At 38.2% G+C, this 125,648-nt stretch overlaps 1 protein-coding gene across 1 annotated transcript; it reads right to left on the reverse strand.

Annotated features, from left to right (window-relative positions):
• Window positions 1-17,868: 17,868 nt before the first annotated feature.
• Window positions 17,869-113,749, reverse strand: LOC309805663 (zinc finger protein 474-like). Its single transcript, XM_082623768.1, has 7 exons — window positions 113,656-113,749; window positions 110,628-110,714; window positions 110,389-110,506; window positions 81,381-81,585; window positions 52,813-54,048; window positions 22,439-22,619; window positions 17,869-19,247 (listed from the first exon to the last, which is right to left on the reverse strand). Exons 5-7 carry the CDS (start codon window positions 53,833-53,835, stop codon window positions 19,096-19,098), a joined length of 1,356 nt encoding a protein of 451 aa, XP_082479894.1. The 5' UTR covers window positions 53,836-54,048; window positions 81,381-81,585; window positions 110,389-110,506; window positions 110,628-110,714; window positions 113,656-113,749; the 3' UTR covers window positions 17,869-19,095.
• Between the last annotated feature and the right edge of the window lie 11,899 nt (window positions 113,750-125,648).

Raw genomic sequence — 125,648 nt, forward strand, 5'->3', positions numbered from 1 at the left:
GAAAAGAACAAAAACTCCCAGTAGCTAGAAAATTTGAGTGTGACGTTTTACTATCCTCAAACTCTCCATTCCCTGTGTATTCACTGCCCCTTAGAGTTATCTGAAAACACATGGCTGTGAAAAGGGAGATGCCAAGGGGTCCACAAAAAAGTAGAAAAGATGCAAAAAGATTGTTACTGGCAAAACAAATTAGCATGGGTGGGTGAATGGAATTCAGGATTGAAGATTTATTATTTTGAACACAAATTGTATAGTGTTCCTGAATGGAAAGACTACATATTATAAAAATGCTAATTCTTCCTTAAAAAAATTTAACAGTTTGATTCAATACAGATCAATATCCTAGCAGAATTATTTATGTTATTTGACATGTTTGATTCTAGAATTCATCTAGAAGAAGAGATAAGTAAGAAGAGCCAATTTTTTTTTTGAAAAAGAAGCAGGCCTTTGCCATACAATATCAAAATGCCCTCTAAAGATACAGCATGTAAACCATGTGATAATGTTGCAGAGATAGGAAAACAGATCGACATCCATTCATATATAGGATAAACTAACTAATAAATGATATGGAAAAACTGCAATGAAGAAAAAAAGTTAGATCCCTACTCTGCAACATATAGCATAAAATTTCAGAGGAATTAAAGGCTAAATATAAAAACTGAAAATTGTTAGAAGAAATGTAAGAATCTATAGAGTCTTGGGGAGGGAGAAGGCTCTTTAAGCTAGACATCATACTCAGAAAGTGTAAACACCAAGCAGGACCCTATGGGGCCTTCCCAGAACAAAACTCCACCACCCGCCATGTCCTCTGCCTGTCTTTTGTCTATAGAACAATTTCAGTCAAAGAATAAATTTAATCATAGAAGTGAGAAAATGCAGCCACACAGCACAGCCAAAAAAATAAAATAAAATTTTAAAAAATATTTAAAAAAAGAAGGGAGAAAATGCAGAAAGAAAGGAAAACAGTCAAAGAAAGCCAAATAATAATAGTTTAGGCATTAAAAAAGTCAAGGACCTTTAGTTCCCCCTTAAGGGCTATAGATAATATTCTGAGCCATGTCCTTTGAGCTGTTTTGCAGATACTGAAACCCCCACCAGGTGAAAGAAGTTAACTGCATGCTGCCCACAAACACGTAGACCCTCACTCAGACCAGCTGGAACCAGAATGTTCATGATGCTGAATGCCAATTACCTCACCACTAACCAATCAGAAGAAAGTCCACGAGCTGATCACACATCCCATAACCCCCCCTTCCTCACCCTGTCTTTAAAAACCTTTCCCTGAAAGCCTTTGGGGAGTTCAGGTCTTTTAAGCACTAGTTGCCCTGGAACCCTGCTTGGTGCCCTGCAATAAATGCTGCACTTTCCTTTACCACAACCCAGTGTCAGTAGATTGGCTTTACTGTGCTTGGGCAAGCAGACCCAAGTTTGGTTCAGTAACATAAGCACACAGGAAAAGTCTAACATACTTTACCACATGGAGATGTTTTACTGGCTCTCTGGCTCTTGATAAGATGCCTTTCTTCCAGATACAGCGTTGTCTACTATGGGATTTAAGGGAGGCCTACAAACCTCCCTTAACTACCCCATCACACATGACACTACAGCCTAGAAAAGAGACAACTCTGCACCAAATACCCCTAAATCTGAATGAGGCCCCACGTGCTCTAAGGTAGACCCACTTTCCAGATCCAAAGAACAAGAAGTGCTCCCAGGACCCCGACTCTCTCCAGACATCCCTACTTCATTAGAACTGGGAACCATTGCTCCCTAAAAGACCATCACAGGAGACGTTCAAGATGGCAGAGGAATAAGACTTGGAGATCACCTTCCTCCCCACAAATACATCAGAAATACATCTACATGTGGAACAACTCCTACAGAACTCCTGAACGCTGGCAGAAGATCTCAGACCTCCCAAAAGGCAAGAAACTCCCCACGTACCTGGGTAGGGCAAAAGAAAAAAAGAAAAAAACAGAGACAAAAGAATAGGGACAGGAACTGCACCTCTGGGAGGGAACTGTGAAGGAGGAAAGGTTTCCACACACTAGGAAGCCCCTTCACTGGTGGAGATGGGGGTTGGCGGGGTGGGGGGGAAGCTCCAGAGCCACAGAGGAGAGCACAGCAACAAGGGTGCAGAGGGCAAAGTGGAGAGATTCCTGCAGAGAGGCTCTCACCAGCCGAGAGGCTTGTCTGCTCACCCGCCAGGGCAGGTGGGGGCTGGGAGCTGAGGCTTGGGCTTCGGAGGTCAGATCCCAGGGAGAGGACTGCAGTTGGCTGCGTGAGCATAGCCTGAAGGGGGCTACTGCGCCACAGCTAGACGGGAGGGAGTCCGGGAAAAAGTCTGGAGCTGCCTAAGAGGCAAGAGACCATTGTTTCAGGGTGCGCGAGGAGACTGGATTCAGAGCACCACCTAAACGAGCTCCAGAGAGCCACCTAAACGAGCTCCAGAGACGGGCGCGAGCTGCGGCTATCAGCGCGGACACCAGAGACGGGAATGAAACGCTAGGCTGCTGCTGCAGCCACCAAGGAGCCTGTGTGCAAGCACAAGTCACTATCCACACCTCCCTGTCCGGGAGCCTGTGCAGCCCGCCACTGCCAGGGTCCCGTGATCCAGGGACAACTTCCCCTGGAGAACACACGGCATGCCTCAGGCTGCTGCAACGTCACGCCGGCCTCTGCCGTCACAGGCTCGCCCTGCAACCATACCCCTCTCTCCCCCTGGCCTAAGTGAGCCAGAGCCCCCGAATCAGCAGCTACTTTAACCCTGTCCTGTCTGAGCAAAGAACAGACATCCTCAGGCGACCTACATGCAAAGGCAGGGCCAAATCCAAAGCTGAACCCCAGGAGCTGTGTGAACAAGAAGAGAAAGGGAAATTTCTCCCAGCAGCCTCAGGAGCAGCGGATTAAATCTCCACAATCAACTTGATGTACCCTGCATCTGTGGAATACCTGAATAGACAACGAATCATCCCAAAATTGAGGTGGTAGATATTGGGAGCAAATGTAGACTTAGGGCTTGCTTCCTGAATCTAATTTGTTTCTGGTTTTATGCTTATCTTAGTTTAGTATTTAGAGTTTATTATCATTGGCAGATTTGTTTATTGAGTATGTTGCTCTTTTTTTAAAATATAAATATATATATATATATTTCCTTTTTCTCTTTCTGTGAGTGTGTATGTGTATGCTTCTTTGTGAGAGTTTGTCTGTATAGCTTTGCTTTTACCATTTGTCCTAGGGTTCCGTCTGTTTTTTTTGGGTTTTTTTTAGTATAGTTTTTAGCACTTGGTATCATTGGTGGATTTGTTTTTTGGTTTGGTTGCTCTCTTCTTTCTTTTTTTAAATTGCTTTTTAATTTTTTTTAATTTTTAATAATTTTTTGATTTTTGATTTTAATAACTTTTTTCTTTCTTCTTTCTTTCCTTTTCTTTCTTTTTTTCTTTCTCTCTTTTCTTTCTTTCTTTCTTTCTTTCTTTCTTTCCTTCTTTCCTTCTTTCTTTCCTTTCTTTCTTTTTTCTCTCTTTTCTTCTGAGCCGTTTGGCTGACAGGGTCTCGGTGCTCCGGCTGGGTGTCAGGCCTGTGCCACTGAGGTGGGAGAGCTGAGTTCAGGACATTGGTCCATCAGAGACCTCCTGGCTCCATGTAATATCAAACAGCAAAAGTTCTCCCAGAGATCTCCATCTCAACGCTAAAACCCAGTTCCACTCAACGACCAGCAAGCTACAGTGCTGGACACCCTATGAGAAACAACTAGCAAGACAGGAACAAACCCCACCCATTATCAGAGAGGCTGCATAAAATCATAATAAGGTCACAGACACCCCAAAACACACCACCAGACAATGTCCTGCCCACCAGAAAGACAAGATCCATCCTCATCCAGCAGAACACAGGCACCAGTCCCCTACACCAGGAATTCTACACAACCCACTGAACGAAACTTAGCCACTGGAGGCAGACACCAAAAACAATGGGAACTACAAACCTGCAGCCTGTGAAACGGAGACCCCAAACACAGTAATTTAGACAAAATGAGAAGACAGAGAAACACAGAGCAGATGAAGGAGCAAGGTAAAAACCCACCAGACCAAACAAATGAAGAGGAAATAGGCAGTCTACCTGAAAAAGAATTGAGAGTAATGATAGTAAAGATGATCCAAAATCTTGAAAGTAGAATGGAGAAAATACAAAAAACGTTTAACAAGGACCTAGAAGAACTAAAGAGCAAACAAACAATGATGAACAACAAATAAATGAAATTAAAAAATCTCTAGAAGGAATCAATAGCAGAATAACTGAGGGAGAAGAACGGATAAGTGACCTAGAAGATAAAATAGTGGAAATAACTACCACAGAGCAGGATAAAGAAAAAAGAATGAAAAGAATTGAGGACAGTCTCGGAGACCTCTGGGACAACATTAAACACACCAACATTCAAATAATAGGGGTCCCAGAAGAAGAAAAGGAAAAGAAAGGGACTGAGAAAATATATGAAGAGACTATAGTTGAAAACTTCCCTAATGTGGGAAAGGAAATAGTCAACCAAGTCCAGGAAACACAGAGAGTCCCATCCAGGATAAATCCAAGGAGAAACACGACAAGACACATATTAATCAAGCTATCAAAAATTAAATACAAAGAAAAAATACTAAAAACAGCAAGGGAAAAACAACAAAAAACATACAAAGGTATTCCCCAAATGGTTAACACCTGATATTTCAGCAGAAACTCTGGAAGCCAGAAGGGAGTGGCAGGACATATTTAAAGTGATGAAAGAGAAAAAGGTACAACCAAGGTGACCCTACCCAGCAAGGATCTCATACAGATTTGATGAAGAAATTAAAATCTTTACAGACAAGCAGAAGCTAAGAGAATTCAGCACCATGAAACCAGCTTTACAACAAATCCTAAAGGATCTTCTCTAGGCAGGAAACACAAGAGAAGGAAAAGACCTACAAAAACAAACCCCAAACAATTAAGAATATGGTACTAAAAACATACATATCAATAATTACCTTAAATGCAAATGGATTAAATGCTCCAGCCAAAAGACATAGACTGGCTGAATGTATACAGAAACAAGACCAGTATATATGCTGTCTACAAGAGACCCACTTCAGACCTAGGGACACATACAGACTGAAAGTGAAGGGATGACAAAAGATATTCCGTGCAAATGGAAATCAAAAGAAAGCTGGAGTAGCAATGCTCATATCAGACAAAATAGACTTTAAAATAAAGACTATTACAAGAGACAAAGAAGGACACTACATAATGATCAAAGGATCAATCCAAGAAAGAGATATAACAATTGTAAATATTTATGCACCCAAAAAAGGAGCACCTCAATACATAAGGCAAATGCTAACAGCCATAAAAGGGGAAATCGACAGTAACACAATCATAGTAGGGGACATTAACACCCCGCTTTCACCAATGGACAGATCATCCAAAATGAAAGTAAATAAGGAAACACAAGCTTTAAATAATACATTAAACAAGATGGACTTCATAGATATTTATAGGACATTCCATGTAAAAACAACAGAATACACTTTCTTCTCAAGTGCTCATGGAATATTCTGCAGGATAATTGGTCTTGGGTCACAAATCAAGCCTTGGTAAATTAAAGAAAATTGAAATTGTATCAAGTACCTTTTCTGACCACAATGCTATGAGGTTAGATATCAATTACAGGAAAGAAATCTGTAAAAATACAAACACATGGAGGCTAAACTATACACTACTTAATACCCAAGAGATCGCTGCAGACATCAAATAGGAAATCAAAAAATACCTAGAAACAAATGACAATAAAAGCATGAAGAACCAATACTTATGGGATGCAGCAAAAGCAGCTGTAAGAGGGAAGTTTATAACAATACAATCCTACCTCAAGAATCAAGAATCATCTCAAATAAACAACCTAAACTTACACCTAAAGCAATTAGAGAAAGAAGAACAAAAAACCCAAAAGTTAGCAGAAGGAAAGAAATCATAAAGATCAGGTCAGAAATAAATGAAAAAGAAATGAAGGAAACAATAGCAAAGATCAATAAAACTAAAAGCTGGTTCGTTGAGAAGATAAACAAAATTGATAAACCATTAGCCAGACTCATCAAGAAAAAAAGGGAGAAGCCTCAAACCAATAGAATTAGAAATGAAAAAGGGGAAGTAACAACTGACAGTGCAGAAATACAAAGGATCACGAGAGATTACTACAAGCAACTCTATGCCAATAAAATGGACAACCTGGAAGAAATGGACATATTCTTAGAAAAGCACAACATTCCGAGACTGAACCAGGAAGAAAGAGAAAATATAAACAGACCAATCACAAGCACTGAAATTGAGACTGTGATTAAAACTCTTCCAAAAAACAAAAGCCCAGAACCAGATGGCTTCACAGGTGAATTCTATCAAACATTTAGTGAAGAGCTAACACCTATCCTTCTCAAACTGTTCCAAAACATAGCAGAGGGAGGAACACTCCCAAACTCATTCTACAAGGCCACCATCACCCTGATACCAAAACCAGACAAAGGTGTCACAAAGAAAGAAAACTACAGGCCAATATCACTGATGAACATAGATGCAAAAATCCTCTACAAAATACTAGCAAACAGAATCCAACCACACATTAAAAGGACCATACACCATGATCAGGTGGGGTTTATCCCAAGAATGCAAGGATTCTTCAATATACACAAATCAATCAATGTGATAAACCATGTTAACAAACTGAAGGAGAAAACCCATATGATCATCTCAATAGATGTAGAAAAAGACTTCAACAAAATGCAGCAAGCATTTATGATGAAAACCCTCCAGAAAGTAGCCATAGAGGGAACTTACCTCAACATAATAAAGGAAATATATGACAAACCCACAGCCAACATCATTGTCAATGGTTTAAAACTGAAACCATTTCCTCTAAGATCAGGAACAAGACAAGGTTGTCCACTCTTACCACTATTATTTAACATAGTTTTAGAACTTTTAGCCAAAGCAATCAGAGAAGAAAAAGAAATAAAAGGAATCCAAATCAGAAAAGAAGAAGTAAAGCTGTCACTGTTTGCAGATGACATGATACTATACATAGAGAATCCTAAAAATGCTACCAGAAAACTACTAGAGCTAATCAATGAATTTGGTAAAGTAGCAGGATACAAAATTAATGCCCAGAAATCTCTTGCATTCCTATACACTAAAGGTGAAAAATCTGAAAGAGAAATCAAAGAACCACTCCAATTTACCATTTTACTATTGCATCAAAAAGAATAAAATACCTAGGAATAAACCTACCTAAGGAGACAAAAGACCTGTATGCAGAAAACTATAAGACACTGATGAAAGAAATTAAAGATAATACAAACAGATGGAGAGATATATCATGCGCTTTGATTGAAAGAATCAACATTGTGAGAATGACTCTACTACCCAAAGCAATCTACAGATTCAGTGCAATCCCTATCAAACTACCAATGGCATTTTTCACAGAAGTAGAACAAAAAAATTCACAATTTGTATGGAAACACAAAAGACCCCGAATAACCCAAGCAATCTTGAGAAAGAAAAATGGAGCTGGAGGAATCAGGCTCCCAGTCTTCAGACTATACTACAAAGCTTCAGTAATCAAGACAGTATGGTACTGGCACAAAAACAGAAATATAGATCAATGGAACAGCATAGAAAGCCCAGATAAGCCCACGCACATGTGGTCACCTTATATTTGATAAAGGAGGCAAGAATATACAATGGAGAAAAGACAGCCTCTTCAATAAGTGGTACCTGGAAAACTGGACAGCTACATGTAAAAGAATGAAATTAGAACACTCCCTAACACCATATACAAAAATAAACTCAAAATGGATTAAAGACCTAAATGTAAGGCCAGACACTATAAAACTCTTAGAGGAAAACATAGGCAGAACACTCTATGACATAAATCACAGCAAGATCCTTTTTGTCCCACCTCCTAGAGAAATGGAAATAAGAACAAAAATAACGAAATGAGACCTAATGAAACTTAAAAGCTTTTGCACAGTGAAGGAAACCATAAACAAGGTGAAAAGATAACCTTTGGAAAGGGAAGAAATATTTGCAAATGAAGCAAGTGACAAAGGATTAATCTCCATAACTTACAAGCAGCTCATGCAGCTCAATATAAAAAAAAAAAAACCCAATCCAAAAATGTGCAGAAGACCTAAATAGATATTTCTCCAGAGAAGATACACAGATTGCCAACAGACACGTGAAAGGATGCTCAACATCACTAATTAGAGAAATGTAAATCAAAACTATAATGAGGTATCACCTCACACTGGTCAGAATGGCCATCATCAAAAAATAATAAATGCTGGAGAGGGTGTAGAGAAAAGGGAGCCCTCATTACAGATGGTGGGAATGAAAATTGATACAGCCACTATGGAGAACAGTATGGAGGTTCCTTATAAAACTAAAACTAGAACTACCATATGACCCAGCAATCCCACCACTGTGCACATACACTGAGAAAACCGTAATTCAAAAAGCGTCATGTACCACAATGTTCTTTGCAGCTCTATTTACAATAGCCAAGACACGGAAGCAACCTACGTGTCCAGTGACAGACGAATGGATAAAGAAGATGTGGCATATATATACAATGGAATATTACTCAGCCATAAAAGGAAACTAAATTGAGTTATTTGTAGTGAGGTGGATGGACCTAAAGTCTGTCATACAGAGTGAAGTAAGTCAGAAAGAGAAAAACAAATACTGTATCCTAACACGTATGTATGGAATCTGAAAAAAAAAAATGGTTCTGAAGAACCTAGGGGCAGGACTGGAACAAAGATGCAGATGTAGAGAATGGACGTGAGGACACGGGGAGGGGGAAGTGTAAGCTGGGATGAAGTTAGAGAGTGGCATGAACATATATACACTACCTAACGTAAAATCGATAGCTAGTGGGAAGCAGCCAAATAGTAGAGGGAGATCAGCTAAGTGCTTTGTGACCACCTAGAGGGATGGGTTAGGGAGGTGGGAGGGAGACCCAAGAAGGAGAGATATGGGGACATATGTATACGTATGGCTGATTCACTTTGTTATAAAGCAGAAACTAACACACCATTGTAGAGCAGTTATACTCCAATAAATATGTTAAAAATTAATAAATAAAAGACCATCAGTATTTATACCATTGGGAATTATACCCTTGTGTGCTTTCAACACCAACAGAAATTCCAGCTTCCCAGAGCATCAGGGAAACTCTTATCCACAGACAGATCTGGAAATTCCCTAGTCTTGTTTTACCCAGACTTCCACATATCCCCCACCTTCATGTACACAAATTACAGAGCCTAATGTAAAATGAAAATGGGGATCTCCTGTTCAAAAATTAGTAAGAATTTCCTGCTTGTAAAATCGAGACATTAAATCAAGCATGGGGGCCTTCTAAGTGTGGTGCTCCATGTGATACACCGATTATACACTTATGAGGCCGCCTATGTTTCCTACCTCAAACCCTTTCTTTATTCCTTAATACTCTGTTATCAGCAGTTTATCTGTAATTTACCTGTATCCCCAATTTCTTCTCTAAATATTCAAAAAAATTCTTCTTACTCTAACTAAATCTGTTCTGTCCCCCAAGGACACTGTCAGATCCCCGTATCCCATATAACATAATGCCTGGGGATGGGGCAGGTGTCATCTGTACTCACCATTGCTTTCCCTTTTTAGAACTTTCTCTTCCTTCTTCAAAAATCCAGTTCAATCCCACATCATCCATCTATACCACCTGGCTGTTTACTTACCTCCCCCTTGTCCAGGCAACCCATGACACCTCACAGGTGCTCAAGAAATATGTGTTGAGGAAGTTAATAAGTGACTTGTGCAATCATTAAAAAACAAAAAACAAAAAACGGTAGAATACAAATTCAACCTGCCAACTGCATAGTAAGAGCCAGCATACTTTAAGCAAAGTGACTCTTTGGCCTGAATTATTCACAATATCTAGATATTTGCATTCAATATTCTATGTAAGTTTTGTCAGAAAACTGGCTGAAACATCGCCTGTTATGAAGCCAAGTTGGTATCTATACCCTGAATATTTATGATTATTCCTTTAAGAAGCTGGGAGCGGGGGAGATGAAGGAGTCATTTGATATGACTTCAGGGATAAATTCATGTTTATTTCAGAGTTTGCTGCTAGAATAAACAGAAAACCAGACCCTGTCTCTGCCTGGCGGGACTTGTGCCTGCACAGTGAGGATGCCTCTGCTCATTGCTTCCCAATGCTGTCCTCTTCTGGCAGAGCGTGCTCATTGCTGGAGCTGTGCGAAATGAGCCTGCTTGGAAAGAGAAAGGGAACTGGGGGCCAGAGACAGTGATACTATGAGAGGACGAAAAGGAGGAAAAAGCAAATGTGGGAACAAAATGGGAAAAGCAGATTTATACCCCTCCTACCCTTTGTGTTCACTCACCCTCATTTTTCCTTTAGATGTCATCTTGTCCAGTGCCCTCCTGAATAAAAACAGAAAATTGTACACCTCTTCTGATTTGCTTTGCACTTACCTCAAGTTGCAGGGTTGGAAGAATAAATCCACGACCACCCTGACCTCTGCCTTGTCATTGCCCCTCACCTTCCTTGCACACAAATCCTGCACATGCCCTTCGTCCTTGCTCAGCTGTTCCTCTCACTTGCTGTCCACTGTTGCTCTCCTAGATAATCTCCACGCACAACAGGGCGCTCTTGAGCCCCTCCTAAGCCTGCCCTGTTTGCCCAGTTACATATGGGGACTGCTTCTAACCCTCTGTGCTAATGCTTCATCACCTTCTGGATCTGGGTTCTTCATCTCTGGAAAATACCACATTGGTGAGAGAAGTTGGGCAGGAAGCATGTTTAAAAAGAGGAAGAGAAATACCTTTATCCAGAACAAGTAACTCAGCCGTTAACTTTGATAACTTCTTGTATGAACTGATCGCATAGTCTAAAGGCTCTGTACTTGTCTTTCCTGTGGTCAAGTCACACATCGACATAAAGAATATAACAACATTGTAAATCAGCTATACTCTAATATAAAATAAAAATTAAATTTAGAAAACCCCATAAAGGATATAGAGCTTCCCGCTGTGTTTCACCCGGAAAATGCTGATACTGGTATTATATAGAGTGTTCATCCCTGAGGCTGCTTACAGGGATATGGAGTAGACCACAGTTTCTGTGAGCTTCTTCCCTCGTGTGTCCTTTAGCACCCCTGCTGCCTCTACCTGTTCATCGTTTCAGCGCCAGCTCCGAACTCCCTCTGCCTTGAGGTCTTCATAAAGATGTCATTTCCCCCATCTGCTTTGGCTGCAGGAGTCAGAACCTGTGTACCACCACTTGTCAGTTACATGCAGTGCTGTGTTGTTCAATGATGCTTTACTGAAGCACGTTTAACCATATACCTACGGTCTCTGGCATTCCAGGGTTGCTTACCCCTTTGTTAGCTGAAAAACCAGGATCTAAGTTGCTCATAGATGATGTCAGGAATCCCAGTCCTCTCCTCAGGTGATTCTGAGGATTCCTGGAGACTATGCACCTGCCTTGGCTGTTGCTTGCCATCTGTTGCTCCTGACTGCTGCTTGGGGGCTCCTTGTAGCTTCAAGGTGTTCCTTGGTCTGGTTGTCCATGTGTAGACATTGGCTTCTCTCTTATTTCACAGCTCCACCCCACACCCCAGCACAGCTAACAATAAGGCAAAGTGAAGGCTCGAAGATAACATACAGAATTAGAGTGCAGGAAAGGGACATTTAAAATTCGGCAGCAGTGACTGCTGCTCCTAAGTCCACCAGCCTTGTCCCAATGTAGGGCGCCCCCTACCTGCTGTCTTGCTGAGGTGTTGCTGTGGTTTCAGTCCCTCGTCACATAGTTGGGAGTTCCCCTTGATCTAGTTCTGAGCCCAAAACTCCAATTTCTTTTTTGTCAGTCTCTAACAAGAGGATGAAAAACCAGTGTACTCAATAATACTTCCTCAAAGTTGGAGCTTTGTCCACTGTAAAGGTGGCCATTCACATTCTTTTGCAGAATTGTTCTTCTTTGCCCCAGCTACCCTTATGAGACTAAACTCAGGACTAAACTTTGCATATCAAAAATGCCTTTTAAAGTGTTTCCTCAAATAATTAAAAAAAAGGACAATCTTTCCTTCCAATATTGAATGCTGCTATTTCTGATATGTGAAAATGGCTATAATTTTTTAAAGTTTTATCTTTTGGGGGGTCTTATTTACCAACCTTGCCTGCCTTGATGGCAAGAATAATTTCTTGTCCTCTGAGGTTTATGCCCAAATATTGTCAATTTCCCACAAAAGGGAAAGTGGTCCCCTAACAAGAAGCCAGAAAGAGATTTGAGCTCATGCCAGAAAATCCTAATTATTCCCCCAAATCCCTGGTCACCTCTTCCTCCTGCTGTGGCAGTGAGAACACAAGGTCCAGACCTCCTTGCACTCAGGTACAGTCATGTGGCTGAGATTTGGCCCATGAATATGAGTGGAATGATGAGCATTTCTTCTAGGTCGAAGAGGTAACTCCATGCTCTTTTCTCCTCGTGGATGAGCGGAAAGGAGAGGACCTACCAGGGCAACTTGTGTGTCACATGTTGAAAGTGGCAGAGATTTCATCAGCCTAGGGCCCTGAATGATGTCACGAAGGAGGGATGCCTCACTATACTGCTCACTTGCTCAGGGCTCTTTTTAAAGCAAGAAATAAAATTCTGTCTTATCCAAGCCCTTAGAATATTTTGGTCTATTTGTTACAGCACTTAGCCTACCTTAATACAAGCTGTCAGTAGAAACCCTATCAGAGGTGTCTGTACTCAGGTGTGGAGTTAACAGAGGTCTATGTGGTGTGATGAGGGTCACTAAAGGTCAAGGAGAGGCCTGCTTCCCATGCCCTATTGACTTCTATCTCAACAACTTGTCTAAGATTCCACCACATGGACTTCATTATTTTGGATAAAGACATAATACTTCTAAGAAACTTTTTTTTTAATAACCATACCATCTGAGAGAGATAGAGCATCAAACCATCAACTTCCATAAACCCCTTAGCGTGGATGACTTTCTCAAGTTTCTTTCTAATGAAATAGCTAGTGAAAAGTCCAGAAAGGGACACAGGAAAAGAAATGTGGATGGGCAGACTAGGAGAGATGGAGGGATATCTGGAAGGTGGAGCACCTGAGTTTCTTCTCCAACAGAAACAGAAGTCTGGGCAGTCGTAGATAGAAGACAGGACAGCAGGATCCTGGAGGAACCTTCATGGGGTTGGGAGGAAAGAGTTCAGAAGGTTCAAAGATGGGAGATGAAGGCATTGAAGGGAAACTTCTTGCTTGATAATTCAGCTGAATGACGGTCCTCAAATCAGGTGCTTTTTCTACCCTTCCCCTACACTTTGAGCACGTTTCTTTGATGGTCCAGCCTACTTTTTAGATCCGCATATGGCCCCTCAGAAGAGCCCTGGTAAAGATCATAAGAGAACGATGAGATTTGTTTAAGCCATATCTGCATTTTCAGTGCTCGGATATTTTGACTGTTTTTCAGCTAGTACCTTATTTAGAGATTCCCATAACAATAACCTTCTACCATTTCAGATTATGCAGTTATTTTCTTTCTGCAGCTCATGGAAAAGACAGACAGGTGGGTAGGACAAGGTCATGGGGTCATTGGCCTGAAAAGTCAACTGCCAAGTAATTCAACTGCATTTGTCCATTTATAATTTTTTAAAGAAGTGTGTACACGTAACAGAATCCATTTTATGATTAAAAATATTAACAGAACATTAAAAATTTGCATCCATATTTTGCGCATATTGTAAAATAGCTGGGTATTTTGCGGGTAGCAAATCTTGGAGCCAGTTTTTCTTGGGCTATCTGGCCCTACTGAATTTGATTATGGTACCTTCTCACTAATGCAAGCAGTGGAGGTGGCCAGTGTCCCACGTGGAGTTGAGGACTCTATTTCTCTGATCAATAGAAGGTTTGGGGGTCCTACCCTATGTCACATAGAGGTACACCTTGTTTTATTGTGCTTTTCTTTACTGTACTTTGCAGATGAGTTTTTGTTTTGTTTGACAAATTAAAAGTTTGTGGCAACACTGCATCAAGTAAATCTATCAGCACCATTTTTCCAACAACACTTGCTCATTTCATGTCTCTGTGTCACATTTTGATAATTCTTTCAATATTTCAAACTTTTTTGTTATTATTATTATATTTGTTATAGTGATCTGCATTCAATGATCTTTGATGTTACTATTGTAATTGGGCATTTTTTAGCAATAAAGCATTTTTTAAATTAAGGTATGTGTATTGCTTTTTTGGATATAATGCTACTGTCCACTTATAGACTACAGTGTAAACATAACTTTTCTATGCATGAGGAAACCAAAATATTTCTGTGATTTGCTTTATTGTGATATTCACTTTATTGAGGTCATCTGGAAATGAACTCACAATATCTCTGAGGTCTGCCTGTGGATGCTTCTTCTATTCGTTGTCTGTTGCTGCCATAATAAATTATTATAAACAATGGGTTAAACAACACACATTTATTTTCTTACAGTTTTGTAGGTCAGAAGTTCAACCCTGGACTCACCAGATAAAAACAAGTTGTTGGCAGGCTGTGTTCCTTTCTGGAGTTTCCAGGGGAGAATCTGTTTCCTTGCTCATTCAGGTTGTTGGCAGAATCCAGTTCCTGTGGTTATAGGACTGAGGTTCCAGTTTCTTTGCTGGCTGTCTGCTGGGGATGCCCTTAACTCGGAGAGGTTTTTCTCTGGTCATTGCACATAGTTCCCTACATCTCAGAGCAAGCAATAGACTGTTGAATCCTTCTTATGCTGCTATCTCTCTCAAGCACCATTTTTTCTTCTTATTCCACTATTAAGGACTCATGATTATACTTGGCCCCCTCAGATAATCCGAGATACTCTCCCCATTACAAGGCCCAAAACCTCAACCACATCTGCAAAGGTAGCATAACATGCAAGGTAACATATTCATAAGTTTGGAGAACTAGGGTATCAACATATTTGGGGACATTATTTTGCCAAACACACTCTCAATTAAGTATTATCTGAAAACATTGGTCTATAGGTGATCAGTATGAATCAATGATAGGACTTAGCCCCCATGATGCCTAGGCCAGGTTTCACTTTCTTACTTGCAGTTGGTTTATATCTATGCTGGCTTAATCTCATGTTTCCAGAAGTAGAAATAAGAGGCATTATCAGAGATACTCTGCAGTCTTGTGCTCCCAGCACCTCTCCCCACCTCCTTCATCCTCTTATACCCAAAAGAATAGTAGTTGAAATTTAGACCATTCAGATTCAACCTTAGTGGGGTTTCAACTAAGTTTGTCTGGGTGTGGAGGATATAAGACTTCATTATCCTTTACCCTACAGGTGTTATCTATTGAATATTTTTATAACAAAAATTTAAAAGAACTAAGCATAAAAGTGTACCATCCTATGCTAAATTAACAGTGTTTTTCCTGGTGTAATTCTCTCTACACCATTCAATTTGGCCCCCGCCGGAAACTCAACTGCCTCTCATGTGTGCTGTTTCTTCCAAGTGCAGGAAAACCTCATTTCCATCTCTGGCCACAGTGCTCACAGAGAGTGGGCAGGGCCAGCTGAAACAGGCACGGCCATTCATGTGGGCCAGACAGAGAGTCAGGAGGGAAGTAATAAATGATAAAGGAAGGTTGTCCATTGCCAGAGCAGGGAAAGGTCCCCACAGCGTTGGGGAAGGAAGGGGCTGAACTTCCTGACCTGACCTGGTATGGGATTAAAGCCATATGAGTTGGTTTAGATGGGGGTGTAAATAAGAGATGCTGCTAATGTCAGAAGTACAGAGAGACCAAGGGCTGTTTTCAGGTTTTCAGGAGATGGAAGACTTCGGATATCTGCCCTCTTTCTCTTCCCTGCTCACCAATGGGTCTGCTTCTCAGTAGAATTTCTTTTTTTGGGAAGAGACTCAGGCCAATATTCCCCAAGCTGAAGCAGTGTCATCTGGGAGCCATCCTTGGAAATACTGGGACCCTACTTGGAAATACATCCAAGGCTGCCTGATGAGGAGGAGCTCCCACAACCTGAGGAGCTCCCACAACGGAGCTCGAACAGATCTCCATGCTTACTCACCGGAGAAGAGTCTCCCTGTCCACATCCCTTAGTAGGATAGGCTTGTTCTGTCTCCAGTGTTCCCTTCTGATAAGACATGCCCTGCACCTTTGATGTGAACTTAATGTGCAAATGAGCATCAAGAAATCCTGGAATTCTTCCCATAACCTCAACTAAAGGGGAATTCAATAAAAGATTGTGCAGCGCCAGTTGCCAGAGCAGAGAGGGAATTGTATTGTTGCTGATGCCTCTAATAACATTGCATCCCAAGCCGATACCTACCTGAGCCAGTGTAAGAGCTCCAAGTACCTTCATCTAGTACCTGCTCTTCATCACCTAGGAGACTATCGATGGGAACCATTACAAGATTCAGATTCAGAGCTCATGGATGTGCCAACCATTGTTAAAGAAATCATTTTCCTTTTTAGAGTACAAAAATCTGCACAGATGTGAACAAATTGGGGGGAGGGCAGTTGGCAGAGAGCAGATGAGTTCTGTCCTATTAATGGTGAGACTTCAGTGACTTGCCTTGATGAAAGATGGGAGCCCTTGGATTGATGTCATTGTGACTGAACTTGCTTGAGATTTGATCCCCTGTAACATTTTCAGGCCAGCTCAGATGGAGCTGGAGCTGGAGCCAGAAGTGGAAGTCCCACGGTCGGCACCTTGACATTCCTCAAGCTGTTCCCTGTGGAAGCACAGTTCTTACAAGAGCTCATCCGCTTCTTTTCAACTGCTTCAAGAACTCAGATTTAATAATTCCTACAGATTTTTAGTTTTGTTTTGTTTTTCTCATGCTTTGAAAGCGAAGGCCCATGAATCTCTCTTTATGACCCCAAATGGTCACTCATTTCAAAGTTGAGGCCAGAACTCTTGCTTTATTTCCCTTGCTGTCTGACTTCCAAACATCAGCAGAATACAGAAGTGGCTTTTAGAACACAATGCAGTTCAAACTTTTGTTTTCACCTCGGTTTAAGATAAACCCAGACCAGCAGCCAAACTGCAAGCATGCTAAAATTCCCATTTGCCTTAGTTACTAAACATTGTACAAAATTGACATTTGTCAGATCATTTGTGTTGGAGTTAATCTTATTAATGGTGGTATCTAGCACACAAATGGCAATGGATAAGATTATGGGCTTGGAAGTCCAACAGTCCTGAGTTTGCTTCCTGACTCCAACCCTTAACTCAAGTCCAGTGTGACCTTGAATTTGCTACTTTAGTCTAAGTATTAGTTTTCTCACGTGTAAAATAAGGATACTATCTACTTGTAGGGTTGATGTGAGATTTATATAAACTGATATATAGGAAGCACTAGGCACAGTGCCTGACCCACAGTACACTCACTACACATTAGATGTTGTCATTTTTTTTTAACAAAATAAAAGAACAAACCATCAGGTATGAGTCATTAAAGGCTATCCTTTACAAGATGCTAATCTTTTGGGGGGATATCTAAAAGACTTTTTAAAAAGTTCATCTCTTGGGCTTCCCTGGTGGTGCAGTGGTTGAGAGTCTGCCTGCCGATGCAGGGGACACGGGTTCGTGCCCTGGTCCGGGAAGATTCCACATGCTGCGGAGCGGCTGGGCCCGTGAGCCATGGCTGCTGAGCCTGCGTGTCCGGAGCCTGTGCTCCGCAACGAGAGAGGCCACAACAGTGAGAGGCCCACGTACCGCAAAAAAAAAAAAAAAAAGTTCATCTCTTGCTTCCTTTGGAACATGCAGGAAAACCCAAATAATTAACACAGTTATCCTAACCTAAACTTTTATAATCTGCAGATTATGACCAAATTATTAGGTCAAATAAATTTGCTTGTATAATTTGGAGTTAACTGTGCTGTGTAAGGTCATGAATGCAAGGTTTGCAGGAACCTACCTGGTGGATCCAAAATGGCGCTGAAAGTCAGCCATAAAATGAACAAAGATCTCAAGCAAAACTGCTGGGAGTCCAGGCAAAGCAGCGCTGCCCCGAGGGAGCAGAATTTCCTGGGCAGAGCACCTCCCTGGCCCTGGCCTCCTCCCAGGAGGCCCACCTCTCTGAATACACATTCAAGGACTCAAATCCAGAGCAGCTGCACAACCCATGTACTGTGCATGGCCCTTGGGTGGGGAGGCACAGGACTTCCAGGCAGGCTTTTAGATCTCCACAATAAAACACCTATAAGCCCCTAGGAGGGCAGAGAGAACTCTTGCTGGACCTCTTCTGTAGGAGGAGGGAGCTAGCTTCCACCCATGTGATGAATCACATCACAGCAATCTCCCAACATATGAGGCTGGCACTGATGCTGAATTTTCCTTGTAGCATTTTTCACTATTAGTAAGGGAGTATGAGTTCTAGTATGAGTTCTAGTACTTTAAGTCCTTAGATCTTTTTTGGTTTGTGTCTCCTGTTGAACAATTTTATAGAGAAAAGAAGATCCCTGGTCACTAACTCAATTAAAAACATTTCCCTGGATCAGAAATAGCAGGGAGTGGCACATTATTTCAGAAAGCACAGGGATGGGAGGGAATCCAGTTTTTCTCGGGAACTAAAGAGTTGCCTGAAGTCACCACCCAAAGTCTCTGTTCACTGAATAATAGTCCTAAGTGTTAGGTTCAGAATCTTGTTCAGGAAATCAGACCAGAAGAAAAACAGCAACAACTGGCTCTGAAGTTTCCTGGAGATAAAAATGCCAGCTCTGATGAGGCGCGGCCACGTGTAATTCTGCCTGACAACTGTGTGACATGCGAGGCCCTGACATGCCAAGGCACACACACGCAGCTGCATGCTAAAAGCAGTGACACAGTGGTCACACCAGGCCCCCAAAGCACTGAGCTGGGCGTCTCGTGCTCGATGGCCTTTGGTCAATTCCACTTTTCCTTGTTTCCTCTCCTCCCCTCCTTTTCCTCCTCCCCATCATATCCCAGCTCTTTCCAAAGGATTTAATTCCTGTAACTATTTCGTAGGGAGAAAGGGCTTTACTTGGCGACTTTTGGTTTACAGGATCGTTGGTGAACAATCAGTCTGTCTGGCAGGAAGGTATGCCCACAAATATTACAGGGAACCAACTGGCTCTGGGCACTTGTCCAAGCAGCTTCGTTTAAGGCATCAAGATCATAGAAACCCTTGGCTGAAAAGTTAAAGAAAAACAGAGGAGAAAAAAAGAAGAACAAAAAATAAAAGAAAAAGAAAATGGGAAAATGGATCAGTTTTCATTCTGGAGAACCATGCTCTACTTTTTATGGAAAGTATTTTCAGGAAATACCTGTTGACTGAGGCTTTTAAACAAATCATATTACTTTTGCCAAAAAAAAAAAAGTGCTGCTCAGTCTTTTAAGGGTTGAGAACCGTTAGCTCTGAACTAGAGGTTTTTCAGTCCTCAGATTTTAAAAAGGGGAAGACATTGTTTTATGTGTTGTGATATGCATTCTTCACTAATTATTAACATCTTTGCTTACACATTATTATCTTGCAAATATAACTTTTGGCTTTCTTTCAGTTGACTCTAAATATAAGCTTACAAAAGGAAAAGAACATTTATTTGTATTTTCTTCTTCTGTAATCCTTCAGTGGAATGTTTTTAGAGGACATAACTGACAGTTGAGAGTGAATTTAAGATGAATTATATCCTAAAACTTTATCATCTCTTTATGGCTGTAAACTCAGAGATTCTTTAAGTAATTAAAGTGAAGAATGCAAACAGAATAGTTCATCTGACGAAAAAAAGCGTCCTTAAGAAAACAACAGGGCCTCCCTGGTGGCGCACTGGTTGAGAGTCCGCCTGCCGATGCAGGGGATGCGGGTTCGTGCCCCGGTCTGGGAGGATCCCATATGCCGCGGAGCGGCTGGGCCCGTGAGCCATGGCCGCTGGGCCTGCGCGTCCGGAGCCTGTGCTCCGCAACGGGAGAGGCCACAACAGTGAGAGGCCCGCATACCGCAAAAAGAAAAAAAAAAAAAAGAAAACAACAAAGGCAGCTGAGAGATATATAATCTCCATTGGCAGAGCACAGGAAAAAAGGCATATGGGTTTATTTTAGAGAAACAGTGTGGGATTTAACTTTAATAAAACTTATTTAAATAGAATGGCTTTAGTACATTAAATTGACTATGTCTTAGAATTTCCCAATATAGGCCCCCCAAAATGTAGCCAGGCATGCAAAAATATATCACATAGTTTTAAAAAAATTATTTTCACAGCATATATTTCCTCATTAAAGCCCAGGCAATTCTCATATGACTTCTGTCTAGTGGTTCACACAAACATAGCAAACCTTAGATTCTTTAACAAGCTTACTCATGTTCTTTTTCTTTTATTTTTTTCTCCGTGGGAAGTTAAACTCCAGCACAACAGGACAACCTAGTATTTCTCCCTTGGATAAAGCAAGTGTCACTTTCCATGCAGGATATGAATGTATATTTTGAGTGCTTTAAAAACAGTTAAAAAAGGAATGGCACTGACTTTCTCCTTACTCATATGAGTTTTAATATGGACTCAAAAATTCCAGAGTATTCACTGAGTCTCAGTTGAAGGTGATTCATCACATTTCTGAAAGTTTTAGGGCTTGTACTTTGGATCTGGAGGAAGGGCTATTTGAGTCCTATGACTACAATAAGTCCATGGGATGGAAACATTCATGGGAATTCTCTTTGCCTAGAGAGGAAGGGCAACTTCTGAAATAACAAAAGCATGGAGCCAAGAGAAAAACTGTAGAAAGTGCAATTATAGGACCTGACTTTTCCATCTGTAGCCAATAACAGAATGGCGAACACTCCAGGGCTTCCAAACCAGTCATTTCTCTCAACTCTTCTAGAATTGTGATAAGCATGCTCAAGCAGAGAAAGTGATAAAGATCAGAAGTGAAGGAAATAGATTTTTGACACCAAATGAGAAATGATGGGAAGACAGTCTCAAAGAGGTGAACAATTTCTTTGTGAGCAAATGCACTAATTTCAGCAGATGGATATCTTCATCTTGAGCTCTTTTCCCACCTTCATGCAGAGTCTTCCTTTAGGCAAGGACTGTGAATAGTTAGGTTCTAGCAGCCTTTAGAACTTTATCATGACAATCTAGATTCCACTCTGTGGGTTGTTAAAAAAAAAGTCTCTTTGGGTCACATCTCTAACAAGAGTGCTTAGGGCTAACTGATACTAAATCACCTCCAAGGTACCTTCCGGACATGTACATCTATGGTTACATAAAGAAAATCAATTAATTGAATGATTCTCTTAAAACCAGGAATAGTTTTCCTTTGAGGGGAATCAGGAGATCAACTGAGAAAATGACAATGGCAGATGATGAGCAAGTCTGAGCTTGTATGGCAAACACACTCTCTGAACTACTTCTTTCTCACCCTAAATGAGTAAGCATAAGGCTCTGTAATGCAACCACACATGGCAGTTTATGAAGTTCCAGTGTCATATAGCCTGTGCAGTGTTTTACAAAGTATTCATTGCAAAATTTTTAAAATCTGGACATTTCATATAGAAGTCTAGATTTCCAGTTTCTTTTGTATTATTGAAAGATACATCACAGTAAATTTAAGTAAATTTAAATTTCTTAAGTGTAACACCAGCTGGAACTGGGTAGCAGCTGTCTCCTTTAGAAAGGCAGTGTTGGGCTTCCCTGGTGGCGCAATGGTTGAGTCCGCCTGCCGATGCAGGGGACACGGGTTCTTGCCCCGGTCCAGGAAGATCCCACATGCCGTGGAGCGGCTGGGCCCGTGAGCCATGGCCGCTGAGCCTGCGCGTCCGGAGCCTGTGTTCCGCAACGGGAGAGGCCACAACAGTGAGAGGCCCGCGTACCGTAAAAAAAAAAAAAAAAAAGAAAGAAAGACAGTGCTCTCCCGCTCATAGTCCCCACCTTCCCTTTTTCCACACATGGACAAATTTATTCAATTGTGTATCCTGACTAGCAGACCCTATAAGCATTTCACTTTGGTACCCCCGCTCTTTGAACACTAAAACACATTCATATTTGAAAACATGTTTCCAGATGTCCCCAAAGGTTTTTTAGGCTACAAAGTTTTAAAGATTTGTGTTTGATAATATATGAAAGTAACTTTTGGGAAATATAGCAAATACGAGTGAGTCCCTCTCCTTGTACGGTTTGCCAGGACATAGTATCTTTATGTCTCAGCATCTGAAGACAACAATTTGGTCAGGTATTCTGGAACTGTTTTTTTCTATTTGGCTATAGCCAAGACAGTAAATGTTGCTGACTTCAGTTACTTGAACAAGTAATAAAAGAATACCTCTACTCTTTTAAATTTAGAGAGAAAAGTCTTCCCTTATACACTCAAGTCTTTTCTTCCAAAAACTTACCAGTAATGGTCCTGACTTCTGGCTTTTTCGGTTCTGGTCTCCTTAGCTCTTTAGGCAATAAGTTGTTTTCAATATGCCATTTTTTCAGACATTGTGGCTCATGGATGAAAATTGATTTTGTTCCATATTCACGACCACAGATGTAGCAAACAACTCTTGGTGGATGCCTTATCATTGTTGGCTGCAAGTAATACAAAATATCTGTTAGATAAAGTTCAGGTTTGGAAATTATACTTTTAAATTATAATACATTTAAATTAGCTAGAAAAATCAGTAAAACTTTAAAAAGTCTAACCATTCTGGTGAGTTTAACCTTTTTTGGCAGTTAAGAGAATAAACTATACTACCTGAGTGATTGAGGTGGGGGGTAAGGATGTTGGTTTGGGAGGAGGACAGGAAATGAAGAAGAGCTAACCAGAATTTTACATATTGGTACTTTATAAAAGGTATTTTCTCATTGAATAAATAGTGATTGATTGTCTTCTGACTATTCTCCATGCTGGGAGAATACAAAGATAAATCAGGTATGAATCATCCTCTCAGTACATCAATATGTCTGAGGAATAAAGTAATTAATGTCCTAACTGGCACAGAGAGAGTTTTTAACAGACACTGTTGTGCCCTCTCGCATTCCTTCATGTATAAAATTTCTGCTGCACCTGCGAGTCTCTGCCTTTTTTGATCTGCTGTAGACTCCGCTTATAGGCAGGACAACTAATCAATTACACATGGGAGTTGGTGGATAAAGACCCAGCTTGCTCACTTAGGCTGTTTCCATACAGTCCTCCAGAAGTCCCCAGTGGGACTGTATCGCAGTTACTCATTAACACACTATGTAGACTTCCTTCTTTTCCCTGTCTCTCCTCCCACTACTTTTATTGGGGTTCCTGGGATCACCTCCCCTCAGACTACTTGAACTCAAATCCTTTTCTTAACATTTGTTTCTGGGAGAACCATATCTAAGGAAGAGTTAAGGATATAACCCTTCTGTCTAGGATATAGAACATTACAAGAAACATTTCTCCCACCTAAACAATGAGAACAAATCAGATAGCCTGCAGAAACATAATTTTTGAGCCTATTAGATACTCAAAGTTGCAAGGTAAACTAATGAACTAAAAGGACTGCCTCAGTTTGAGGGTGGATCAGCAGAAACAAGAGAACAACTCCCACCCTCCAACTTTACATGAATTAGAAACAACATTTGTCTGCCACGGAGATAAGGGCAGGACAGCTGAGTGTGAACCATTCAGAGGTGCAGCATACCATTCAGAGGTGCAGTAGGTCCTGTCTATAGAAACTTTCCCACCCACTGGGTCTTGCACCTAGTAACAGAGGGTGAAAGTCCAACACTGGAGAGAGTCAGGAGCATTGAGATCAACGCTCACCAATTCAGGAACACAGGGCCTGCCTAAATGTGACAGTAAAGCTGGAGAATTAGGCCATGTGCTAGTCCCAGATAAGAGCAGTATACTGCTGGGGGGACTTGGGAGCACTAAGAGGGAACCCCCCTCTGTTGCAGGCATGTAGAGTCCACAGGAGTCTAAAGGTGTAGTAGAAGAACCAGGAGGAGACCTTTGGCTCCAGGCCTTACACTAAGTACAAAGCACGGGCAGTTTACCATGGAGGAACTTAAAGCCTATAATGCATTGAACATAACTAAAAATGACATATCTGAGAAGCTCAGAGAAATCTGAGCAAGATAAATAAAAAAACAGAACTAGATATATACTAGTAAAACTGCTAAGAACCAAAGATAAGCTTGAAAGCTCTCAAACAGAAAGAATACATACAAGGGAATAAGGAAACGATAAGAATTTCAGGTGACTTCTCATCAGGAAAAAAATAATGAAGAACAGGAAACAAGAGGATGACATTTTTAAAATGCTTAAAGGGAAAAATTATCAAGTCATTTCAAAATTCCATAGTCAGTAAAAATACCTTTCAAAAATGAAGGTGAAATAAAGACTTTTTTTTTATTTTTTATTTTTTTTGGCTGTACCTTGTGGCATGTGGAACTTCCCTGACCAGGGATCCAACCCATGTCCCCTGCAGTGGAAGCACAGAGTCTTAACCACTGGACCACCAGGGAAGTCCTAAAGACATCAATATCTACACAAAAGGCAAAAGAATTTCCTCAGCAGAGTTGATTTACAAGAAATGTTAAAAGACATTATAAATGCTGAAGGAAAATATCAGCTAGAAAGCTGGTTCTGCAAGAAGGAATGGAAAAACACTATAAAATGCAAATAGGTCAATAAATTAAAACACTCTTTTAAAAAATGTTTCTAATTTTTGTACATATATATGACAAAATCACTTTAGACCATGGGCTCTTTAAAGAAAAATAATAACAAAAGAAAATGGAGTTTATATTCTCTAATGTGTAAAGTTATAGTAAACAAGAGCATAAGTTGTAGGGACTAAAAACTGGAAATAGATTGTCATAGAATTCTTAGAGTTTTTTGAAGTAATTTTTAAACATAGAATGTGATGTGCTAAAGATGCATGTTTTAGCCTCTATAATAACCACTAAAGTACAAAGTCATGCCAAGAGGAATAAATAAAAAGTCAATGAGAGGAGAAAATATTTCTAAAAAATTGATGAGTTAACTGTCCCCCAAAGAAAGATAGGAAAAGAGGAACAGAGGATTAAAAGAAAAGGCAGGGAGAGGACCTTCAAGATGGTGGAGGAGTATGACATGGAGACCACCTTCCTCCCCACAAATACATCAAAGACACATCTACATGTGGAACAACTCCTACAGAACACCTACTGAACACTGGCAGAAGAAATCAGACTTCCCCAAAGGCAAGAAGCTCCCCACATACATGGTTGTGTGGCTGACAGGGTCTTGGTGCTCTGGCCAGGTGTCAGGCCGAGCTTCTGAGGTGGGGAAGCCAAGTTCAGGACATTGGTCCACCAGAGACCTCCCAGCCCCTTGTAATGTCAATCAGCGAGAGCTCTCCCAGAGATCTCTATCTCAATGCTAAGACCCAGATTTACTCAATGACCAGAAAGCTCCAGTGCTGGACACCCCGTGCCAAACAACTAGCAAGACAGGAACACAACCCAACTCATAAGCAGAGAGGCTGCCTAAAATCATAATAAGTTCACAGACAGCCTAAAACACACCACCGGATGTGGTCTTGCCTACCAGAAAGACAAGATCCAGCCTCATCCAGCAGAACACATGCACCAGTCCCCTTCACCAGGAAGCCTACAAAACTCACTGAACCAACCTTATCCCCTGGGAGCAGACACCAAAAACAAGGGGAACTATGAACCTATAGCATGTGAAAAGGAGGCCCCAAACACAGTAAGCAAAGCAAAAAGAGAAGACAGAGAAACACAGAGCAGATGAAGGAGCAAGGTAAAAACCCACCAGACCAAACAAATGAAGAGGAAATAGGCAGTCTACCTGAAAAAGAATTCAGAGTAATGATAGTAAGGATGAGCCCAAATGTTGGAAATAGAATAGAGAAAATGTAAGAAATGTTTAACAAGGACCTAGAAGAACTAAAGAGCAAACAAACAATGATGAACAACACAATAAATGAAATTAAAAATTCTCTAGAAGGAATCAGTAGCAGAATAACTGAGGAAGAAGAACGAATAAGTGACCTGGAAGATAAAATAGTGGAAATAACTACAACAGAGCAGAATAAAGAAAAAAGAATGAAAAGAATTGAGGACAGTCTCAATGATCTCTGGGACAACATTAAACATACCAACATTCAAATTATAGGGGTCCCAGAAGAAGGAGAGAAAAAGAAAGGGACTGAGAAAATATTTGAAGAGACTATAGTTGAAAACTTCCTTAATATGGGAAAGAAAATAGTCAGTCAAGCCCAGGAAGCACAGAGAGTCCCATCCAGGATAAATCCAAGGAGAAACACACAAAGACACATATTAATCAAGGTATAAAAAATTAAATACAAAGAAAAAATATTAAAAACAGCAAGGGAAAAACAACAAATAACACACAAGGGAACCCTCATAAGGTTAACAGCTGACCTTTCAGCAGAAACTCTGCAAGCCAGAAGCAAGTGGCAGGACATATTTAAAGTGATGAAAGGGAAAAATCTACAACCAAGGTGACTCTACCAAGCAAGGATCTCATTCAGATTCGATGGAGAAATGAAAATCTTTACAGAGGAGCAAAAGCTAAGAGAATTCAGCACCACCAAACCAGCTTTACAACAAATGCTAAAGGATCTTCTCTAGGCATGAAACACAAGAGAAGGAAAAGACCTACAAAACCAAACCCCAAACAATTAAGAAAATGGTAATAGGAACATACATTTGGATAATTACCTTAAGTGCAAATGGATTAAATGCTCCAACCAAAAGACATAGACTGGATGAATGGATACAAAAGCAAGACCAGTATATATGCTGTCTACAGGAGACCCACTTCAGACCTAGGGACACATACAGACTGAAAGTGAGGGGATGGAAAAAGATATTCCATGCAAATGGAAATCAAAAGAAAGCAGAAATAACAATTCTCATATCAAACAAAATAGACTTTAAAATAAAGACTATTACAAGAGACAAAGAAGGACACTACATGATGATCCAGGAATCAATTCAAGAAGAAGATATAACAATTGTAGATATTTATGCACCCAACATAGGAGCACCTCCATACATAAGGCAAATGCTAACAGCCATAAAAGGGGAAATGAACAGTAACACAATCATAGTAGGGGACTCTAACACCCCACTTTCACCAATGGCAAGATCATCCAAAATGAAAATAAATAAGGAAACACAAGCTTCAGATGATATATTAACAAGATGGGTTTAATTAATATTTATAGGACATTCCATCCAAAAACAACAGAATACACTTTCTTCTCAAGTGCTCATGGAACATTCTCCAGGATAGATCATATCTTGGGTCACAAATCAAGCCTTGGTAAATTTAAGAACACTGAAATTGTATCAAGTATCTTTTCCGACCACAGTGCTATGAGACTAGATATAAATTACAGGAAAAAAAACTGTAAAAAATACAAACACATGGAGGCTAACCAATACACTACTAAAAACAAGAGATCACTGAAGAAATCAAAGAGGAAATTAAAAAATATCTACAAACAAATGACAATGAAAACACAACGGCTCAAAACCTGTGATGGGATGCAGCAAAAGCAGTTATAAGAGGGAAGTTTATAGCAATACAATCCCACCTCAAGAAACAAGAAGCATCTCAAATAAACAACCTAATCTTACACCTAAAGCAATTAGAGAAAGAAGAACAAAAACCCCCCAAAGTTAGCAGAAGGAAAGAAATCATTAAGATCAGATCAGAAATGAATGAAAAAGAAATGAAGGAAATGATAGCAAAGATCAATAAAACTAAAATCTGGTTTTTGAGGACATAAAAAAAATTGATAAACCATTAGTCAGGCTCACCGAGAAAAAAAGGGAAAAGACTTAAATCAATAGAATTAGAAATGAAAAAGGAGAAACAACAACTGACAGTGCAGAAATACAAAGGTTCATGAGAGATAACTACAAGCAACTGTATGCCAATAAAGTGGAAAACCTGGAAGAAATGGACAAATTCTTAGAAAAGCACAACCTTCTGAGACTGAACCAGGAAGAAATAGAAAATATAAACAGACAAATCAAAAGCAGTGAAATTGAAACTGTGGTTAAAAATCTTCCAACAAACAAAAGCCCAGGACCAGATGGCTTCACAGGCAACTTCTATCAAACATTTAGAGAAGAGCTAACACCTATCTTTCTCAAATTCTTCCAAAAGTTTGGAGGAACACTCCCAAACTCATTCTACGAGGCCACCATTACCCTGATACCAAACCAGACAAAGATGTCACAAAAAATGAAAACTACAAGCCAATATCTCTGATGAGCATAGATGCAAAAATCCTCAAAAAATACTAGCAAACAGAATCCAACAGACATTAAAAGGATCATACACCATGATCAAGTAGGGTTTATCCCAGGAATGCAAGGATTCTTCAATATATGCAAATCAATCAGTGAGATACACCATATAGACAAACAGAAGAATAAAAACTACAATATCATCTCAATAGATGCAGAAAAAGCATTCAACAAAATTCAACACCCATTTATGATAAAAACTCTACAGAAAGTAGGCATAGAGGGAACTTACCTCAACATAATAAAAGCCATATATGACAAACCCACAGCCAACATTGTTCTCAAAGGTGAAACCTGAAACCATTTTCCCTAAGATCAAGAGCAAGACAAGGTTACCTACCCTCACCAGTATTATTCAACATAGTTTTGAAACTTTTAGCCAGAGCAATCAGAGAAGAAAAAGAAATAAAAGGAATCCAAATCGGTAAAGAAGAAGTAAAGCAGTCACTGTTTGCAGATGACATGATACCATACACAGAGAATCCTGAAGATGCTACCAGAAAACTACTAGAGCTAATCAGTGAATTTGGTAAAGTAACAGGACACAGAATTAATGCACAGAAATTTCTTGCCTTCCTATACACTATTTGAAAGAGAAATTAAGGAAACACTCCCATTTACCATTGCAACAAAAAGAATAAAATACCTAGGAAAAAACCTACCTAAGGAGACAAAAGACCTGTATGCAGAAAACTATAAGACACTGATGAAAGAAATTAGAGATGATACAAACAGATAGAGAGATATACCATGTTCTTGGATTGGAAGATTCAACATTGTGAAAATGACTATACTACCCAAAGCAATCTACAGATTCAACACAATCCCTATCAAATTACCAATGGCATTTTTCACAGAAGTAGAACAAAAAATTGCACAATTTGTATGGAAACACAAAAGACCCCGAATAGCCATGCAATCTTGAGAAAGAAAAACTGAGCTGGAGGAACCAGGCTCCCTGACTTCAGACTATACTTCAAAGCTACAATAATCACGACAGTATAGTACTGGCACAAAAACAGAAATATCGACCAATGGAACAGGATATAAAGCCCAAAGATCAACCATGCACATATGGTCACCTTATCTTACTACAAAATTATTGTAGTAAGCAAAGTAAGTCAGAAAGAGAAAGACAAATACCATTCAAAATGGCCATCATTAAAAAGTCTACAAATACAACAATGGAGAAAAGACAGTCTCTTCGATAAGTGGTGCTGGGAAAACTGGACAGCTACATGTAAGAGAATGAAATTAGAACACTCCCTAACACCATACACAAAAATAAACTTAAAATGGATTAAAGACCTAAGTGTAAGGCCAGGTACTATAAAACTCTGAGAGGAAAGCATAGGCAGAACACTCTATGGCATAAATCACAGCAAGATCTGTTTTGACCCACCTCCTAGAGAAATGGAAATACAAAACAAAAATAAACAAATGGGACCTACTGAAACTTAAAAGCTTTGGAACAGCAAAGGAGACCATACAAGACAAAAAGACAACCCTTAGAATGGGAGAAAATATTTGCTAATGAAGCAACTGACAAAGGATTAATCTACAAAATATACAAGCAGCACATGCAGCTCAATACCAAAAAAACAAACAACCCAATCCAAAAATGGGCAGACGACCTAAATAGACATTTCTCCAAAGAAGATATACAGATTGCCAACAAACACATGAAAGGATGCTCAACATCACTAATCATTAGAGAAATGCAAATCAAAACTACAACATGGTATCACCTCACATCAGTCAGAATGGCCATCATCAAAAAATCTACAAACAATAAATTCTGGAGAGGGTGTGGAGAAAAGGGAACCCTCTTGCACTGTTGGTGGGAATGTAAACTGATAGAGTCGCTATGGAGAACAGTATGGATGTTCCTTAAAAAGCTAAAAATACAACTACCATATGACCCAGCAATCCCACTAGTGGGCATATTCCCTGAAAAAAACATAATTCAAAAAGCGTCATGTACTACAATGTTCATTACAGCTCTATTTACAATAGCCAGGACATGGAAGCAACCTAAGTATCCACTGACAGATGCATGGATAAAGAAGATGTGGCACATATATACAATGGAATATTACTTAGCCATAAAAAGAAACGAAATTGAGTTATTTGTAGTGAAGTGGATAGACCTAGAGTCTGTCATACAGAGTGAAGTAAGTCAGAAAGAGAAAAACAAATACCATATGCTAACACATATATATGGAATCTAAAAAAAAAAAAAAAGATAAAAAAATTTTCGGAAGAACCTAGGGGGCAGGACAGGAATAAAGACCCTGATGTAGAGAACGGACTTGAGGACACGAGGAGGGGGAAGGGTGATCTGGAATGAAGTGAGAGAGTGGAATGGACATATATACACTACCAAATGTAAAATAGATAGCTAGCGGGAAGTAGCCACATAGCGTAGGGAGGTCAGCTCAGTGCTTTGTGTCCATCTAGAGGGGTGGGATAGGGAGGGTGGGAGGTAGACGAAAGAGGGAGTGTGTATGGGGATATATGTATATGTATATGTATAGCTGACTCACTTTGTTATACAGCAGAAACTAACACACCATTGTAAAGCAATTATACTCCAATAAAGATGTTAAAAAAATAAAACCCCACATGAGGTACCACACCTTACACCATTCAAAATGGCCATCATTAAAAAGTCTACAAATAACAAATGCTGAGGAGGGTGTGGAGAATAGGAACCCTCCTACCCTGTTGGTGGGAAGGTAAATTGGTGCAGCCACGATGGAGAACAGTATGGAGGTTCCTCAAAAAACTAAAAATATAGTTGCCATATGATCCAGGAATCCCACTCCTGGTCATATATCCAGAAAAAAAAACTCCATAATTTGAAAAGATACATGCACCGTTATGTTCATAACAGCACTATTTTCAATAGCCAAGACACAGAAACTACCTTAATGTCCATCAACAGAAGAATGGATAAAGAAGACGTGGTATATATATGTATATATATATATATACACACACACACACACACACACACACACACATGCATGCGTGAGCGTGCACACACACACACAATGGAATATTACTCAGCCATAAAGAAGAATGAAATAATGCCATTTGCAGCAACATGGATGGACCTAGAGATTATTGTAGTAAGCGAAGTAAGTCAGAAAGAGAAAGACAAATACCATATGATATCACTTATATGTGGAATCTAAAATACAACACAAATGACCATATCTACGAAACAGAAACAGACTCACAGACATAGAGAACAGACTTGTGTTTGCCAAGGGGGAGAGGGGGTAGAGGAGGGAAGGGTTGGGAGTTTGGGATTAGCAGATGCAAATTATTATATATAGGATGGATAAACAGCAAGGTCCTGCTGTATAACACACTATATTCAGTATCCTTTGATAAACCATAGTGGAAAAGGATATGAAAAATAATATATATATGTATAACTAAATCACTTAGCCATACAGCAGACATTAATACACTATAAATCAACTATACTTCAATACAATTTTTAAAAATAAAATAAAAATAAAACTGAAAAAAATTAAAAAATTTAAAAAAAGAAAAATTAAGGCAAGAGGAACAAGTATGATTAAAACACCAAGGTGTTAGACTTTATTCTATGTATATTTATAATTGGGGTAAATATAAATGGACCAAAGAACACAATTAAAAGGCATGGATTGACAGACTAGATTAAAAAAAAAGCAAGACCCAATTATATGTTGCTTATAAGAAACACATTTTATGAACATAAAGACACAAACTGATTACAAGTAAAAGGAAGGGAAAAATTCATATAAACATGAAGCCAAAGAAAATAGTATGGCTATATTATTAAAATGTAATTAAATTCAGAGGTTGGAAATGTTTCTTCCAGTTGTGAAGATCAAGGAAAGCTTTAAGGAGGTAGCATTTGAAGAATGGGTAAAATTTAGATCACAAGGGCTGGGAAGGATGGAGAAAGATTTTGGAGGCTGAGCAAAGACAGCATGAGCAAAGCCCCATAGACAGGAATCTGAAGGTTAGTACAGAGAATAGCAAATAATTCAGCTTGCCTGATGCTCAGTGTAGTGCTGAGAACTAGAATCAAATAAGTAGGCGGTGGCCATGCTGTGAGCAACCATGAATGGCAGTCTAAGATCTGGATTTTGTTTTGTAAGTGATAGGAAGCTGTTAGGCAGGGAAATAACCTATAACTTCACTGCAGGAAATTCTGTTTGGCTGTATATAAAAGGAGTAGCAGGGCAGCATATCTTTGAGAGCTTGAGCATTCATGGCTCTGGGGTTAAGTAAATCATGGGTCCAAGAGAACACCAATGTTTTATTCTAAATAACAGGGAAGATGGTGATGTCACGTACAGAAAGGGAGAAATCTGGAAAGACAGGTTGGGGAAGGAGAAAAAAGAGATTCTGTTCTGGACCTGTTGAGTTTGATGTGTTAGTAGAATTTAAACACAAATTAGTCCAGGCAAAATAAGAAACAGAGGCCTGTAATTCAGGATTAGTGGGATTCAGAACTGTTCGCACAGAAAAGAGGTTTAAAACCATAAAAATTCTAGAAAAGGCATATATAGAGAGTGTATGGAGAAAAATTCCCAGGAGAATATCTACAATAAGGAGATCGAGCAAGAGAAATTGCAGCCTAAAAAGATAAAGGTTCAAGTTTGAAGTTAAAGAAACTTGGGCATGGAGAAAAAAAGACTCCCTTCAGAATTCTGGAAACACTTCTGGTTCCAGAAAGTTGGTGCCATCAACTCTGTCAAATGCTACAGAGAGTAATGGGTGGCTGAGGAAGGCAGGTAGATCTGGTTACCAGTAGGTTATAAGCCAGTGACTTTGGATAGTTTAGTTCCAAAGGAGTAATAAGAATAAAAACTAAATTGCTAGGAGTTAAAGATTAGGTCAAGAAGAAGAGGAATACACTTTCCAAAAGTTTGCATAAAGAAAATTTGAGAGATAAGTAGAGTTAAGAAAGATTTGGGTTTTTTTGCTGTTTTGGGGATAGGAGTGTTTGGGATGGAGAATAAGAAACCGTAGGCCTGGGAATTCCCAGGCAGTCCAGTGGTTAGGACTCCGAGCCTCCACTGCTGAGGGCCTGGGTTCAATCCCTGGCTGGGGAACTAAGATAAGAGAAAAGGGATAATCAATAGAAAAAGGTCTCTGAGGAGGCAAGAGAAGATGGGGTCAAGGGTGTAACTGGAAATGGGAAGGGGAAAAGGAAGAAAAATAAAATAGGTGGAGTTAGAGAAAGATTATTGTAGAGAAGCGAGGTGCTAGTGAAGCTAATATAAAATGAATTTAGTCTTCTAAGTATGAGGCAAAGTGATCTTTAGAGAATGAAGAGATTCTGATTCTGGGAAATAGAATAGTGAAAAATACTGGGATTAAGCACTGTGGGAAATAGTGATTCAATTAGGGAAGAATACACACAGAATAATGGAAAAGGCCCAGTTAAGTTGAGCTGCAAGAAATTGCAGTGGAATTAAATGAACTTTTGCAATATTTCTGAAGTAGCACTGGGGTGGCATGAAAGCAGAACCAAATTAAGTTGGTCGTGTGGTCTCCACTGGGGAAATAAAACATGGTGAAATGTGTGCATGCTTTAGAATCAGCTTGCTTTTAACCAAGACTCTTAGGGGTTACATCTGCAGTGGAAAAAGCACAGGGCAAGATCAAAATCAGAAGGAAACAGTTTTATGACTTCTGCATGCCCAAACAGAAATAACAGATTCTAGATGAGTAAATCCACATTTAATGCAGACCAAGCAAAATGGAAAGAGGAGTTCCTTCTGGGATGAGCCAAGTCTTTCAAAAAGCACATTGTTTGAGGAAAAATACTTTTATTCTATTTTTCTATACTGACCTATGTCAATATACCACCTTAATCAAAAAAATGAAATAGTTCTTTATCTTTCCTTCTTATTAGCCATGTAGCAATGTCTAACACTTGAAAAGTGACTTTATAAATATTTAGGGAATTCAAGACCTAAGAGAAAGAGTAAAGCAGAAGTAATAATCTTCAAAGTATCCAAAAGTTCCTTCTTATTTTTCTATGTTTATTTACTTGAAAGATTAATTAGATGCAGGTTTTTGAAGTTTGAAAATAAGAAGTTATTCTTTTTACTTTGAGAATAATGAATTTCTTAAAACTCCATATGGAAAGTATGAGCCAAATGTAGGATTTAACCAAGCATGTAAGCAAAATAATTTGTATGGGTCATAAATGAAGACATTCATGTCACATTGTCATAAGGCTTCTTCTGGAAGGAAAAATTAGAAGAAAATAGGCAGACACAGAGGCTAGAAGACAGGCACAAAATAACTTACAGGGATGTGGGAGAAAATTAATACCATAAAAAGGCTAAGATATTCTATATTATATTTTCCAAAGCCTGCCCCATGCTCTATATTTGTGGGTGAACTGCAGTTGAACTTGCAACATATTCCATATTCTTAGGTTTTGAGCATCTTGCTCCTAAGCCACGCTCTAGGGAAATGCAAGCAACCCAGACACACAGCTGAAGAGAAAAATGCATCCCCATGGGTCTGAACAGAGATAAGAGAACCTCTTTTATTGTTCATTAATTTCACAACTGTCAGTCTGAAACTTCCAGAGAAAGCTGAACAATCTCCAACTTGTGGTTACGGCCACTGCCAAGGTTTTACTCTTTAGCCTTTTCAGTGTTTTCAGATGGAAGTGGATGAGTGGGGGATGGAGAGGAGGAACAGGAAGAAGAGACCATATTCCAGGTGGAAAGCGTAGACGGCTGCTTCTTGGCTAGTGTGCTACTGGGACTCGCATAACTGAGCAAGGCAGGGTGGCGGAAGGTGTGCCCAGGGGGCTTGTCTACACGGGGCCTGCCAGGGCAAGCCAACTCCAGGAAGTGTAATCAAAGGAGGGCAAAGAGGAAGCCAGTCAGTCTAAAGTTTCTGCAAAGCAAAGGATTAGATCAACAGTTCTGATCTACATAAGCACTACATAAGCACTATTTCTGATGTGAACTGTTTTAGGGGGGCAGCTAAATGCCCCTACACAGCAAGTTTATTAGGGCTCATCACATTTTGCCCTTGTTCTTTCAGTTTCCTGGGAAAGTCTGTTTAGGTTGGATGTAGCCAGAGGCACTTGAACACTTCAGGGGAAGTTTTCATATGTGTATATTTCTTTCAAGTTGAATTCACTAACTTTCATATGTTTTCAATCATTTTTCTGGCCACCATTGGAAGTATTATTCTATTTTCCACACAGCATTTTTTTTTCTTTCTGTTAATGTCTCTTCTTTGTCAGGAATGCCTCATGTTCAATCTTTTAGGCCAGGACTGTGCAATGCAAAGGGAAGTGGACATTTAACAACTTTTCTCCTAATCAGTGTAGATGACCTGTCATCCATCCATTCTTTTTTACAATTTGTAATATCACCATTGAATCAAAGGGGAAAGAATAAGGACCAAGGAAAGAAGGTGGTTTAGTGGAGAACCTTAAGAGAGGTGTTGATTGAAGAGGAATGGACATAGTTCCAGAAAACCTAGACTAGGATACCTATTTCAAATAGCTTCACATAGCTTTTGATGACCTCCCTGAGTGCTCAGGTGGAAAGAAAACCACAGTGAACCACACAACTCAATAGGTGACAGAGCTTATAGAAGGAAGTATAGTAATTGGTCAGAAGGAAAAGATATTCCTATCATTAAATACTATTGCATGAACCTTAATGAAAGAGACATTAAAAACTAAAGTAGAAGTTATGACTAGTAGATTTGGTCATTTCTTATATTAATCCCACAATAAATACTAAGTAATAATAGTGTGAAATTATAGTTGTGTGATATTATTTATAGGAGACTTAGGAGAACATGCTCCAGTGATGTAGCTTTTGGGAGCTATGTTGTGAAATATTAATTAGTAATATATACGGAGCCATAAGCCCCTTTGAAAATATAATGGTTGCAATGGCCATCTCCTCAGAAAAATGCACATGTACAGAGAACTGTGGATATGATTTGGAATGATTGGGGGACTCCCTAAAACCCATCCATTAACCCCAGGAAGTGAGATATTGGGCCTTTAGTCAGAGCCAAACCTTTTCTTTCAAATAGATGCTCCTTTGTGTAAGGAGCCATTTGGCACCATTTAAATGCCTCTAAAAGTACTGAACTGAAGCTTGCAAGAACTTATGAAATATACCACCTCTGGCTTTAGGAAGATCTTAAGTTCTGCTTTGTGTAAAACAGCCCCTAATGTACCTGTTGTCTTGACTAAGTATTAATAGTTCCTTCTTTTACTCTCTAAAATGTCCCCGTTTCATCAATAAATTACACACTTTTGAAAAACATCAATCCATAACATATAAGCAATCAAGAGATGAAACAAAAACAGCAAACAAAGAAAAAAGCTCAGAAATATTGAAGCTGTAATCCATATGGAGAAATATAGATTTATAAGAATGGCAATGAATCAATTTAAACACAGAACTAAGGTAAAATGACTATAGAAATTATGGTTAGGGAAGAGAATAGAAAAGCAACACACCTTGACAAATAAAAATACCTTACTTACAAAAATTGGCCACAGAAGGAGAGGTAGGTACAAGGATGTTAATGGTCCTAAATTCTCCACCTTTCATGGCAAACAGTCAATTAAAGCAGTATACAATTGAAATATAGTTAAAAAAAATTTTCATATTCTTTAATAATGTATCTTTGTTTTTTAGCATTAGTGGGTCCTTTAAAAGCTAACATTCTTTTAGTGAAGAAATATATTTCTGCAGTTCAGCAATATCATAAGTTTCACTTTGGTTTATTTTTGTTGAATTCAAGTAAAATTAAATATATTACCTCTATCAATAATAACTTGAATGTGATGATCTCATTTCTATGAAAACCTGCAGGTCTATTTATTTGTATGTTATTTACATAGATGTCTGGAATGATACTCACTAAGGTCAAACTAAGCTGGGGTAACTTATGCTAATTTTATACTTTTATAACAGCTTGAACTTTTGTAATGAACTTGTGTCATTTTTATAAGAATAATAAAGTAATAAAAAAGAATGTCAACTCCCGAGTCAAAACTTAAGCAGAGATTAGGTAATAAAATCAGTCCTAAAAGGAAAAATCAAGTGGAGACCCAATTGCTTTCTGAAAATTCCTTAAATAACTGATAAAAGATGATATTCAAGGTATTGAATATAATACAGTTTAGTAATGCAACCAATTAGTAACTGGGATTAAAATAACATTAAGAATGAATACACCTTTGCATAGCATAAAAGTACAATGCAAAATGAAAATATTGACAATATCTTAAATTACATTATTCCAATACTATTTTATTTTGTCAATGGTTTATAGTTGAAAATACATTAGTTAAATGTTTGCATGATGTAACTCAACTGAAGTCCTAGAATTCAGCTCTATTACTTCAAAAAGCAGTAAAAAGGCCTGGAAAAATAATCTGAGGACAGGATTTAGCACGAGTCTGTTTCCACCATAAGATGATCAAAGTATAGCTCTTCCTAATATTTTCATTTTATTCAGGCTTGTTTCCCTAGCTTGGCTGCATTCACCAAAAAGTGAATTCACAAATAACTAGATGGGATTGTAGGGTATGAGCCATCTTATGTTGAAAAGTGACAGCCAAAAAGATGATTTGAGAGATGGATGGACTGAACCATCCCCTTGGGTCCTGTGTCACTCACTGTGGCTGGACCGAAAAATCATCGTATAATATTCAGCATCCCAACTGCTTCCTCACCCTGTGCACTTGACTAAGTTTTGTACAAACTTGGCTGGTCTGATTTGATATCAGGAATTTCTGTGGTTCTCTATGACTACAGAATAAAGTCCAAACACTTCAGACTGACTTCATTCAGGCCCAGCCTAAGCTCCATGAAACAGGTCTGCTAGCCACACCAAACTCAACATTATTCCCCAAGGTAGAGGCCACAGTCCTCTATTTTATTGCCTCCAAGGATTTATTCATCTGCTCCTTCCAACAACAAGCATTTAAATTGAGTATATACCTTCACCCTACTGGAGGTTATGGGGAACCCCAATCCTTAGTTTTCCTTAGTAATGGAGACAAGCATGTAAACTAAATTAGAAGGCAAAATTTATGTGTCATGATACAGAGACAGAGTGCTATAGGAGCCTGAAGTAGGAAGAAAGGAAAGAGTCTTAACCAGAAACCAGTGAGGAGGGTGATAATTGAAATGGGTTTGTTGAATGGGTAGAATTGTACTGATGTGGGCAGAACTCCCTCAAACAAATTGCCCAACAACATGACCTATTCAAAAACTGCTTAACAGTACTGTAGTATGTTAACATGAAAGCTTTAAAGTCCATAGTGGAATAACTGACCAGAGGAAGTGTGAAAGCAGGAATTGGGCTATTCAGTACAGGACTAAAACATGAGTATCAGACCTCAAGAATGCAGTCAAAGATCAGCACCTTTTCTAAGGGTCTCCCTGGCTTCCCACCTTGGTCCTGACCCCAGACTCCATCCTCCTGTCATTAGAAGGTAGCCATGCTTCAGTAGCTGGGGAGGGATTTGACAGACAGTACTAGAAGCAAATACTTCCTACACCAAGAGAGCTGCCTTGGCCATGTGAAGGCACTGTATTATGTGGGAGTCAGGCAGAGACTGGGCAATGAAAAACAGTAATGGAAACTGTCTTGACTGTGTTGAGACCTCAGTTCAAAGATGAGGACCTTTGAGATAGAATCAGATCAAGGAATGGGCCAGATGAGGCAATTTATACTTTTCACATATTAAAACACCTTGATTCTTCCGTATTGAAAAAATGTAAACTGGTTGTCTGCACTGAAGTAGGCAGCACTCTTAAGTGATAATAAAAACTCTAACGCAACTGGAAACGTCCATGAATAGATAAACAAAGTGTAATTCCACCATTCAATGGACTATTACTTGGCAATAAAAAATAACTACTGCTACCCACACCAACATGGATGAAACTCAGAATCATTATGCTGAAAAAAGTCAGACATAAAAGATTACATTTCTGCCTGATTTCATTTATATAACATCCAAACTAAGCTGTAATGGCTAAAAATCAAATCAGGGGTTATGGTGGTGACAGGTACATAAAACTTTCAAAACTCATTGTATTGCATGTGTTTAATGGATGGAGTTTATTGTTTGTATATCATTCCTCAGTGAAGCTGATTAAACACCACTCATGCAGACCTAGTTTAGTGGAGTATTTTTGCATCCCCCTGCTCACGCAATGCAGTCAGTTCAAAGTCAGCAATACACATTGTCAGATGAAATTCCAAAATCAAATAATGTGTTTTAGGGTTACTTCTGCCAGAAACTGGAGAATATTTTTAAGTGATCTAAATTCTAAACCCTTTAATTTGTCGCCCAAGAAATTCTCCAGTTGAAAAAAAAAAATACCATGGGAGGAAAATTAAAAAAAAAAAAAAGAACTAGAGAAAATTATAAAGTGTTTTATTGAGTTTCTTTTCCAGGACATTAACATTTTTGCCAGAGTAAGTGCAGTGGGTAACAATTCCATTCACATACAATTTCATCCAGAAAATCCAATTTTAGAATGTCAGGGCCTGAGCCCCTGCACCAGGGATGGATAGATTAAAAGCAGGGCTAGCCCTCTGTGCCCATGTGTATGGCATCTGGCATTTGAAACATAACTAACGCCAGTTTCTCATCTTCTAGTAAGAGAAAGTTCAAGGTCCTTTAGTATATGAGTGTGTGTGTGCGTGTGTGCGTGTGCACACACACACATGCACGAGCATGAGTACCTGTGCACAAAAGACAAGTAAGTTAAGTTAGTCGTTTTCCTCAGTTAATCTCAGGGGTATTGTAAGGCTCTCTTTGTATCACACTAGCCATTCCACTACATTTTCCCTGGCTTTGCCTTTGCCCTCCTTTCAGCCTTCAATGATCATTTCCAGACTCAATCCCCTCAGGAAGAAAGAGAGCTGAGAGCTTTGCCTTTAAAAGGTCACACGTACAATTACCTCCCTGCTACCAGGGAACAAAGGAAGCCTCGCACATTTGCACATTGTAAGGCCATAGTTACCTGGATTTATTTGCTGTCATTGAAGCAGTTGGCCTGTTCTTTTCAAAGAGGCTATTTTAGTGGGGCTGGGCCAAAGCAGCTATATCAAAATGTAAAAGATGTCTTTTTTATTACCAAATTATGTATGTAAATAAAATGCCTCGCTCTTTCCCCCAGGTAACATGCTTCACACATTACTTAGAAACAAACACTGCTGAAAGTTTAATGGTCCTTTTTCTTCCTTTTAGGTTGCATCATAACATCCCTGTAGCAAAACAGCCACATACCCTGTGTTCATTTGGGGACATTCATTAACCTAAGAGTCAAAGAGAAATCAAAGAACCCAGAGGTGTGAGAATGTCCTGAAAGGGAAACTATCCCTGTGGCCTGCACCACCACTTTGAGTAAATTAGAAAAAGATGCCCCACCTTAAGACATTTTCAAACCATCTGGTTGTCATCAATCATCTGTAATGACACAAGTCACAAGATAACACAATTTAAATATGGTGGCCATGGAAAAGAATACACAGGACAATCCTTGCCCTGTCTCAGGACATGGCCTAGAATTCGCCCTATAGGTTGATGTGTACTTTGTTTCTCAGATGGAGCATGACTGGTAACGAGCCAGTCTGTAAATATCTGGGTTGAATCAGAGATTTTTCAACTTCGTGAAAGCCAATAAAGCACTTGGATTCTAAATATTGACACTGAAGTTGCACTGTGAGTGGAAAGAAACCAGAGACATCTGCTGAAAACACAGCTGAGACTGATTCAGCAGATGAGAATGGCACTAAATGGAAATGCGTTTGGAGGAAAGGGCTGTCTCTCAGGAGGTGGTTCAAGTGTAGCCCAGATGCTGTTGCTCAGAAGAATGTTCTGATTACAGGCAATGTGCAAGGCACTATGCTAGGGACAGAACCGGGAACTGGCCCTAACTGTGGGAATGATCGTATTTAAATTCACCACCTTTATTTGGGAATATTTTTTATTTTTTTCCTAAGCTCTTTGTCTGAGGCAATAAGTCTAGTTGACAGATCCCTATTTGGTGTGTACAGAGCCCATTCCCCCTGAAATTAGTCAAGAAACAGGGGCAGGGGGAGAAAGGGGCTTGCTGAGTGGAGTAAGCATTCTTGACTTCTTTGCCCATTGATATGTTTGAACTCAGTCAGACTGATTAGTTCTGAAGACTACTCTCCAGATGGGAAACCTCTCTAGGGTCCTGGACTTTTTGTGGCCTTGTAAAATTTTTAGAAGCTTTGGCTCCCAGATATCTGACCCACAAGAATCGCTTCATTGTTCTGGAGTCTCCCACACGTGATCCAAATGGTGTTTGGCAGCTAGGGTGAGCTACCCTTTGCCCCGGCATGAAGCATGTGTGCCAGCGGACCCTGTACTCAATCACTACACAACTATGTTGGTCCCCTCATGGGTCCTTCATGACCCAGGCTGTCCTCTTTACAGCATCTCACCCAGGCTACCCCATGGAACTATGTCCCCTCTGTTTTACACTCTGGATCTCAGATTGTAAACTGATGGACTGGCCACCATTTCAGCCAATGGACTTCCAAGTTTTATTTGACTGGCACAAAGTTCTTAAAAGTTTCCAGTGTGAATATCCTTAGGTGGGACTTACTCTACAGCATAACACAGGCTCCACCATTCCCTATGGCCCTACATGCAGCTGCCCAAACCCTGAAAGCATATGAGCTTGTGACTTAGAGCAGCTGTTCTTTCACTCCCTCTCCCCACTTATCTCCCCAATAAAAGGTATTTGCCTTACATCTCATTTCTAAGAAATGAGCTAAACTTATGGTTAATCTGTATTAATATGCTAATAGCTAGACATGGTTTGCTACCTAGCTAGGGGATCTATGCATTTTAGCTGGAATTTCCTATGGAGTCAGTGCTTTGAGTCAAAGGACTGAATCTCTGGCTCTGGGATTTAAAAAGTAGGGAGGTATTTTAGAAAACAAATGCACAGTGGTACATTAGCAATTGTCACACTGAAAATTACCTGCTCCCTTTGAGTATAAGCACTTAGGCACTTTGAACTTGACAGGAGGCTGGAAACCTGTCCTTAGGCAAAAGAAAACTCTCCATGAAGGGAGGAGGGTCCAACAGCACTTCCACACAGTAACTGTGCATAATCCTTAAGTCATTTACTTGCTAGAGGATATTTTGCTTCCCTCACTCCTAGCTGGATTCCAGTTTGTCAAAAACAGGGCCAATCCTGCCAGGGTCTGAGGGAATTGTTATGTGACTGTGCAGCTTTTGAATGGGTATCATTCCATCAATAGTGTTCCTCTTTCTGCATGACAAAATTAAACATAAAGAATTTGAGCCATAGCTGCTGTTTTAGATTTTCCACACTCTTGATCTCTTCTATTAGGCCAAATAATTGAAATGTCTGTGGTAAGTGCACAAGGCATGTCGTAGAATGCAGTAAGGTTAGATGGGGAAATATGAGGGAAAGTTTTTCTTCCCTGTACTTGTGGAAAAAAGAGTAAAACCTCTTTTAGAAATCCATGTGCGTATTACAATATTGAAAATGTCTGACCAAGTAGCAGCTAACAGTTACGAGGCACTTTCTATGTGCCAGGCCCTGTACTAAGCACTTAACATGCTTTATCTCAATACTTCTCATAATAATCCTCTGGATAAAATGTAATACCCCTATTTTACAAACTAGGAAACTGAGGTACAGAGCTGTTAGTAAATGGTGAAGTTGCTTTTCACCCAGACAGTGGATCTTCAGACTGCCTGTCACTGCACTGCTACTGTGAAGGGAGCACAGAGGAGATGACATGTGGTGGTTTGTCACACATGATCCCAGGTCTTTTGTGGGTATTCTCACATTTAAGCTCTTGCCTGCCGAACTGAGGCTGAGGGAAGTAATTTGTTCAGAGATATGTGATTTTGTTGTGCATCTGTCAACTGATTCCAGGTCTGTTTGATTTCAGTGGCTTCTAGAAACATGAGGAGTAATGTCATCCATCATTGGCAGAGTATCACGCTCTGCCTTATGTGTCCACAGTCAGCCATTGCATGGGATTTGAGAGAAACCTATAAAATTCCTACTTCTGCTCTCTCGACTACCTCAAAAGTTCATTCCTTTGGATTAAAATACTTTCTCCCCAGATCCTCTTTCAAAATGCAAATAGTCTTATGCGAGAGATTTTTCCATGAAGAATTTTATCAGATTTTCCCGACCCCCTTCCAACAGTATCAAAATATGGGGGTTGGTAGGAGCGGGGAAGATGCAGAAGGTGCTGAAAGGGAAAGGAGATCCAGGTCACCCAAAGCCATTCCCAAAGTCAGAGTTTTGCCTGTGGCCATTTAAAACACAATTTCAACAAACTTGACTGAGACTGAAAGTGTATAATTAAGTTTCCATTCCCCCAGGCATGTCCTACACACGCAGACAAAGTACTAATAGCATTTTAATATATAGGAGTAACTCTGTAGTTCAGTCTCAAACCTCAACAATCGCAGAGTTTGATTGTCTCAATACCACTGGTACTTCACATTTCACATTTTCAAACAATCCTACCCAAATGTCACATCTGGAAGGATCATTGTTTGAAATTAAATTGTTTTTTGGAAATCACTGGATGCCACGTAAAGGAATTTTCCAATCTAACCTGTCTATTGGCCAACTATTAGAGAGTCTGCTATTTGTGATTTGGAGTTTTGTTTTGCTCCTTTTAACAATAAGACTTAGTCATTCATTTGGAAATGCTGTTAACATTAAAGTATTTTCATGTTCCTGATTTTTTTAAAACAAACTGTTGGTATTTTGAATACATGTTTGGCATTTTAGCTATTTACTTCCTTGTCCTAACATACAAAGGCTGAAAAATCTAAGTCAAAGTACGAATTCCAAATTAGTTTCTGTTTATGAAAGGAATACAATTTCTTAGCTGAAGGTTTTTCTTTTTCTTTTTTCTTTTCACATTTGAGATGGAAGCGTTCTTTTCTGATCCCTTGGAAGGATATTGGTTAGAAAGTGAGGTGTTTGAGATATTGATTCAACCTCTTGGCAAATTCTTGTAAGAATGACTTTCCTTGAAGAAAATGGATGTGTCCCTGGTGTCTGGTTCCTGTGATCCTCAGTTTGGCACCAGGCCTGACCTTCATGGTCAGATGGCTCCAGGTCACAGGGTAAAATGAAGCAATGGGGACAAGAAAGGAGAAACCTAAAAATTGTGGCAGACACAGTTTTTCTAGCTGCTATAGTTAGAGAGAAAAAGAGTAAAGCATAGGCACTATCTGACCTGGAACTTGGAAGACAGGTTATTTCCCATGACTGGTTTGTCTACAAGTTGTATGCTAAAGGGCCCCCAGCTCTGGGGGAAGGCCCAGGAAAGAAGTTTTCCAATGAAAAGAAGAAAAATATCATCTTGGATATAGGACAGAAAGGATTCTAACCTTAGGAGATAGTTTTGTTCTTTGGTCGTTGTCTTTTCCTTTTCTTTTCTTATCAGAGTTTTTGGTCCCAATCTCTCCCTTTCCTCTCTGTCTCTCTACCCTCTGCCTCTGATTTCCTGAAGCTTTAGGTTGGGACCAGTGATATCTTTATGTTTTTACCTTTTCTGCTTAAACAAAGGTAGCCAGGATGTGAGAGCTGCTTGGGGACTTTTAATGACAGCATTATGGCATCAGAGTTGGTGCTTGGAGCAGGATTATTGGAAATTTATTGATTTCCTCCATTTATTAGACCCTTCTTCAATTTGTAGGACATCTCTCTCCCTATAAGACAGCCTCACAGAGGTAAATATGTGAAAGAGACAATGGATGTAAGAAGGAGATGAATTACATAATATAAAGGGAAAGCAAGAGGTGAGTCCTAAGTCAAATTCTCTCAATTTCCACCTATTCATAAAGCTGAACTTGTCCTCACATCTAGCAGTGAGAGTCTGTTCATAGGACAATCACCTCCGTTTCAAGAGGAACTTTTTCAAGGTTGTGTTGCACTGCCTTTGGTGGAGGTCTAAGAATTTTGGGAGAGATTTTAATTGTTGACCTTGGAATTTAGGTTTCTAAGAACTATGTATATCCATTCGGTCATTACATAAAGATTTCCTAAGCATCTATCACTAGAAAATGTGGATGTCTGTGTGTTTGGGGCTGGAAGGAGAGAGATGGGGGTGACATGAAGAGCAGGCTTAGGAAGACACATGAAATCATTTAAGCTAGAAAAATTATCTGAGGGTACAGCATGTTGTAGATCTGTTCATTTTAGGCTTGAAAAATACCTGAATTTATAATATGTGATCCTCTCTTATCACAGAGGTTACCATCAGTATTTTTCTTTTCAGAGAAGCAGAAATCCACATATTGGAGCACCAATGCAAGGACCACCTATTTTTGCTTTCATCTTTGGGCTCTGAGAGAGGTAGCTATATCTATTATGGTCTCTCTCATTATGGATATGTACGACATACGTATAATTATAATTTGAGGCTGATTTTTAAAAATGAATACGTTAGAGTGTAATTTGTACAGATGAGTATTATTCTTCAAATTTTTATATTAGGAAGTAATATATATCAATTTCATTGGTGATGTTGTTGCTCTCACATCAGATGTGTAACTCTCACCCTCAACACATGCTATATACACACAGATTCCTTTGGGTTGGTTTCTGGAGCCAACAGGGCAGAAGGGAATGCTCTTGTTACCTTAGAGTTGCGCTTGGTACACCTGAGAGCCATGGGATCCTAGAATGCTGCCCTGATATTCAGGCATGGTTGGCACCAAAGAAAGATGAAAATGAAAAGATGAAAAGAAAGATGAAGAAATGGCACATGGAGCTGGATATTAGTGGCCCAGCTGGCAGCATCATCAGGGGCTGGTTTGTGAGGTCGAGCCTGGTTTTCATGATCAGCACTGATGAGCATGACGAGGTGAACTAGGGCCACTGAAGATGGCTATAAGGATAAGAACCCACAGAAGGATCACACTGAACTTTTTATCTACCACCTCCAAAGAGTTCCAAGTCATGCTTGTGTTTTGGAATTAAAGAGGCAAACAGTTCTAGGAGCCTGTCTTTATTTCAGAAACTCAGTTTAACTGAGGGCATGAAGAGACAAAGGACTAAGTAGACCCTTAAGATTCACTTTTCCCTCTCTCTTTATATGTCTCTCTTTCTCATCTGATAGGCCTGATAAGCTTACCTGGTATTTCACTGAGAAAATATAAAATCTAAGCTAACAGACTGTAGCTCCTTCGTCTTCCCACTAACAACCTACAATCTTACCTCCACCTGCATTCAACCTCCTCCTGAAATGGAGAAATGTCCCCTCTTGTTAATCCTCTCCCTTTGCACAGGCTGGGATCCCACCTTGGTGCCCATTTCTCCTCCAGGTTTTACATTTGCTCCTATCACCTCTCCTGCTCTCTACTGGATCAATATCCAGCATATTCAAATGTAGTCTACAAGCTCCCATCTTCTAAGGGAACCTCTCTTAACCTAAAATCTCTATTTCTAGCCTACCCATTATTTCTCTTCTAGTCTCTAAGCCCAAGTTCTCAAAACACATCCTATGTTTATCATCCATACAGTCTGCAACCCCCGTCACGACTCTGAATGTGTTCTCTCCAAGTGTGTCAAACTAAATCCACATTGCCAAATCAAATAGATTTTTTGGCCTTCATCCTACTCCAACCTTCATCCTACCTCTGTGCATTGCGTACTGTTTTCCCCACCCTTATTCTTCACATTTTCTCCTGTCACAACTTTCAGGGCACCATGCTCTCAAGTCGTTCCTCCAGTGTTTCCAGTCACTTATTCTCCAGCTCCTTCTCCTCTAACCCCTAAATACTGCAATGCTTCAGGGCTCAGCCCTGGGTTGATTTTTCTAGCCCTATACTCATTCTGATGACTTTAAATATATATTAACAATGCACAAATGTATATCCCAGCCCAATTCCTCTTTGGAGATCCAGACTTATATATTCAGCCTGACTTACCTACTTAGATATCTCACAAGCATTTTGAATTTGCTATGTCCAGAATGAAACAATTGGGCTTTATCCCCAAGAGCCTACCCATTTCTCAAGTTTTTCCCATTATAGAAAGTGACACAAGCAGTGCAGTTGCTCACGCTAGAAATCTTAGTCATCCTTGACCCCCTTCCTTACTCCTCCACATCCTACCTATTACCAGGTTCTGCCCATTATACCTCATCTCCATCTCTGCTACCAACACCCTAGGCCAAGCTCTCATGTGCTTTTACCTGGATTCCTGCAACAGCCAAATAACTGATGTCCCTATGTCCACTGGGCAGCTGGCAGAAACTGTGCTGTTTCCACAGCTTTATCTTGTGTGCCTACCCCCTCCCTTCATCACACTCTGGCCACATGTGGACTTTTTAGTTCCATTTTAAGAGCTCTCTTACCTCAAGGCCTTCATACATGCTACCTTTAGCCAGCATGTCTCCTCCTGTCGTTCCCATCCCCTCACATCCTGACTATTGGCTAATGCTTTCGTACCTTTCATGTCTCAGCTGAAATGTCATGAGGTTGTCTCTAACCAAGAACCTAAATGTCCACCTCCCACCATTAGACACTGTCACATTACAATTTGAATGTTTATATTTATTTTTATTTATTTCCTATCATTTCCTCCATAAGACTAAAAACTCCAGGAGATCAAGGACTGTGTCTACCTTCTTTATGACTCTATATTTAGTACTTAGTCCAATGCCTAACAATAAATATTTATTGAATGAACAAACTTCTGTCCTCTTTGTCCTGCTTAATTAACACTTATAAGCCTGGCAGCATAGCCATACCCTTTTGTACCACACATATGCCTCTCTCTTTAGTGACATAAAAAGGTATTGTTCTTTGGAATTAGACAGATCTGGCTCTGACACCATTTCTGAGCCCACTGTGTGACTTTGGGCTACTTGCTTAATGTCAGTTTCCCCACCTGGAAAGTAGGGAAGTAATATCTGTCATATAGTAATATTATGAGGATTAAAATGAGAACATGTATATGAAGTACTGATCATAAAGATATTTAATAAAAGTTACTTCCCTTTATTCTATTCCTCCTAATAAACTCCAAATACTTTTTACCTGACACACACACACACACACACACATACACACACACACACAACACTTGACAATGTGAGAACATCCATCCTACCCTGCTGAGTCTTTCTGATTGTGACTTTCCCACTGACAGGTTTGCCTTTAGAGAATGAGATATTTAGCTATGGAACAGCACTGATGATATTAAACCAAATATATAACTGTAGCCCTAAATAATTTGAATTTGTATTATAAGGGCACGTTCTCAAATATGAAGGTAACACAAAGAGAAAGGCAACAATATTTTTAAGTGTAGAAGACATTACATTAAAAGAAAACACCAGATGGCAGCACCCGATGCTAGAGATGTCTGATGGGATTTTAGTTCAAACCTGAGCATCAAGGATGCCAAAGGTAGCTTAAAACTACATCCAGAGAGACAATTTTTTATTAAAAAAAAAAAAAAGACATTCCCTAAAGAAAAATAGTGCCTATTTTGTAATATAGTATAGGGTTTTTAGAAACAGTGTTTCACATGTTACCAGAAAAATACTAAGAAAATAACCCTAAGCATTATGTAACTAATAAAAGGTAATTAAACAAATGCTTCATTTTAGGTTGTAGTTATATTTAATTAACTCTGTCAATCTGTGTTCCAATTAGCCAGAAAGGCCTTAAGTCAAAGAATGAAATACTATCAGCTTATAGAAAAGGGAAATTTTTCCCAAATATTAATGTAAATATTAAAATGTATTCACTCATATTAAAATAAGAGGTAATAGTGACCTCTATTCTTGTATACTTCTAGCATTACTTAGACCATTGCTTGCTAAAACAGACATCAAAGGGTTGCATTAAATAAATGCAATATTAAAATTTAAAATGATAATCTATAGTTTTCCATATTATGCATCAAATTTCACCTGGAATTAACACTACTTTTAAAATCTTGCTAAATTGGATATTGCTTGTTCAGGCTTTCCTTCTTTTAGAGGAAAAAAGGGGAGTTTGATGTTGCTCTGACACCATATAATGGGAGAGCAACACCCCAGGCAGTCACACCTTTTATTTGTTTTTTATTTTTAAACATCTTATTTGAGTATAATTGCTTTACAATGGTGTGTTAGTTTCTGCTGTATAACAAAGTGAATCAGCTATATGTATACATATATCTCCATATCTCCTCCCTCTTGTGTCTCCCTCCCACCCTCCCTATCACACCCCTCCAGGCGGTCACAAAGCACCGAGCTGATCTCCCTGTGCTATGCGGCTGCTTCCCACTAGCTATCTACCTTACGTTTGGTAGTGTATATATGTCCATGCCACTGTCTCACTTCATCCCAGCTTCCCCTTCCCCTTCCCCATGTCCTCAAGTCCATTCTCTCTACATCTGCATCTTCATTCCTGTCCTGCCCCTAGGTTCTTCAGAACCATTTATTATTTATTTATTTATTTAAAATTCCGTATATATGTGTTAGCATACGGTATTTGTTTTTCTCTTTCTGACTTACTTCACTCTGTATGACAGACTCTAGGTCCTTTTAAATAAAAATCCGCATCAAGGGTTTTATTCCTCTTACATGCTGCTTGGGATCCTTCACAACTTCACTGTGAGATCAGAGAGAGTGAATTCAGCCCTACATTTTGGATGAGAAGCAATGGAACAATTCAAGCCCATTCAGTGGTGAGAGGGCAAAGCAGAGCTGGCACAGAATGCCCATCGAGACTTGGAGGAGGATCGTCTTAGCAGCGTTTGTTTGTTTAGATTTGATTGACGGGTAACAGGAGCATCTGTGTCATCAGAGAACTGAGCCAATCTATGTAGGAGGAACATTCCGAGCGGAGGGTAATCCACTCTGCCAGCGAAACAGTCACTGTTACCCAACTGCAATGAGTTGTTTCCAAGTTATGTGATCATGATTCTGAAAATATTTTTCTCACCTGAGTTCACCACAAGATTGAGCCCCCTGAGAACACTGGGCAAGATTGCTGATTCTAATCTGAAGTCAGATCAAGGATTCTAGAGGGAAATTGTTCTGATTGACATGAGAAGAGAGGAAGCAAACATCTGAACTGAAAAAACAATGCATGTGTCTCACAGTCAGCCAAAAGCTGGCTGCCACAGGCAGATGAAATTCTGAAATCTAATAATGCACAAGGCGGTGATCTTTATGGAAATGAATGATTCACTGCACTATCTAAATCTTAAATGATACAAAGATAGAAAAACAGCAATAGACAGGGTCAAAATGCAACCAAAAGAGAAAACTACACCACCCAGGAGAGGCTTTCTGCTGAAAGCACAATGCAGTGGCAAATGTCTTTTCAAGGGAAGGGATAAAGTCTGTTGGTTCAAGAGATCTTATGCCTCTCAGAAGACTAGGAGTTTTCTCCATTTTAATGAATCCAAGCTTGCTCCAAATCTGGCAGCTAAAGGGACCCTATGTTGGATGACATTTCTATGCCCTCCACTAAAGCCTGTGTGGTCCCCAAAAGGGCCAGCACACATCTGATGGCAGTGGGTGCCAGTTTCTCACTGACACGCACCTTTTCAGAGTTGGTCATACTCTGACAGAGCTGTGTCCTCTAGATGCCCCTGTTCCAAAGGATTCCTTCTACTCTGATCTAAAAGCGCAAGTCACCAACAGCCCTCACTGGCCTCTCCTCCTGACATTCTTCCCTCCAGATGACTGAGTGAGTCAGGGGTGTCCTCTTGTGAAGCCGGGGGCCCAGGCCAGCCTCTCTCAGCAGTCGTGACTGAGTGAGAACATGCTATGCTCAGCCTGCTGGCTCCACTCTTGGGAGCACAAAGTATGTGTTACAGCAACAAGCACGAGAATTCTGACCACACTCTTTCCTATCTTGAGATCTGTAATGAGAACACTTAAAGCAAATGCATACAATCAGGAAACAGGGCTGAAAGTCAGAACACTAGTTTCAGATTTGTGGCTCTAAGACATGGATTCTTTTGCTCACTTAATCCAGACCCCACACGTTTTGGAAGAAAAGCAACAGCCAGAAGATGAGAAAAACAGTTCATGTTTATGAGACCAGCCTGAAGCCCATGCCACACTTACGAGTTCGGGTTTTCATTCGGCAAAGAAACTAGCTGTTCTTTTTCAAGTTCATCGGAAAATATGCCCATTAGTCTGACTCTTCAGCTTTAGGATCACTGCCTTGGAACCTTCTAAACCAGTAAGTGAAAGATCTCATTTAAAGATTTCATTTTAAACATAGAAGTTAGGAAAAAGTACCCCACATTTGCCAAAGTAATTCAATAAAAGAAGTAACGAAGAAAAAAATGAAGTATGGCTACCCATCCCCCAATCCCTCTGGTTTAATTTTTGCAATAGCTTGGGTAACCTTAGTTTCCTGAGAACAGTTCATTTAAAGAACCCCTGCAGGTGGGACATTTCAAGTAGCAAGTCACAGAGAAAAGACTTTGACCACCTCCTATTTCTCACGACTTGATGCTCTGTAAGGTGTGACACCTGGCAGCACAACAACTTCCCTGGCTTCATGGAAGGACAAAACACATGGACCACACTCTATCTTGCATCCTTCCCCAGTCCTGGTTGATGATGAAATTTCAGGTGAAGGCCCAACAACATTTCACCATACAGGTTGGGGATCCCTAGGGTCATGGTTATTTACAACTGCCCAAGTCATGGCCTGGTGTCTGACCCAAACACAGGGTACAGAGCAGTAGCGGAAACTGAGCACTTCCTAGATCCATGAACACACATAGTTGGCTTTGGGTCTGCACTGGGGTTAATTCCCCAGGTACTACAACCATATAATTGTTAAAAGAAAACATGCTGCATTTTAGAGCATGTTTATTTCTGCAAGTGCTCCAGTGTTTAATTATGCTAAAGTCATCTGGGGTTTTTGACACAGATTTTATTTTAGTACGATAAACTCAGTATAACCAGCATTGCCAAAAATGAATTCCTAAGGTAGATGACTAAAATAAACCAGTAATAAATATTGGCTGTTGGAATGGGAATTATATCTCTGTAATGTAGACACAGCATTACTGACTCATTTTCAAATAACAGTCTCTCCCAAGGATTATTGGTATGAGGGATCAAGGAAGAAAGAAGTCCATCTCTCTTTTAGGCAGCAGAATGGAAGAGGACTATGAATCCACCAGGCAAGGGTGTTTTTATGTCTACTTTGCCAACAGAGATATAGCCCTGGAGTCTGACAGGGGGTCAAGTTAGGCTGTACTGAGGCAGAAATAAGGCATTGAAAAAAACCATCCTAGGAGTTGAGGGAGCTGATTCTGGGGACATTTTTCTCTCATTCCCCTGGAGGCAGAATGTACCCCCCAGACCCACCCAGTGCATATCATGTGGCACGAATTACCTTATCAGTCACAGTGGGTACTGCCATGTTCCTTTGCTGCTTGGAATTAGTGGACTCTTTGAGGCCACCTTTACTCCATAATGTCAAATCCTGAACTTTTGGCCCACTAAGTTGAGCTGTACAACTTCTCTGGTGTACCAGAAAGCTGTCAGGGGCAAAGGTCCGGCTACAATTTGGGCAGGGTACGAGCTGAGCTCGACTCGGCCCCTCTTGGTTGGACTGTCCAGTTGGAAGGGGCTGAGGCTTCCGCGGTAGTGGCTGGCAGAACTCCCTGGGGAGCTGGTCATTTTCTATTTTCCACTTTTCCAGGCATTTGGGCTGATGTATAGGAAGGGACAGAGTGCCAAATTCCCTACCACAAACGTAGCAGATGAGAGCCCTTGGTCGGGTTGGGATGCCACCAGAAGCTTTCTTGAGAGCAGCAAGATTATCAGAACTGTTGGGGTTTGGTGCCCTGGGCCCCTCACCCTTCGGCTTGCAGCTTCTTTGATGAACAAGAAGCCGATCTGGCAAGAACTTGCGACCACAGGATTCACAGGGCAGCAGCTGAGCCTGGGAACTCTGGAATGCTGCCTGAAGATTGTAGGATCCACTTCCACTGAGAGGCAGTGGTTTGGAAGGTTCTGGCCTCCTCAGGTGCTTGGGCAACTTGCTGTTTTCAGTATGCCACTTCTCCAAGCACTGGGGCTTGTGAATGCCAAGTGATTGGGACCCAAATTCTCGGCCACAGATATGGCACACCTGGAACCCGGGCCTGCGGGATGGGATCACAGGGGGGCTGGGCTGACTTTCCGACATAATCCTCCTACTGGACCGTTTTAGGAGTATTACAGTTCCAGGTCTATTTTTCTGAGGGTCCGTCTTTATTTTTTCACCAGGATTGACATGCTCTATTTCTGCCAAAAAGCTAGAATGGCATGCACTAGATAGAACAGCTTGGTTTATAAGGAAGGTAGGCTCTTTAGAATGGTGGAAAGACTGTTGCAACGTGTTGGAAACCCTTTTCTCCTTTCCTCTTTCCATTAACAAAGAAGTCTTTCTCTAGTGCTTGCTCTGATTTCAGGCCAGACATATTTTGGGCTTCTGCTTAGAGAGAAGGTTAGTCAGGTTGGCTGTTCTGGGGTTCCACATTGTAGCCAGTACCTTAGACCCAAAGACAGTGACTCAGAGCTTCATTGCAGGGCAGCAGTCTGGAATGCTGGAAAGTCCCCATGAAACCTCAGATGCCTCCAAGATCTGCAGGGGAAACATAAATCAAGAAGTTACCACATACAAACACACACACACACACACTTAGATTTTAAGTTGATAAAGAACAGTGATTTTTTTTTTTGACCTAGTATCCTTTTTGGCTAGCATAGTAACTAGCACTTAGGATTTGTTCAGTAAACATTGAAATAAATACAAAAAAAATTTCCATTATGAATTGCACTGTTACTGTGTTGAAAGTAGTGTTCTGCCCAAAGGAAGATGGACATTAATAGCACATCACAGACATATATGGCACAAACCAAGAGGCATGGTGGTGAGATCATGCAGGAGAGAACCAAGGTCTCTGAAAATTAGATTAATGAAACTGCAGATCATGTAAAAAGACCTCCTTCCACTACCTTAGGGATTCTTTTTAGTGCCATGGATTCCTTTGTCAGTTCTTTGAAGCCTAGGGACTTCTTCCCAGAATAATAATTTTAAAAGCAAAAAATAAAATTCTTACTAGTACAAGTGAAACTAATTTTATTGAAATAATTTATCAAATATTTTTAGTTGTGATTTATCTTTTACTTGAGCTATAGTAATATGCTAGAATTTTTGAGTGTCCATGGGCCTAGGGTTAAGAACCGGCAGAAGAAGTAATTCAATAGTGAATAGGAGGATTATCAGGGAAACCATCAGAGAGATGTAATCTTCTTGTAACCTACCAGGTATCCACTCTTCTTCATCATGGGACTGGAGTATTATTAAATTGTGGCCATAACTGTCAAGCCAAGGATGCAACCCAGGGCTATACTCTTCCTGGTAGTATATCTGTACATCTTTCCTGGGATGAAGATGCTCAGACTTCACTTGATGCTCTTTTTATAGCTATTGTGTTCACGTTCTTGTTTTCTATAGATATATCTCTATATAGATATTATCTATCTATCTATCTTCAAATTACCTTTTGTAAAAAATATGGCCAACAATTTTATTAAACCAGAAGAAAGGGCTGATAAGATCTCATTATGGTCAGAAGCCAAAGGAGTTTTTACCTTGGGTAAAGGCATGAGTCAGTTTTATCCCAGGTCTACAATCTACCTCAAGAAAGATAATTTTCAAAAGTCCTAGGACCTTCTTCATTTCCTGAGGGATGACCTCACTCTGGATTAGAGGCTCCTATTCACAGAGGGAGCAGCACCTGATCTGAGGTTGGACCCTGCAGACCACAGCAGACACGGCTTCAGGCACAGCAAGGACAGCCGTGCTGGTAATATCAAAACACTGTTTGGGCATTGCGGTTGATAAGGGACAAAAAGAATTGTGAGATATGCACCCAGTTCCCGTATTTTGGTGCCAAGAAAGGTCTAAATCTTTGCAATTAAGGCTATCAAATCAGGTCTGGCACAGAAAAGGAAGTTATTCTTCATTTTGACAGATCCTAAGACAGTGATATTAACACATGTGACAAAAGAATGTGTTGGCCCCAAACAGAATGACCAACACAGAAAATGAAGCTTGAAGAAACAAAATTTATCACTTGATCATCACCATCCAAAGAGAAAATGGCTCTAGAGAACACAAAGAATCCAGTAAAATTATTTCATCAGGTTTTAAACAGCACATGACTGAAATAATCCTCCAAACCACTCTGCTTTTTTGGTTCTGATTTCTTGTTCACCAAGGATCTCCTGGTTCAGTTTCCCATTTTCCTTGATACCAGGAAGTTGCAGACAGCAAAAGTACTTAAGGAGACAGATTGGAAAAATCAATGTTATCAAGTGAGCTTATTTCCCTAGACTTGCTTGCAGTCTGACCCCCTCCTCACACTGCTCCCTGGAGATGAGAATTCTGAGAAAGCCCAATGACTTGCTCCAACACCTCCTGCATCTCCCTAATCATAAAGTAAGAGAACTAATATTTACTGAGTGCCAGCTATGCATCAGATATTGTAATTTTTATTTACATAATTTCATTTAATTCTCAAATGATTATGATGCAGGTATTATTATTTTCTTTTTACAAATGAAGAAACTGTGACTCAGAAAAGACAAGTAACTTGCCCAAGACAGTCAGTTTCTAAATGACAGAACTGGGAATCAATTCCTGCTCTCTTTGGCTCCAATGCTCGACTCTTTCCATTATTCATTCTGCCTAAAATTCCACCGGCAGAGCTTCTTCTCTTAAGTTTATTATCCCTGTTTTAATGTATGATTCATATACCCCATGGGAAGGTAACTAAGTTCTCACCTGCTTTTATGTTCCCTTTTAGAAGAAGGAAGAGGTGAAAGGGAGGAGGGGAATAGGGCACAGAAGAAGAGAAATCTCCAAGATGGAAAAAGCAGGTGAGAAACTGAGGTTACTAAAGACAGTGTTTTTCCTTAAGCAATAGGGATCATTTTATTTTGCTGTGAATGGTTTTCTAGATGAAGTTTTTCCCTGTGTGGTATGCAATACATAATCCTTTCCTGATCTCACCAATATCCTTAACAAAAATCTATACTACTAGCTGCAGGTGGCGGGTGAGGGGAATTGGCTGCAGGGTGAAAGTGAAGGCTTCCCAAAGAGGTCAGATGGCATTCAGTTTGCAGCCCTGTCACTATTTTGATTAGGGATGGATCTTTATGCATGCAGGTGCTTGTGCACTACAAATATTTTCTCTGCAGCAAAAATGACAAAGCATCATAAAATTCCCATTGAATCTTCATCTTTTCTTTTTTAATCATCCTCTTTCTTCCTCCAGTGTCCTCCTGAAAATTGTCTTATTGTGATTAAATGTATCAATGTATGGAAGATGAGGTAGCTGGAAGCAAGTGAAATTTTGGGGAACTGGAGAAATTTATGATGTTTCTGCCAGTGATTCTGCTAAGGCAATGTGACAAGGCACAGCATAGTCAGCTGCTCTATCCTATAAGTTAGTTCTAAAAGTGAGAGTGCTGGAAAATACTAAACACTTATACTTAAATCACTTAAGAATTTGGCCTGTCACCCAGATACATCGTAAAGCAATGCTGCTAGTTTATAAAGAGAACCACTTTGCAAAGCCAGCCAGTTTCACCCCAAGCATCCATGGAGAAATGTTCACTCCAACTGGCCTGAATGATTCATTTTGACCATATTTGCAAATAGACTGTTTAAAGAATGTCTTGGAAGGTATCACGTTTTATCAATATGATGCCATTTTTCCATGCCCTTTGGTGTTCATGGGAAGGGAGGGACAAACTCACAAAGATGAATATAATAACCATGAAAATCCAAAACCCATCTTAGCATTAGGAGGTGTTTCTCTAAAAGAGAGGGGAAAGAACACAAGCAGAAGTGTGATGAAGTCTTTTGAAAAATAATTTAGCTCTTTGAAACAAAATAAACATGGATACATGACCTTTTCTCTGTTAGTATAGAATCCAAATTCTTTAAATGGACAAATGAATAAATAAGAAAGGTGGAGTTGGGACTTATGCTGGCTCTGAGTAAAACTATAAAATAGAGGAGGTTTGTCTTCAATATCCTCCATCCACCCCATTCAGTAGCCTCCCCTGCCTGGTACCCTCATATACACTCCAGTCTTCCTTACCAATGAAATCTTGCTTTCAGAAAAGAGCCGATAGACTCTTTTACACTAAGAATTATGATTGATTAGGTAATATCCCTCCCAGAGTCTGGCAGAGACAGCTAGTTCCCTACCAATAGTTACTCTGTGCAAATTCTCTCAAGTTAACAGACCCCCACTTTCTAGCTGGGCACATGATTTCCCAGACAAAAACCTACAGGTTTCTTTGTAGCTAATGGAAATATTATGTGGCACTTGTAAAAGCTCCTATTGAAAAGTAGGGGACACAACCTGCTCCTCTGCCCTTCCTTCATACTGATAACTAATGGCTGGAGCTCTAGCAGCCATCTTGGGTCAGATTATATTTGTGTAACCCTTGACATGACAGAGTAGAGATGTTGATGAACTTTGGTCCCTGATAATATTAGAGCCATCATAGAAGCTCTGGAGTGCCTTCCTTGGGCCTTATTTACATAAGAGAAATAAATGTTTATTTGTATTTTAGCCAATTTTTATAAGAGTCTTTTACTCACATGAAAACCTAACACTGAGTTATAGTTGAATAGTTGTCATTATCTAGGCATAAAATGAATTCTATTAGTGACATTTCAAATTTCAGGACCGTTTTTTGATGAGGAAAAAAATTGAGAGGTTTTATTAGGCAAAATTGACTTATTAAATATATACTTTTCCCTAAAAATCAGAAATAAAAAAGCTTGAAACTTTAAGTACTAAGCCAATGGTTCTTAAGAAACTGATTCACAATACCTCCTTTCCTGGAATTTTTTTTTTAAGAAAAAAATTAATTGACATTTTGCTTCAGAAGGATACAATCTTATTTTTTTCCATGAGATTTTGAAAGAGCTAGGAGGCATCATTGTTGTGCCAGTTATTAATGCATTGTCTCTGTATTCCATACTCTTTCCTATATCCATCTTTGTGATGCTGGCACTGAGACTCTGCACACCTCATTTCTGCTTTGCCAGCCAGCCTTGCATTATGATTTACCAATACTGGTAATGGGGGGAAAATGTGAGGTTAGAGGAGAGAGAAGACTTGTGTCTTTTTAAAGCGTTTCCTGTCTGCTTTCGGTTCTTGTGAGTATCACCCCAGCAATACTTCTTTATCTCAGCAAAAGCAGTTCTTTTCTGTAGCAGTAGCTGAAACCAGTTTACAGTTTTTGCAACATTTGCAAATCAGATTGATTTCCCCTCCCCCAACAGACAGCACCATCAGCCAGTCTGTTCTTCCTCTTTGGAAATCAGATTTTTAGCTCCATAGGGTGCTTCTTCTAAGTTGCTAAGTCGTAATAATTCAAACCTCTTCCCTCTGATACTTCAGCCCTAGGAATGGTAGCTGCCACCTCCCTTATACAATAGTTCTCTCTTTTTACTTTGCTAGTTACCTAGGTAACAACTTCATTCCTGGTTAACAACTCTTTATATTCTCTCTGTTTAAACAACTGGTATGGTTTCTGTCTCTTGACTGATACAGCCACTCTCAGAATATAAGCAATACAAATCTGTGATATTCAAGCTGCATATTACCTTACTATTGCAATAAACTTAAATGAATTATTTCATAGCATCTTAGAAAATAATATGATGCTTAATATTCAACCCTCAACTCATTCAGACCACTGAAAACATATCTTTATAATGTTTACACCATCATGAGCCTTCAAGAGCTAGAAAATGTTGCTCTTCCATTGTGATCAACTGAATTACATCATAAGGGGAAACCTGCCATTTTAGGCATATTCATATTCTTCTTAATTTTATATGATACTCTTCCTGTACTGACTTCCCAGCCATAAGGCCACTGCAGCCACAGGGGGAGTCAGAGTAAGGCAATCCCATTCATAGATCAGAGATGACCAGGAAGTGTTGAGGGGAGCTGGTCCAGTCACCCTGGTTGGTTCTCTCACTCCCTTCTGGGTACCTCCTGGGACAGTGGCATTTGCAGTCCTCAGTAATTCTGATATGTGTAGACAAAAGAGCAACTGGGAACTGGAGGTGGTAGGACTTGGGAAAGACAGGAGCAGTGTTTGAAAGGTAAAAAATGGAAACACTTTCAGAAAAGCCATTTAGCCTGAGGCATGACTTCTAGGGAATCTGGGTGTCCATACTGACATTCCCAGGCTGATTTTGAATAGCTAATGAAAAATTTCCCCTTCCTTGTCTCTCCTTCACTGTGAAGAATTTTAAACCAAGATATAAGTTCTTTCACTTTTATTCCATCTAATTGTCAGGTGTAGACATAAGAGTCTATGGTGTTAGGAAAGCTATGAAAACCAAAAATGGGAGAAATGCACTCTTTATGCTTCTAAGTAGAGCCTTCTGCAAGGGCATTTTATGTTAAGGCTCATAATATCACCCTATGAAAGCTATTATTAGACCGAGCCTGTAATTTTCACTCTATATTGAGTATCCAAATCACAGAGTACGCAAGAGTCATAAATGCCACACAGGTATGACTGTGTAATTGTAATATTGACATTTGGAGTGATGGAGAACTGGTTATGGAAACCACCAGGACAGTCGCATTAGAGGCCTATAATGTATAGAAATTCAAAGGATAGACAAAAAACTGGGAGAGTCAGCCATTGAATAACAAACAAATCTACATGCCATATTTTCTGACATCTGGGATAGTTCGATTCCAATAAAATAACTCTATTCCAATAGCTCTTTTTCAAGACTTTAAAGAAATGTTTCATAAGCCAGACCTGGCTCAGAGATATGCCCCTTTTGGCCTGCATAGAGTTAAAAATGTGTGAATTAGTTGCCATTATTTTAAAATTGAGAGATGTCACACAAAATTGGGATTTTTGGTTTCTTCTGAAAAATTGGAAGATCAGGCCTAGAGCCCATCTTCCAATGTGGCAATATCAAACATAAGCTGGGATACTGAGTAAAGGCTGAACCTATAGATCAGACAGCCAATCTGCACTCTTACAAAGTTTCTCATCAGCCCCTTGTTCAATTCAAAATTCATGTTTGGGGCTTCCCTGCTGGCGTAGCGGTTGAGAGTCCACCTGCCGATTCAGGGGACACGGGTTCGTGTCCCGGTCCGGGAAGATCCCACATGCCGCGGAGCGGCTGGGCCCGTGAGCCATGGCCGCTGAGCCGGTGCGTCCGGAGCCTGTGCTCCGCAACGGGAGAGGCCGCAACAGTGAGAGGCCCGCATACCGCAGAAAATAAAATAAAATAAAATAAAATAAAAAGCCATGCTTGATTCTCACTCAATTGAGTTTGTGACCGTTTTGTGATTCTAGCTTTAAAATGCCCTTTTCCTCCATTTTTCTCCTCAGTTAAATATTTGAAAATCACTATAAGGAGCACTTGCCCTCGGAAAACTGAGAACACAGTTGAAGTCTTTTCTCTGGGAGACAACTACTAAAAACATGACATACTCACTGGTAAAAACTCAGAAGGGAAACTTCCTAATGAAAGTTGAGTCAGGATGAAATACTTGGTTCAAGGAAGGAGAGAATTATCCAAGGCAAAAAGAAAAGAACCAGTGACCTGAGAAAGAATTTTCATACATTATTAAAGGGTCATAGGAAATGTTGAACCTAATTTCAGAAGGAAAAAAAAAAAAAATCAAGCAGCCTGTGTTTAGATCAGCCACAGGAGAGATGATAGAAGGAAAAAAAAAAAAAAAAAAGGAAGAACGAAAGGAAAAAGAAAAACATAAACAGGCAAGAAATGTGTTTTGGAAACCATCTGAACTTTTTGGAAGCATTCCCATAATTATTTAGTTATCCATTGATATAATAAGAGCTACTCTTCTGCTTTAGTCAGTGGCCCTTGATTTACCATTAAATGATTTCCCAAGTGAAGAATGTTGGATATCTTAAGTTATTAGATTAAGAAAGAACCAGTCAATAAAAAGAACCATAAATAAGCTATTAATAATATAGACTATTGTTACATTTCCAAGATTTGGGCTGGAAATACTTCCTAAGAGACTTATGCTTCCTTGCAGGGATTATAGAATTTGGTGAACTTTTTCTTTCTGCCAAGCTGACCATTTTCTCAAGTATCATCTATGTTCGTTTAAACTGAAAATGTATAAGAACAGCACAGTACAGTAATTCCTTCTCATAAAGAATGAGATATCCAATATCCATTAAGTGTCTAAATTTGATGTATTATGATAAAAAATAATGGGGGAAAAAACTAGATACCCTTGTTTCAGTATTAAATTTTAAAAAGAACTACAAATAGATTCATTGTTTACCAGTTCCCATTATGTGATATGCTTGCACAGAGTTCCCACCGTCTTCACACTCTTGATTTACTGTCTCAGAGAGCTAACTCAGTGCAATATCTTTGGCAAAGACTTCCAAGACACAGAGCATTAGTGTCAGAAGTGCAGTTACTAGACTAGTGCCTCCAGGTTGAAACAAACACAATGAAGAATATAGCTGCCCTTGATGGGATCTTCTTGGCCAAGATAGATTGGCATAAGACGGATGGGCCTCACTGTATTCTGAAGGAACCTTTTTTAACCACATCACCCACTTGTCCTACAAGAGCCTCAAAGTTGTGCCTTAGCTCTACCCAGCTCCAGGAGGTCGGTGCCTCCCAAAGCCTGGTTAACACTTAAACTGATCATCATTACCATTCATTACAGACATCAACACCTTTTGTTAATAATGCTCTTTCCACACAAAGCTGTTTCTGAGGAAAGTCCCTGGGAAGAAAGTCAAAACCAGGATGGAGCCCAAAAGGCAAGGCTGGGTTTCTGTTATGTGTAAATGAATGTGGCTCTTACTTCCTGATACGTTTAGCATGTCTTCTCTGGTGGTGACCCTGGAGTCTCAGTCTTTTGGGTACGCCCACCAGCTGAAGGGTGTTTCTGAACAGGGGCTTTCTGTTGCTTTTCTCCCCACATCCCTCATCCTCCTATGTAAATAAGTCATTAAAAAGCTATTGTCATTCATTCAACATCTCTGAATTTTGTGAACAAGGAACTCTTTCACAGGCCAGATGGTTTGAACTTGTCGATGGTTAGAATCCTCCACTACAACCTGTCATTGCTCAGGAAATCTTACAAAGGCTATCCCCTGCTGGAGAAAACCACTAAAAGGAGTCTCTTGGTGTCTAGGAGAAACTTGTTCATTCTCCAGGTTCCCAGAGCCCAGGCCAAACATAAAATGTGGTGACAGCTCTTTATTTGCAAACGTTCTTAGTTTGTAGTTTAAATTTTTTATGGTTTAAAGTTTACTGAAAACCTCCTTCCACCCCATGCCCAATAAGTGTCAAATAGCAAGGAAGTCAGTGAGAGTATCAACTGCTTTGTTCTCTTTTCTTTAGTAAACAAAAGGAAGATCTGTGTGTATTTTTTAAGTCACACCTAGGATTGGAAAGATTGGAGTATTTGATTGGAAGAATTCAATTTAAAATCAATTCTGTGAATGCTGTTTTTTTTACTGTTTCTTGTGTTTCCCGCAGGCTTTTTTTTTTCTCCCACTGCCTGTGTTCTCTTTCTCTTTGTTTCATTGTTCCCATTGTCTGTCTGTATCCACTTTAAGTCTAGAAGGACAACCCAACACATTAAGAACAAGGTGCCATCTGCAAGGGAGTGAAGAATGCGGCAACCTGTGGTTGACCTCACTGCTAATTTGCTCTGAAGACACAGACCAGCTCACCACTAGAAAAGTGTGTCTTATATTTCAACTCCATTATATTCTGGAGAAAGCAGGATGAGAAGTGACGGGCTCAGACTAATCACATGAGTTCTCAAAAGTAGAGAAACTTTCCCCCATCTAGTGAAAGAGATGGGACAACTGAAGGAAAAAGGGATTCAAGTAGCCATTGCTGACTTTAAAAGAAGTGGAGGGAAGAGGCTGTGTGCAAGCAATGTGGGTGGCTCTAGAAGCTGGGAAGGACAAGGAAACAAACACAGGGTCTGCAAAAAGGGACACAGTCTGCTGACACCTTGATTTTACCCCAGGATACCCATGTTGGACTTCTGACTTATAGAATGATAAAATAATGGAGTTATGGACTTATAGAATGATAAAATAATGGGGTTCTTTTAAGCTTCTTGTTTTATGGTATTTTGCTAAGGCAGTAATAGAAGACTAAAACACACCAAAAGAAAGATGTCAGCATTGTGAATGGAGCCTTCTGCAAAAATGTTGCTCAACTAGTTTTGGCACCACTGTGACCCAGAATCTTAATAGTCAGCTCAGGGTCACCCAGTTCTAGTCTCCATTGGAAACCCCACGAGGGTGACTCCATCCCAGGGGCCTTGCTGAGAAGCCCCAGTCAGCCCTCTACAATGAGAATTATAATTCAATTTACTCTATAGTAACAAAAACATAAATATTCACATAACATTATAGAATGGGTTCCAGTATCTCTCTCTAGCTCTTGTGAGAATCCTCAACCAGTGTGACTGAAGAAATAATCCTTCAGATTTTGCATTCTCTGTGTGGTCTATGTGTCTTTCCTGTACACACTTCAAGCTTGCTCTCCCCTGTCCTCTTTGACTGTATTCTTTGTTTCTGTATCTGCATATTTACAACTGGTAGAGTCTTTATTAACTATTATCTTCAGAAACTTGACTTTAATACATTCTGCTCTTGGTTAACTGACTATATTTCTTGTCAAAGTGCTGCATGCATAATATTTTCCTTCTCTCCTTTTGACTCTGTCCTCAGGACCTCAGTCAGCCTTCTCTAACAATTGGAGGTGGATGTTTAAACCCTTCCTGGGTGGAAAAGGTTACTTCCAGTTCCGAGTCTGAGCTGAAAACACTTTTCCATTTTGTAGAGTCATTTCCTATTTAGAATTGTAGGAATCAGAATATGGCACTTTGACATAAGGATTACTTTGAGCAAATGAGAAGGCAGATGGGTGAGATTATAGGTATATATATCAATGTATGTGTATGAGTGTGAGTGTATGTATATGTGAGTGTGTAGATGGTGAGTGGATAGGTGTGGGTATGTACATGACTGTGAGTGGATGGGTGTGATATGAGTGTATGGATAGAGGTGTGAATTGTTAGATGTGGTATGTGTATGGATGTAAGTGAATGTGTATGGATGTAAGTGAATGTGTATATGTACATGGGTGTCAGTGATTGGGGGGTGTGAATAGGTGTGAGTGGAAGAGTGTGAGTGTGTATGTATATGGGTGTGTGGGTATGAGTATGTAGATGGATATGAGTATGTAAATGGACGTGTATATATGAGTTTGTAGATGGATGTGAGTGGTTTTGTGTGTGTGTGCGTGTGTGTAGATGGGCAGTAAGGTGGGTAGTGGGTAAAGTGAGAAAGGGAAAAGAATGGTGAATAACTTATATAAGTAGTTGGGAAGGTATACTGGGAACAAATTATGAAAAGCCTTATAACTAATCTCAAGAATTTTGATTTCCCTATAGGAAATGGGGAACTTTTATAGAGTTTCTTATGTATAACATACAACTGAAAAAAGATCATGAGTGAGGAAATCTGGAGAACATCAACATTTAACATTTAAAGACTAGGCAAAGGAAGTTCTTTGATTTCCTAAAAGGATCCATTGCAGAGTCTACTCTGCAAGTAAACTTTTAGTAGGAAAATAGATTCCTCTGATTTATTAAATACAATTTGTACCTAACTTCTTGAGACTAGGTATACTACACAGAGCCAGACTTGTATGCTCCTTCCAATTCTGAAATTCTGTTTAATGTTGCTTCAGGCAGTTAGCTCCATGCCCCATCTTATGTTACTAGTAGCTGACATATGTCTAAACATTTTTGCTAAAAATCTTGACAAATACTTCTGGACTAGAAAGTGAACTTCTGCTGTAGAATTTTGCTGCATTTAGACAGAGCTTCAAGAATGAAAGAGTTTATTTACAACAGCATCTTCCCTTTGGATGCTAACTCAATTCCCATGCCTCTTTCTGTGTGTCATGGGCTCAGGTCATTAAAATCATAATCAAGATTTCACTAACACATCTAGGAAATAGAGTCCAAGTTAAAGCAAGCTCTCAAATACATTGGTACAGTCTAATTTGCTAAGTAAAAGCAGAAAAAGTAGCTTTCACCAAGAACCCAGTAATACTCTGTTAATCTCCACTTTAAAGTACTTTTGCAATAAACTCAGGTCTATTTTAAACACTTGCTCCAAAATGTCTATCAGCTACAGAATCTTGGGATATGTAACCTCTCTGTGCCTCAATTTCACCTTATGTTTGGTAGGATGATAATACCTTGCAGAGTTATTATGAGGATTAAAAGTAAGATAAAATGCTTAGCACACTGTCTGGTAGGTAGTAAGTATGATATCATAATTGTTATTATATGGTTCTAATAGGTCTTCTGCCCCATATTTTCATAAATAATCCTGCAGGCTGAAAAATGTAATTAGAAGACTAACTATAGATTTTTAAAATTATTCTTCCTTTTTAAAAGTATTCTGATGAATTCCAAAATTTTCATTCTGCAGCTAATTCAAATAACATTTTATTCATATTTCATTAAAAGACAATCCAACCTGTAGTCCTGAAAAGGAAAAAAAATACTGAAAAGTTATGGGAAATATGAGTACATTTTTTAAAATTATCAGATCAAAGCAGTATGAAATATTATAATTATGGTGTTGTCATACTCAGCCCCTGCTAAGGAAATCTGCCCCACCCCCTCACCGGATATGTGGCCCTGGGTGGTCATGTTCTGTAGCATATTATTCAACTCCTGATCCCCAACCCAAGCTGATTGTGTCAGAACTTGGGCATTGGACAAGGGCTATCCATCATAGGCTCACCAGTAGTCTATGACATGGCTGGATATGAAGAGATGAACTGGTTCAATCACAATTCCTCTCTTGGAAAAGATAACAGCAACGGTTGCTAAAGAAGAAAGGACACTGAGAAAGAGCTGTGAAGCTGAAGAACAGCAGCATGAAACATCACAACAAATAAATTATGCCTAAGAAGAAGACAGACTATGTAGAAGAGCTAAATATGTCTCCAAAGAAGACATACACAGATGGCCAAAAGGCACATGAAAAGATGCTCAACATCACAAATTATTAGAGGAATGCAAATCAAAACTACAATGAGGTATCACCTCACACAAATAAGAATGGCCATCATCAAAAAGAGCACAAATAATAAATGTTAAAGCGGGTGTGGAGAAAAGGGAACCCTCCTACACCATTGGTGGGAATGTATATTGGTGCAGCCACTGTGGAGAACAGTATGGAGGTTCTCTAAAAAAATAAAAATGAGTTATCATAGGATCCTGCAATACCACTCCTGAGCATATACCCAGAGAAAACTCTAATTTGAAAAGATATGTGCACCCCAGTGATCATAGCAGCATTATTTACAACAGCCAGACATGGAAGAAACCTAAATGTCCACAGACAGATGAATGGATAAAGAAGATGTGGTATATATATACAATGGAATATTACTCAGCCATAAAAAGAAACAAAATTGGGTCATTTGTAGAGAAGTGGATGGACCTACAGACTGTCGTACAGAGTGAAGTACGTCAGAAAGAGAAAAGCTAATAGTGTATAATAATGCATATATGTAGAATCTAGAAAAATGGTACAGATGATTTTATTTGCAAAGCAGAAACAGAGACAAAGACATAGAGAACAATTGTATGGATACCAAGGGGGAAAGAGGTGGGGTGGGAGGAATTGGGAGACTGGGATTGACACATATACATTATTGATACTATGTATAAAACAGACAACTGATGGGAACATACTGTATAGCACAGGGAACTCTACCTAATGCACTGTGGTAACCTAAATGGGAAGGAAGTCCAAAAGGGAGGGGACATCTGTATGTGTATGGTTGATTCATTTTGCTGTGCAGTGGAGGCTAACACAACATTGTAAAGCAACCATACTCCAATAAAAATTAATAAAAATAAAATAAAATAAAATAAAAAAGGAGATGTGGAATATATATACAATGGAATATTACTCAGCCATAAAAAGAATGAAATAATGCCATTTGCAGCAACATGGATGGACCTAGAGATTATCATACTAAGTGAAGTAAGTCAGACAAAGACAAATATCATATGATATCACTTGCATGTGGATTCTACAAAAAAATGATACAAATGAACTTATTTACAAAACAGAAATAGACCCACAGATATAGAAAACAAACTTATGGTTACCAAAGGGGAAAGCTGGGGAGGGAGATGGTGGATAAATTAGGAGTTTGGGATTAACAGATATAAATTACTCTATATAAAATAGATAAACAATAAGGACCTACTGCATAGCACAAAGAACTATATTCAGTATCTTGTAATAACCTAATGGAAAAGTATCTGAAAAAGAATATATATACTTTTGTACATATATATGTGTGTATATATATATGTGTGTGTATATATATATATACACACACACACACACACACGCAAATCACCTTGCTGTACACCTGAAACTAACACAACATTGTAAATCAACTACACTTCAATTTTTAAAAATTAAAAAAAAAAAAAAGAAGATAGAAAAGGAGATGGAGTGACTGTGGGTGAAACAGGGTAGAGCATGGGAACAGGCCAATGTTGGAACACTCAGGTGAGCAACCATGAGGGGCTGTCACTGCTGCCTGGGTGCAGAAGACATACAATGTTCTTTAGTCTTTATATCTTGCACTATTTCTAGAGAATATCTGCACTCCTGGAGATTTGTGATAATTCTATTAGAGAATGGAAGAAGCTTGTCACAATGTTCCAAATAAGAAATGAGAAATTATATTCAGATGTTACTAATGTTTGTAATGTCAAATATAAAAGAGGAAGCAGGCCACCTCACAGGTGGAAAAGCAGTGACCGGGTCAGGCTTGCAGAGCTTGATTGTGGATAGGGCTCTTTCTTCACCTCTCCTAAACGGGAAAGCAGGGTCGGGTCTCTAGTTCTACTCAGGCTTTTGAAACAATTCAATAAAGAGACCTAATGAGTATAGAGCTGAAAAGCCAATGGGGACAATACCTGATTATTAACACTGAATAATCAGCAGAAATAAAAAGAACTTGGTTGAAAATTCCTTTGATTTCCCTCAAGAATTCTGAAGGTTTTATAAAAATTACCTATTCATTATTTTGGTGTTTGGCCTGGAGAACAGAGTCCACTCAACTCTTTGGCCAGGAATTCCCCTGGAACAGGTAGTTCTTGAGCTTCCTGAGGCCTGGCTGTTGATTCTCCTGTGTTTCCATGCACATGTATCCTTATAATAAATGCCCTAAGTACACTTGAGTCCACTAAGAAGGCCCGGCTGCAGCTGGATTTACTTAATAATTCATTCAGCCCAGAATGCTGCCTCTGGCAGTGGAGCCTGGAACAGATATTTTGGACATAATTTTTGAGTTCCCATTACCACGACCACCATTAGAGATATTTCCAAATAATCCAACCCTTCCATCTATGAGTTAATAGGCTATTACAGCACGTTTACTTCACTTATGTATCTGTTAGGATTGTGTGTCACTACAAATAAAAAGAATCCTATTCTAGTCACTTAAAGAAACAGAGGCATATCTTTTTATCAAAGTAAGAAGTCTTTTTTGAAAAAAAGCAATCAGGTTCTCAATAATACCAGTGCTTCAGTGATGGTCTTGGCCTTTCCTTCATGGATGCAACTACTGTACTATTACTATGGCATTATTTGAATTATGTGATTCTACTATCTTCATATAGGACAGATGGACCAAGCCTAGGGTCTAGCAGAGCTCTTTTCCTTTGTAGTTTTTCTGTAAAGGTTTGTGGTTATCCTAGCCTCCAGGTGAACTTTTCAGAGAATGCCATCAGCCAAGGTCCATGGGACACCAACAAGAGTCATTGTGAGCATCCTCTTCCTTTCATTCTCCTCCTTTACCTTTCCTGTCCTTTTAGGCCCAGAAGTCCCATCTGCAAAGGCTACTCCACTAAAAGACATATATGACAATTAACTCCTAAGTTGACTAAAAAAGCTTTTCCTTCCTCTCTATCTTGAGAATTATTTCATTATTCTGGATCCCAGAGTGGGAGGGTGCAGATGGGATGCATTTACTAAGTCCACCTTTACTTTCAGTGGGCTTTATAAATTTCTTGTTTTCACTTTTTCTGTTCACTGTTCTTTTCTCACAGTTGTCTTCTGAAGCTTCCATTTAAGTGTTGTAACTATTTGTTCATAGTTTTTCTAATTTTCTGATTTTTTGAATACCAGAATCTTATAATATCACAATTATATGGGAGAAATAGAATAAGCTGAACTATCGTAAGACATTATGAAATCACGATTTGAAAATGTATAGATTTTAAATCTGTCTTGTAAATATCATATGGAAGGATGACACAATTTTAGGCTACAAATTTTTATCTCTCTAGATTAATTATAAAATTCCAGTTACAAAATTAAGATTGAAATAGATTCAGTTACACTATATGTTATTAAATTGTTGGTGAATCAAAACCTAACCTATTTTATTTAGTCACACAATCGATAGTGTCCATTTCAGTAATTACAGCTAGAACAGTGTTCCTGTGCTACTTATCAGTAAGCATTTCCTAAGAGTCTCTGTTGAAAAGTTTATTTGGAAACTTCTTGTTACCCATAACCACCCCAATAGTTAAAATAATTAAACTCCACTTGACATGGTATTTGACATAGGAAATAGGCTAACTGAAGAGGAAAATGTGATTTTAATTTTTGTTGATTGAAATGTTATGTGTTTCATATATAATATGGTTCACTTGGAACTGAACAGATAAAGCAATCCAAGATTTATCTTATTTTAATATTGCACAATCATTTGGTATTTTTGAGAGAAAATGCCTTGAAGTGATTCAAATAATATGAAAACTAATTACTACACATTTCTGATTTTAAAAAGAGCTACAATATAAATAATTTTTCACAAACTATATGTATTTCCATCCTTTCAATTAATATATACACTTGGCAAGAGGCTGGAATCTTATTAGATATATTTATTATCACTTTGGTGAGCACTCTGCTTCTAATTGCACACACACACACACACACACACACCCCTCTATACATTTCTCTCCATATTCCTTCTAGGTCAAGAGAACAGACTGATAATCATTGTCAAAATCTTCATTTGGCAGTGAATCCATGCTAAGATTCCAGTCCATCTAGCATGTATTTGGTAATGATATGCTAGATTGTAACTAGGTCAGATGGTACTAATAAGAACAATTGTTGGCTAAACATTGAATTCTGAGTCTTTCTCCAACCGTGTATTTCTTCTATCTCCAATCCTCAATACTTTTCACTTTGTTCTTTGTTTATTTCACAGTAATTACTAAAGTAAACTTTGACCACATCTTTTGACTTGGGAGAAGTCATACTGATAGTGAAGGCAGGTGAGATGATCATGAGGATGCCTTCCTTTGCCCAGCTCTCTAACTAAGTTCTTGATCTCCTTGTGGGCTTGCATGGGAGATGTGGGGTTTGGAGAGGAGATCAAGAGAAAAGGTAAAAGGGACTAGTAGACACTCTAAAAAAAAGATTTAGTATTTTTTATCCCTGTATAAGTGCATTTTAATGATTTCACAGAAAAGTAAACATTTTATTTTACACTAGTCATTTTCTTATATTTTCTTTCTGCTCACTTTCTCCTCTCCTGTCTTTTTTGCTTTTTGCATCTTAATGCCTCTCCTTTCTCATATTCTTTCACACCTGTCTCCATTCTTCCAGTGATGTTGGAAAACTTCTTGTGATGTTTTGCCTGCCCTCTTAAGTTTACTGCCACGCAGGTGAATGGATGGTCTCGCCATCCACATGCTGTTTCAGGCATAGTGGGTGAATAACCACTCCCACTGCCTAATCTTTCTTTTTCCAGAGCAGTCATATTCACCTACTTAAGTTATAAAACAAATCCTATACCTCCCCTGACTAAATGTTCCGTGGTTGTTGCACTATTCTCAAAATAAAATCCAAACCCTTGAACTTCTGCAACCTGGTGTGTCCCTGAGCCTCTGCTTTGGTCTCCCTTTACTCTCTCCCACCTGTACTGTGCTTCGTCCATGTTCACATTTTGGTTCCTCAAATAAACCAAACTCGTTCTTACTCTGGGGTAGGTTAGGGGAGAGACTGAAAAGGAGCTTTGCACATGCTCTTGCCACTGCCTAGAATCTTCCCCGTCTTTGCATAGCTTTCTCATTTCATTTTCCAGATCTCTGTTAAAATATCATTGACTCAAACAGACAGACCCTTCCTGACTACTCTTTCTCTAATAATTTCTTCCTAAAACACACACACACAGAAACACACACACACATGCAACATACAGAAACAGGTGTGCACACATGCACACACATGAACATACACATGTACCACTGCCACCACCACTATCACAGTTATGACAAGGCTGTTTATTTTCTTCACAGCTCTTACAGCATGTTTTTACCTTGTTTGTTTGTTTACTTGTGTAGTATTCTTTTCCTTCACTTGGGTGTAACCTCCATGAACATTAGGGGCTCATTGCTTTCTACATAGTTAGATGCCCAGCACCTAGTCCAGTGCCAGGCACATTGTAGGCACTGACAAAATATGTTGAATATTGAATGAGCTGAGTAAGATTAGCTTAATTTTAACCTAAATTTTTAAACAAGAATCAAGCTCATTAATTAAATAGATGAATAAAACCAGAAAAGGACTTTTGGAAAGAAAGAATTAAAAGCTAGTTTTGTGGTATTTTCTCAAGTCTTAGGAATATCTGACCATCTAACCCTTGTTTAATATTCCTAACAATATTAACTCAAGGGATTAGTAATCTGCAGCAATATCTTTTTGGATCCACCTTCTAGAGTAATGAAAATTAAAACAAAAATAAACAAATGGGACCTAATGAAATTAAAACCTTTGAACAGCAAAGGAAATAACAAACAAAATGAAAAGACAACCAACAGAATGGGAGAAAATATTTGCAAATGAAGTGACTGAAAGGGTTTAATCTCCAAAATACACAAACAGTTCATGCAGCTCAATATCAAAAAAACAAACAATCCAATCAAAAAATGGGCAGAAGATCTAAATAGACATTTCTCCAAAGAAGACATATGATGGCCAAAAAACACATGAAAAGATGCTCGACATCACTAATTATCAGAGAAATGCAAAACAAAACTACAATGAGGTACCACATCACCCTGGTCAGAATGGCCATCATCAAATAGTCTACAAACAATAAATGCTGGAGAGGGTGTGGAGAAAAGGGACCCCACCTACACCGTTGGTGGGAATGTAAACTGGTACAACCACTATAGAGAACAGTATGCAGGTTCCTTATAAAACTAAAAATAGAGTTACCATATGATACAGCAATCCCAACCCTGGGCACACATCTGGAGAAAACCATGCTTTGAAAAGATACGTGCACCCCAATGTTCATAGCAGCACGATTTACAATAGTCAAGACATGCAAGCAACCTAAATGACTATTGACAGATGAATGGATAAAGCGAATGTGGTACATATATACAATGGAATATTACTCAGACATAAAAAAGAATGAAACAATGCCATTTGCAGCAACATGGATGGACGTAGTGATTATCATACTAAGTGAAGTATGTCAGACAGAGAAAGACAAATATATCACTCATATGTGGAATCTAATTTTTAAAAATGATATAAATGCACTTATTTATAAAACAGAAACAAATTAACAGATTTCGAAAACAAAGTCACGGTTACCAAAGAGGAAACACTGGGGTGGGGTGAGGAATAAACTAGGAGCTTGGGATTAACATATACACCTACTATATATAGATAGATAACCAGCAAGGACCTACTGTATAGCACAGGGAACTCTACTCAATATTCTGTAATAACCTATATGGGTAAAGAATTTGAAAAAGAATAAATATTTGTATATGTATAACTGAATCACTTTGCTGTACACTTGAAACAAACACAACATTGTAAATAAACTATATTCCAATAATTTTTAAAAAAGGGATTACCATTCTATATTTAGAAGCATAACTATAGTACGTCACTCATATCTGTGGGTTTTGCATCTGCAGAATCAACCAACATCAGATCGAAAATATTTTTTAAATGTCCAGAAAGTTAAAAAAAAACTTGAATTTGCCATACACTGGGAACTATTTACATATTACTTATATTGTATTTACAACTATTTACATAGCATTTACTTTGTATTAGGTATTACAAGTAATCTAGAGAGGATTTAAAAGTGTACTGGAGGATGTGCATAGGTCATATGCAAATATTACACCATTTTGTATAAGGGACTTGAGCATCCATTAATTTTGGTTCCCACAGGAGGTCCTGGATCCAAACGCCCAAGAATACTGAAGGAAGACTGTCTATTTACCAAATCTAAGAGAAAAGAGAATCCAGTCATTGGCTTGGACCAAGCCCTGTACCTTATGGTAAAGACTGCTCATCAAGTAATGAGCAATGAGCATCTACGGCATAGAGCTCCCCGCCAAGAACAGATCTAGACAAGTACACCAGAGGTAGCCTTATGATTAGGTAGACACATGTATCGGGTGCTGTATGACTAGGTAGAAAACTGAAGGAAAAACACACAGTTAGGTTTTCCTGAGCTGAGCTATTCATATATTGTCTTTCTTGACCACATGCATTTTGAATGCATAGTACTTTCAAAGTTTAATTCTCCTTTGAAGTCATATTTCTTCTGAAGAGAGCCCCCCAAAGTACCGGGCACTCTGAGGAAGAACAGTTTTGAGGCCACAGTTCTTTAAATGTCAATGTATAATTTTGGAAGATATTTTATCAGAATTCCTTGAAGATTAGAACAAGTGTTGGCAAACTAGGGCTCACTGGTCAAACCTGGCCAGCCGTCCACCTCTTTTTGTAAATCAGGTTTTACTGGAACAGAGCCATGCTTGTTCATTTATGTATTTGTCTTGACTGCTTTTGCCTACGAGGGCTAAATTATTTACTATGTGGCCATTTATAGGAAAAGTTTCCTAACCCCTGAATTAGAGCATACAAATGACACTCCATTATATTTTAACAGTGAAACATCCAACTATTAATCAATGTGAATCTACTAAATAGCACTCAGCGCAACCAGAATCCTACAAAATTTTGTTTGCAGAGAACTCCATTAGCCTCCTCTTAGAGGCTTCTCTGAAATAAATGTTTGGTTGCACTGCACTGTGGAAATTCTATTTGCAGTTTGTCATCACTTTTGAACTGTTAGCAACTTGCCTCCTTTACATTTTCCTTTCTTGTTACCCCCAACACTGTGTGTGCCTCCTGCTGTACTTGTATACTGTAATATTTAGAAAAGCTTTCTCTATGTTTTTAAGACTCCATGGGAATCTCCACTGCTGCCTCAGGAAGGGTGCTCTGGAATCATTCACATTCTTCACCACTCACAACTTATTTCCTGAATTGCATATACTCCTGAAAATGTTTCATTCACCAGAGAGTTTGGGGAAATTACTTAAAATAATAATATTTATCAGAAAATCTACACAAGCCTCTTAGATAGCCTCATCCACCAGAGGGCAGACAGCAGAAGCAAGAAGAACTACAATCCTGCAGCCTGTGGATGAAAAACCACATCCACAGAAAGATAGGCAAGATGAAAAGGCAGAGGGCTACGTACCAGATGAAGGAACAAGATAAAATCCCAGAAAAACAACTAAATGAAGTGGAGATAGGCAACCTTCCAGAAAAAGAATTCAGAATAATGATAGTGAAGATGATCCAGGACCTTGGAAAAAGAATGGAGGCAAAGATCGAGAAGATGCAAGAAATGTTTAACAAAGACCTAGAAGAATTAAGGAACAAACAAACAGAGATGAACAATACAATAACTGAAATGAAAACTACACTAGAAGGAATGAATAGCAGAATAACTGAGGCAGAAGAACGGATAAGTGACCTGGAAGAACGAATGGTGGAATTCACTGCTGTGGAACAGAATAAAGAAAAAAGAATGAAAATAAATGAAGACAGCCTAAGAGACCTCTGGGACAACACTAAACGCAACAACATTCGCATTATAGGGGTCCCAGAAGGAGAAGAGAGAGAGAAAGGACCCGAGAAAATATTTGCAGAAATTATAGTTGAAAACTTCCTTAACATGGGAAAGGAAATAACCACCCAAGTCCAGGAAGCACAGAGAGTCCCATACAGGATAAACCCAAGGAGAAACATGTCAAGACACATAGTAATCAAATTGGCAAAAATTAAAGACAAAGAAAAATTATTGAAAGCAGCAAGGGAAAAATGACAAATAACATACAAGGGAACTCCCATAAGGTTAACAGCTGATTTCTCAGCAGAAACTCTACAAGCCAGAAGGGAGTGTCATGATATACTTAAAGTGATGAAAGGGAAGAACCTACAACCAAGATTACTCTACCCATCAAGGATCTCATTCAGAGTTGATAGAGAAATCAAAAGCTTTACAAACAAGCAAAAGCTAAGAGAATTCAGCACCACCAAACCAGCTCTAAAACAAATGCTAAAGGAGCTTCCTTAACTGGGAAACACAAGAGAAGAAAAGGACCTACAAAAACAAAACCCAAACAATTAAGAAAATGGTCATAGGAACATACCTTAAATGAGAATGGATTAAATGTTCCAACCAAAAGACACAGGCTTGCTGAATGGATACAAAAACAAGATCCATATATATGCTGTCTACAAAAGACCCACTTCAGACCTAGGGACACATACAGACTGAAAGTGAGGGGATGGAAAAAGATATTCCATGCAAATGGAAATCAAAAGAAAGCTGGAGTAGCAATACTCATATCCAATAAAATAGACTTTAAAATAAAAAAATGTTACAAGAGACAAGGAAGGACACTACATAATGATCAACATTGATTGCTTGATCAATCCAAGAAGAAGATATAACAATTATAAATATATATGCACCCAACATAGGAGCACCTCAATACATAAGGCAACTACTAACAGCTATAAAAGAGCAAATTGACAGTAACACAATAATAGTGGGGGACTTTAACACCTCACTTACACCAATGGACAGATCATCCAAAATGAAAATAAATAAGGAAACAGAAGCTTTAAATGACACAATAGACCAGATAGATTTAATTGATATTTATAGGACATTCCACCCCAAAACAGCAGATTACACTTTCTTCTCAAGTGTGCACGGAACATTCTCCAGGATAGATCACATCTTGGGTCACAAATCAAGCCTCAGTAAATTTAAGAAAATTGAAATCATATCAAGCATCTTTTCTGACCAGAATACTATGAGATTAGAAATCAATCTATGACAAATGAGGCAAGGATATACAATGGAGAAAAGATAGTCTCTTCAATAAGTGGTACTGGGAAAACTGGACAGCTACATGTAAAAGAATGAAATTAGAACACTCCCTACAACAATAAACTCAAAATGGATTCAAGACCTAAATGTAAGACTGGACACTATAAAACTCTTAGAGGAAAACATAGGAAGAACACTCTATGACATAAATCACAGCAAGATCCTTTTTGACCCAGCTCCTAGAGTAATGGAAATAAAAACAAAAATAAACAAATGGGACCTAATGAAACTTCAAAGCTTTTGCACAGCAAAGGAAAACATAAACAAGATGAATAGACAACCCTCAGAATGGGAGAAAATATTTACAAACAAATCAACGGATAAAGGATTAATCTCCAAAATATATAAACACCTCATGCAGCTCAATATTAAAGAAACAAACAACCCAATCCAAAAATGGGCAGAAGACCTAAATAGACATTTCTCCAAAGAACACATACAGGTGGGAAAGAAGCACATGAAAAGCTGCTCAACATCACTAATTATTAGAGAAATGCAAATTAAAACCACAATGAGGTATCCCTTCTCACCAGTTAGAATGGGCATCATCAGAAAATCTACAAACAACAAATGCTGGAGAGGGTGTGGAGAAAAGGGAACACTCTTGCACTGTTGGTGGGAATGTAAATTGATACAGCCACTATGGAGAACAGTATGGAGGTTCCTTAAAAAGGTAAAAATAGAATTACCATATGATCCAGCAATCCCACTACTGGGCATATACCCAGAGAAAACCATAATTCAAAAAGACACATGCACCCCAATGTTCATTGCAGCACTATTTACAATAGCCAGGTCATGGAAGCAACCAAAATGCCCATCGACAGACGAACGGATAAAGAAGTTGTGGTACATATACACAATGGAATATTACTCAGCCACAAAAAGGAACGAAATTGGGTCATTTGTTGAGACGTGGATGTATCTAGAGACTGTCATACAGAGTGAAGTAAGTCAGAAAGAGAAAAACAAATATCGTATATTAACACATGTGTGTGGAACCTAGAGAAAAGGTACAGATTAACCGGTTTGCAGGGCAGAAGTTTGAGATACAGATGTAGAGAACAAATGTATGGACACAAATGGGGGAAAACCACGGGGTGTGGGGATGGTGGTGTGATGAATTGAGTGATTGGAATTGACATGTATACACTGATGTGTATAAAATTGATGACTAAAAAGAACCTGCTGTATAAAAAAATAAATAAAATTAAATTAAAAAAATAAAAAAATATATATTAGAATAAAATAATTTTCATTTAAATTATATAGATCTGGAGAAGAAACAGCTGTATTAAGGTCCAGTTTGTGAACAAAGTTCTCTTAGAAATAATATATAAGATTCAATTTCTAAAACAAATTGGAAAATGCAACTGACAGAAATGATAGCTTACATTCTCAGGCTCAGAAGAAATGGATATTTATGATGGTGATAGCAAACTTGGAAAGACTGAGGAAATATTTTTCCTTATTAAACATTTGAGTGCTGGTAATTTTCTGTCAATTCATAGGAATGCATAAAAACTTTTAATCTGATGCTTATTTTATCAGGCATAGGGTTTCTTTTCTCTGTAATTGTGAGACATACACTGTTAAACAGGCAATAGAGTAGAGATTATAAGTATTGTTTCCTTATAGAAATTATGAACAAAGAAATATTTTACTCCCACTTTCCTTGTCTAGAACAGTGTCTGGAATACAGTAGACACTCAATAAATTATTGAACGAATGAAAATTAAGTTCAAGGTACATTCTGTGTAAATGGGCTTGAAAAATGCATCCCTTTTACTGGGATTATCATTCTTGATTAAATTTATAAATGTATATTTTTGGCTTTTGCTTATTACAGAATTGCTTAAAATCAGATTACTGCCTAGGTAAAGATTTGGACAACATACAAGACAGAATGCCCAACCTGATTCAAACACTTGTGCATGGTTCCACTGGCAAGAAGTCATGGAAGGACTCAACTTGTATATCTGTTTTGAATATTTGTTTCATTACATGCAAGCCAAGATGAGCTGGCTTATTAAAAATTAATGATGCCAATAAAGACAAATAAATAGATTAATGTAGTGGAATAGAGTCCAGAAATATGGCTGATTCACATATGTGATCAATTCTTTTTTGACAAAGATGCCAAGACAATTCAATAGCACGAGGAAAATCTTTTAAACAAATGATGGTGGAACCACTGGATTCATGTAGTGGAAAAATGAATATCAACCATCTACTGTCACCAAACACAAAAATTACCTCGAGGTGGATCATAGAACTACATATAAAAATTAAAACTATAAAGCTTCTAGAAGAAAGTATAGGAAAATACTTTATGACCTCAATATTTTCAAAGATTTCTTAGACAAATCACAAGAAGCACTAAACATAAAAGAAAAAGAATTTAAAATTTTATTTCATATAAATTAGAAACTTCTACTCTTTAAAAATACCATTAAGAAAATTAAAAGATAAGCCACAGATTGGGAAGAAATGTTTTCAATACATATATTTGACACATATATGGCAAGCAACCCAATATGGGTTGCCTAATTCAGGCAAAAGCTTTGAATAGATTATTCACAACAGAAAATGTATAAAATATCAATAAGCTCATGAAACAATAGTATATATCATTAGTTGTTGTTCGTCAGGAAAATGCAAATTAAAACCACAGAGATACCACTGTACACACACTAGGATGTCTAAAATTTTAAAAATTGCCAATATGAAGTGTTAGGATGTGAAAAAACCAAAACTCCCATATATGCCTGGTAGGCATGTGAAACATTACAACCACTCTGGAGAACCATCGGACAATTTCTCATAAAGTTAAAAATATACCTACCTAATGACATGGACATTCTGTCCCTAAATAATTATCCTAGAGAAATGAAAATATATGTCCACAAATAGAATATAAAACAAATGTTCATAACAGCTCTTAACAGTGAAAAACTGGAAACAACATAAATACACATTAACAGGTAAATGGATAAACCAATTATGGCACATTCATACAACAGAATATTACTTCACAATAAAAATGAACAAATTACACACAATGACATAGATCTCTTTCAAACATATTATACTGAATAAAAGAAATCATATGCAGAAGAGAATATACTGAATTATTTCATTTATATGAAATTCTAAACAGGCAAAACTAATCTGTGACAGAAAGTAGATCAGTGATTACTTGGTGGATAGGTGGGTGGAGAATGAAATACAAAGTTAATGGACATATTCTTATATTTTATCGTTGGTGGTAAAATGGATGTAATCACTTGTTGAAACTCATCAGACTGTGTACTTAAAATGTGTGCATTTTATTGTATGTGAATTATGTATCAATAAAGATGATATAAAAAGAAAAACACATTTAAAACGAGCAAGAAATATGAATAGATACTTAACAAAAAAGAGATGCAAATCTCCAACAAGCTTGTGTAAAAATGCTTAACTTCATTAGTCATGAAGGAAATGCAAATTATAACCACAGTGACATATCATTTCATGCTCCTTATAAAGATAAACATATGTCTACCCTATCAGCCATCAGTTTTAGTCCTAGGTCTGAACCCAAGATAAATGAAAACATATGTCCACCAAAAGACTTGTGCAAGAATGTTTAGATCAGCTTTAGTTATAGGAGACCCAAACTGAAAACAAACCAAATATCAATCAATAGGAAAATAGATAAATAGATGTGGAATAATTCTGTACTGCATTAATACTCACCTATAAAAGGAATTGAACTACTTATATACACAGCAACAGGAACAATCTCAAAAACATTCTGCTGAGCCAATGAAGTCAGATACAAGAATGCATACTGTGTGATTCTACTCATATAGAATTCATGAACAGCCAAATTATTCTCTAGTAATAGAAATCAGAACAGTGGTTGCCTATGGAGGGGAGACTGACTGGAAGGGATGTGAGGAAACTTTCTGAGTGATAGAAATGTCCTATGTCTTGATTAAGCTGATGGTTTACATGGTTGTATATATATATCAAATTCATTGTTTTTTTAGGAACTTGAATTTAAACTTAAGATCAGTTACATTTCACTCCATGTGAATTTTATCTCAATTAAAAAAAACTACCAAGTCAACTGAGTAACTATAGCCTTTATCACCCCTTTTCTTTCATGGATAATTCTGAATTTATGTTAAAAATATATTTTATCAACTTTTCTTAAGAAAATTTTAAAAATCATCCCTTTAAATGGAATTGGATTCTTTTAGCCATTAAAACATTTAATCCATAGTTCAATTATTGTCAGAATCATCCAATGAAGTAAAACGATATTTGTTCATGTGTTTAGTAGTATTTGAGGGGTTTTTTTAACTTAAGAATTGGTTAATTTTCTTTGGATTCCTTTTCTATAGCAAGGAAATATTACTACATAGTGGTGAGAAGGAAGTGGAAGAGATCAAGATTATTATTGTTAGTTGAAAGGTAAGATTTGAGACAGACAACCAAGAAAGAACACCTTCTGGGAGACTCACCTTGTAACATTTGTTCTTCATCTTTCTATTTTGGCTTCTGTCATGACCTGCTGAACCCCTCAATGAGGGAGCTGGTGGAAACAGGAGCAGAATAGCTGGGAGCTCCACGATTCACATCCCCTCTTGCAAGAGTTCATGTAGTATGTGAGGCTGGCTGCCTGGAACAGGAACCCCAGCCTTTGTTGCCAGGATGTATCCTGGCAACCTGTCAACAAAAGGGACAGGACTGAGTTCTATAGTAACAGATTGGAAAACTCCAAAACAAGGGGTGAAGAAACTCAGAAACAAACAGCAAAATAGGTATGGATCTCAACTTTCTTTGAAGTTGACTCTGAGAGTTTTACCAGTGGACTAAACATCACAGAAAGGGAGGCAGATTAATTTAAGTCACAAGGCTCTTCTTGGCAATGGAATGGGGTGGAAACATTTTTTTTTTCCTAAGGAAGAAAAAAATTACTGATTGTCCTATTGATATTTTCTAGGGTCTTTAAAAAGTATCATCTATATAGGAGAGCTTGGCCTCTTCTAAAAAAGGGAGATGGATATTCTCCATGGTTCTCAAAGTGTGCGTTGGTCCAAGATATAATGAAATGCAAGATGCAGAAGATAATTAGTTTATTTTCTAATGTGTCTTAAAATATAGAAAACATTTTTAAAAACTAAGGTCAACATTTAAAAATGTATCTAAAATAAAGATTTTTTAAAACCCTACATATTAAAAGACTCTGAAATATTAAGCTAATCATAGTACAATCCTAAAAACATTATTTTTAAAATTCTGTAAGTATTAAACCTGATGAGGTAAAAAAGTTTATTAACATAGGAAAAAGTCCATAATATATTTCTAAACGAAAAAGAGAAGCTACAAAGCAGAATAAATATGATCTCATTAAAATGTGTGTGTGTGTCTGTGTATGCATGCACATGCCCACATGCATGAGCTGAAAGAACATATACTAAAATGTTAACAGCAGTTAGCACTGGATGATGAAATTAAGAAACATTTTATTAAGTGTTCTATAGGGCTAGGAATTAGGGGAAACAACTCTAAATTTCAAGATTCCAAAATCCTGGACTTCCCTGGTGGCACAGTGGTTAAGAATCGGCCTGCCAGAATAAAGAAAAAAGAATGAAAAGAATTGAGAACAGTCTCAGAGACCTCTGTGACAACATTATATGCACCAACATTTGAATTATAGGGGTCCCAGAAGAAGAAGAGAAAAAGAAAGGGTCTGAGAAAATATTTGGAGAGATTATAGTCAAAAACGTCGTTAAAGGAAATAGTCAATCAAGTCCAGGAAGGGCTGAGAGTACCATGCAGGATAAACCCAAAGAGAAACATGCTGAGACACATATTAATCAAACTATCAAAAATTAAATACAAGGAAAAATATTAAAAGCAGCGAGGGAAAAGCAACAAATAACATACAAGGGAATCCCCATAAGTTTAACAGTTGATCTTTCAGCAGAAACTCTGCAAGCCAGAAGGGAGTGGCAGGACATATTTAAAGTGATGAGAGGGAAAAACCTATAACCAAGATTACTCTACCCAGCAAGGACCTCATTCAGATTTGATGGAGAAATTAAAACCTTTACAGACAAGCAAAAGTTAAGAGAATTCAGCACTACAAAACCAGTTCTACAACAAATGCTAAAGGAACTTCACTAGGCGGGGAACACAAAAGAAGGGAAAGACCTAAAAAACAAACCCAAAACAATTAAGAAAATGGTAATAAGAACATACATTCGATAATTACCTTAAATGCAAATGGATTAAATGCTACCACCAAAAGACATAGAATGGCTGAATGGTTACAAAAACAAGACCTGTATATAGGCTGTCTACAAGAGACCCACTTCAGACCTAGGGACACATACAGACTGAAAGTGAGGGGATGGAAAAAGATATTCCATGCAAATGGAAATCAAAAGAAAGTTGGAGTAGCAATTCTCATATCAGACAAAATAGACTGTAAAATAAAGACTACTACAAGAGACAAAGAAGGACACTACATAATGATCAAGGGATCAATCCAAGAAGAAGATATAACAATTGTAAATATTTATGCACCCAACATAGGAGCACCTCAATACATAAGGCAAATGTTAACAGCCATAAAAGAGGAAATCGACAATAACACAATCATAGTAGGGGACTTCAACACCCCACTGTCACCAGTGGACAGATCATCCAAAATGAAAATAAATAAGGAAACACAAGCTTTAAATGACACATTAAACAATATGGACTTAATTGATATTTATAGGACATTCTATCTAAAAACAACAGAATACACTTTCTTCGCAAGTGCTCATGAAATATTCTCCAGGATAGACCATATCTTGGGTCACAAAACAAACCTTGGTAAATTTAAGAAAATTGAACTCATATCAAATATCTTTTCTGACCACAACGCTATGAGATTAGAAATCAATTACAGGAAAAAAAAACTGTAAAAAATACAAACACATGGAGGCTAAACAATACACTACTCAATAACTAAGAGATCACTGAAGAAATCAGAGAGGAAATCAAAAAATACCTAGAAACAAATGACAATGAAAACATGATGACCCAAAACCTATGGGATGCAGCAAAAGCTGTTCTAAGAGGGAAGTTTATAGCAATATGATCCTACCACAAGAAACAAGAAAAATCTCAAATAAACAACCTAACTTTACATCTAAAGCAATTAGAGAAAGAAGAAAAAAAAACCTTAAAGTTAGCAGAAGGAAAGAAATCATAAAGATCAGATCACCCAGCAATCCCACTACTAGGCATATACCCTGAGAAAACCATAATTCAAAAAGAGACATGTACCAAAATGTTCATTGCAGCTCTATTCACAATAGCCTGGAGATGGAAACAACCTAAGTATCCATCAGCAGATGAATGGATAAAGAAGATGTGGCACATATATACAATGGAATATTACTCAGCCATAAAAAGAAACAAAATTGAGCTATTTCTAATGAGGTGGATAGACCTAGAGTCTGTCATACAGAGTGAAGTAAGTCAGAAAGAGAAAGACAAATACCATATGCTAACACATATATATGGAATCTAAAAACAAAAAATGCTTCTGATGAACCTAGGGGTAGGATAGGAATAAAGACACAGACCTACTAGAGAATGGACTTGAGGATATGGGGAGGGGGAAGGGTAAGCTGTGACAAAGTGAGAGAGTGGCATGGACATATATACACTACCAAATGTAAAACAGCTAGTGGGAAGCAGCCGCAGAGCACAGGGAGATCAGCTCGGTGCTTTGTGACCGCCTGGAGGGGTGGGATAGGGAGGGTGGGCGGAGATGCAAGAGGGTGGGTATATGGAGATATATGTATGCATATAGCTGATTCACTTTGTTATACAGCAGAAACTAACACAACATTGTAAAGCAATTATACTCCAATAAAAATGGTATAAAAAAAAAAAAAAAAGAATCCGCCTGCCAATGCAGGGGACATGGGTTCAATCCCTGGTCTGGGAAGATTCCAAATGTGGAGTGGAGCAACTAACGCCATGCACCACAACTACGGAGCCTGCAGTCTAGAGCCCATGCACAGCAACTACTGAAGCCTGCATACCACTACTACTGAAGCCCACGCACCTAGAGCCGGTGCTCTGCAACAAGAGAAGCCACCAGAATGAGAAATCTGTGCACTGCAGCAAAGAGTAGCCCCCGATTGCTGCAAGTTGAGAAAGCCCACATGCAGCAACAAAGAGCCAACGCAGTCAATAAATAAATAAATAAAAATAAACTGCACATAAAAAAAAAAAAAAAGACTCCAAAATCCTGCCCCTTACGCCCAGATAACTGACTTGGTATATATAAGTAATTCACAGGACTATTAATTCTGTTGAAATGACTTCAGTCCACACAATCTAAAAGACCTCACTGGATAATGAAGTTTCACATCGAACACTATATATTGTTCTAGAGATGAGCAGATAAGTCCTCTACAGAGATTTATAGTTATCTCAATTATACTATCACATTAAATAGTTCTAATTTGGGTGCTTTTCTCCTGAAAACTTTCATAAGATGCCATATATAGATGATAAAGCATGTCTAAAATGATTAAAGAGCTGCTATGAGAGTGACTAAATATTGAGATGGCGAAAGAAAACTTAGTTTTACATTTGGCTTCTTACAAACTTGTGGGTCCTTCGTTAACATATTTCTTCCTTTATACATACTGCATGCTTTCTTGGCCCTGTTGTGAGCTAAACGAGATATTGCTCTAAAGAAATTGTCCAATAAATAAACACCATCCCAAATGCACACACAGTATTCAGTCTAGTGGCCAGCTATTTGGGCCAGATGGCAGAAGAACAAATAGGAAATGCTGGCCTAGGACAGGACAACCCCGGGAAAACACCAGGAGCGCAGATATTTCCATGGTAAAATAGGGCAAAAAGCTCTTTATCTGGACTAGAGTGACTGCTCTCAGGATGCCTGAGAATAACAGCTCTTCCAGCAGTGGGCACATGTGTTAGCTGGGTCACTAATGGTGCATTCACAGCCCTCTCTTCCCTTAGTGGGGTTGCTGAGTTGCCAGCTGCTTTTCTGCATTCATCGGAGATGCTTCGGAAAGTGACTGGAGAGGAACCTTTGTTTTCTTCCAAATTCTGGACCCATTTGAAATTCTTTGGTTTGTAGTTTCAGCTTAAATTGAACTTCCTGGTGTTCAAATCTATTTCATCTTGGCAAAACAGGCCTTCCTAGGTATCTTTCTCTTCTCTCTCTAACTTTTAAAGGAACAAAAACTTTTAAGCAGCTTATTTAAAAAAAACACCAAGCTCAAAAAGCCGTCTTGGACATCATATAGCTTTACAACACAGTCTTTTGATGAGTTAAGTGTAAATGAAGCAGAAACATATGGATTCCATTTCCTATAAATCACACGTGATCCTCAAAAAGCAAGGGAGAATGTACTCAGCACAGTGTATTCTGTTTTGTTGAACTCAAAACATCTGAAGAATACTTGGAGGCTGATGGATCCAAAATATTTATGCATCTCTGTTTATAACCTTGGGGGGGAAAAAGCCCTTATTCATGGTGACAGTTAAACTGCTCACATGTGCTAAGTGGGCAACCAGCAACCAGGGCAGCTTAAAGATAATGGTATTCCTTCTTCTGTTCCCACTCCAGACACTCAACTCAACCTCAGATCAAAAACACTGAAGCCCTTACTTAAACAGAGCTAGTCAGGTTTGTTATTGCTTGAGCTATTCTCCCCTAAAACAAGCAAGTTATTTCAAGCTATTTGACTTCCAATCGTGTTTGTGTCACTGTAGGATATGCCAGCCTCCACCAATAATCCAGATCTGACCCCTTGTGGCAACAGCCCCACCACAAGGAATTCTGGCTTATTTTCCCCTCATAAAACCACAGCTGTTTTGCCTGCACAACCCCTTTTTTCATTAAAGGACTAAATCACGGTGATTTTATGGCGCAGGCGAAATGCTGCTCCTTGATGGTATCTCTGCTTGTCCTGATGTCTCTTCATTGATGCAAAGCCCAAATCTTACTCTGAAAGTTACTGATAGTCCTTTTGAATTTATTTAAACTGTGCAGGGCCTCATTCTGGGTGGAAGTTTTTTGGTTTTTTTGTTTTTTTAACAGCAGCAGGAACTCAAATAGGATGTTTGTGGAATTTGCCAAAATAGGTCCACTGGGCATCTTGTCCTCTTCTACCCAGTTATTGGCCTCTTCTACCCCTTGCCTTACCACCTAACAGCCAGCTCCAGCCACCTGACATCGGTTGTCTCAAATCCTTTAGAACACTGCAACAGGAAGCATTAGCAGCCTTGTTCTACAAATGAGGAAACAGGGGCTCCGTGGCTTTACTCGGCTTGCCCCTTATTGCAAGGCTCATCCAAAGCAAATCTGGGATTTAAACGTATGTCTTTTGCGTGCTCAATGACTCTCCTTCTACTGCCTCCTGCAAGACCTCTCTTCCAGACTGTCACACAGAACAGTCTGACCTCAAAAGAGACAGTCGTTTTTCAAGATATGCCTTTTGTCACAAGAAAGGTCTTTACAGAAAGTAAATTTGAAAATGTCTAAATTTAAAACATTGCAAAATGTGTCCTGTAGTAGATTAGAAAGAAAGGCAGAAGATATACTTTAAATATAGGCTTCTAAAACTTAAAAAAAAAAAACTGTTGTATTTGATGGGTTAAAGTCTTACCCAAAATATCCTATACCCCTACACTCCCTCAGGACTCTTTGCCCGGGGCAGTGTTTCTCCATTTATTTTATTATTGCTCCCCCTCCGAGTATTTTTACATTTTTTTTCCTAATTCTCCCCCACACCATCACCATGAAATTTAATTACCACAGATATACCTTATATCTGTTTATGTATCATGGCCCTTTGGTGGCCTACAAACCAATGTATTATCTAAGATAACATCACCCCCAAAACCAATTTTTACTGCCCCCAGGGAGAATGCATGCCCAGCAGACATACATCCAAAGAGGTGACAATGTTGGCCTCAGATAATCTTATGGTCAAGCTGATGCACAGAAAAACTGAGCAAGAGGCCACAGAGACCATGGAAACCCTTCCTAAATTGCCAAAACAAAAAAGCACGGTAAATTGTCCCTAACTGTGTTCAAGAGAAAAATGGATTTGTTTGAAAAGGAACAATACATGCATTATATTTTCTATGCATCAGACTGGTTTTATCATAGAAATAGAAATCTTGGAGCTCAAGTGGACTTTAAAAATAGCATCCAGCCCAGCCAACTATCTTCAGGCAAGAAGATATTATTGGTCTATTTTAAACTGATGAGGCGTCTAAGCTGAGGAGATTGTTATTTGTTTATGTGCCACATATTTAAACTCAGACTCCAATAAAAAGTTCGTCAAAGGACTCCCTTGCTTTATCTTTGGCACAATGAAAACATTGCCAAGGCAAAGAGAAGGATTTCTTTCTTTTGATCTCCCTTCCTACGGACAGAGGATGTTTCTTCAGTATTATATCCACTACTCCACTGATAATAAAATATTTTGTATATACTGTGCTATAAAACCTCCTGTTTCAAGGGCCGGAGATTCTAGGCTTTAAATATTTGCTGTGCGTCTGGACAGCTCATCACAGTTCTGGCTTTCCAGGCCATCCTGGCACAGCTCTCCACCCTGTTCCTCCACCTTTTTTCTGACAGCCACTAAACCAGGACTGAGCACAGTACTTGTAAATCATAGGTGCTTAGCCAATATTCAACCACTTAATTGGGCACACACCTTTTTCATTATAAGAGATATTAGTGACCAGCTTGGTTGAAGATGACTAAAAGTTACAAGATGTTAAGTCCAGATTAATACTCAAAGTTTTCTATTTAATATAATGTAAACATTTTGAAATAATTTTGTCTTTCTTTTCAGAGAATTGGCAGAAGTCCAAACGCTTAGGGCATGTGAACAATAAAAGTTTAATAAACACTTAATCACTAGTTTATTACCCACAGATTTCTAAAGCTGGTTTAAATTAGAGTGTTCCTGGCTGATAACAGTCTCATATTTTACTTTTTCATGTGCATTTTATGAAGGGCATTTCAACTTTTTAATTGAAAACAGTAAATTATAAGGGAATTTCCTCTTATTCTACTTCTTTTCACAAGTCTCAAGGGGAGGGATGTTTCTTCTCTGGTATTTTGCTTCCTTGGTTGGTCCCTCCTCTCTAGCACCTCTTCTATTCTACTGGCTTCTTCCCCTCAACGATCAGAGAGTCTCAGGTGTCCTCTGTCTTAAAAACAATCTGTATATGCTGTGTGCACCCACCCTCTTCTTCATAAAGAAGAGTCTAAGCCACTGCCCCCATTCTCCTCATATCTCTCTTCATTTTAAACATCCTCTTTGCCTATCTTCTGATTCCTATCCTCTTCTCTCACTGAAGCATCATCTTAGAACATCATGAGTGCCATCCTGATCAACTCATCCTGGAGTATTTCTCAGTTCCCATCACCCAAAATGACTCTGAAGCATCTAACACTGTCACCCTCCCACCTATTACAAATGTTCTTCTCTCTTAACCATCCTATTGAGAGTACAAATTCCTTGGCTTGACTTCAAGACCTGATAAATATAAATATCCATCCAAGAAGATTTCAAAACCTAAGTCACAGCCTGCAGTTCCTGACGTGGATGCTGTTGATCACCAGACTGACTGAGTGGGGAGAGATGGCAGCTGGTTGGCAGGGAGTGCTGTATTCTGAGACCTAGAAAGAAAGAAAGGAGAGGGATTACTCTTGTAGTTTGCCAGTTCTTGAGGCAGGCAGTTTGCTACTGAGTTCTCCCTTTTTATGGAATTTTCTGCGTCTCCTCACTCCCTGATTTCCTACAGAGCTTTGCTGAGATAGAAACTTGATTACAGTAATAACATGTGAAAGCTTTACCTAAAAGTTGGTCAATATCAGCAAGGCCAAGTTTGTTTGCCTTGTAGAAGCTCTCCCTAAACTCTGAAAGCCTTAACTCTTGAGGCAACCATGTTCCTGTCGCCCTAGAGAGCTGCCTAATGAAGCTGGATTGAAGGCACAAGGTAAGGAACATCAGAAAAAAGACAATATTGTCCAGATATCCACCCTAGTCTGACTCTGTACGAACCAAAATGAAACTTGATAGGAAGATCATCCTCTGAATCAGTAGTTTTCAACTGGTGGCAATTTCCCCCTCCACCTTCGGAGACATTACATTTGGCAATGTCTAAAGTTATTTTTGGTTGTCACTTATGGGTTTGGGTAAGTGCTACTGGCATCTAGTGGGTACAGGCTAGGGATGCTGCTAAACATTGTACAACACACAACAACAGCCCTCCACAGCAAAGAATTATCTGGTTCAAAGGGTCGATAGTGCCATGGTTGAGGCTTGTGTTCTGGATTCTCCGAGTGTTCAAATGAGAATGCTGTCTTTCCAGAATAGCTTGTGTTAACAGTTTTTTCCAGACTCATGGTACATAACTAAGGGACTACATTACAAATGAAGCAGCAGGCATGGAGATTTTAAGCAGCTTAGTCATATTTCTACAGCCAAGTGAGGAAACCTTTGAAATGTGAATGTAGGCCCTGCCTGATGGGCTTTGAAACTTAGTCTCTTTTCCACACTATCTGCCCCAAACTAGGCAGCAGACATTCAGTCTTACGTGACTAAGGGTGAAATCACTTCTGCAACTCAAAAGCCAGCTAGAGAAAGTGCAAGGACAGAGAACTGAGCTGTCTTCCCCAGTGAAAGCTATAATGGAATTAGAGTGGGCAAGAATAAAGTTAGGAGATGTCTGAATTGTGGGCAAGTGAATACACTGAGGTATGAGGACAGAGCCCAGTTACAGGAAACTGCTAAGACAAGGTCAACTGGGCTGGTCAAAGGCAGCCACACCGAAGTTTGTTCCCAGATAAAGCAAACACGGGCAGAGGCTCTTGTGAAGCGATGACCCCAGTTAGACAAACATGGTCTTAAGCCATTCTGCCCATGAATGTGTCCTATTTCGTATTGTCCTTTGGGCCGCTAGCCACCTCGCTCTCCTGTCCACCACAGCTTCCACCCAATAAGAAGCAACTTGTCTCTTCCCCTCTTACTTCCCGAATGTTCCTTCTCAGGGCAGCTGCTCAATAGAATTTTGAACTTTATAGCTAGTAAGATATGGCTTTTGGTTCATATTGTTATTATCAACTATATATGTTGTATCTCTCCAACATCAGACTCAGATGAAAATTTTTATTTTCTATAATTGTGGAGTCCCTGATTTAACAAATATTAGCTATTTCTCTAGTCTAAACTCTAGGCCACTTCATTTTAGAAAACAGGTTTCTAAGGTCTAGAGGGAGAAAATGATCCATCTGGTTTAATGTGGAGTCAAATACATACATATATATATATATATATATATATATATATATATATATATACTCATATGTATTCTTTCTCACTCTTTTGATATCATTATTCATTTTCTTGAATGGGATATATATATATATATATATAGAGAGAGAGAGAGAGAGAGAGAGATAAACATGCAGAAAAGTTTAAAAATGAAAAAAGGGTATACACAAAGAATAACTTTTTTTCCCACCCTAGACTCACCAGGTTCCCACTTCAGGACCTACTGCAGCAGCAACCTCTGTTACCAGTTTGTTGTGCATTCTTCCAGGAAGTCTATGCATTTACAGAAGTATACTTATGTGTGCATATCACCTTCTGACCTGCACGTTGGTGCCCTTCCCATTCCTCTCTATGGCCACCACAGCTTCTATTGCTCAAGACCAGCCATGACAAAACAGATGACACATTTGTCCTGTTGAAGGAAAGCTTGGTGACTCAGACACAAATTGTTCCATACACCTTTCATCCTCATTACCAGGTAACTTTGCCAACGTCAAGTGATGACATTCTGATTTACTACTAAGCAGACTGAATACAACTCACATTTGATGAGAATCTGAAATTCAAATAAAGAAAAAAAATATTTCCTTGAGTTTCATAATCGAACTTGCTTTTTTGCTTTGTTGAAAATATTATTTTCCTTTTGGTTCAATGAATATGGTCTATCTGAAGGAATGAAAACAAGACGTCCCCCAAACCTCCAATTAACCACCAAATCTTTAAATTTAAGATCTAGTTTGACCACATTCCTGAAATCTCCATTTAGCAGCTCAGAGAGCAAGGACCAAGGAGTCTCACTGTTTTCACTGGCCAGATTAGGTTAAGCCAAATCCAGACTCCAGGTATGAAATGCAAATTTGGCTGACTGTGGATTTGCCATTTACTAGAACCTGTATTTGAATAAATCAAAGGTACATTTCTCTTGGCTCTTATAGGGAGCCTTTTAAATGGTGACTTCAGCCCTCCTAAGGATTTTGTCCAGGTTGCCTGAAAGTGAACAATTTTCACAAGTTTGTTTTGGCATCCATGGCATAAATTTTTATTGAAAGTCACAGTTGTTTTAGTGGGCACCACAGTCTCCCAAGAGATCTCTGTAGAGGCCTCTCAGCCAACTTGATGAGAACTATGTGCACCTAAAACATGCCAAGTGTTGTAAGGACTGACCTGCCCTCCAACTCTTTGCTCGTCTGTACACGACCACTGACTCATTTGTACTTTGGATTTAAGGACATGCTCTTGAGTGTGTCTGCAGCATTTCCGAAATCAAACAGCCATCTCTATATTGAAGATTCTTCTGTTTTTGTTTTTGTTTTTTTTCTGCAAAAATTTCTGTTTCTCTGGAGTTACACCCAATTTATTCTATCATATCAAACAGCTAAGGCAATAGCAAGATGGGTTCATTGGGAACATACATTTTCCCTTGAATTAAACAAAATAAAGATTTGGTTGGGAAGGATAGGAATGTAGCCCCATATCCACTCTCAAAATGTCCTTTAAACAACCAGTGGGAAAGATCACTGATTTAGGAGGCTTCAAACAAATATGTAGAGGTATTTTGAGACAAAAAAGGACATCTGTTATTGCTATACTACCACACATAAATCATCACATAATCACCAGGAAGTCAAACCAAAATTGGCTTAAATTGGAGTTTACAAGGTCCTTGTCCCATGATTGAGAGGTCCCCCACATTTTTCCTTTATTATTTTTTTCTATATGCCATTTTATCCTTGTGTTATTACTTTGTATGATTGGAAAACTTGTTAGAATTTTACCTTATGAAAATCCTTAAGACAGCTTAGCTTATTAATGCCTCAACATTGAAACAACATAATTCTCATTTAAAAAATTAAACTAAAAACCTCTAAGCCAGTTATTTCATACTTATAAACAACTTTCTTAACAAATTTTCAATAAGGCCAGAAAACTAATGCATAGCAAGGAAAAAAAATGTACATGAAAATAAATTTTATTAGCAGCTTTCAGTGAAAAAATGTTGCATACCAACCAGAGCAGAAAAGAAACCTGCTATTTTACAATTTTCACCTTCTTTTCAATTATACTAGCTTTAATATTTTTCCTTTGAATTCCCCTGGGTTAGACAGCACTCTTAAACCTCAAGATTATAAAAACAAGAAACCATTCTAAAACCACACAGGTAAAGTCTCAACCTGCTGTTAAAAATACTACTGATGAGGCCAGTGCTTCCTTCTCTGGGCGGGTTTCATAGGTTACATGAACCCAGAGAGCCACAGAGGGTAACACTGAACAGCAGGGAGCATGGCGTTCTGCACCACCCTTTCTCCAGAGAAATACTATGGCAGATCCTGGGAGTTTTTCCACCAACAGTCATTCCCTGCCTCATTTTCCCTTTCCTCTTTCCTACTAAAGAGGCTAAAAAAAGGAAGATTACTTTCCCATCCTCCCTTCCACCTGGGGATAGCTATGTCACCAAGTTCTAGCTAAAAAGACATTAGAAAAAGTTTATAAGGGCAGTGCTTCTCAATCTTTATTGTGTATGAGAATTACCTGGGATCTTGCTAAAAATTCAGAATCTGAGTCAGTAATCAGGATAGGGTCTCAAATGCTGCATTTTACGTTCCTAGGTGATGGACCATGCTGTCGTCTGAGGACCACAATTTGAGTAGCAAGATGTCAGAGGGCTTCTGGCAAGGATTTTCCCCCTTGATTTGGACAGAGGTGTGCAAAGAGAAAGCTGCTTCCTGTCCTTTCCTTTGGCTTCCTGCTTTGAATAGGATTGAAGAAGGAGGTAGGTATGGGGCTGTGTCAGCTATCTTGCATCAAGACGGATGGAAACCAACAAACTGAGAACAGCAAAGGAGAATGGAAAGTGTCCAGGTACTGTAATTATTTTCTTTTTCTCCATTTCACTCTAATTCAATTCTAGTTCAGTATCTTCTTATATCCGCAACATTCTTGTTAATATGATCAAAGAAACTCAGCAAGCTTGAAAAGTATTTGTAGGTGAGTACACAACTTGGGGCTAACCAATGATCACCCTAAGACAAGTGTGGAGCATGGATAGACTGCATCTATTAAATCATTATGTGCAAAAGGGCCTATGGAGACTCCCAGAAGAGAAATTATCTGAAGAGAGGGAATCTTTTAGATGCATTGGTTTCTTTGGGGTACTCATTGCCAGGACAGAGGGTAAGGATGATTCTGAGCATAGCCCCATTTATGTCTGTAACTGTGGTCTAGTCACCATGATCTCATATTTGAGCTCAGAGACAAAGAGGATTGTAATTTTAAAAATGAATAAAAACTAATACAAATAAGATTTTTGAGCATATATGGCATTGCTATATTGATGCTAGAAGCTTACATGACAATGTAAGGGGGCATTTGTATTAAATGCAACAGTCAGAGCTTTGGTTTAGGTGCCATTGTCATTGGCTTAGGGCACTGCCATCTTGGCTCAGCAATTGCTGTACTGTGGTAGAAACACCTCGGCTGTGCATTGTCAAAAGAGCGACTACTTCGTTCATTGCCATTGCCATAGAGATTTGGAGCAAAAGAGAAGATCACAGATGGCACACTGCAGCCAAAATATTTGGCTGCAAAGCACAGGAAGAGTTTCCTTGAACTTTCAGGACTACTTTAGAAGAATTTGAGGGTTACTAGCTTTTCCACAAAACAGGTGACATGTGGCTAGAAAAAGACTGATTTGTAATTGTCCATTTTCTTCTTATTATGATTATAGAAGTTCATTCTTCATTCAATAGTTCTCACAATTCCACATTTCCCAATGGCTATTGTATGGATATGGTTCAAATCAAGCCTGTTTGATTCCATCTTCCACCAGCTATTGCTCCCATCTGAAAAAGGCACACATCACTTTTCTTCTCATTCCATTGGCCAAAGCAAGTACAGCCTTAAGGAGGGCAGGGAATGAAGATAACTACCATATGCCCAGAAGGAGGAGAATCAGAAGTTAACAGTAAAATGACTGCCACAGTACTTAAACAGTGAATTACTGTTTAATTACTTAAACAGTGACTATCAAGTGTCATATGATAGGACTGGAAATATTAGTTATGATGATTTTTATAACCAAATCAAAATTAAATTACTCCACCTAATTTTGGGGGTAACAACTGCATTAATTACTATCCTCCTCACCTAGCTCAACTCTTCATGACTCCCCAAGATAAAGGTTGTACCTACTAATGTATGACCTAATAGCCAAAGAGTATAAAGGAAACCATGATTCTTCTGGTCTATATTACATTGAAAAATTGGCCATGTAACAAAAAAGGTCTCACATCTGATGTTTATAAGAAGTTACATTTCAAAAGTATTTTCCAGTTTCCCCTTGAATGGCTATTGTGGACAGGGCTCAGACGAGGAAAATTTGTGAATAGGGTATGATATGGAGCCATTTCATTATTGTTTGGGGCTAATACCTTCTTTACACTCTCTACTCCTGCTTTCCAAGTCTTCTGCAAGTCTACGATCCACACTTAAGTTTTCATTTTTCTAAAGAGAAACGCTTATTAGGAACTGTTTTTATTGAAATATTCACAATCAAAATTTAATTCTACTGCGACACATTCTTTAAGGATACAGCTCTTTGTTAATCAATATGAAAAGATAATTTATTATAAAGTGTTCATGGCCAAAAGGAATAGAATACATGATCCTTTCCACTAACAAATTTACAAATTAACATGGGCTTTCAATACTTGAAGCCAAAGGAGAGAGAAACAATACAAATTTCAGTGTTCAGGAAAAGAATTATGGGATACCTTGTTGAATACAGCTTCCCTTGAGGGTTTCCCTCAACTCACTCTATAGATCTTGAAATGATACTTAAAACATAAATAATATCTTTTTCATTCTCCTGCTATTAAAAGAACTTAAATGACACCATCTGATGCTGGCAAGGGTGCAGTTTAACTGGCCCTCTAATACTTTGCTTGGTATTAGGATAGGATGACTTTCGTTGGAAAGGAAGCTTGGATTATCTGCTCAACAGATACGTCAAGGTTTAAATCTGATTGTTGATGAATGTTAAGCAAAATGCAAAAGAAACCTTCAAATATTCCTACACACGATCTCCTCTGCAAGCACACTGCTTTTTGTTTTTTTTTTTCACCACACACATTCCCTTGCTTTGTGGGCTTTCACATGCCATTAGTGGTGCCTGAAGTGCATTACCCTCTTTCCCTATCCCACCCGACATCTTTGCTGACTAGTTCTTTATTCTTTACGCTTTAGTTAAAAGTTACTTCTTCTAGGAAGCCCTAGAAGGTTCTGTAATTAGAAGGTTGACCCCCATCTATGTGTTTTTATAGGATATCTATGTCCTCCATCAAAGTATTGTCTCTTCTGTAGACTACTCTGCACCACTCATAATAAAGAAAGCTTTATCTGGACAGAGATGGTGTCTCCCTTGGTCATTGTTGCCTTCCTAATATGTCAGGAATAGTACTTGACATACTGCTCAAAAAGGGTATTTTGAGTAAATTAATTAATATATTTAAATTGTAAAAAATTATCTCTTCCTAATATACTAATTGGCTGTACCCTTGCCTGATGTTAGGGTTTCAAATTTTAACTATCATAGTAAATCAATAATAAATAGATTTACACAGATATACTCTATTAGATTTAGATCTAGACAAATTAATAGATAGTCTATAGATAAATAAACACCCATTAACTTAAACAAAATATGTAAAAAGCTATAAGCACAAAGATGCTCTTAAGAGTCTCATTTATCAAACTTAAATACCAGATGTATTTCATATGGTCACCAATAGGGGATTATTTAAATAAATTATAGTGTGCCCCTGAATAGAATAATATATAGTCACTGAAATGATGATTATAAAAAAGAGGGTTGAAGAGACTATGTCATAACATGGAAAAGCCTTATGATAAAATGTTAAATAATTACAAAATAAGACACTAAATTGTATGGACATCATTATTATAGCTATGTGAAAACATGCATGGGAAAATAAATAAATTAGTGATTGCATTAAAGTGGTGGATTGTGGGAAAATACATTATATTTTCCTTCAGTTCATATTTTAATTCATGTGACTATGTTACTTTTATAACTAAAGTATGTAATAAAGATGTTCGTGACTTTAAAAGCAAATTAATATACATTATGGGTGACAAAATAAGAGTTTAACTAATCAATATGATTCAACGTTTAAAAAACAAGATGCTAATAATGGAAACTAATATTGACTGGATAAAAGTAGAGATTTTACTTAGTGTGACAAATTAAAAGGAAATAAATTACTAGTTTGATAACAAATGTTTCTTTGGCAGAGCTCTTTTTGCCCAACAGAATGAAGGCAGCTGCCTTGCTTACCAAGCAGGGAGGAAATGTAGAAGAAATGGAAAGGTAGAACAAGCAAATAGCTAAACAAGGGAGTGTTTCAGCAAGGAAATAATCATGTCAGGACTTGGCCCAAAAGTAAATGGACTTGCGAAGAGAAGTGTTCACAGCATCTATTAAATGCACACTCGATCCTCTCCATCACAAAACAAAACCCATCTGTTTAAAATTAACATTTGCAATAAACATTTTAAAGGAAGAAATGTAGAAGGCAAATATATATTGTAAAATAAAATCTACACTCTTGGGATAAGTAATATTTCCTTCAAAAGAATTGTAGTGCTCCAGAGCTTATTCTTTATACCAGAAGAAATAACAATTTGATGCACAATGTTAACAGAGGCATATTTAGTTCTTTGAGAGGAAAGACTATTAAGCTGAGACTGAAGCACATGATTCCATTGTTTAGCATGCCAAACTTCCTTAGATGTAACCGACAAAAGAAAAAAAAATGTAACTGGAGTGTGTCCTAAAAATTAGAAACACAAATTGCACATCTTAAAACCATGACTTAGATATATTTAATTGTTTGGCTACTCTAAGAAGTTATTTGTCAGGAACTTCAACACAGAATCATGATTTACTAATTTACATTTGGACACTAGCATTAAATGAATATATAAGCATGTTTAAAAGGATGTATTTGAGAGAGAATGGCTGGGGCAATAGAATACTAAAGGTTTAAATTGAGGGTTTTTTCCCCTTTTCAGTATTTTTATGGCTAGGTTTCATGCACATGGACACAGACCATATTAGATACTTAGCAAGTGGAAAGAAAAAAAAAAACTCCTGTTTTTTATATTCCTGGTTTATAACTGCTCCTGTTTTTAAATATCTGTGTTCAGAAACACACTTTAATAAGCCTGTCCAGTTCGGAAAGAATGGCCTCTTGGTCAATGTTGGATGGTTGGGAGCTGTGGTATCCAATATAACAATCATTATAATAGCCACATTAGCTATTGAATGTACATGTAAATTAATTAAAATTAAATGTGACATTTAATGCATTTCTAGTGCTCAGTAGGCACACGTGGCTACCATATTGTATTGAGCAGATTATAGAACATTTCCATCACCACAGTTGGAGAGTTCTGATCTAGGGAAAGTTTGAGAGAGGAACTACTCTATAGGAATCTTAGATTTGAGGGACCAGTAAAACTCTAAAGAAGTGACAAGGAGATGTGAAGCGTGGGGATGAAAGCTGCAGTGTGGGAGAGGCAAGGTCCTTATTAGAAAAGGGGGCCTGTTGGTTATAGAAATGTCTGGAGTATTTTTACAAACACAGCTAATATGCAGTGTGAAGTGCTCCACCTCATCCTATCCATACCCTTGGTTCCAAATCTTCAGAAAATTCTCCCCCCCACACAGCAGTATTATTTAGGGGAGTATGAGTCAGTGTCATAGACTGTAGGTGAAAGGAAAGGTGGAGATTAGAAATTCAATAGAAGCAGGAGCTTAAGATGAAAGATGAAAGCCAGGAAAAAATGAAGACATTCCCCCTCCTCCCCTTACTTCAACTACCCCCACGTGAGAACCTTCAGAGAGGGGCTTACATCAAGTTTTATTTAAACTAATCAAAGAATAGGCAATCCCAACTGATCCTAGAATTACTTCAGTTTGCCAAATGACACAGGTTATTACACATGTGGGAAAAAAATTATAAATTATCGTTCCTTTGTCTTTATTTCCTGAGAGACAATAAACATTTTCTTAGGCAATAAGAAGGATAAAATAAAGAACCCAAATGCACTTTTCTCCATTTATTCAGCTGAGAAAAGGCTTAAGTTAAAAAGATATAAAGATAATTTTTTTTGAGGTGGGAATTCCTTGTCTGTTGATGAGAGATCAATTTTGGAAACTTTCCTCTTAGCTTTATTTTATCTCTGTCTGCTCTTTGCTACAAGTTTCAGAAACGTTAAGAATAGAAAGGGCCTTCCTGCAGAGCCTACTTTTTGAGGTAGATGTTCCAACTCAGAAATAAAATAAGGTTTATGTCATGAGGTTTCTGGGTTATCAATACCAGAAAGTCCACTAGCTTTTGGGGTTGGGTGCAAGAGTGACTGACTGTTTTTTTTGTTTTTCAAAAACCAGTAACATCACCATATTAAACAGGAATTTGATGTTTATTTGTGGCTTTTTAAAAAAGTCTTTTGGTCAGCCCTGCAAATAATGCAGACTTCCAAAATTAAAGGAATACCAAAATAACTGTGGCATTTCCTCAGTTGAGCAGAATGATTTCTTCAGAACAGATTTGCTGCGTAAACACTAAACATTTTCTTTCCCTCCAGTAACATCTGTGAACAAGTTTACCACTTGGGAAAATGAAGGACTAATAACTACATCCAGACATGGGTGGGTACAGGTGCTTCAACACACAGTTCCACAAACACATCCCAGGTCCGACAAGTGGGCTATTTCTGACCGACCTCTTAAGACTTCAGTCACACTGTGCATTTGGCCTGGGAGAAGGGTGACCTGCTGGCAGGGTTGTCAGCATCATAATCTAAAGGGACTGACTTTTTACTGGCAGAGTGCATTCCTGAACATATTGACTCTCTGAACAGAGAACATCAGCCCAACAATTTATTAAAAGCAATTGTGTGTTTCTTAGGTCTAGCCAAACATTTGGTGCATGTTATACAACCCTCCAAGACCAAACTTCAGTCGTACTTCTTTGAAGAAAATCTTCCCCAAGTAGCCCAGATTTTGATGAACCTCTGATTTCCCATGGCAACCATTGTCTGGAAGGTTCATTGGACACTTAACCATGTACTGCCTTGTGAGAGGTACCGCTTCCATTTGTAATAAAAGTTATTTAAAATTTTTATTCTATTTAATTTCTCTCATTTAAAACTTTCTTCTAGCTACCCTTCACACTCTTTAATGGCAAAGATAGCTTTTTATATTTATTTGTTTGCTGAATAATTATTAGTATGATAGGTTGTACCTAATAGGCCTTAACACATTTTTGTTGATTTTTAAAATCATAACGGTGCATCAAACATATATATATATATATATATATATATATATATATACATATACACACACACATGAAAATCAATGCCATAATCAAATTAGTGAACACGTTATCACTTCTAAAAGTTTCCTTGTCCCTTTTGTATCCCTCCCTCCTGCCCCCCATTCAACCTGAATCTACTATCCCCAGACAACCAGTGCTAACCTTCTTACACTATAGATTAGTCTTCATTTTCTGGAATTTTATATAAATGGAATCATATAGAACATATGTTCTTGCATTTAGCTTCTTTCACTCAACATAATGATTTTGAGATTCACCCATGTTGTGTGTTCATAAATAGCTCAGTTCTTTTTATTGCTGAGTAGTATTCCATTGTATGGATACACCAAATTTTGTTAATCTATTCACATTTCATAGATATTTGGGTCGTTTCCAGTTTTTTACTATCACAAATAAAGCTGCTATGAATGTTTGTCTATAAGTCTTTGTATGGACATACACTGTCATTTCTCTTGAGTAAATGCCTAGAAGTATAAAGGCTGGATCGTGATAGGTACATATTTAACTTCTTAAGAGACTGCCAACTTGCTTTCTAAAGCAGTTGTATCATTTTATATTGCCAACAGCAATATATGAGTGTTAAAGATCCTCCACATCCTTGCCAACACATGATATTAGTCCTTTAATTCCAGCCACTCTAATAGCTGTATAGTTGTATCTCGTATTTGTGGTGTTGCTTGCATTTCCTAATGACTAAGGATTTTTGACATCTGTTCAGATGCTCATTTGCTATTCATAGGTCTTTTTAGTAAGAGTCTGTTAAAATATTTTTCCCACTTAAAATTTTTGTTTACCCATTTTTGAATTTTGAGAGTTCGTTACATAATTTGCATAGAAGCTCTTTATCAGATATATGATTTACAAATAGTTTTCCCCATCTCTGACTTGTCTTAATTCTCAGAAGTTTTAATTTTGATGGAGTCCAATTTATCATTTTTTTGTGTGGGGGTTCCTGCTTTTGGTGTTGTATTTATGATCTCTGCCTAAACCAAGATAAAAAAAAAATTCTCCTGTGTTTTCTTCTGGAAATTTTATAGTTTTAGATTCTACATTTGAGTTCATTTTTGTATGTGATGTGAGATATGGGTTGAAATTTATTTGTTTGCATATGAATAGCTATTTGTTCCAACACCATCTGTGGAAAAGACATCCTATCTTCACGCAATTACCTTTGCATATTATTGAAAATCAATTGACCATACACTTGTGGGTCTGTTTCTGGACTCTGTACTCTGTTACATTGAAAAATTTGCCTACCTTAAAAGCAATACCACATTGCCTTGCTTTCTGTAGCTTTATAAATCTTCAAATCAGGTAGTGTTTGGTCTCCTGACTTGTTCTATTTTTTCAAAATTGTTGTGGCTATATTAAGTCTTTTTTCATTTCCATATGAATTTTAGAATTAGATTGTCAATTTCTACAAAACAGCCTTCTGGGATTTTTTTTTTTTTCAGATTGAGCTGAACATATAGATCAATTGGGGAGAATTAACATCTTAACAATATCTTAACATCTTCTGAACAATGAACAAGCAATGTCTGTCCATTACTTTAGGTCTTCTTTAATTTCACTCAATACTCTTGTATAGTTTCCAGTGAATGGGACTTGTATATATGTTGTCAGATTTACCTCTAAGTATCTCATATTATCTAAGGATGTTGGAAATGATATTGTTTTTTACTTTCAGTTGCTGACTGATTGTTGCTAGCATAAAAATACAGTTGATTTTTGTATATTGATTCAATATCCTACAGCCTTGTTAAACTCACTTATTAGCTCTATGAACTGACTCTTATATGGGTAAACATACCTCAACTGGTAGGAGCTCAGCCAACTGTCCACCTTTGGCTAACTGTGGGCACCAATCTGTGCTTTATGGAGAGGAGTGGAAAAGATTGGCTAGTATGGCAAGTTGATCAAATAGTCATAAGTTAACAGAGCTTCTTACAAAATCATTCACAGCAAATTCATTGTATTACAGGAGAATTTTTTTTTTTATGGTGCCCACCAGCAGCATCCTTTATCAACAAAGTCAACTCTGTTTTCATTTACTTGCTTTATAGTGTTCAGTTCAGGCACAGTATATACAATCCTACTGTGATTTTTTTTTATTGTTGTCTTTATGTTCTATTTAGCCTTAGTCTAGCTTTGAAATACTAAGTTCTGTTTCTTTTATGTACATAGGGAACTTTTAGCCAAGTTTTTTACTTATCTCCAGCTTGTTTTTCTGGGACTATTCCTTATTTTCCTGTCACTGTTTATCCCACCTTTCATCTTCTACGTGGATCAGTACTATACCATCTTCTAAACTTGATCAGTTTTTCAAATTGTTTAACAATCAGTAAGGCAGGGGTACCTATCAATCAGATTGAGGGCTGCTTATTGCTAGGACAGTGTCATCCATGTTCTCTGCTGGGATAAATTTTAACCTTTTAGATGCTGGATCATGGGGAGATCCAGGTGGCCTATGCAGCAGAAACACAGTCAGGAGGTTTAGAACAGCAGCTATTTACCTACAAGTATTGTTATTTTATTATTTGAGAAAGTACAGCTAAACCTGTGTGTGTTTACTGAATATAAGCCAACAAACTACAGAATTTTCTCATAACTCTAAGGCATTTTCACTGTGTGTATATGCAAACACAAAAATATTGATACATAGGCTCACTAACATAACTCTCAAAAAATGTTTCTACTGCCAACTGGACAGCTTCATGTAAAATAATGAAATTAGAACACTCCCTAACACCATACACAAAAATAAACTCAAAATGGATTAGAGATCTAAATGCAAGGCCAGACACTATAAAACTCTTAGAGGAAAACATAGGCAGAACACTCTGTAACATAAATCACAGCAAGATCTTTTTTGACCCAGCTCCTAAAGAAATGGAAATAAAAACAAAAATAAGCAAATGGGACCTAATGAAACTTAAAAGCTTTTGCACAGCAAAGGAAACAAGATGAAAAGACAACCCTCAGAATGGGCGAAAATATTTACAAATGAAGCAACTGACAAAGGATTGATCTCCAAAATTTACAAGCAGCTCATGCAGCTCAATATCAAAAAAACAAACAAACAAATCCACAAATGGGCAGAAGACCTAAATAGACATTTCTCCAATGAAGATATACAGATTGCCAACAAACACATGAAAGGATGCTCAACAACACTAATCATTAGAGAAATGCAAATCAAAACTACAATGAGGTATTACCTCACACCAGTCAGAATGGCTATCATCAAATATCTACAAACAATAAATGCTGGAGAGGGTGTGGAGAAAAGGGAACCCTCTTGCACTGTTGGTGGGAATGCAAATTGATACAGCCACTATGGAGAATAGTATGGAGGTTCCTTAAAAAACTAAAATTAGAACTACTATACGACCTAGAAATCCCACTACTGGGCATATACCCTGAGAAAAACCATAATTCAAAGAGACATATACCAAAATGTTCATAGCAGCTCTATTCACAATAGCCCGGAGATGGAAGCAACCTAAGTGTCCATTCACAGATGAACGGATAAAGAAGATGTGGCACATATATACAATGGAATATTACTCAGCCATAAAAAGAAACAAAATTGAGTGATTTGTAGTGAGATGGATGGACCTAGAGACTGTCATACAGAGTGAAGTAAGTCAGAAAGACAAAAACAAATACCATATGCTAGCACATATATATGGAATCTAAAGCAAAAAAAAAAAAAAAAAGGTTCTGAAGAACCTAGGGGCAGGGCAGGAATAAAGATGCAGACGTAGAGAATGGACTTGAGGACATGGGGAGGGGGAAGGGTAAGCTGGGACGAAGTGAGAGAGTGGAATGGACATATATACACTACCAAATGTAAAATAGATAGCTAGTGGGAAGCAGCCACATAGCACAGGGAGATCAGGTTGGTGCTTTGTGACCACCTAGAGGGGTGGGATAGGGAGGGTGGGAGGGAGACGCAAGAGGGAGGAGATATGGGGATATATGTATACATATAGCTGATTCACTTTGTTATACAGCAGCAACTAACACATTGTAAAGCAATTATACTCCAATAAAGATGTTGAAAAAAATGTTTCTATTGCCAAATTATAATATCAGGAGTTTTGAAAAAAATCAATATGGCCATTTTTTTTTTTTTTTTTGTGGTACGTGGACCTCTCACTGTTGTGGCCTCTCCCGTTGCGGAGCACAGGCTCCGGATGCGCAGGCTCAGCAGCCATGGCTCACGGGCCCAGCCTCTCTGCAGCATGTGGGATCTTCCTGGACCGGGGCATGAACCCGTGTCCCCTGCATCGGCAGGCGGACTCTCAACCACTGCGCCACCAGGGAAGCCCAATATGGCCATTTTAATAGAGAAAAATAATTATTTTTAGACTTCTTATCATAGAAGTCAAGTATTAACAATTCTATCCCGAAAATGGTGGTAACTGGAAAATATTATTTTTTCTAATGGAAAACTTTATTTAGGATTGAAATGGTTTTATTTTGTTTCCATTAATATTGATCTAGTTAAATCAATACATTCTAAATTCAGTAATAAAAATTAGGGAACTCCCTGGTTGTCTAGTAGTTGGGATTCAGGCACTTTCACTGCCAGGGCCTGGGTTCAATCCCTGGTTGGGGAACTAAGATCTCTCAAGCCATGCGGTGTGGCCAAAAAAAAAAAAAAAAAAGGAGAGCTTTAATATATCTCTCTGCTTGAGCAGATATTAGAGCTGACCATACCAATGAAATAAAAGTACTAAAAAGTACTAAAAAGTGTGAAACACCACTTCTGGTCATGTTTCAGTTGACTAGAAATATTAAGTTCATGACAGTCTTCTATTATTTATGGAAATTTTTATTCTTTTCACTTAAAAATATGTTTGTTTTCAAGTATTTATAGATAAACTCTCATGCTCTCATGATTTGTTTCAAAGTGGAGGAGTGGAGGAATAGGGTTATAGATGAAATGAGATTGGCCATGTTTGATAATTGTTGAAACCGGTTGCTGGGTACCTGGAGGCTCATTATAGTATTCTCTCTACTTTTATATATGTTTGAAATTTTCCATAATAGAAAGCTTTTTTCTCTTCCATTTTGTTTATTACTTTAGGCATTATTATACTTATGTTTCTAATTCACTTTTTAAAATGGAAAAGAAAGATCATTGGATATACAGACTGCCAACAAACACATGAAAGAATGCTCAACATCATTAATCATTAGAGAAATGCAAATCAAAACTACAATGAGATATCATCTCACACCAGTAAGAATGGCCATCATCAAGAAATCTAGAAACAATAAATGCTGGAGAGGGTGTGGAGAAAAGGGAGCACTCTTGCACTGCTGGTGGGAATGTGAATTGGTACAGCCACTATGGAGAACAGTATGGAGGTTCCTTAAAAAACTAAAAATAGAACTACCATATGACCCAGCAATCCCACTACTAGGCATATACCCTGAGAAAACCATAATTCAAAAAGAGACATGTACCAAAATGTTCATTGCAGCTCTATTCACAATAGCCTGGAGATGGAAACAACCTAAGTGTCCATCATCGGATGAATGGATAAAGAAGATGTGGCACATATATACAATGGAATATTACTCAGCCATAAAAAGAAACGAAACTGAGCTATTTGTAATGAGGTGGATAGACCTAGAGTCTGTCATACAGAGTGAAGTAAGTCAGAAAGAGAAAGACAAATACCGTATATTAACACATATATATGGAATTTAAGAAAAAAAATGTCATGAAGAACCTAGGGGTAAAACAGGAATAAAGACACAGACCTACTTGAGAATGGACTTGAGGATATGGGGAGGGGGAAGGGTAAGCTGTGACAAAGCGAAAGAGAGGCATGGACATATATACACTACCAAACGTAAGGTAGGTAGATAGTGGGAAGCAGCCGCATAGCACAGGGAGATCAGCTCGGTGCTTTGTGACCGCCTGGAGGGGTGGGATGGGGAGGGTGGGAGGGAGGGAGACGCAGGAGGGAAGGGATGTGGGAACAGATGTATATGTATGACTGATTCACTTTGTTATAAAGCAGAAACTAATAAAAAAAAAATATTGTCTACTGCACGACTTTAGATGGGGCCTGCCCTGAAAGTCTTTTTGTGTGTGAGGTGGAGGGGTGATGGTGGGGAGATGGGGTGGGGATGAGGGTGGTAGCTAAAGTACATTGGGAAAATCATCTTTTTATCCTTCATGTCAAAGATTATATTTCAGGGGTAGGAGTGGGAATAGAAGAGAAAACTTGAGAAGGGATAATACATAGGTAAATCTTTTTCATCTCTCCTTTAGTTCTCTGACATGTTAATACCATTTGGTTTGAAGACAGATTCTCAATGTGAGACAGAAGAAAATTTGATACATGATACATGGTTAGGCAACAAGAGCCAATATCATCTTAGGCAGAAAATCTGGGACTTCTGGTTGCCCTGAGCATTTCAAGAGGAATGAATGAGCTCCAGAGCCAAAATTTTTATCTTTTAATAGTTTAATTAGCACAGCAGGAGCTCATATTCTATATGAATGAGGAATCAGAAAATCATGGACCCAAGGACCCTTTTTAGACAATTTTTTTCCTAATCACTCTCCCCATGAAATTTTAATACTATAGATACACCGAATATCTGTTTATATAACATATGTATTATCTATGCTTTAGACATAAAAACAAGAAGATTTTTTTTGGCCCTCAATAATCAATTTTTGCCCCTTTAGGTGTGATGTCATCCCTGTTAAGAATATATTTTAGATGAAGTCTTGTCATTTTATGCAATGTTATTTAATAAAAATTAATAATTATAAAATAAAAAAAGAAAGATCATTGGAAAAATATGTATCCAATTAATATAAAATCAATCTTAAAGTAATGAGCCCTTTACCATAACCATTCCAGCCATCGTTTGTAACTTACTCATCATGGTCATTTTTATGGTAATTAGAGACATTACCTTGGGCTCATCATCATAGAGTTAACAAAATTTAGAGTATTGTTATTTATTCATTTAAGACTGTTAATTGAACACCTTTTATGTACCAGGAACAGTGTGGTAGGCTCTAGGGTTATCTGTGGTGACTGAATATGTATATTCCCTCCCTTCAAAATTTTGGTGAGGGAAACAGAGAATTATCAAATCGGTGCTGGATTTTAGCTATTTTCCTGTTTAGGGGAGCCAGGTGTACAGTATGCCTCATTAAAATTTTGCTAAAGTTTTGCTTTCTAATAAGAAATATACTATTTATACGAGTAACATATTTTTACATTCTGATTTTTTAAATTTTATTTTATCTTTCATATTGAAGTATAGTTGATTTATAGTATTATATTAGTTTCAAGTATACAACATAGTGATACAGTATATTTATAGATTATACTCTATTTAAAATTATTACAAAATAATGGCTATATTTCCCTGTGCTGTACAATACATCCTTGTTGCTTATTTATTTTATACATAGTAGTTTGTATCTCTTAATTCCCTACCCCTATTTTGCCCCTCTACCCTTTCCTCTCCCCACTGGTACCCATTAGTTTGTTACTTATACCTTTAAGTATGTTTCTGTTTTGTTATATTAATTTTTTTCAGATTCCACATATAAATAACATACAGTATTTGTCTTTCTTTGTCTGACTTATTTCACTAAGTATAACAGGTCCATCTAAATTGTTGCAAATGGCAGAATTTCATTCTTTTTATGGCTGAGTAATATTCCATTGTGTATGTATGTGTGTGTTTGTGTATATATATATATATATATCTCATATATCTCAGGTCTTTATCCATTCATCTGTTGATATACACTTAGGTTGCTTCCATATCTTGACAACTGTAAATAAGGCTGCTATGAACATTAGGGTACATGTATCTTCTTGAATTAGTGTTTTCACTTTCTTTGGATATATACCAAGAAATGAAATTACCGAATCATATGGTAGTTCTATTTTTAGTTTCTTGAGGAACCTCTATATTGTTGACCATAGTGGCTGCACCAATTTACATTCCCAACAACAGTGCATCAGGGTTCCCTTTCCTCCACATCCTTGCCAACACTTAAGTCATTTTTAGCCTTTTTGATGATGGCCATTCTGACAGATGTGAGGTGATATCTCACTGTGGTTTTGATCTTCATTTCTCTGATGATTAGTGGTGTTGAGCATCTTTTCATGTGCCTGTTAGTCATCTTATATTTTCTTTGGAAAAATGTCTATTCAGGTTTTCTGCCCATTTTTAATTGAGCTATTCATTTTTTGATATCGAGTTGTATAAATTGTTTATATATTTTGGATATTAACCTGTTACCAGTCATATCATTGGCAAATATTTTCTCCCATTCAGTAGGTTGTCTGTTTATTTTGTCAATGACTTCCTATGCTGTGCAAAAGATTTTAAGTTTAATTAGGTCCCATTTATTTATTTTTGCTTTTGTTTCTTTTTCCTTAGGAGACTGATTCAAAAAAATATTGCTACGATTTATGTCAAAGAGTGTTCTGACTATTTTCTCTTCTAGGAGTTTTATGGTTTCTGGCCTTACATTTGTATCTTTAATCCATTTTGAATTTATTTTTGTATATGGTGTGAGAAAATGTTCTAATTTCATTCTTTTACATGTAGCTGTCTAGTTTTCCCAGCAGCACTTATTGAAAAGACTGTGTTTTTGCCATTGTATATTCTTACCTCCTTTGTTGTAGATAAATTCATCTTAAGTTTGTAGGTTTATTTCTGGGCTCTCTGTTCTGTTCCATTGAGTTATGTGTCTGCTTTTCTGCCAATAACATATTGATTGTTTTAAAATTTGATTTCTATAAATAGTTTATTATCACAGTGGGATAGATGAATAAGATAAATGAATTAGCTTTTGGAATTGCTCTCATTTCTAACATATAAAGAAGGTAAAAATATTAATTATAGAATGCTACAGTGAAAAAATATTTTCAGCTGGGTGGAAGGCTATTGTCAGGTCTGGGATTTGATTTTGCTCTACTTACAGAGTAAGAAATTAGCCTGTTACTGTTTCATGGGTGCTGGCTGAAGACACAAGTCTTTGATTAGGAACACAGAACTCCATTACTCATGGCACAGCAAGGAGTATGAGTATCTGCATATTTACACGGGTTCTCCTGTCCCCAAGTCCCATCAACATGAACCAATATGCTCAGATCTATTTGGATTTGATGCACACAGTGGGTTTGCATCACAGCTAAAGTACACTGACCTTGAGGAATCTACTGCTTTTTTAACAAACAGAAAGCAAGCCTATTCTTTGTGTGGGGAAATACACTTACCTCTTCTATCAGAAGAGATCGAAAGTCTGATTATATCTTAGACTAGAAACTAGGTTAGGCGACATATGCAGTCACTCCCAACTCTGATATGCTAATCTCTCTGATCAAAAATTGTGTTATTCTGTTGAAGTCATTAGGCAGAAGAATCCCTAGTTCAATCACAATGTTTAAACAAGTATAGAAGGTAAAATTTTTCAGTAATAAATTTCACATAATTTCTCATTCTGAGGCCACCCACCATTATGCCTGATACCAAAAACTTAAAGTAAAATTCAGTGATTTCACAGATATTTAGGTTTAACACTCAATCACATTGGGATGCTCCCTTTTCCTGAGTTCTGTCGCTCCTATGGCTTACACAAATGCTGTTGTATGAGTGAGCATGGGAGAAGAGGAGGATGTTCATTTCCTCACCTGCTCAAGTTCTAGGCTGGCTTCCTGTTCCACACATCACTCTTGTCATGTACAAACAGGTCATATACAGGATTCCCTTGGATCGATGGTGAAGTCATGAGGAAAAGAGAAGAGCACGCTGGGCAACAAACAAAAGTATTACCCTCCCATACAAGGCTAATTAAATATATCTTGATGGTCAAAGGTACTAGGGTGAGGGAGGGAAATAAGACTCTAACTCTTGTAAGGTTGAGACTCACTTTTCTCCAGATTTCTTTCCTCATATAGGAAGCCCAGCATGGAGTACATGTATAGTCGCACATACCATGTTTCATAGCAAAGCAGATCTAGAAAAAGAATAAGCTCTTGCACGTTACTCACAGTGACCAGGAGAGGGCACTTAGGACAAATGAATGAAATAATTCTGCCAACACCTGGTTCTAAAGATTCCTCTTTGGCTCTACCATTTGTACAAATCAATTTATTTTATGTGTCCATAGCAAACTCCTTTGGAGCTAAGGATAATTGCAATTACACATTCCTCTTGATGACAGTCCTCAACTATGTAATATCCCAGGTGGCTGATATACTCATTTTTCCATAGAGAACACAGGAAAAAGACCATATGAATATGAAAAAATTCAGAGGGAAGAATTTATTTTTGTAGACAATTTCTCAAAATGAGCACTTTAGAGGAATTAAAATGTGTTTGAACAATCTTTCAGAAGAGGGAAAACATACTTATTGAAACCTTCCTGTAAGGAAAGACTTCTGATATGCTCTCTTTGCTCCATTTCATATATATATATGAATATATATATAAATATATTTCATATATATATATATATATATATATATATATATATATATATATATATGGTTTGGTTCAGATTGTGGGCTCAAATAATTCACCTTTGAACACACTAAAACGAGGGAGAGGATAGTATTCTATCATAAAACAAAATGAGACACTGCATTTCCTAGGGAAAAAAAAAAAAAACCTTGAATTCTATGTATTTCCTTTTAGGCCTACCATAGACAAACAACAATAAATTGGCCAACCATGTTCTTCAGGCATATAATTTTCTTTCTTCCCAAAGTGAACACTCCCTGGGAAAATAAAAATAACTTCTAATTTCTTTCTTCCCAAAGTGAACACTCCCTGAGAAAATACAAATAACTTCTAATTTCAAACTTCTAACTTCTAACTTCTAATAACTTCTAATTTTCTCCCTGGGAAAATACAAATAACTTCTAATTCAAATAACTTCAGAAGTTATTTGTATTTCTTTTCCACACAAAAAGAAAGTAGGCCACCTTGACCAGAGCACAAAATAACCTTTTCCAAGAGGACTTGAATGAGTACCTCATTATCCAAGGAAAAAATACATACCAAGATTTTTTACCACTTTGTTTTGATTCATTTTCAAATACTTTTTATAGCAATGGGAAAAAAATATCGATGAATCGGTTTTTCCAAAACAAAGCCATTTTGTCTTTTAATTTTAGCCTGAAAGTGGCTCCTTATCGTAAGTATTTTAGAAATAATAACACTGTGGCAGAGAGTAGCTGAGAGACTTGCTTGTGGATACCTAATGTTTCCAAATTTGGGAGTAATATTTCCACCCACGAGGCTTTGATTTTTTGCTATAAATTCTTCCTACAAATTCCAAACTGTTTCTATTAGATATAAAGAAAAGTCAATAATCCAAAGAGATTATGGTTTAATTTACATTTAGTAACTGTAACCAGCTTTAGTTTGGGAACCTAATTCTTTCTGATTCAAAGGAAGTACATTTTGCTCTTGGTTGACAATTCACTTTCCATGTCATTAATAAACAGTAACATTACTGAGCGACTGTTTTGTGCCATCACCCTCTCAACTATCTTCTAAGATAGTTTTTATTATCCCCATTTACAAAAGAAAAAACTAAGGGAGCTCAGAGATGTTAAGTAACTGTCCCTGAATACAGAGCCATTAGTGGCAGAGGCAGAATTGGTACCAGCTGTATCTGACTCTTAACCCTTGCTGTCTCCACCATGCCTCACTTCTTCTTAATTGCATAAATTATTTTACCAAATTGAAACACAAACGTCATTTTCTGTTAATAGCAACAGTAACTACTTTCTTGACTTTCTATTTTTCAATTTTGGGCAGAAACGCATTACAAAGTGAATTAATTTTTTATTGCATCTGGTAAGAATCCAGAAAGTACTATGAATTCTTACTATAAAAAGTATACCTATATGACTAGGCCGAGTACACAGTACTACATACATTTTCTAAGAGATCTTGTTTTCAATCAATATTAAGGCACTTTATCTACTTATTTATTTCATTTTAAACCAAGGTAAAAATCTTGCTGTTGGATACAATACTTAATAATCTAATAGTCTAATAGTCAAGTTCTTGAAACAACAATATACAGTTATCTGAAAAAATACAGATTTCAGAAGGTTTAAGTAGATTCCCTCAGAAATCTATTCATGTACTTATACCCAGAGGCCCACACAATTTTTTTAAATCAGTTTCACACACTTTACCAAGTTCAAGCTAGGTGCTATAGCAGGCTTTAGAAAATCTAGGGCTTATTTTTAAAAGGTTCATAAAATCTCAGAGGTGTGTACATTCCTTTTGAATAGCTGCCATCTTCCTGAGAGCCATCAGCATCAAAACAACGGCAAGGTTTTCCACGTGGTCCCTGGCTGCCTGAGCCAATCCTTGGCAGGAGTGCTCAAGACCAGCTGAGCCTTGGGGAAAATACCCAGAAGATAGATTTCTGGGAGCTCCAAGCCATCTCAGACTAACCCCTGCCTCTGGTTCTGTCCCTCTCCCGTGGGTTGTAGCCAGAGGCCCCAGCCTGATCCATGTGTTGAAGACTGTGTACGGGGCTGCTGTGTGGTCAGAGTGCTAGTCTGTTGAGCAGAGGCAGAGGCCAGCCTTCCCTAAACATCTCCCTCCGTCCTTGTGGACCTGGATCAAGTCCTGCTCTTTCAGCGGGGAGCTGGCCCAGGGGCTGCCTAGCTGGGGGGCATGGCAGGAACTTGCATTCCCTCTGACCAGTCGGTCCACCTGTTCTCTTCAGATGACAACCCCAGTGCCTTAAGGGAAGGAATCCACCACACTTTGCTAGACCCAACCCAGCTCTGTCCTCTATACGGGGGTTGCCCGGGGGGTTGGTGGCTGTGGGGAGGTGTGCCCTCCGAGGACCCAGCCCAGGCTCCCAGGCACCTGAGCGGCAGCGCTCCTTCTGTCCTCACATGCTCCTTCCATCCCCGCCTGCTCACCTCTGAGGCCTGTGATTTCGGCAGCTCCAACCACTACCTCCAGTCTTCACCCTTTCTGTAGTCAGCACGGTAGAGCTGATCCAACCCCAGCTTCTGTACTTACTGCCTGCGTGAAATTGGAAATGACTTCGCCTCTTGGCTGAGCTTCACACTTTATGCAGGATACAAATGACATGTGACACTGTGGAAGTTTAAGTTATACAACATATCAAATCAACATTTATGCCTCTATAGAAATAATAAATTAATAATAAGAGAAAATAAAGCTCAACTCTGAGGAAGCAGCTTGAAAGGCACTGATAAATTACTGGACCATGAGGGACACAAGGCAGACAGAGCTGTTAAGCTGTTATCGTCTCAAGAAAGCAACATTGCATAGTTGTGGGAATGGGAAGTTTTTTTTATCTAGAAAGGAAAGGCAAATGGGATCCCAATCTCACTCTGTACACCAAAAAGACTACCGTATTTTAAAATACAGCAATAGAAACCATAAGTGAAGTGAAAATAAGATTCTGCCTAGAGTAACAGCACTGTGAACAAATGAGGGTACTATTGGTAACAGAGCAAAATAAAGCTTATTTCATTAGTCTACAGTTAACTACCATAAATCAAAGTGAAAGGACTAACAACCCAGGAGATAAAGGATATGAACACTTAACATGACTGGAAATACAAATTACTTTTAGACTTAAGAAAAGATGTTAAAAATCACCCATAGTAAAAGAAAAGCAAATTAAACCTATAAGAAAAATAACCATTTCCATTTATCAGATTGATAAAGATCAAAATGTTTGATAGTACCGAGTTGAGCAGGATAGTACAGGAAAATAGGTGCTTTCAAATACTGCTGGTGGGAGTAAAAACTGAAATCATCCTTTTGGAAGGCAATCTGGCAGTGACTAACAAATTAAAAACACACATACCCTCTTATTCAAAAAGTCTCTTTTTAGGACTATATCCTGCAAATATATTTAAATATGAGCAAAAAGCTATCTGTACAACGATATTCATTGCAGCATTTTTTAATAATAGCAAAAGCTTGGAAAGAACTTAAAGATGTATAAGTAAGGCTAGTTACACAAATAAAGCTCTATATAGACAATAAACACTGTAGATATTAGCAAAATCAACAAGGCCATACTGCTTTACTAATATGTAATTATCGCCAAGACAGTCAGATGGATATATTTTTTAAAAAGCATAAAATAATCTTATCGTGCTATCTTTTTGTGTTTTTAGGATAAATATTTGTGTGTATATGCTTGTACATGTATGGACATATACATAGGGGATTAAATAAGAAATTGGTAACAGACACTCCAGGTAAACTGGTATCTGAGGGGCAGGGGTGAAAGGGAAATTTATTTTTTACTATATATTCCTTAACTGCACCTTTTAAATTTTATAGCATATGCATGATTTGCTTACTTTGTTTTCTTTAAAAGTAGGGGCTTTGTGGTCAAACAGCTTTGTATGAAGTCCCATTTCTACCACTCTAGACAGATTACTTAATCTCTCATCTTTACAATGAGGATAATCCACTAAGTAGAAAGTGTTTGCAGGTTTTGGGTTTTTTTTTTTTTTGTCTTTTCCTAGAATTAATTAATTAATTAATTAATTAATTAATTAATTAATTTGGCTGTGTTGGGTCTTCACTGCTGTGTGCGAGCTTTCTCTAGCTGCGGCAAGCAGGGGCTACCTTTCTTTGCACTGCTCGGGCTTCTCATCGCGGTGGCTTCTCTTCTTGCGGAGCACGGGCTTTAGGCGCGCGGGCTTCAGTAGTTGTGGCTCGCGGGCTCTAGAGTGCAGGCTCAGTAGTTGTGGCATGCGGGCTTAGTTGCTCCGCGGCATGTGGGATCTTCCCAGACCAGGGACCGAACCTGTGTCCCCTGCTTTGGCAGGCAGATTCTTAACCACTGTGCCACCAGGGAAGTCCCTGCCATTTTTAAAAGGGCAAATTTTAAACAACAGTAATTATTTGCTTGTGGTAGATTTTCAGTCATTATGATGGTATAAGGGATACTTGGGGCAATGGCTTCCTAGATGACATGACAGTTGTTTTGCTACCCAGAATTCCCTTCCCTTCTTCTGGCAATCATATTCAGATATTCCTTTGGAGAACTACCATCTGCCCACTTCTCAAACCATTTGTTTTGAGTGGACCCGATGCTTGATACTGAGGGTTGACATGGAACTTAGACCTGGCCAATGAACGCTTTGCATTCCTAGTCATAGTAAGGTAGAAGCAATAGTTTGGGAAGACTGTCATCAGCATACTGTGAACAGTGATATTCCCAATTGCACCTCTTTCTTCCCAGACCCATATATACATTGGTCACTGGTTGAGACAAGATTTCACGTTCTCTGTGGACCCCAATTCAAAAGGAGCTGACTTCTACCTACCATCGTAATTGCTGTCTTCAATAAGCCATTTCATTCTTCTATGAGGCTAGCTGCTTCTGTGCAATGAGGTACACAGTAAGATCTATAAATCTTGTGAGAATCAGCACATTTCTTTACTTCTTTTGGCAAAATTTTGCAGTGTTTTGAAGTGCAACGTATTTTCCTTTCATGTGTGCCTTTGTAACTGGGTCCCTGTGGGATCAGATTCTACTTACAGGTCCAGAAGGACTGCTTTAAGTAGAATGGAACATGAGGCAAATTCGTATCCCCTGGTTAGGTGACAACTTCAACAAAAGTCACCACAGCTTTTTAAAGCAAGGAAAGATTAGAACACGGGATAGAAGGGGCTATATTTGCTGTCACTGGAAGGTCAATGGGTTTAGTTTTGGAGTAAACAGAACTTTCCAAATTCTTCCAAGGATCACCTCTCCAAATTCAAGAATCTTACTTTTTCCCAAGATATGCATTTTTACGTAAGAAACCTGGCAAGTGTTTGAATTCAACCCATGTTGTAATTTAACAAGCCGTAGGGTCAGACTCTGGTTTCCGGCTACCAACAGCCACAAGAAAGAAGATTTTTTTAAAGCTAAAAATTTCCTAGTCCTCTAACCACACTGAGTGGATAATTTAAAGCCCTGAATTTTTCATTTCTCTTTTTAATCTCTCTAACGCAGTATGCAGTAGCCAGTTCACCCCTACTCATCATGTCTTCATACTGTGCCACCTTATCACTCAGTTATCAAAGTCATGTTTCCTCTAGGCACCTCAAGCCAGGTGAATACAGGTAATAATTTAACTATTTCACCACTAGCTTCCACAGATTATTATTGTTCCATTGTTTAATGGTAGGTCAATCCTCACTTCCTTCAAACCCAAGTAGGTTAAATACCTAACCTACTACCTCAAACACTATTATCAATCAGAATTCAGTCACAGGTAACAGAAAACACTCTATTTCAAGCTGGAAGTAATTTAAATCAGGGAATTAGATACTTATAAAATCATTTAAAGAGACAGAGAATTGGACTCTAGAAATAATTTCAGAATGATTCTGGCCCACTATGGGAGCTGCTATCTTGACCACATTTAGGGAAGCTGGAAATCTGGAAGCTGTCCCTGGAACTATTGCTCTGGGAACACTTACCTTAACTGTGCAATCCAGGGATCTGGAAGGTGTAGCTGTTAGCTCTAGAACCATTCTGCACCTCCTAGGCTCTGTACTATAACTGGGCCCTGCAAAGCTACTGAATAGACCTGGGGCCTTCATCTGAAGCAGGGAATCCTAATTCCTGCGCAATCATGCTTACCAGCAAAATCAGCAGAAACTGAAGAAGGGAAACCTATGCCTTAAGTAAGTTTCAAATTTTGGGCATCCCATCTGACTGCAGAACCTAATCCTTCAGCCCTAGCTTCAGCAGACTCTGAGAGGTGTAGATTTTACCTTTCTCACTCCTGCAGTTCAGGAAGTCACACAAGAGGGGCCACATCCCCCATAAAGTCCCAAAGCAAAATTCTAACAAGCTTGAAACAGATGACCTCACTTATTCTTGGATTTGTAATAAATGTGGTTCTTGGATGTGTCATATTTACAAAATGTTAATGAGCTACATTCTGAGTCTAAAATCAGCTTAAGCACAGTGTTTTTCCTCTGCTGACTTCTAGTGAGTTGGGACTGTACTACTTCTCAAACTTCCTTCTCTATGTGGTCAAGGGCTGAATTCTAAGCAAAGCAAATTAACTTCTAGGGATTTGTGAACTGAAAGGTTCTATAAACATCCTTTTAAACAATGTTTAAATTTATTTCAAGAAATTCTGGGGTAAAGTTTCATATGTCTCAGTGCAAGGGGTAGGGAAACATTTCCTGTTATATAGGTATAACAGAGGAATATTATCTCCTTGAGTAGCTTTTTTATCTGTTTCTTAGAAAATACGATGATCTTTTTATTTACATTAATTGACAAGAAAGGCAAATTATATGCTGATTAGGTACAGTAATTTCCTAAAATAATGAACATTAAAGTGACATGTGCAAGGGAAAAACAATGGATGAGAGCCCTGAGGCACATGGACATCCCTATACAGCAGCAGGCCCATTGCAAATGGAGCCACATATTTGCAAATTCTCAGATGAGATCTGCACAACCACATCTCATGGTTTAGTGTTTTTAACATATGGACAAATCAAAGAGGAGAACAACTTTATACTATTTAATTGTTTATGTTAATGGCTGGAAGTTCAAAAGCAAAAATAAATTGTGTACAGATATGTTCAACAAATTGAAATAAAAAGGGGGAGGAAACTAAAGGTAGTGTAATCACTTTCAGGACCTAATAAATGTGCAGTGATGAAAAACCATTCAAAACTCAAAACTGTTCCTTAATTGTTCTCTGCACTGGGCACATCCTAACTAATGCTTTGCAGATAAACCAGCCCATTCACAGATGAATGTTTTTGAATTAACTGTTGCACTTAGGGTGTACCATTTGCAATTTATTTGCTTACATTTACACTCTAAGTTTCTATAAATTTGCTCCACACATTGCCAACTTGGATAGAACGACAAGGAAATTCAGTTTCAACTCAAATTCAGTGAAAGAAGAATGTCAAAATCCAGATCTGGACATCGTGGCTGGGAACTGAGCGTTCTGTGTTGCTTGGCTGAGCAGTGCTGTAGTTGTCCTCTGGTTCCTATTTGCCCTAGTTCCTCATACTTTGTGGTTATTTCCAGTCAATATGTGCTCTTAAATAATTGAACCCACCCTTCTTAACATGACCTAACTGTGGCCTTTGTACTTATATATCCAAAAAAGAGTATCATTTAATAAATGGATTATTAGTGTGGTATAAAAAACACAAAAGGCAAGAAGAGTAGGAAAAAAAGAAGCAAACAATCTGTTAAGAGAAAAGGGGAACCAACAGCATAGGTTAATGAAATTCAGTGTTTGATTTGAAGAAAACATAGACCATGTATTTCTTGGATTTCCTGAGTGAATCCATCGATAAATCTCTTCTTCCAGCATATGTGCTTGAACTCACTCACCAACATTCCAACAGACTAATGTCTCCACCCAGCTACTCATTCCAGAGTTATAGTTATTGAGTCAAATGCCTTGGCCATTCTAAGAAAATTCCACAAGTAACAATTACTGTACTTGGCAGGAAGCCTGGTAATACCCAGCTAGAACTTTTTTGTTGTTGTTGATTTTTAAAATTTTTTTCAGATTTATTGCTACTTAGGAAAGTGTATCATCAAAATATAAAGTGAAGAAAGAGCTAAAAGAAGTAACTTAGGGTAATAAATATATAATGATATTCCAAGTCAACACACTTTTTAATTGTAACCTAAATATAATTGAATCCCTGTCCCCAAATGGCCTATTCTCAAATAGTAAATAAAAGCAATTGGAATCTTTGCCAAGTCTCTTGGTGGGGGAAAAATGCCTGAAAATGGATGGCGTGTTTTTAATACAAGCCACATGACTTAACTTTTTTTTTGGATAGTTTTCTTGTTCCTCATCACTTTTCAATATTCAACTCAGTCCCTTAATATGGTTCTCCCACTGCCACCCTTTCTCTCTCATTTTCCTCCTTCCAGAGGAGGGACCCTCCTATGAGTCCCTTACCAATAGCTCTAGCTGCCTACAGAGACTTTCCCTGCTGCATGCAGCCCTCTGTCAAATTTACTCTCACCCTGTGCTTTGATTGCTTTTCTCATAAGAATTATGCCATCACTAAAATTCTGCATAGAAAATGAGATCCAATCAGTAATACTTTTTTCTTCTTGGAAGAAAACAAAGTGGTGAGGGAGGCTATGGATACTTTCAAAGTAATTCTATTTCTCTGTTACCCTTTCTCCCATCAGATATTTATGCACCCACGGCCAAGAGGAGAATGCCATATGTGTTTGTACAACTCACCACCACCACTCATCACACTCCAACATGCTTTTCTCCTTCTTCTCTTCAGTCAGACAGGCTTCCCATCAGGCACTCTGGAAAGTGTACCATACCTGTGTCTGTCTAAGTTTCTCCTAGAAAATTGGAAAGGAAATGCATCAGCATTAGGATTTTAGTGCCTGCCCACCCACCCTCCTGGGGTCCTTGTTTTCATAACATGAGGATGAAGGTAATTTCACAGAATTCTTTCTATTACACAGGCAATTGACTATTAGATGAACTGTACCAACATAACTGAGGCAACATGGGACCAAGCTGAATAACCAAAGTTTTGAGAAATCAGAAGTCGCCTAGAAAAAATTTCTTGTCATCCTGAATACTATAAAATGAAGGGAGTTAGATAGCTGAAAAATCATATTGGAGTTAAATAAGGAGGGACACTCCCCAAACTGGAACTCCTTTGGCAAGACAGGGGCTCCTCAGGGTCAGAAGTCTCACTGTAGAGCATCACACTTCAAGAGGCTCAGTCAGTCTTGCCCCATCCCTTCCTCTTCAAGTCTTCTGCAGATCTGGGGTTTAGGTTCATTCATCTGTGATTCTCCTTCAGGGCAGCTGCATTCATCAATTGGTCTTCCTCAGCACTGTTTAGCTTCACTAGCCACAAAAATTTGAGGGGATTCTGGGGCACTATAGTAAAGTTAGAGCCTATTTAAGGTTTTCTCAAGTCTAAGACTAATCGTTCTTCATGATCAATCATTCCCTCAGGAACTTGATCCAGAAAATTCTGAGCCTGTATCATGCTCTACTGCCCCCTAGAGGATGACTCATTTTAGTGGTTTCCTGTAGGAATGCAAAAGCAGAGTTTTTACCCACTCATAGTTATGAACCTGACATATGAATTCCAAAAAACTCCAACCTGCCATACACTCATTCTGGAGCAGTGAGAAAGTCCACTACAGAAAGGAAAAAACTGTGTGGCTTTGAGTCCACTAGACCCATAGACAGTATTTTTCTGTCTCCAGGGAAGTCTACTAAAGCAGTTTTAAGCCATTTGCTAGCCACACCTAAAATTCCATTTCTTGGGTTCCTGGTGAGACACCTCCTATGAATTTCTCAAATTCCTAGTAGCAAGTAGCCTGTATCAGTAAATCCAGAAAATGATTTCAAATCTCTCAGCGGAAGCCATGTTCTGAGGACATGAAGTATTTGGAAGAGGAGTAGAGACATTATAAGCACATGTCTGCTATAATCTTTTTTTTTTTCCTTTCAGGAATTATTACCAAAAATTGAGAAAAATTCCAAGAAATTGAGAGTCTGTTGAGAAAAGATTATAAATCAAGCTCATAGATAACCCTCAATACAATGCTGCATAAACCTAGTCCTATTTTTAGAGCATCCAGTTCCCAAAATTGACATTTTGCTTCAGTACATCTCCACAGCATTTCATTGGCTTTTAGTATTATTCTAAAACCCATTGGCACTTGTTCTCAGACCATTTCATCCTTTATATCTATTCTGTTAATAGTTTGGCAGACATAGGGTAAGTGTTTAGTTCTAGCAATTATTATGCACTAGGCTCAAAATCACGAAGAATAGTTCCTAACTTGTAACTCAAATAGAACTTGGGCTCCATACCAGCCCAACAGGATGTCAATTCAATAAACAAGGGTCAGGGCTTTCCTGGTGGCGCAGTGGTTGAGAGTCCGCCTGCCGATGCAGGGGACATGGGTTTGTGCCCCGGTCTGGGAAGATCCCGCATGCTGCGGAGCGGCTGGGCCCATGAGCCATGACCGCTGAGCCTGCGTGTCTGGAGCCTGTGCTCCACAACGGGAGAGGCCACAACAGTGAGAGGCCCGCGTACCCCCCCAAAAAAAAATTTTTTTAAATAAATAAATAAACAATAGTCAGTCATCCTAATAGGTAATTAAGCAATTAGAAACTTTACTCAGTCTCCAAGGAAAATGCCAAAATAGAGAGCACATACTTACAACAGCCAGTTTTCTTTAAAAAGAAATTTCTTCAGACATCACATTTAGTCTCAATATCTAGTCAATGTGAAATAAACATTGAATATTTAAGATATATCTCCATTCTCTTACAAAGTGTTATGGCAGAGCTGATCAGAAATTAAGTTGGAGTACCATCATGAAAGACATATCTTTTTGTGAAAGATGATTAAATATACTGTAGCAGATATAGCAGTAGTTTTAGTGGTCCCTTAGTATCACATACAAAAAATGTATTATTTACTTCCAGAAATAATCAACTTGATAATATCCATTTACTCATAAGGAAATGGGTAAACTGTGTCAATTTTTCTTATGAATCACTTGCTTATATAGCTGATTATTAGTACAGAGTTATAGCATAGTAAAAATGTATTGATAAATAAAACAGTAACTTCTGTTTCTTTATTCTTTTTCCTATAGCTAGTTGTAAAGGATATTTTTCTTTTGTGAAAGCAAGCCTTTAATGTAGACACTTACAGAAAAGCCTCTTTGATTGTGTACATAAGTGTCAACAAAAGCAAAGTCTGCTGTAGTAATTCATGAATTTCCTCTGTGGTTTGCTTGAAAGATCACGAAATGATCATTTAGCACTTCTCATATGAAAATATCACCATTTGGATTGCAGCTGGAGCTGCTCTTAGCTGGGGTCCTGTTACTTCCAAGAGCAAGTCACAGCATTTTTAAGAGCCCCGTTTCAATGCTCATGCATGCTTTCTGCCTCATAAACCTTGCAATTTAGTGTCAGATCACCTCAAATTATTTATTCTCCTCATCTCATTCACAATTCACCATGCAGTCATTGTTGAGATGTCCAAACACCATTCTCAACAAAGGGCAGCTCATAAGATAACCAGAGTCCTAAGAAAATGTGAATACTCAGTTAAATGAATTATTCAATTTACAAATGAAAATTTAAATGGGATAACTCTAAAACTATTTAGTCCACTATAAAACGGCATTGTTTACAATTAAGTTACCTTTACCCTTTTTAAATTAAGAAACAAGTAGATGTTGGTACATGATATGTGAGGGCCTGACTAAACCCAGTTTGGTGTGGTCAAGTATTGGGCAAGATTCCCCATTCACTTCAGCCAAAACCTTGTCATTTTGGTGAGATTAAGGTTCCAATTGCTTCAGCCCAAGGCCTCTCTGGAGCAGATGCTCTGCTATTCTGGTTAAATTAAGCCCGTTTGTCTCCCAAGTGAGTAAATACTTAAGTTCCCATGCTGAGACAGCTGAAGTGACTTTTCATTTGGCACACTGATTCTGGGGGTGCAATACATATTTGTTGAAACCATGCTAAGTTAGGACAAAGTATTTTTATTATTACTACTTATAAACATGTATTGAGAATAGATATTGTACTTGGTCCACATGCAACACATAAAGGAAGTCCTCATTCCTACAGATGGAAATAAACAACTTGGATGAATATATATGGATGAAATTTATATCTTTATGGAAACTATGGTTCAATTGAGAAGACGGGCATTGAGCACATAATTACAGGTGAGGCTAGTTTTACAAACAAGTGCAGTATACTACGTATGTGCAAAAAAGAAGGAGTTGACCTTGTTTTGGGGTGAAAGTCTCCAGAAAGAAATGATATTTGTTCTGAGACTTGAAGAATGCGATGAAGTTGGCTAGTTAAAGATTAGAAGAAATAGTGATTCATGCAAAAAAGACTCTGATGGGAGAAAGTATGACAGTTTGGTCTGGAAACTGCAATGAACAGTAGCAGTGTAGATGGGGCTATGGGGATGTGGTGGTGGCGGTGGCATTGAACTTACATAAATTGGCAAGAGCAGAGTCCATTAGGCCATAGTAGGAATTTTCTACTTCACTCTAAGGGAAGTGAGCTTCTCCTAAATTGTTTTGATGACAGGAATGACATCGTCATATGTGTGTTTGTAAAAATAATCACCCTAGCTACAGTATGGACTATGTGAGGGTGGGCATGGGTCAATGAATGTGGGGAAGTTGGCTAGGAACTTATTGCCTAAGAGAGAGGTAATTGGTGACTTTGTCAGGGGTGTTTGAAATGGAGATGGGGAAAAGCAGAAATGTTAAAGGAGGTCCAATGGACCATATTCTAAAATGGATTGGATGTTGGGGTAAAGGACAGGGTGACCTGAGGGATGACTCCCAGGTTTCTGGACTAGCCAGCTGGGGTTATGGTTACTAAGAGAGAGGAAAATAAAGTAAAAAGTTTGCTGCAGAAAAATAATCAGTTTGGGACATGTTATATTATATATTAAAAGTACTGGACTAGACATATATGTATATTAATGCATTATTAACATTAATTTAAAAATTATTTCCTTTCTATCCATGATTAAACAAACTTTCATATATACAAATACTACTCCTGATTCCTCTTATGCAACTCTTTTATTGATTCTGTGATGGGTTAAATTTATTTAATAAGTAAATAAAATACTTTATACTTTCTTTTTGATTATGATTTTTTAATGAATCATCATAATTAGTTTAGAAGTATTAATATTTTATATTAATTAGTAGGTGAATATTTTTGGTAGTATCTGATTATTTCCAGTATTGTGAGTATGTGAAATGAATTATTCATGTTCTTTTCAATAGATTTTTTTATGGGCAAAATTGTTTTCCCCAATAAATTGATTCATTCACAGATAGAATAAAGTATGTACCAGATATGTTTCTGAGACAAAGGTACAGTTGAATGTATCTGTATGAGTGAGTCCAGCTGAAAACAGAATAACCACTCAGCTGACCCAAAGGATTGTGAAATAATACTATGTGTATTATTTTAAGGCACCAGGTTTTGAGATGATTTGTTACATAGCAATAGTTCGCAGATATGGTGCTATTTTTTCATTACCTACCCTCTAAAATTGTTCATATACAATCATTCCTTGTGATCATATAGAATCATTCTTTGTTGTTCTCTTATTTACATCCGTCAGGTTTCTTTCACAGTCTCTTATTATTCTCCTCCTTAAATCTTAACTAAAACAAAGTTTTAAAGAGGATATAAAGTCAATTTATAAAATCTGTTCTGTTTCTATAAACTAGCAACAAACAATAAGAAAATTAAGTTTAAATATTTTCATTATAATAATCTCAAAACACATAAAATACTTATAAATTTAACAAAAGAGATGCAAAGTTTCTACACTGAACATTACAAAGCACTGCTGAAAGAAATTAAAGACCTAAATAAGTGGAGTGTATACCATGTTCATGGACTGGAAGACTCATATTGTTAAAGTATAAATTGTCCCCAAACTGATATATAGATTCAATGAAGCTTCTATCAGAATTCCAGCATTTTTTGGGGTAGAAATTGTCAGGCTGTTTCTAAAATGTATATGGAAATGCAAAGAACCAAAAACAGTCAAAATATTTTTGGAGGACTTTCACTATCTGATTGCAAGACTTACTATAAAGCTATAATAATCATGACAGTGTGGTAATGACATGAGAATAAACATGTTAGTAAAAAAGAATAGTAAGTCCAGAAATAGATCTGCACATAGAGGCAAACTTATTTTTGACAAAGGTGCAAAGGGGTGTCTTGGAGAAATAGTCTTTTCAACAAATTTTGCTGAATCAACTGGATATCCATAGGAAGAAAACCTCAACTCCTGCCTCATACTATACCCAAAAGTATTTTAAAATGGGTCATACGCCTAAACATAAAGC

This window comes from Mesoplodon mirus, assembly GCF_964341445.2.
Source record: "Mesoplodon mirus genome assembly, chromosome: 5".
NCBI classification, from domain to species: domain Eukaryota; kingdom Metazoa; phylum Chordata; class Mammalia; order Artiodactyla; family Ziphiidae; genus Mesoplodon; species Mesoplodon mirus.

What these genes read in the sequence shown, in the direction of transcription:
- LOC309805663 (XM_082623768.1), bottom strand. Translation starts at nt 53,835, where the DNA reads ATGGAAAGAGGAAAGGAGAAAAGGGTTTCCAACACGTTGCAACAGTCT. An exon ending in TACCCACTGTGACTGATAAG is followed by an intron (nt 22,620 to 52,812) that starts GTAATTCGTGCC and finishes TATTACTTGCAG; the next exon opens with CCAACAATGATAAGGCATCC. An exon ending in AGAAGTCAGGACCATTACTG is followed by an intron (nt 19,248 to 22,438) that starts GTAAGTTTTTGG and finishes TTAACTTTTCAG; the next exon opens with CCAAGGGTTTCTATGATCTT.